Below are 144,179 nucleotides of genomic sequence, written 5' to 3'. Positions count from 1 at the left end.
AGTTCCTATACCACTCCTACTATGAACACAGAGCTATTCATTAGCTTTTCAGGGCCTCATTTTTAAATATAAAGAAACAGCCGAAGATGACATGACAAGAAGAGCTTATACTTACATAATAGTCTGTGTCAGAAACTGTTCTAAGTGCTTTGCACCTATTAAACCATGTAATCCTCAAAGAATCCTATGTGAGGAAAATGCCATTATCACCTGCATTTTAGAGATGAGGAAGCTGGGGTACAGAGAGGTTAAGTGACTTGCCCAAGGTCATATAGTTAGTGGCAGGGCTGGAGGAAAAGAAATCAGACACTCTAGCCTCTAGGTTTTGCATTCTTGCCACTATACTACCGTGTCTCGTTTTGTTTGAATAAATCTTCCAATATGAAAAGAGAGACCCAAACAACACTAAAGAGGAACCAGAGGAAACAGAAATAAAGCAGATAACAGGATAAACCTTAAAAAGGAAATAAACCAAACACTATTTTTAATATCTTCAGAGAGATTTTAGAAGTGATTACATCAGTAGCAATATTAGATGTTAGAAGACAATAAAATATGCCTTCCAAAATTCTGATGGAAAATGATTTGCAACTTAGAATTCTATTCCCAACTAAACTATCATTCCCATGTGGAAGGATTTGTAACGTTTACCTAGCATGTACCTCTTGTTAGGAATTTTATGGTGTGTGGGCAAAATAAGAAAGGAAACAAACAAAAAAAGGAATATATAGGACTCTGGAAGCAGAGAATTCAACACAGGGAAGTAATAAATTGATTTTTTTATTATTCAATATGTTGAAACAGTAATATTTGACATATATGATTTATGCAGCAAAAATTAAGTCTAGATATAAAGAAATCCAAGAAAATGAAAAAAAGAGGCAGTCACTAATTCTAAGAAAAACAAAAAGTTGTTCAAAGTAGGATAAAGAGTCATAGTAGACCACCTGATTTTGTAGTAAATACTATATAGTCACAATAATATAAACACTATTATTTTTTGAAAATTAAAATATATTAGAAGGATGGGTTAAGTAGTAGTGAAGGTGGTGGTTATATAAGAGCTCAATCCTTATCTACTATATCATAAGTTGATGAATAACATATAGAACTAATCAATCAAGAAATAGCCATATAAGCATATTATTTAGAAATATTGAGGTAGTTAGAAGAAACAACTAAAAGTAGTCAAGTGGTTGGCTCTGAGGGAATTAGACTAGGAATGAAAAAGGATAGGAACAAAGAATGGGCATTTTTATTATATCATTTAGTACACTTTGCTTTTCTAGCTTTGTCTATTACTTTAAGGAAACAAAAATAATTTAAAAATAATAATTACATGGTAAACTGACAAATTTTCTATGAGCAAAATATTGAATAAGGACAATGTAGTGGGGTAATATTTTTAAAAGATTACTTGGTCTTTTCCCCCAGTATTTTCTGCTCTCCCTTGAGCTCTTCCTCCCCGTCTGCCAGGTAGTGTCTTCTGGCTTTGGAGTTTTAAAGGTGCAGTTCTGAAAGTGAGAAGGGTTGAGAGCACCTGGAACAGACTGGTCAGGTTGGGATGAGAGGGTGAAGGGACTAGTGGCTCTTTCTCACGTAAGGCCGTGAAGGTGCAGGTATGCAAGGATGGAGAAAAGGCAGCAGAGTCTTGCGGTGGCTTGCTCGGTCGGTAGAGGTGGGGTCTGGCTGCAGACGAGGGGTCGGTCCAGTTTTGGACGAGGGGTCGGTCCTGCTTGGGACGAGGGGTTGGTCCAGCAGCAGACGAGGGGTCAGTCTCACAGGGGTTGCGCGGTTCGGCTGACGGGGTTGCCCAGCGAAGCCGGCGACGAGGGGGTCACCCGGAGAAGCAGGCGACGAACTGGGGACAAGGGAGGCCAGGCCCTTGTCGGGGGCTCTCAGGACTGGAGGGCGCACGGCAGAAGAACTACCGCGGAGACAAGGTAAACACGCAAGTCCACTTTATTGAGGGAGAGGCAACAGTTTTATAGGGGCTGGGGAAGGCTGATTGGTCGAAGCCACGCCCTGTTCTGATTGGTTGCCGGAGAAAGGTCAGTACTGGAAGGGGGAGGGGTGGTGGTTAGGGATTGGCTGTTGCTGTTGCTGGGGGAAGTGGCAGGGTTTAGGGATTGGTGGCTGCTGTTGCTGGGGTAGAGGGCAGACTTGAGTTTCCCGTCCACGCCTGGCTGTTGCTGTTGTCGGGGGGAGGGGAAAAGGCAGACTGGAATCTTCCGCCCTGCGCCTGCGCAGGGAGAAAGAAGAAGAAGGGTGTTGCCTCATAAGGCATCGTGTGGCGCTATCCGGGAGGAGGGGCAGCCGCGGAAGCATGGCTGCCGAGAAGGGGAGACCCGAGGGCACTCTGCGCCCATGCCGAGCTCCCTTCAGGGGTGGCGGTGAGTCCGACCAGCCACCCTATTATGAGGGCAGTGGCTTGGAATTAGGCCTACTGCGGCTGCTCCCCCGCCAGGCCAGCAAACCACACTTCAGTCCGAGGGGTGACCGCATTTCCCCCTTCTTTTCAAATAAGGGCCAGGATGGCAGCAGCAACAAGTAGCCGAGGCCCAAGAGGCAGTAAGCAATGAGGGAAGCGGGGCTGAAGAGGGAGGTGGGTATGACGGGGATACAAATGTACAATTTGGGGGGCGGTATCTTGCCGTTGCAAGCAAGGGTGGCCAATGTCCAATTCTCGTTGATCTTAGCGGCTATAAGGTCCATCTGCTTGTTAAAAGTCCAGGATGGCAGCGCGTTACAGGTAGTTGATCTCTTCTTGGCAGCGAAGAGTGGCAGAGGCAGACTGTGTGATGGTCTGGAGGATCGCAGCTGTGCAGGGCACCAGCAGCGGTAGTGGCAGCAGCGTCGGGAGTGGTGGAGATGTAGGCGAGGACAATAAGAAGGCCAAAGTCTCCACGGGCGCGAGAGAGGCCGATGTTAACGGGGCGGGTCGACATGGGGCGGCCCAATCTGCAACGCAATGGGGGTTCAAGCAAAAAAGGAGGGGGGCGGGGGACGAGAAAGGACGCTTTGGATGGCTGAGAAGAGGAGTGAGGTCGAGACAGGGGGAAGCTCCGCAGAAGTATGGGGAGGCAAAAGCAGAAACATTATTAGATGCTAGAAAGCAGGCTGCTGGCCGGGGAAAGCGGGTTGCGGGCTGCTTAGCGGGGCTGGAGCTGCTTGAGCGCGATGGCGGCATGGGGGGCCGCGGTTACAGAAGACTTGGGGCACCTGCGGGAAGAGTGAGCAGGAAGAGGTCGGGTAGGAGGAGGCCGAGAAGATAAGCGGGTTATGGATCTGTAGTGGGGGTAGAGGGGTAGGAGGGGTACGGACGGGATTAGAGGATTGACTGCTGGAGGTTATGTAGGAGGGAATGGTAGATGGTGGAGGAGGAGAAGGAGGATTGATGATTGGCCTCGGTGCAGCAGAAGGAGGAGAGGGAGGGTTGATGATTGCGTCGGGACCAACGGCAACTGAAGAGGTGGGAGTCACAGAAGGGTGGACATCTCCTCTAACAAATGCTGAGCATAAGGGCTGCCTAACCCGTCCTCCTTAACGGCTTTGCGGAGCTGCTTAACACTTTCCGCATCATGTGGGTACCAAGGAAAGGGGCGCTGAGGGGTGGGAGTTATGTTAAGGGGAAAGCAGGTGGTAGGAGGCGGCAGGGAGGTAGGCGGAGGTGCCCCGGTGGGGGAGGAATACGGGTCCAAGAATAGGCTAGAGGGGGCCACGCGTGTGGCAGTTTGCCATGGATCGGATGGAGGGGGCTGCCCGGGGGAGGCGGAGCCGGGGGGGGCCGCTGGCGCGGAGGGCGCGAGAGGAGCCATTGCCCATGCGGTGTTACAAAATGGCTGCGGGCCGTCCCCAGCGGTACTACAAAATGGCGGCGGGCCACAAAATGGCCGTGGGCTACAAGATGGCCGCGGACTGCTTTGAGAAAATGGCGGGGCGGAAGCTTCCGGTGCCCAAACGGTGCCACAAGATGGCCGCGGGCCGCCCTGCGCGGAGGGGTAAAATGGCGGGGAGGGAGCTTCCGGCCCACCCAGGCAGGAAGTTGTCGGGGGGAGGGAGGGGTAAAGGGACCCCCCCTTTTCGAGCGAGGAAGAAGGCGGAAGTCTGCCATCTTGAGAGTGCTTCCCCTTTTCGAGTGAGGAAGAAGGCGGAAGTTCGCCATCTTCACCGTCGCTCGGCACTGCAAGATTACACTGTTTAGGGGGACAATTTTCGAGCGCGTTATTAAGGCGCTCAACAAGTGACTCAGAGTCAGAATCGGAGTCGGTATCAGGATTCTGATCAGGGTCCCTGTTAAAGTCGCCGTCCTGACAATCACGGCGGCAGCGGTGGCGCGGCCGGGGGGAGTCGATGGTAGGGGCGCCTTGAAGGCAGGAACGGATGGTAAAAAGCGCCGGTAATAAGCCAGGAGGGAATCTTTTACCTTCCTGCTCCACAGCAGAAGTGACCCTATCTATAAGGTGAGTATAGGTATCCGGGTCCCAGAGCTGACACGTGGTAAGCCACGGATTAAAGGGGAGAAGAAGGTCCCAATATACTTGGAGCTGTTTCAAAGAGATCTTACACCGGTGAGTATCTAGGAGACCGGCAAGGGCCCGAACTTGCGGGGCTTGCTTAGCAGAAAGGATGTTACCCATTGCTAATGGCCTTTTGGAGCCGATAAGAGAAGGGGCCCTTACCTTGAGAGCGCGGCGATGGGAGCCGAGGTGCGCGGTGAGACGAGGGGTCGGAGCCGATGGGACTCCGACGGTGGTCGCGGGCCAAAGGAAGGCCCCGACGAGGGGAAGGCGGAACGACGAGCAGTAGAGCAAGGCAAAGGGGAGCAAGCGCAGAGGGGAGGAGGCAGAGGTGAAGGCAGGGGTGGAGGTGCTCAGGCACGCGCTCCTGAGAGTTTTATTGGCGCCTCTTAATCATAGCGGGTTGGTATAAGCCCCCGACATGGAAGGAGAAAGCCATCCAGCGATTCTCCCAGACCGCCGTGGATCGTATGAGGTCACCAAGGTTCAGGAGCAGCAATGCAGAGCGAAAAGATAGGGGTGAGAAGAGAGGAGGGCATAGGGCTGTGGTAGGGTTACTTCAGACGTGCAAGCGTGCGCTCCCGAGAAATCCAAGGCTCCTCTTAATCATAGCGGGTCGGTATAAGCCCCCGACATGGAAGGAGAAAGCCATCCAGCGATTCTCCCAGACCGCCGTGGATCATATGAGGTAGCCAAGGCTCAGGTAGCAGCAATGTTGTACGAGAGAAGCCCCACGGTGAGAAGGGGGGGGCCGCCAGGTTATGGAGTGAGGCTGTGGTGGGGTTGCACTGCCCCGCGTTGGGCGCCAGCTGCGGTGGCTTGCTCGGTCGGTAGAGGTGGGGTCTGGCTGAGGACGAGGGGTCGGTCCAGCTCAGGACGAGGGGTCGGTCCCGCTCAGGACGAGGGATCGGTCCCGCTTGGGACGAGGGGTCGGTCCGGCAGCAGACGAGGGGTCGGTCTCACAGGGGTTGTGCGGTTTGGCTGACGGGGTCGCCCGGCGAAGCCGGCGACGAGGGGGTTGCCCGGAGAAGCAGGCGATGAACTGGGGACAAGGGAGGCCAGGCCCTTCTCGTGGGCTCTCAGGACTGGAGGGCGCACGGCAGAAGAACTACCGTGGAGACGAGGTAAACACGCAGGTCCAACTTTATCGAGGGAGAGGCAACAGTTTTATAGGGGCTGGGGAAGGCTGATTGGTCGAAGCCATGCCCTGTTCTGATTGGTTGCCGGAGAAAGGTCAGTACTGGAAGGGGGAGGGGTGGTGGTTAGGGATTGGCTGTTGCTGTTGCTGGGGGGAGTGGTAGGGTTTAGGGATTGGTGGCTGCTGTTGCTGGGGTAGAGGGCAGACTTGAGTTTCCCGCCCACGCCTGGCTGTTGCTGTTGTCAGGGGGAGGGGAAAAGGCAGACTGGAATCTTCCGCCCTGCGCCTGCGCAGGGAGAAAGAAGAAGAAGGGTGTTGCCTCATAAGGCATCGTGTGGCGCTATCCGGGAGGAGGGGCAGCCGCGGAAGCATGGCTGCAGAGAAGGGGAGACCCGAGGGCCCTCTGCGCCCATGCCGAGCTCCCTTCAGGGGTGGCGGTGAGTCCGACCAGCCACCCTATTACGAGGGCAGCGGCTTGGAATTAGGCCTACTGCGGCTGCTCCCCCGCCAGGCCAGCAAACCACACTTCAGCCCGAGGGGTGACCGCAGAGTCTGTCCAGGGTCACGGACAGAGCCCCACAGAGACCACTGCCGCCCACCATAGCAGAGAGCAGGGCAACAGCTGCATGGGCCTCCAAACTGCACAGAAGTAGACAGGGTCTCAGCAGCACACAGTCTCTTCCCTGTGCCCTGTGTGGCTTGGGAGCCTCACAAGGTCTCCTGTGCACCTAAGTGAGTGCAGACTAGAATGAGGAACCCAAAGTCTAGACAGTGATGGGCACCTCAGTAGATGTCAGTGTGGATGGATAATGACAGATGTCCATATGCTCTCTGTGGCGGTTTGGTATTGTTTATGAATTCCAAAAATAGATATTGGCATGTGCTTGTAAACTGGTCTGTTCTTCTGGGCATATAAGATTGTAGTAAATTCAGAGGTTTCACTTTTACTTAATTAAATTATGGTTAGGGCTTTGATTTAGCCACGTTGGTAGGAGAAAACTGAGAAAACGACTTGGCAGAGGAGAGAGTTCTTAGTTTTTTTTGTGTGTTTTTTTGAAAGATTTATTTTTATTTATTTCTCCCTCCCCTCCCCCCAGTTGTGTGCTCTGTGTCCATTTGCTGCATGTTCTTCTGTGTCCGCTTGCATTGTTAGGCAGGACTGGGAAACTGAGTCTCTTTTTGTTGCATCATCTTGCTGAGCCAGCTCTGTGTGTGTGTGGTGCCACTCCTGGGCAGGCTGTGCTTTTTTTCATGCAGGACGGCTCTCCTTGTGGGACACACTCCTTGCATGTGGGGCACTCCTACATGGGGGTGCCCCTGTGTAGCATGGCACTCCTTGTGTGCTTCAGCACTACGCATTGGCCAGCTCACCACGTGGGTCAGGAGGCCCTGGGTATCAAACCCTGGACCCTCCTTATAGTAGGCGGATGCTCTATCAGTTGAGCCATGTCTGCTTCCCCAGTTTTTAGTTTTGATGCTGGAGCCCCAGGGAGAAAGTCAAGCTGTTCATCTGATAGTTGCAGCTAAAGAGACCAGAGCCCTGAACAAATGAGAAAGCCCAGAAAGAAATGAGCCATGGGGAAAGAGAAAAGTCTTATTCCAGTCTACAGCTGAGAAAGGAAGGAGCTGGGACCACAGAGCCTTAGGAGGAAGAGGAAGGTTGAACCCTCACAGAGACCGGCAATCATCTTGCTTCAACACGAGGCAACAGACTTTGGTGAGGTAAATAACTTATGCTTTATGTCCTTGTGACTGTAAGCTTCTACCCCAAATAAATACCCTTTATAAATGCCAACAAAATTCTGATACCTTGCATAAGCATCCTGTATTATTCAGCCAAAGGGTTGCTGTTGCAAAATACCAGAAAATGGTTGGTTTTTATACAGGGTATTTATTTGGGTAGGAGCTTACAAATATACCAGGCCATAAAGCATAAGTTACTTCCCTCACCAAAGTCTATTTTCACATGTTGGAGCAAGATGGCTGCCTACATCCACAAGGGTTCAGGCTTCCTGGGTTCCTCTCTTCCCAGGGCTTGCTTCTTTCCAGGTTTAGGGTTCCTCTCTTCCCAAGGCTCCAGCTTAAGGCTTCAGTATCACACTCCAACATCAAAACTCCAACATCAAAAACCCTCAACTCTGCCCTTTGCCATGCCTCTAATGCATGCACTCTAATGATGTGGCCCAATCAAAGCCCTAATCATAACTTAATCATGCCCAGGTACAGAACAGATTACAAACATAATCCAATATCTATTTTTGGAATTCATAATCATATCTAACTGCTACACACCCCTTTGGCTGACTAATATACTCTACCTCACAAACACCCTTATCCCCTGCATTTTGGCATTCCTGATAGAAAGATGTAATTCAAAAGAGGTAGGAGCCCTGAAGACACTGAGATTAAGTTTCTTCAATGTGGAAGAATGAAGACTATAGAAATTGAATTCTGTAAGGAAAAAAAATTAAATTACATATCTTGCACCCCTAAGTTTGTGGGTTGATCTTAGTGCCAGCTGTAATAACCAAACAGTCCTCACCATTTTTTTCTGTATAACCTCAGAATGAGCCTCACCCCCAGTGGAAAGCATTTCTTTTTTAATGGATTTAGATGGCTTTGGGTAAAGATAGAAAAGTACAAATTCTGCTACTTACCATCTCACTTTCTTGTAGAAAAATCTAAAACCATTTTATAGCATATAATTTGTTTCTATTTTATTGTTTTAAAAAAAAAATCTGTTTTAGGAGTATTACATTTTATTTCCAGGAAGCTATATTCATAGTCTTTGCACAAGTCTTGAGATCTCTTGGCTTTAAAAAAATCTTTCTAAATTATTTAACAAACACAGCTTGGTGTTCCTCTTGACAGCACAGCAAATTTCATCCTTTGTTTAGTTTTCTGCATTCCACTATGCTAATGAAAATTTGGATGGAAACTGAGGTTAGGTTATAAAAACTTAGACCAGGAATAGGCCTGGACTCCCTTCTCAGGCCCCTGGGTACTGCTTCAAAAAGGTAGAGTTTTCAAAGGCAAGACTTCAGGAAGGAAACACCGAGTTCAGGCTTCAAAATGACCATTCTTACCCGAATCATTTAAATTTCTTTTGGTGCAGGATGTCACATGAAATATCTTACCATATTTCCTGGTTAAATGATTTGCTCTCTGGACCAAATATCCCTGGTTCCTTTGATACCTAAGGCTTCTGGCAGGGCCGGGGGTGGGGGATTTTCATAACTCCAGATTAATAACTTGATTTCCTAAAACAGACACTTGTGCAAAATATCAGCTATCCACAAACCCTCTGCTATCTACAAAGTCAGTTGATATAATCCTGGGTTTAAAAATTGACTTAGAACTTCTAATTTTATGACCTCACTTAAAATATATAACTATTCTTAATCTTGGTTTCCTCATCTATAAAATGTATTTAATAATAATATCCCACAAGAGCTCTGACAATGAAATCATTTGTATACATTGCTTGGCATCTAATAGGCTTTAAACAAGTATGTCCTTTTCCTAAACTAATATGGCTAGGCTAGGTTTATGTACCTAAATTGTGGGATATTACAAAGACTAAACTAAAATGGAATTTTTTAAGGCATTTCACTAAAGTCAGTAATAATAAAGTATTTTTACTTGTGTTTATCTGATGATTTTCAATTTGCATTTGTTACATTATATTTTAACTATCTGATAATGCTATGAGATCATTTATGGCTGGAACTCTGTCTAAAATTCTCTCTTTCCCCAGAACCTAATGAGCACTCAATAAATACTTGATAAATGTACAAAGGAATGACTGGATTCCTAATTAAGTATTTAGGTCATGAACTTTGATAATACCTTATGTCCAAAGACTGTAATGTAATACACATTTCTTGGGCATAGGGTATACTCAACATGATAAGTCTTATGGAACTTACAATAAAGTTAACCATCCTAATTACTTAATAGACAAGTATAGGACTATACATAACATGGACAGATTGGTGCCATAAACTATAAAAACAGAGCTAAGGCATTTAGTGGTGAGAGAGATGACATTAGATTAAGAGGATTAAGAAAAGTTTCATGAGGAATGGGATAGCACTGGAACTGAACCCTGGAAGATAAGTAAGATTCAACAGCAGCAGAGAGAGGTGCTACAGTGGAAACTTATGCTAAGGGCAGGAAGTGTGGTGAGTGGCCAGAGGACTGCAAATAGCCTGGTTTGTAGCATAAAATATGTACACATTGGTTAGATCTTGAGAGATAGGGAGGGATATCCGTATTAGACTGAGAAATTGGTACTTAAGTCAGGAGAGGATAGCTCCTGAATTCAAGCAGGGAAACACTTACTGAGTACCTCCATTTTACATGTTATACAAATGAGGCTCAGGCAGGTTTCATGACTTGCCCAAGGTCACATGGATCGGAAGTGGTGAACTGGAATTCTACCAAGGTCTCTTGACTCTAAGATCAATACTCATACAACAAAATGTAAAAGTTGAAAAACAATGCACCATGTAAAACTTTAAAAATAAATTTTATTTCACTTTGACAATATAAAAAAAATCCAAAGAGAAAGAGAGAGAGAGAAAAAAAAAAAAAAGATCAATACTCTTCTCACTGTATCCCAGCCACTCCTTTGGAAAATTCATTGTGCACCAAGGTAGGCTGAATAGAAGCGAGAGAAACTGAAGATGGGATTCCAGCTGAAAAAAAATGAGGGATGTTTCCTTTACAGTCATTTATTGAATCACTGCCAGAAATTAAGCAATCCTAAATATAAGGTAAGCTCCCATTTCCCCAATGCGAAGATCCAAAAAAAGATCTTTTGATCTGAATATATAAACCGAAGATGATATAAGAAGTCAGATTTTGAAGTATTTTGTAAACTAGTCTTGTTAGAATCTAACTCTTGAGGGCAACGAGTGATGTGATCAGACTTGCACTTTAAAAGGATAATTTGTCAGTAGCATAGAACCTGGATTAAAGGGCAAAGTGGGAGGTGGAGAGGCTTCTTCAGAAATCCAGGAGATGTAGGAGCCGGGGCAAAGGGAGTGGCCATGAGAAAGGCAAGGGAAAAACAGATGTGAAAGAATATGGTAATAGAAGGAAAGGAAACAGTAAAAGGGGATTCTGGAATTTCTGTTTTGAGCAGTTTGGTGGAGGGTGGGGCCATTCACTGTGTGAGATGCAAAGCATGAATTGACAGAGCTAAGAATGTGGAATAGCAGCAGGGAGGGAGAGATGGATGCAAAAGTATGTGAAAGAAGAGCTGTGGCAGTAATACAAGCTGTCAGGAGAGTTTGGAGGAGTAGCTGAGTTGGGAGGAGATGCTGAGCTCTGATTGGGGCACTTTGTGATTTCAACATTGTCTCCAGGGTTTAAACAAGTGGTACCATCTCATTTACTTTCCTGCTCTGATTGTTCCAGGAGGAGCAGGAAAACATGGTAATTATTGCTCCATAATTTGCTCTCAGGAAAGGCTAACTCTCCTTCAAAATGAACATATTTCATTGATACAGAAAGTAAAAAATTTGAGAAGAATGACATCAGTCTTTCTTCAGAGACAAGAATAAGCAAAGTTACTGACTGTAATCAGTCCCATTTCAGCTGCCGTCACCAAAAGAAAAAAAGATACATCATCAGGCTAGGAATAGGATGATCGACTTGTCCTGGTTTGCTTGGGACTTTTATCATTTTAGCACTGAAAGTCCTCCATCCTGGGAACCCTGGGACAGTTGGTCACTCTATCTAGGAATTAAATTTGGGCACTAATCTTGCTCCTGCTGCTGACTGGCTAGGAAAATGTAGGTCACAGCTTTCCTTATTATGGTTTCCTCATTCATCAAATGAGAGGGTAGAACTTCTCTTTATATTCACACACTGTCTCCCTAGGGGATATCACACAGTACCATGAGTTTAAATATCAGGTATTGCCGATGACTTCAGATATATATCACCAGGCCTGACCAGCCTCTCCCATCTCTGAACTCCAGGCTTGAATTTTCAGCAGCCTACCCAACATCTCTATGGTGATGTCTAACAAACATCTTACACTTTGTGGCCAAAACAGAAGTCTTGATTTTCTCTCCCCAAACAGTTCTTTGCCTATCTTGGCCTTTTTGGTAGATGACACATCAACCACCTAATTGCACCAACCAAAATTCTAGGAGTCATATCTGATTTCCTTTGCTCACTTGGCCTGCTCACTTTGGCCAATTCCATGCCAAAAAGAGCAGGTTTTGGTTCGGTCTCTAGAATTTATCCCCGATCTAACTACTTCTCCACCTAGGAGCCAGGAAAATCTTTAAAAAATAAAAATCCTAAGTCCTTGCCATAGCCCCCGAGGCCCTCATAAACTGCCCTCTGCCTTTCTCTCCCATAGCATCTCTTCTCTACCTGCTCTAATATTACCTCTTCCTCTGGGGCATGCAGAGCCTCTGTGCTTGTCCTTCTCTCTGCCAAGAACTCTGCATGACAGGCTCCTTCTGGCCACTCAGGTCACAGCTCAGTTGGCTCTTCCACAAGAGGCTTGCTGAGACCACCCACCTAAGGTAGCCCCACACCCTCTCCCCACATTGCCCTGCTTTAGGTTCTTCAAAGCTTGTGCTGCCATCTAACTGCATAAGGCTGTTTATGACTTATTTCCTTGTTTGTTACCTGTCTCTTCCATGAGAATACAAGACCCAAAGAGCAAAGATCTCACCTGACTGCTTCGTCCTGCATCCCTAGTTCCAAGAACAACGCCTGGCATATAGCTGGTGCTCAAGAAATGTTTGTGGAAAGAGAGAGGGAGAGAAAAGAATGGAGGACATGAGGGAAGGATGGAAAGAGGGAGGCAAGAAGTAGGATAAGGAAGAAGGAAGGGAGGGAAATGAAGGAAGGAAGGGAGGGAGGGAGGGAGGAAGGGACGAAGGAGAAGATAATCTTATGGTTTCTTCAAGATTTATAAATTCTCCACAGTACGTCTCAAATATGTAATTTATTTTAAAATGAGTTTGTGCTTTATTTTGCCATGCAACTGAAGATTAAACTGATTGCTTTATTATTACTTTTGGGAATGTTCTTGCAAATAGAGTAATCTAAACCAAAAAGATTTTTGATGTAAGTCATTATCAATCAAATTAAAAAAACAAAATACAGAGTTTCTGTTTGGGGTGATGGAAACGTTTCGGTAATGGATTGTGTTGTTGGTATTACAACATTATGAATATAACCACACCACTGAATTATATATTTGAATGTGGCTAAAGGGGAAATTTTAGCTTGTACATATGTCATTAGAACAAAAAAAAATTTTAAACCATAGAACTGTACAACACATAAAGTGAACCATAATGTAAACTACGGGCTATAGTTAATAGTATAATTATAATAATATTGTTCCATCAATTGTAACAAAGGTACCACATGAATGCAAAGTGTTAATAATAGGGAAAACTGTGTGTGTGAGGGGGGATATGTGGGAATTCTATTTTTTTCATGATTTTTCTGAAACTTACAACTTCTCTAATAAAAAATAAATTAAAAAACTAGATGACATAATCCAGATAAAGATATCACAAGTAATTGTATTAGTCAGGGTTCTCTAGGGGAACAGAACTGTCAGGAAATATCTGTAAATATTATGAGATTTTGTAAAATTATCTCACATGACTGTGGGGATGCACAAGTCCAAATTCTGCAGGGCAGGCAGCAAGCTGGGAACACTAACAAAGGTGCTCAGTGAATTACCAGGAGAAGCTAGGTGGCTGAAGCAGAGATGGGAATTCTCTCTTTTGACTGCTGAAATAATCACTTCTCCTTTTAAGGCCTAGGCTGATTGGATGAGATGTCTCTCATTGCTGAAGGAAATCTTCTCAGCTGATTACAGATGTACTCTGTCATAGAGGCAATCAACTTACTGTTTATGTAAGTTCAAAAAATATCCCCACAGTAACAATTAGGTCAATGCTTGCTTGAGCGAACAACTGGGCACCATTACCTGGTGAAGCTGGACAAAGGAACCTAACCATCACAACAAGAAATTAAATTACAGATCAATATCATTTATGATTTGACCATAGAAGCAAAAATCCTTGACAAAATACCAGCAAACTGAATCCAACAGCACATTAAACAAATTACATACCAATATTAAGTGGGATTCATGCCAAGTATGCAAGGGTGGTTCAACATAAGACAATCAACTAATGTAATACATCACACTAACAAAATGAAGAAAAAAAATGACAATTGCAATTGATGCAGGAAAGGCATTTGGCAAAATCCATCACCCTTCTTGATAAAAAAAACCTCAAGAAGACAAGGAATAGACATAAACTTCCTCAACATGATAAAGGGCATATATGAAAAATCCACAGTTAACATCATACTCAATGGTAAAAGGCTGAAAGCTTTCCCTTAAGATCAGGGAACAAGACAAGGATGTCCACTGTCACCACTGTTATTCAACATTGTACTGGAAGTTCTAGTCAGAAAAATTAGGCAAGAAAAGGAAATAACAGTCATCCAAATTGGAAAGGAAGAAGTAAAACTTTTCCTATTTTCATATGACATCATCCTATATATATATATAAACCACAATAAACTACCAAAGTGAATTAAAAAGTTCAGCAAAGTAGTGAGGTACAAGATCAACCAACAAAAATCAGTAGTATTTCTATGTACTAGACATCAACAATCTGAAGAAGAAATCAATCATTTATAATAGCAACAAAAAGAGTCAAATATCTAGGAATAAATTTAAGAAAGGATGTAAAGGACTATACACGGAAAATTACAAAATATTGCTAGAAGAAATGAAAAACCTAAATAAATGGAAGGACACACATTGTTCATGGATTGGAAGACTAATTATTGTCAAAATGTCAATTTTATCCAAAGCTATTTACAGATTCAATGCAATCCCAATAAAAATTCCAACAGTCTTCCTTCAAGAAATGGTAAAGCCAATCTTCAAATTTATATGGAAGGGTAAGAAGGACTGAATAGCCAAAACTATCTTGAAAAAGAAGACTGAGGTTGAAGTACTCACACTTCCCTATTGTAAAACTTACTACAAATCTACAGTGGTCAAAACAGCATGGTGGGAATGGATATGGGTTCAAGCAGTTGAGCACTCACCTCCCACATGGGAGGCCCTGGGTTTGGTTCCTAGTGCCTCCCAAAGAAGATAAACAATGAGCAGACACCAAACAAAATCAATGAGCAGATAATGAGCAAAAACAATGAGCAAACAACAGGCAAACAACGAGAAGACTATGAGCAAAAACAAAAAAACAAGCAGGGAGTGGATGTGACTCAAATAGTTGAGCACCCACCTTGCACATGGGAGATTCCAGGTTTGGTTCCTGGTTCCTCCTAAGAAAAAAACAGACAATGAACAAAAACAATGAGCAAACAGATGAGGGTGCCATCTTGGGGTGGGGGGGGGGGGGAAGGGCAGGACAAAATACAAGCAACCGAAAAAGAAATAAAATTAAAAAGAAATATTTTTTTTTTAAAACCCAGAATGGTGAGACACATAGACCAATGGAATCAAATTGAGAATTCAGAAATAGCCCCTCACATAGATGACCAATTGATTTTTGACAAGGGTACCAAGTCTCCTCAGTGGGGAAAGAATAGCTCTTTTTTTTTTTAGGAATTTTTTTCTCTCTCCCCTTCTTCCCTCCACCCCCCAGTTGTCTGTTCTCTGTGTCTTTTTGCTGCATGTTCTTCTTTGTCTGCTTCTGTTGTTGTCAGTGGCACAGGAATCTGTGTTTTTTTTTTTTTGTTGCCATTATCTTGTTGTGTCAGCTCTCTGTGTGTGCGGTGCCATTCCTGGGCAGGCTGCACTTTCTTTCATGCTGGGTGGCTCTCCTTACAGGGCGCACTCCTTGCATGTGGGGCTCCCCTACACAGGGACACCCTTGCGTGGCACAGCAGTCCTTGTGCATATCAGCACTGCACATGGGCTAGCTCCGCATAGGTCAAGGAGGCCCGGGGTTTGAACCGTGGCCCTCCCATGTGGTAGACGGACATCCTAACCACTGGGCCAAGTCCGCTCCCCGAAAGAATACCTCTTAAACAAATGGTGCTGGGAAAACTGGATATCCATATCCAAAGGAATGAAGGGGGACCCCTACCTCACATAATATACAAAAATAACTAAAAATGGATCAAAGACATAAATAGAAGACATAAAACTCTAAAATTCCTAGAAATAAAAACAACTTTTATGCATCAAAGAACTTCATCCTGAAAATAAAAAGACAAGCTACACAATGGAAGAAAATATTTGGAAACCACATATCTGATAAGGGTTTAATATCCAGAATATATAAAGAAATCCTACAATTCAACAATAATAAGACAAACTACCCCCTTCAAAATGGTCAAAAAACTTGAATAAATATTTTATTCAAAGAAGATATACAAACAGCCAAAAAGCACATGAAAAAAGGTTCTATATCATTGGCCATTAGGTAAATGCAAATAAAACCACAATGAGATACCATTTCATACCAACTAGAATGGGTACTATTCAAAAAATGGAAAATAGCAAGTGTTGGAGAGGATGTGGAGAAATAGAAACACTCATACTTTGTTAGCAAAAATGTAAAATGGTGCAACCACTGTGAAAAACTGTTTGGCCGTTCCTCAGAAAGTTAAGTATAGAATTACTTTATGACCCAGGCTATCCCACTTCTAAGTATATACCCCAAAGAATTGAAAGCAGGGAATTTCAACTGCACACTGATGTTCATAGCAGCTTTATCCAGAATTATGAAAGCAACCTGAATGTCTGTTTTCATCTGCAAGGCTGTCAAAATACCACACAGATACCATGAAATGGGTTGACTTTTACAATGAATTTTACTACCTTACAAGCTTACCATTCTGAGACTGTGAAAGCGTCCAAATCAAGGCATCACCAGGCAATGCTTTCTCCCTGAAGGCTGGCTGCTGGCAATCCTGAACTCCTCTGTCACATGGGAGGGCACATGGCAGTGTCTGCTCATTTCTCCCTTCTCTTTGTGGTTTCATTGCTTTCAGCTTCTGGCTTCTGTGGCTTTCTCTTTCTCTCTCTGAATTACGTTTTCTTATAAAGGACTCCAGTAAGAGGATTAAGACCCACCCTGGGCCACACCTTAACTGAAGTAACCTAATCAAAGGGCCCTACTTACAATAGGTTAACATCTACAGGAATGGATTAGCTTTAAGAATATGATTTTCTGGGGTCCATACAGCTTCAAACAATTACAGTGTCTGTAGGGGTTCAGTGAATCTCTAGCCCTGGCTTCCCCTCCCTAAGGAAAACTCAGCCTTCAGTACACAACTTCCTGCATGCCCCAGGACACAAGTTAAAATGTAACAAAATCCTCTATGTGCAGATGGTATCTTAGACTGTAATTTTCTCCAGGCTGTACAATTCCTTCCTACAGTAACATCACCAGGCCCATTTATGTGCTTCACGTGACCCTAGCAGAAATTCTGTTATAAAAGTCTTTGTTCAGAGACCCTGTATATTGCCCCTCATTTTCCTGCCTCTTTGCCGAGCGCTACCCTCTCCTGTCCATAAGTCCCAATAAATAAAGCTCATGTCTGATTATGTGCTGAGTGTGTCCTTTGATCTTGCCATTGCCCTGACCGTGCCCTTCAGAAACTGGTGTTAACAGTGTCCATCAACTAATGAATCGATAAACAAAATGTGGTATATATACACAATGGAATATTATTCAGTAGTAAAAAGGGATGAAGTTCTGATACATATGACAACATGGACCTTGAAGACAGGGTGGACATCATCTTAAGTCCCTTGAGATTGAGGAATGACAAACATAAGGGAGGAGTGTAACAATGGTTCCAAGTAGATTTATTGTCATTGTAGTTTTTAGCTAGGGTTAACAGAAGAACTTGTAACAGTGATGTAAAGATGGTTGCCAGGGCTTTAGAAAGGAGGGGGAGGAATGAATGGGTGAAACACAGGGCATATTTTGGGGAGTGAAAATGTTCTGTATGATACTTTAATGATGAGCACATGACATACATTTGTTAAAGCATATAAAATTGTACAGCACAAAGTGTAAACCATAATGTAAACTATAGACTTTGGTTAGTAGCAATGCTGCAATATTGGTTTAGCAATTGTTATAAAAGTGCGACACTAATATAAGATGTTGATAATAGGGGAAACTGTGTGTGTGGGGGTTATATGGGAATTCCCTATATTTTTTGGTTTAATTTTTCTGTAATTCTAAAACTTCCCTAAAAATAAAGTTTATATGTAAAAAAACAAACAAACACATCATGTTGAGTGAAATAAGCCAGATGCAAAAACAAAAGGACAAATATTGTATTATCTCACCGATATGAAATAATTAGAATAAGAAAATTCATAGAGTCAGAAACTAGAATGCAGGTTACCAGGGGCCAGGGTGAAATTAATGTTTAGGGTGATGGAAAAGTTTGGTAACGAATGGTGGTGAGGGGGAAAGTATAAACAGCACTGAAGTATATATGTGATTGTGGTTAAAAAAAGAAAAAGGGAAATTTTAGGTTGTATCTATATTACTAAAATAAAAGTTTCCAAAAACAGCCGTAGGACTGTACAACACAAGCCATGAATCTTGATGTAATCTAAGGACAAATATGTTTTTTCATCAATGGTAACAAAATTACCACACTAATGCAAAGTGGTAATAATAGGGGGTTGTATGGAAACGTATTTTCTGCATGATTTTTCTGTAAACCTACAACGTCTGTAATAAAAAAAATTATTCACAAGATGTCCATTTTACAGATAATGATATTAAGGCCAAGAAATATTAAAGAATTTTCCCAAGATATAATAACTAATGTACTAGGATGTTAAATTGGAATTTTCCTCTGTCCCGCCAAGATGCAATCCATATGAAATACCAAAGTGAGAAAATACCAATATTGGTAAACAGGAACCACTTAGAACACTCTAAAACCACAGTGAGGAGATAAAACAATGCAGAGTGTGGAGGTTGAGAGAGGACAGAGCCGCGATGCTGAGTCTTGCCTCCACCTTTAGGGAGCAGGTGAGGGGGTGTCCCCTCAAGTCCAGTAAGAGGGGCTCCAATGGTGCCTGGAGAGCTTAGCGTGGTTGAAGGAGGACAGCAGTGGATGAGGGTCTGAGAAGGTTAATAGGGAAAGAAACGCACAGGCCAGCAGCTCCAACAGGAGAGCAAAAGCGAGGCGGCCGTGCTGGGAAGGGGCTGCTGGCTGCAGTGTTTCCTGGAGGGCAGATGCTGCGTGGGGGAGAGAGAGCCGCTTGACTCCCGCCCGGAGGACAGCTTGCGCGGCTCCGGCAGAGGGAGTCCAAAGGAGTGGATCCCTGGACTCCAGGGCCTGCGGGGAAGCTGCAGCCATGTCGCCCACCTCACAGCCGTGGCTGCCGGAGACGCTCAGCCAGGGAGCGTATGAAGACCCTGACAACTGCCCTGGCAAAAACCAAACAACCAAACAAATAAGAACTCTAAGTACCAGAAGAGCCCAAACTGAAGTATGCCTCTGTCAAATAAGAACTGTCCAGTCCTTTTCTCCTTCTCTCTCTATAAACTCCAGAATGGGCAAAGGAGAGAGGAGGTGAGCAAAGGGCAGGGACCAATGCAACCCCTTCCCTGGGGCGCCGAGCAAGGGGCAAGGGAAAGGGGAAATCATTGTGAGTGAAGACTGACATGCTGATTAATTTATTGAACTTGCCATTCTAATTTCTTAATTGAGACCATGTTTGTGACTTTAAGTGACTGTAGGATTTTCTGTTACCTGACTGTGTCCAGAAAAGTCCTGGGGCTTCTGAAGAAGAAGAAAACTTTCCCCTTTAAAATAAGTTTTAAAGAGACAGATGCAAAAATAAAACCAGATTGTGAGCAGGTCCCAAAGAGCTGTGATGTCCAATGTGCTGCTTACTCTAAGAAACAGCCCTGGCTGCCAAGGGCTGGTAAGTGTGATCAAGGATCAGCAGGAAGCTTACTAGAATCTCATTAATTCTGTTTTCTTTGCCCAAGGGCTTTCCCGTATCTCAAAAAAACAAAAACAGGAAAAAAAAAAACACCAAAAAAAAAAAAAAAAAACCAAAACAGCCAAACAAACAAACAAATGAGCCTTGATTTTGCTCTAGAATCAGTACGTGAAGAACCACTGTTCTCCTCTTTCAGGGACCTTGAATGAAGCTCTTTAGAAGGATCTCTCCTTTAATGGGATTCAAGTTTCTGTGTCCACTTCAAGTAAAGTATTTGAATATACACATTTACTTGGGTCTGTCCTGGTTTCAAGGGCAGGGAGAAAATTGATGTGCCTTAAACAGATGCGTAGAACAAAAGAGGCCTGCCCGGGACTGTAGCAGGTGCGGCAGGGACTCAGGGTGTCCCCTCCCGAGAACGGCAGTGTGTATTTCATGCCAGTTCCTGGCCAACTTATGAGTGGGCAAACAGGTGCTTGGAGAGGTTAAATAACTTACCCAAGGTCACAAAGCTAGTAAGTGGTAAGCCGAGATTCAAACCCAGGGAGCCTGATTTAAGTACCCCTCCTGGAGTTTGTGAGACACTAATTCTGCCTAATATGGTGAGCGTCTAAACCACAGCTTTCAACCCTGCCTGCACGGTAGAACCCTCTGTGGAATTTTAGAAAAAAGTCCTGATGATGCCCAGGCTGCACTACAGAAACTCAATCCCGGACTCGGGGGGTACAATAGTTTTTAAAGCTCCCCAGGTGATTCCAATGTGCAGCTGTTATCGGAGCTGGTGTCTGGGTTCTTGGTTATGTCACCACATAAGGGAATTTAAGGACATGCCACAGGGTAGGCAAGGAAGTAAAGAGTTTATTAAGAAATTAGAAAAAAGATAGTACGTGACTGAGTCATGGTGTGCATGGGCTTCAGGGTGAGAGACGTGCACCCCTTCTCTAGGGGTTTCTGGGTTTTTTTGGTTATTTATTTATTTATTTCTCTCCCCTTCCCCCGCCCCCCCAGTTGTCTGCTTTCTGTGTCCATTCGCTGTGTATTCTTCTGTGACCGCTTCTATCCTTATCAGCAGCACCTGGAATCTGTGTTTCTTTTTGTTGCGTCATCTTGTTGTGTCAGCTCTCCATGTGTGCAGCGCCGTTCTTAGGCAGGCTGCACTTTCTTTCACGCTGGGCAGCTCTCCTTACGGGGTGCACTCCTTGCGCGTGGGGCTCCCCTATGCGGGGGACACCCCTGCATGGCAGGGCACTCCTTGCGCGCATCAGCACTGCGCATGGCCAGCTCCACACGGGTCAAGGAGGCCCGGGGCTTGAACCGCGGACCTCCCATGTAGTAGGCGGATGCCCTAACCACTGGGCCAAGTCCGCTTCCCGGTTTCTGGTTTTGTTGGCTATCATTTGAGGGTTTTTTACACTGATTGGCATATTTAGGGAAAAGGGGGAAAATTCATTGGGTGGTTTGGTTTCCAGGGGTTTCTTTCTGATGGTAATTGGCTTCAAGCTACTGTCCTGAGCCCTGAGCCTTGGTGTGAGGTGTTTACAAAAGTATGCCTGTGGTGATCGTGGGGCCCTTTCTGATTTTCTTTCTTCCTGCTGAGTGAGAATGTTGCAGGTTACATTCTGATAAGGCAGCTGCTGGGTGGGAGCTGCTAGCTGTCTTCTGATAACCTGTGTTAACTTGTCTGAGTTAGCAGGCTGCAGGCTGTGCCTCAGGATCTTCTTACAGGTGGTGTTTGTGTGACTCATTGGGTTTTCTGCTGCTCTTAGGTCCCTATTCTTTCCTGCTTCATGCTACATTGTAAACTATTGTCCTCAATCTTAATTCTTTCCACCTGTTAAATTTTTTTACTAAATAACAATAACTCTGCTCCATTTCATCCCTTTCCGCAAGCAAGCACGTGTTGAGTGGTGACTGCATACAAGGCACAGCGCTACCCTCTATTCTCTACCTGGATGGTCCTTCTCCTTAGGGACCCAGCCAGCTCATACCTTCATTTTCCTTTTCCTGGAACAAAAAGGAAGGAATGATTACTGTGGTAGATTTATAATGCTTAGGTTTCCAGTAGATTTTAGAATGCGCCCCTCCCACCCCCGCCCCAGCAAATGGATAACTATTACCTTAAAATGCAAGGAATTTTAATATTGTGGCACAACTCAAAAGACTGCTACTGTCTTTGTTGCTGCATAGAAGAAAGGTGAAAAGAAACAAAGGTGAAATTTCACAGATTTATACCTAGGGTGCTAGAATTGATCTTGGCATTAGCACTGACAACTTGGAAGTGGTGAGTTAACTGATACTATAAAAAGCGCTGTGAAGTTACTAGCACTCCACCCTAACAGGAAGGGAATGAAATTTCCTGAGCACTTCCTCATGGTGCAATAGACAGCCCATGAGTTTTTGAGGAAAGACAGAGGTGGGTTCAAACACCAGCTCTGCAGCTTAGTAGCTGTGCATTCTTGGTCCTTTAAGTGTCAGTTTCTTCATGTATAAATTAGGGCTGATTATGCCCATCTGCCAGGACCTTGATTGATTAGAGGTAGTGTGTGACACACCTAGGACCTGGCATGTGGCAATAATTATTTTCATGTGGTAGACAAGGTGTTATGCACTCTACATTTGTTATCTCATTCAATCCTCATTGCATACTCTAAAAAAGATACTATTTTTCCATTTAGGGAAAGTGTGCCATTCAAGAGTCCCCAGAGCACCAAGCTGTAAAATGCTGGGTTAGGAGTAGGGCCCTTGTCTCCTGCATCTGGATCTTCCCTATGTTCTCTCCTTAATTCCTGGCTGTCTGGCTGTCACTAGACAGGTCATTCCATCTGTTGTAGCTGCCTGCACTGCTCAAACAAATACCACCAAATGGATCGGGCTAAACAATGGGAATTTATTTGCTCATGGTTTTCAGGCTAAGAGAATGCTCAAGTTAAGGTGTCAGCAAGGTGATACTCTCTTCCCGAAGACTGCAATTCTTGGTCCTTAGTATGTCATGGGACAATGCACGTGGAAGAGTGTCTGGTCTCTCCCTTCTCTTCCCGTTCCCCGAAGTCCGGCTTCTGGCAGCTCCCTCAGCTTTCTCTCTGACTGAATTTCATTCTGTTTATAAAGGGCTCCATTAACAGGATTAAGACCCTCCCTGACTGGGCTGGGCCACACCTTAAGTGAAGTAAACTCTTCAAAAGTTCTTACTTACAATGGGTTCCCACCCACAGGGGTGGGTTAGATTTAAGAATTTGTTTTTCTGGGGGTAGATACAATTCCAAACCACCACATCATCTTTGATTCATCTATTAGAACATAGAGAGCTATTTTCTGGATAAATAAAATGTAAAAGGCAAACAAAGGTTGAATCTCTCCCTGTCCTAAGGCAATATTATGAAAAGGGCTATTTGGATCAGAAAATGTAATAATCCCCTTAAAGTGGAGTTCCACCTGGAGATCACATAGTTAAGAAACTAGAACTGCAAAGCTCACTCTGGTAATAAGTGCCTAGACTTAGCTCCCTGCTGGGTTAAGTGGGCTGGGTGATCCATTTTCTGATCATGTCAAAATCCCATAATAGTTCTGTCTTTCCCAAGACAACTAGGAATTTCTGATGCTGGCTTTACAGTCTCCCGGGACATGACCTCTTACTGTCTTTCTACACAGATGTCCTAGTACCTTCCTGCAGTGTATTGACCAAACTAATGACTTAATGATCGTTGCAGATTTCTTTATTTTGTCAATGCTCTCTCCTCCACTTGAGGTCAAAAGGGACTGAGCTCCTAGAGAACAGAGGGGTAAGGTTTTATCCCTCCTTACATCCCCAATACCTATTATACTCTGACAAATAGCCAGGGCATAATAGCTGCTTGGTGAGTGTTTAGTAAGTGGATCTGTATTCTGGTCATGCCTCCCACTAGAATGCAGACTTAGTGAGGGCAAGAATAGTTTCCTATTCATCTTCATATTTCCTGAGCCAAGCACAGAGGTAAGCACCAATATGTCTTTCCCTTGGGACTTTTCCGCTGATACTAATATGGAAGGATTCCTCTTTTCTACTGGGATATCTAAACTGGAAGAATATGAGTTAGGACTGCTGTTGGCCATGGTGGAAGCCATGTTAGAGTAAGCCTGTGCTCAGAATTAAGATGAGTAGAGACACCGAGGTAGAGGTGGGGTGGGGGACACCTGAGTCTTACCAATGAATGTTTGAATCACATCAAAGTTGTGGGAGCTGGTAAATCTCCTTTTTGCTTAGGCTGGGTTGAGTTGGATTTCCATCATTTGCAACTGAAATTGTCCTGACTCTAAGTAAAGCCTAGAGCTACTCTTGAGACCTACTGCTATGACTAGTAGAGAAGCCCTCAAGGTTTCACAAAAGAAGAAAGAAGTGATTCGATTTGTACTTCAGAAAAGTAATTAGATGGAGAGGATGGCCTGGAGGTGGGAGGAGTATTTAAAGGCTACAACAATATCCAAGAACTAGAAGGGGATGGGGCAGAGGGCATTTCAGAAGTGGGACAGGCAGAGGGCAGGTGATTAGATTTGTTGGGGGAGGAAAAGGAATCTGGGATGATTCCTTGAAGGTCATGCCAAGTTGATGAATGTAGAAACAGAAATAAGTTGGAAGGGAAAATAATTATAATGAGCCTGACACTGGGTTAAATGCGTTGCATACATGATCTCATTTAAAATTCATGAAAGCTTTAATCAGAAATAAATAAAATTATAAGCCTAAAACTTAATTCATCCTTGGTCAAAATAAAAGGATATTATAGATCACAATAGTATTTAGTAAGAAGCCTTGGAAAGAAATAATCTTGTTGGCACAAGTACTTTGAGAATTTAAGTGTGATGCCAATTATTTATCCCCTCTGGATGATAAGGAAGAGAAGGTTAGAATATATCTAAATTCTGTTGATCACAGGAGGATAATGATTTTTTTTTTTTAATTTTAGAAGACTAGCTAGGTCAGCCAAAGGTTCTATTTAAATTGATATATGTTCTGTTTTTTATTATGAATTACAACTTCTCTTTTTAATGTTTACTGAAGCTCTTAAAGATATTTTGCATTAATTAAAGTTTTGTTTAATCTCCCAGGAATATAATTTTTACCCATGAGACTTGAGATGACCATTAAGTTTCTTAAATACGGGTGATACAGAAAATTTGCATTTGTCTACTAAATCTATAGAATATAGCTACTATGGGAGAGTGTAGATTTGCTTAATTTGTAAATTGTTTATCAAAACTTGAATTTGTTCATTTTTGTTTTAAATGAACTCACCAATCTTGAGATAATTCATCTACTACCTGTGAGTGAAATCACAATTCTCAGATTACTTAGCCCAGTACTATGCATATACCTACACATACCCGTGCAGATACACAGCCACATAGATACATACACACACAAACACATACCCGTGCAGATACACAGCCACATAGATACATACACACACAAACACACACACCATACACAGGTGCTCTTGGTTAGTCAGAAAGTTTAGTTTTTTTTACTCCAAGTTACTCCTTGAAGACTACACAAAATAAAGACTGCTACTGACAGATTCTGACCCAAATGCAAGTCAAAGCTTCATTCTTTTTTAAAAAATCAATTTTACTGAAATGTATTTATAAGCCATACAATCCATCTAAATTATACTGTCAGTGGCATTTGGTATAATCACAGAGTTGTGCATTCATCACTTCAATCAGTAAGTTTCATTCTTTTGCACTCTAGATGTACCCTTAATATACCCATTATTGAGTTAAGGAAACTGAGGCTTATTAGAAGTAAGGTAACTTGCCCAAGATAGCAAAGATGCTCTTAAAAGGAAGAGTTTGCATTTAAATCCAGACCAAAGATTGACTCCTAACCACTCAGCCGAACCATCTCCTTTACACAACCTGAATATGACAAATTTGCTGAGTATATTAGTTAAGATGATACTAGGAAATGATAAAAAAAAAAAAAAAATCCCCCAAATCTCAATGGTTTAAAACAAGAGAAGTTCAATTCTTCACTCACTTAAGTCAGCGATGGGTAGAGATGGGGTGTTGGTGGCTCTACATAGCAGCTCGGGGACACAGACTGATGGAGGCTCTATCATCTTTAACACATGGCCTTCAGGTCCATGCTAGATATCAATATCCAGCCAGCAGGCAACAGCAAGAACCAGCAGATCACATAGGCAGTTTTTATGGGCCCTATCTCACAGTCCCTTGGCTATGACTCCATTACATTTAATAGCGAGGGATATCAGGAAATGAAGTCTAGCTGGGTAACCAAGAGGAAAGTAAACTGCATTTGATAAACGCCAGGCCAATCTCTGTTATAATTTGTCCTCTTTTCACCAAATATCCGTTTTGCTCTTCCTCCAACATGTAGAAGATACTTAGCCCCTCCCTAAGGGTTACAACCTAGAGTCCCAGTCAGTAAGTGAAGTCTATGGGTGAGGTGCTGTTCTCTACAACAGGCCAAGATATATTGTTTGGGGTCCAATGACCTCTGAAAAAAAAAGACAAGTTACCTGCAATCCTCCAACAACACAACTACAATAAACAATGTTCAGTGTAGGTACTCACAAAAAAGGTCTAGTTTACAAAAAGGAAGAATGGGAGACACATAATAGACACTGGTCCATAACAATTAAGATAAGCTGGACAGTCAATGTCAAGGCTTCCTACCCCAGATTTGGGGAAATTCTTGGATTAGACCTGGATTCTGGCCCTATTCTCTGAGGGATTCTTCCTTTTCCATTTTCCCCTTTGGCCACATAAGAAAGTAGATGTTAGTGTACATTCCTTGAGGGCTAAACAGATTTTATAGTCTGATTCTTCTTTGTGCATTTGGGGATGTTAAACTTGTCTTAAGATTCAAATGGTCCAAGTCCCGTCTCATGTTTTTCAGGCAAAGGAATTTCCTAAAAAAATTTAGTTGTTTTCTGATCTATTTGCTTCAGTCAATTCATTATGCTAGTTCCAACCCAAAGGTCCTTTCTTTTTTTTTTGAATACAATTTCATTTTTTTAATTAGAGAAATTGTAGGCATACAGAAAATTCATATTTCCTATATATGCCCTTTTAAAAAATTTTTCTTCTTTATTTTCTTTTAAATGTTACATTAAAAAAATATGAGGTCCCCATATACCCCCTACCCCATTCCTCCCACATCAACAACCTCTTCCATCATCGTGGCACATTCATTGTAGCTGGTAAATACATCCAAAGGTCCTTTCTAACATATTTTCACATCTAATTTATTTATTTGGTTCCTCATCCCCATGCCTTTCTCTTTCTTTCTATTTAGTAGGGACTCCCTTGAGGTGGTCATGCTTGGGCAACAAGGCCCCACTTTAATCTGATCTTTGCTGCGGGGCCAGGTCTTAATTATGACTTTCATGAACCCTTGGCACTTTTCACTTTTGTGGGTCCCTTCCTCTATAGAAAAATATTTACAATTAAATTTCATGTATTGGTAAAAAGATGGATGTAAACTTCTATCTTAAAAGTTACTTTTTTCCTTCTGATTTTAAAAGAAAATAAAACAAAGTTTTCTTTGCCCCAGACACTGTTCTCATTGTGCCTACTGGACAAGTCGGTCAAGGTCTTAATGGGCTTTTGGATTTAAATTCTTTTCAATCTTATTCCCTACTTTTTGGGATCTAGGAGCAGGTGGTTTTTCCCAATTTTTGAGGCCCCATATTTCTGGACCCTCTCTATTTTTTAAATTTCTGCTTGTAATTCTTGCCTGAGCTCATCCTTCTGCTAATAACTTGCTAAACCCAGCCAGGAAATACCAAGATTTTTTTGTTTTCTATGAAGTGTTAAATAATACATGTGAGCCCAAGATGGAATCCTCATGTTAAAACCCTGCATCAGCAAACCAAAATATAACTTAGTTCCAGTTTTCTGTAGTGCAGGGCTTTCACAGAACCCAAAACCTTAGGCCAACTAATCATAGTCTGCTAACTCCAGTTTAGCTTGTGTATCTTCTGGCCTTTCTGGTTTTCCATTAGCCAAATAAGGATATATATCTTGAGGTAGCCAAAAGAGTAATTTACACTGTTAGCTTCCTTGTTGATTGTCTCAGCATCTCTAGATAACCTTCCCTTTCTACCTCTTGGCATAACTCCCCTCTGTTTTCTGGAAGGGATGCTTCCCAGTTCACGAATCACTCAATAAAATTGTGAGATCCTAACTTTCATGTTGTTAAAAGTTTTTCTTTTTTGAAAAGCCCTGATAAACACTTGGTTTGCCTTCCAAGTTATTGCAGGCTACAGTTTCACTAAACATTTTGCTTCTTCACAATATAAATCTTCACCTCCAGGTCTAGCCTCTGATGGCAGTTTCTCTACCACCCACTGCCTGCCTGCCAAGCCAATGACTTATACTCTTGTAAGGTTTTTGTTATAGACAGATGCCACTTGAAATTACCAATTTCTGTATTAGCTAAGGTAACACTAGACACCATGACAGACAAACTCCCAAATATCAGTGGCTTAACACAATAGAAATTTATTACTTGCCATAAAATTGTCAACTGAGAGCTGGCAGGGAGGGCGAGTAAGGGTGGGTTTCTGTTACTGTCATTCAGGCAATCAGGGTTATGGCCACTCTGCCATCTTCCATTCATGGTTTCCCAGATCTGTCTGCATATTGACATCCAGCCAGCAGATGTGGGAAGAGACAGTGGAGGTCGGCCTGGGTAGATTCCATGGGCCATGCCTAGAATGGTTCCTTTAATTCCACCCACATTCCATTGGCTAGAATCCAGTCGCTGCATGGGAAGCTGGGATATCTAGCCCAGTTGTGTGCCCAGAAGGAAAGACAAAGAGGTTTGGAAAACAGGTAGCAAGTCCCTGCCACACAGGGCATCCAGATAAAGGTGTCCAACAGTCATTGGAAATATGGAATAGGGGCTCAGGATAGAGTGGACTTGGGTTATAAACTTTAGTGTGTAGATTGTTGAATAGTTGGGAACAGATGATGCAATAAGTGGTATATACATTGACAATTTCTCTGCACATTGGGGAACTATACAGCTTTCCTTCCCTACCTTTTAAAAATATCTACTGAATACTGCCAAAATAAAAAACACTTTTAATGAAATAGCCACTCTAAGTACAGCCGTACCTGATAAACAATGAATAAAGATGACCTGGTTCTTGAACCTGAATAGAAATAAATCTATGCATTGTGTCAGCTTTTATTTAGGCATTTCTGTTCTTTTTTTCTAGTTTAATTCTACTCCCATGCAAGCCTGTGCCTACAATTCCTCTTCCTAAAGCCCCCCCCCCTTTTTTTTCATTATTATTAGTTCCTCTTTCTTGGTTCCATTAAGTCAGTGTTGGTAGACAATGGTGGCCAAGTGGTAGTGAGGGCCCAGAAGTACCAGATATTCCAGTTTTTCCAAAAGAAGCTGGAAATTTGTAATATTAATTAGGATTAAGTTTGGTAATGAGTAATGACCCAAAAGCAGCAACTTAAATGGGGTAGAAGCGTAATTCCCTCTCACATAAAAGAGGTCTACAGTGTGCAGTCCAGGCCTCATGGGAGCCAAATGAAATCACAGATCCAGGCTTCTTCTAACTTGTTGCTCTGCTTGACATGACTTCCATTCCCAAGGTTACCTCATGACCCAGTGGACTGCTCTATCTCCAGCCTTTACTTCCTCATTCAGGGCAGCTGGAAGGAAGAAGGGGGAAGAAAGGGCCTGACTGTTCTTTTTTAAGGAGACTTCCTGGAAGCTTCTATATCTCATTGCCAGTTCATTTTATTGACCAGAACTTAATCATGTAGCTGCACCTCACTGCGAGAGAGGGTGGGAAGTGTAGTCTTTATTCACAGTGGTCATGAGACCAGCTTAGGCAGAAAGGAAGTCTGAATATTGGAGTTCTGCAGTAGAAAGTGTTATCCTAATAGGATAGTAAGAATCAGTTCCTGTATCATACACATATGAAAAAATTGCCAAATGAATATTCAGTATCATGGTTTAACTTCCAATCACCATCTCAGTGAAATCCAGATTTTCCTGGAGGAACAGATCATATACCCTTCATTCCCTGCTCCCCAAGAAGTGAAAAATTCTTTCTATATAAATCAGAAACAGTCTTTCAAGTTGATAAATTCCAAACAACGCACAGCAGTTAAGGAATGCAAAAACAAAGTTGTAAAGAGAAAATAGGCCTAGCCTGTGGCTGAGAGCACAGTTACTGGTGAAGGAAATCCTTACACAAGAACACAGTACACATGCCCTGGAAGAATGAGCCTTCAAACTTATAGGACCATTGCCAGTCTTTGGCAGGGGGCTCCTGCTGAGTAATGCCAATGGACACACATAGATCACAGGCTTTTATTTTACTTTATTGTTTTTTAGTTTCTCAGAATGTAAGCCCTTTCTCAAAGAACCACAAAATGATAGAAGTTTGGGGAAACTATAGTTTTGTGTACATTAAAGGCTTGTACAGTGATTAGGAGAACACTCAGATCTAGAGTTTAAGACCCAAACGTACCCTGAATACAAAGTGTGACTTCATTGGTGAGCAATTCACAACCAACACTATCCCTTAGCACAGGGGTTCTTAACCAGGGGTCTGTGAGCTTGAACTACAATTCAAAAAAACGTTATTCTTGTGGGGACATGTTAGTGCGGGTATGATGTATTTATTAAATAATACACAGTATACTGTGGACTTAGCAAGGGGTCCGTGGTTTTCACCTGACTGGCAAAGGGGTCTGTGGCACAAAAGAGGTTAAGAACCCCTGCCTTAGGGTCTAAGTCAGTCTCAAGTTATTTTGTGTTAAGATTCAAGACATACAATCGTGGCTGGCCAGAGTCCAATTCCTGCAACATTTGCACAGTACCTGACAGGCTTGGCATTTAATGTCTAATAAATAACCATACAATCTATCAAAGAAGAAAGAATGAGCAAATGAATGAGACTCTACCTGTTGTATTTAAGGAATAACAAAGAGTTGGCAGGTGTGGGGGATGAATATCTGAATTATCACCTGCTCATATCAATTCTCTGATCATGTTACATAAACACACACCATCAGTCTGCCTAATTCAGCTAAACATGGAGTTTATTGGTATAGTTTGGTACAACTTCAGTCCTAATTTTCTCAATCCCAGGCATGTTAACAGTCTTTCAAGGATCATGCTACAAAACTTGGGAGGAAAGTACTTCCAGTGGAACACATTTGAAGAAATGCCAGAAAATTATTCCTATTGAAACATTTTTTCTTCCTGCATCAGCTACGTAGTTTCTAACATGCTGCACAACCTCAAGTTAATATGAATATATAGCAACCAGGGAGTGGTTTTCTAAAGTCATTGCTTTTTAGAAACCAAAGTGACATAATCCAGGGCTATGCATGAGAAACTAAAAAGAGGCTATGTATCCTGCCAACATGTTCCTGGATGGTTTCCTTCCAGTCTTTGCTAAACAATTGTAAATGACCTGATGGAGAAAGAAAACACACAGGAACCCCAGCAAAGGCAACTGGAAAGCTATGAAAGCGCAATCGCGAGGGATGCACTGGCTCCCAGCAACCAGGATAGTAGGGTTTGGAGGCTGACGTGGATGCCAGCCAGGCAGACAATGAAGGCAGACGAGAAATGAGAGTGACTCAACTGCGTCACAGGTATTTAGAGGCCTCCTGAAGACACCGTGCGTGTTGGTGGAGTTAGTTGATGTGAAACTGGATCTGAACTTGTTTCATACGCGCAAAGGAAACAAGAATAACAAGTTTTCCTGTTGCGTGAGTCTCATGTACCTGGGTTTAGAGCTGAATGAAAGCCAGCTTTTGAATTGTATCATAAATGGCTTTGCATTTTCCTTTACAACCCTTCCAGTTCTTCCCCCTTTTAGTCAGTATTTCATTTCTTAAGAGTTACAGTGCAAGCCTTGGGAAAGAACTGTTTGTGAGCTCATGACTGATAAAGTATGCTTGGATCTCTCTCCCAGAAAGCTCTAAGAATAATCTGTTCTGTGAACTGCTTGACCACCTTCATAGCAATAGAAAGATGTAACAGCCCTACTGACAAGCATTTAGATGCTCGCTTTATGTGGTTACTGTGAAAGTGTAACTTCTGCCCTCCTGGGTGGGAAACATGGTGAATGTCTGCTCCTTTATTATGTCTTAATCACGGCACTTTATAATCATGCTCCCCCCCACGTGCCCATCTTGCTTTGTGGCAAGTGCAGCTCGAGCCTCAGAAGTGCCACGCTCTCCGCCTGCCATCACGGATGAGGTTGTGGCCACGACCAGGCTCGGACTCTCCAAGAGAGAGGTTCTCCCCTCTGGACCATCGAGGGAGGGTGAGGCCCCACATAAGCCCGCTCTTAAACACGCTTGGCTTGTCTGAATCTTTCTTTGGTGTGATGTATCCCTCTCAGTTTGGTGGGAAGCTGTTATTTTACACAGTTCCCAGCTGTATTCAGAACATAAGTAAACATGGTAAGTTTTGTGATGGTGAAATTTAAAAAGAAAGTATAAAAGGTAAACTTGCCTGAAATAGTACACACTACGTGACCAGAAAAGCTTAGAAATGACTTGTGACCCTTTCACCCAGGGAATCTACCCTTCTTACTTTTCTCTGTGTGGCTTTAGCTCTTCGCTTTTACACCAGGTCATATCACATGAGTTGCGAAGAGGCAAACTGAACTGTACACTTGCAGTTTATTAACATAGATGAGTACCGCGTCAATACATTAAAGTGATCGACAGGAGGCTGAGGACGTCCCAACAGTGCAGGCAGCTAAGAGTCTCTCAAGGCACTCAGCAGCTTTCTCATCCAGCAAGGAGCACCCCCTTCTTCAAGTTTCCTTGGCGGGATCCAGGATTGTGAAGGGTACCAAAGAAGTCCCTCTGCCCTTCTATTTGAACGCTCTGCTAGTTGACACAGTTCTTTGTGATTCTTCGAGTTCTGTCCATTTGTCGGATGCTGTCTGTAACACTAATGGTGACTTCTTTTGCAGACATCCGCTTAGCATCTCTTTTAGCCTGTTAAAAAGTTTAAAACAATGAGTTGAATTACTAGGAATATCCAAAGGTCCGTACATTTGCATTAATCTCTTGAGATTATTACAAAACACACACACACACACAGAGGCAGGAAGAATGACCCACAAGAACACATGCACACATCTTCCTTTCTGTGCATTTCTTTCTTGAATCTCTAGTACCAGTTAACTACAGAGCTTGGCCCAACACCTGCTCAGTAAAACACTGTGGAATGGATCAATCAGCTAAGGTCCATCAGAGGAATGATGTGAGAGACTTCAGCTGGCTTTAGTGTCATGGTTAAGGGTTTGAACTCTGGACTCAGATTTTGGTATAATTTCACTGTGATTAATTTTTTTTTCTAACAGTTTCTTCATCTATAAAATGGCGAATAATAATAGTACCTACCTCAGAGGGCTATTGTAAGGATTAAAATAATGCACGTAAGGTACTTAGCACAATGCCTTTCACTAACTAAAAATGAAAAAAAAAAGAAAACCTAGTAAGTATAATAAGTGAAAAGTAGGATCTACACTTCTAAATGAAGATAAAACAATGATAAATGTCCAGAATTACTACTAAATACTGAATTGACTAAACTGGAGGCTCTTCAGCTATACGTGTCAGACCCCCATCCCCCAACTCCTCCAAAAAAAGAGAAAAACTCTAAGTAGTGGGGGCATTTCTGCACCCATTCCACTCCATGACAGTATGCTCTGGAGTGAGCGTACAACGGGCTTTTGCTTCGGCTGCCTCAGTGGACAAAGAAATGTGCTGCCCAGTCGCCCTGCCAGGAAGCACTGCTCCCAGCAGCAGGGAGTGCAGTCAGCAGACAGCCTCCAGCGGTGGGTCCCTTCAGGGGTCCCCTCAGCTGTGGAGAGCCACCATACCCAAGGTCACGCCCTCCCTGGGGTGGCTGGATGCGGGAGTGTAAAGGCGGAAAGCAGGATGCCTCCATGGGCAGGTTGAGCTCCAGCGCTCCCCACGCCGTGCGGATGGCTGAGGCTGTTGCCAGGCCCGCACTGTAGCCTGAATTCTTCACAGCCCAGTCCTGCTTCCACCTCTCCCTTCCACGGGTGTTGACACCAAGGGCGCTTCCTAATGAACACTCTTTACAATGACATCTCAGAGGCTGCTTCCCAGATAACACAACCAGTCTTGGATCCTGTGGGGGCATTGCTCACCGTCTGAGGGTCTTGCCCTGCTGGGGAGGAGTATAGGGTAGATGCATGCATCTTTCTCACACAACATGGCTCCTGAACACAAGGAAACCATGGCACCCGTAGGGCACACCAAGAGATGGTGGTCTGTTGCACCCCTGGAGAAAAATTAATTTCTCTGTTGTACTTATTAATAATTGACATGTTGATTTCTACCGTGTCACATAAACCCTGTGTACTCACAGTAGCTGCTGGCGATGCCTCCTCTCCAGATCTCCCTTTACTCAGCTGGTACCTCCATCCCCTGCTAACCGCTCATGGAAGCACCCTTTTTCTGACCATTGCCCTCATCTGATTGGAGCCACCTCCCCCAGAAATGTCAAGGAGGTTACTCCCCACCCCGAGAGGCAACCAGCAGCCAATGGCTGACTGTTGAGGGATGCAAAAGGCTGGCCCTTTTGCCCCAAGAGGGGACAAATCTAGATGCCATTCATGCCCCAGCGCTGGCAGTGAGCTCAGGCTGAGGCTGGACTACCACTGTTCAGAGGCTGAGTCCTCCCATCTGCTGAACTTGGTGTCTTGTTCTACCTGACTTCTCCCACTACCTTTCAGGTTTCACCAGGGAGCACACTTCAATCCATCACTCACACAAAAATCCTCTTTTCCTGCTCTGCTTCTTGGGAATGTGACCTAACACAATACTTGAGGGATGATTTGACGGATATTTAAGGATAATTTTAACTATATGCAATTTTGGCTTTACCCACTGATTTCATGAGCTATGACTTCATTGCCTCCTCTTTATGAGCCTAGCGCCCAGCACAGATTTGAGACATAGTAGGCCCTAGAATTATTGGTTGAATAAATGGATGAAAGAATGAATAAGTGTCCTGCATTTGTCCATGAAATGTACCACTGCTTTAATAACCAGTAATCAATACTGTTTAGGGTTAGGTCTTGCATTGAGTTCTAGCAAGCTCGAGGGCTAGGAGTGGCTTTTATGTTTTTTGTTTTTTTTTAAGAATTTTTTTTTTTAAGATTTATTTATTTCTTTCTCTCCACTCCCCCCCCCCCAAGGTTGTCTGTTCTCTGTGTCTATTTGCTGCATGTTCGTCTTTGTCCTCTTCTGTTGTTGTCAGCGGCACAGGAATCTGTGTTTCTTTTTGTTGCGTCATCTTGCTGTGTCAGCTCTCCATGTGTGCAGCACCATTCCTGGGCAGGCTGCACTTTCTTTCGCGCTGGGCGGCTCTCCTTACGGGGCGCACTCCTTGCACGTGGGGCTCCCCTAGGCGGGGGACACCCCTGCGTGGCAGGGCACTCCTTGCGCGCATCAGCACTGCGCATGGGCCAGCTCCACACAGAGCAAGGAGGCCCGGGGTTTGAACCACAGACCTCCCATGTGGTAGACGGACGCCCTAACCACTGGGCCAAGTCTGCCGCCTGTTTTTTTTTTTTTAATGTTTATCCCCCAAAAGCAGAGAATTCGTAAAGTCCCACAGCCTTCAAACTAGACATCTCTACTTGCCTATCCTGTGACTCCTCCTGTAAAATCCTTTAAAGCTTTCCTTCTAATAGTAGTTAACTGCATCTTCCTTCTTCCCTTTGGACCACCTCACACCTGCTAATCATAAGAAAAACTTTGCAGAGAAAGAGTAGGCACCAATTCTGATTCCTAAAGACAAGTGTGCCAATTATCAGACCAATTCCATCTGACTTCCAAAATTTTGAGGACTGGGGTCAGCAATAGAGACTCAGAGGCCTTATCTAAAGTGAGCCACACTGATGGCAACATTCCCTGCAAATTGGTGGGAAGTCAGAGAGCATTTCAGAACAGAAGTGTAAACCTTCTGAACCGCACAACTGCTTTTATTTAGAGTTATCGGCAAGATGGTCCAAAATTTTGCTAAATATTATTCACAGAAAATGCTCTGCTCTATATTTCAGCCTGTATTTCAGGCTTTAAAAACCTAAGCAGACAAGCTGTTGAGCACCTGCTTCCCACATGGAAAGTCCTGGGTTTGGTCCTGGTGCATCCTGAAAAAACAAAAACAAACCACAAGCAAAACAAATGGAAAAACCAACTCAGGGACTATGATGTGGCTCAGTGGTTGAGCACCAGCCTCCTAAATATGAGGTCCCAAGTTCAATCTCTGGCTCCGGTACATTAGAAAAACAAAAGCTAAATAAAAAAATCAGGTGCTTGAATGTAGTCAAAGACTATAAAATAGTCAGTCTTAGAAGAGTCACAGAATATATATAGTTTGATCCCAATTAAAATGGGGCAATTTCTTACATCTGTGTGTCATAAGACTGTATAATGGAGATGTTCAGAGCACAAGTTTGGAACGAGAGAGACCTAGATTTAGTGCAGACTTTGCTGCTAGCCCTAACAAGACAAGTTCTTTTAACCTCTGAGCCATAGTTCCTCTACCTGAAAAATGGGAGAACTAATGCCAGCTTCTTAAGAGACAATTAAGTATGTCTGTTAGCACAACACTAATAGGGTGTCCATGTTCTCCCAGGACTGCCCCTGTTTTAAAACTGAAAGTCCCATATCCCGGGAAAGTCTTAAGGCCCTAGCAAACCAGGACAGTTAGTCACCCTAAGTATAGCTATGATTGTTCGTTTTATTTGCAAAAGGACAACGCTAGTCAAACATACCAAATTTAAATTGAAAGCCTTCTTATTCTACGGAAACTATGACTACAGCTATCTTTAAGTTTGCTAAAGGCTGCCAATGCAATATTCCAGAAATGTGCTGGCTTTTATAAAGGGAATTTATTAGGTTAAAAGCTTACACTTCTGAGGCCATTTAAGTGTCTAAATCAAGGCACCTTGAAAAGATGCTGTTTCACGAACTTGCAGCTGTGAGCAATCAAAACACATGGCAGGGCACAGTACCCGTCCACTCCTCTCTTCCCTCTTCTCTGGGTCTCTTCAGCTTCAAGCTGCTCTGTGGGCCTAGCCTCGCGGGGGCCCTACGTCCTCTTTGGCTTCCCCCACTACCTTCCAGGTTTCACCTGAGAGCATGTCTTCAATCCATCACTAGCACAAAAGTCCTCCTTCGGCGCCTCTGTGCTCTGCTGAATCCAGCCTTCAGTCTCCAGGACCTTCTTTTGTCTCTGAGGCTTTTTTCCTGCACTTGTGGCTTTTTTATTCCTCCATTTATAAAGGACTCCAGTAAGATGATTAAGACCCATCCTGAAAGAGGTGGGTCACATCTTAACCTAAGATCCTACTCGCCAAAAGATCCTACTTAACATAGGTCCACAGCCACAGGAATGGATTAACTTCAAGAACATACTTTTCTGGGCTCCATATAGCTTCAAACCATCACAAGCTACAACAACTTCTAAATAACAACAACAACAATAATAAGACATGCATTTGAATAAGGAAAAACTGAAGTTCTGTGTTCACATGATAGGCACATAAAGTTCTTAACTATAAACAAATCCATTTGTAAATAATTATACTGTATTACACTGGGAATATGAAAAATAGGGACAATAGTGCATTTTCTTGGTCATTCCCATTTTATAAAGGAGAAGCTTTCAAGTATGGGACATCACCCCATTTCCAGCAGCAGAGATGTTCAGGAGGTCAAGTAGGCATGGCAATCTAGTCACAACTTGGAAATCTTAAATTTCACCCAAATGAGAAGAAAAAAGAAGATGAGAAAGAGAATAAAATATCAGATATTTTCTCTAGAAGTTCTGAGAAGTTGCTTTATCCTCCTCTGAGAAAAGACCTATAGAGATACAAGGATGAATAATACCATTTTGTCTCTCTAGGCCATGATACTCTGGACAACATAGATATTTTCCCTCTGATGTGGTTTTCAGCAAGCCAAACCATTTTATTTCATACCATCTCCCACCCCTTTTTTAATGACAGGAAAAGAAAATATGACCTTATTACAATTACAGGCTTAAAAAAAAATCTTCTGGTTCCCAACTTAATGAGAGAAGCCTATTTGCCACCTTTCCTTTTGCAGCTGTCTAATTCAACCCTTCTTCCACTTTTAATATTCCTCTTTTGTGAATTTTATCACCATTGACTCTTGTTAAAGGGTCACCTCTTATTTCTCATCCAGTTTTACAGCTTTTCTATTCTTCCCTCACCTCATTTGATTTCTGCAAGTTTAGTACCCCATGAATCATAGATTTTAGTCATCATGATACTACCTCTTTAATTAAAAGAAATCTATTGGCTGCCATTTCTCAAGGGTAGCCTTGATACTGTGATAGCTCCATGGCAGTCTCTAAGCCAGATGGGCTTGTTTCTCTTGGGGTTCAAAAGTCAATGATCCAGCTGGATGCCCGTGGAAGTGAGGGCTGCTCCGTGGCGGCCTGGACTCAGGAGTACAGCTAATCTGCTCAGCTCTTCCCACTTCCTCCCAAATGGAAATACTCTTAGCTTTCCTTTTACTCCACAAATATATCTATAGCTAAAGTGGGATTGTATGAAGCTTTTCACAGTTCTTTGCAGACAATGAATAAAAGCAAAGCTTACTGAGATTTCTTAGACACCAGATTTCTCTATAACTAGTATTTTTAAATTATAAAAGTAACACATAATTATGGTAAAAAGAGAGTAGAGAAGGGCACAGGGGAAAGCATTCCCTTCTTTCATACTCTATCCCCTAGTCCTGAAAGGTAATCATGGCCAATGATTTCTATGGAACACTGCAGGGATTTTCGGTGCATGTACGTACAAGTACAGGATCATGTTATTCCCTTTCCCGGCTGTTAGCCATGGTTTGAATTATAAGTTATTTGTTCACTTGATTCTTTTCTGTTTTCCCATTAGATTATAAGCTTCAAGAAGTAAGGAACCCCCTACTTTGCAAAGGTGTGTGTGTGGGGGAAGCAAAATACCAGAAATCTGTTGGCTTTTATAAAGGGTATTTATTTGGGGTAGAAGCTTACAGAACCAAAGCCAAATCAAGGAATCAGCAGAGATGTTTTCTCACCAAAGTCAGCTCTTGTTGATTCCAGTGTGTTGCCACATGGTGAAGCAAGATGGCACGAATCTCGGTGAGGTTTCTCCTTCCCCTCCTGGCTTTCTCTGGGTCCCCATCTCTACTGGCATAAAGGCTAGTTTTTTCCCAGGACTGTTCTTCCCAATCTAGCTATCAGGCAAAAGGACTCATCTCTCCCAGGGGCTTCAGCTGTTCAAGCTTTTTTCTTTCTGTCACACGGCCGGATCAAAAGACTGAACTCTGTCTTCCTTGTGTCTGTCTGTCTATGTGTGTGTCCATTTATATTAGACCCAACAAGGGGGTGGAGACTCAATGAGCCAAGCCCACTGATGTAGTCAAATCACATGCCCTAATCTTAATAGGTAATCTAATCAAAGACACCTCCTCTGGAATTAATGCAATCAAAGAGTATCACACCCAGAGGGATAGATTAGTTTACAAACACTCTTTCTCTTCTTGGGAGTCATAAAATAATCTCAAACTGTCAGGGACCCTGTCTAGTTTTGTTCTCTTCCAAATCCCCAGAATGTAATTTAGTGCATGTCACATAATAGATATCCAATAGATAATCTGATGAAGAACACCTGTGTGAAGATAAATATTCAGAAAGAAAGACCATAAATAAATAAATAAATAAATAAATAAATAAATAAATAAATAAATAAATAAATAAAGCCAGCCAGCCAGCCCTGGGAGCAAAAGCTGTTTGTATTTCCCTGCTTAAATATCCTACAACTTTTCTGTAGAGATTTCAGTGATGGTCCGAATAGAGCATCCCTTCCACCATCCTTGAGAGGTGGGAACGTTCCTGCGCTGGCTTTCCTGCTGAGGCAGCTGAAGTCACTCAGGCTAAAGCAAGCTGCCCAAGGTCTACTTCAATACAGGTCTAAAGTCAAACTAAGAATGATGGCCCCAGGTCTGCCATCCAACCTCCCCAAACCCTGCAAAAGCACACTCCAAATTCACCACCATAATGTTTCTGATAAAGGGAAGAACATGTGGTTTAGAGGCATACAGACCCAGGGTCCAATTCCAGCACATTCCATCACTGCTTCCTGTGCCTTGTCAGCCAAATACAGAACCTTGCTGATTCTCCATTTTCTCATGTAAAGAAGGATGTTGCTTAGCATCTAGAGTTGTGCGGCTTAAGATGATGCCATAGCATGTATGGCACATAGTAAGCACTCCAAAAACGTTAGTTGCCTCTGCTCTCCCTCCCAAAAGTCTGGAGCTTTGATAGCTAAAACCCAAGCTATTTTTCTCCTGTTCAGTCAAGTCACATTAAAAGGAGACAGACATGAACACACCTCTGGCAGTCCTCAAATCCCATGGATTTATCTGCTGCAGCTTTGTGGATTTTTGCAACATTAGCACAAGGTCTGGGAACTTTTGATGCAAGGGTCAGGCTGCTGGCCTCGGAAGTCTTGGGTGAGACCATGCTTCAGGCAAAACTCCCTAGAATTCCCCAAGCCTGGGGCAAAGCCGGCACAGACCACAGCCCCAGGCTACTTCCTTCAATTAACTCAGAAGAGGTGTTTTATCTATCAGGAATCACATGCCAGGAGTTGTACCTTTTCAACTTGAACCTCACATGGAGAAACTAAAAAAACATCAAGAAGGCAGCAGAACCTGCTTGAGAAAAGCAACTGGGCTCCCACAGAACAGGCATCATATGATGCTGGTGCAGGGAAGTAGGGGGGATGAAGCTGTGGAAAACCTGTGAACTACTAGGCCAGTCTCAGGCAGTCAGCATGTAGTTCCTGGGTATCCACTAGGTGTAGAGCCCTGAGTAGGCTAGAGGGCAAGGGAGGAAGATGAAGAAGAATAAGGAGGTCCTTGCTCTGAGGATCCTCTAATTGAACTGGTTTTTCTGCAGACCCTTAGTTGAATAGTGAGGCTTACAAATCTCCATCTACATACGGTAGCAGCCAATAATAGGTGCATTGTGAAAATCACTATACACACACACACTCTCTCTCTCTCTTACTGCTAAATTCCTTCCTTTTCCCAGGCTCAAGCTAGTGCACCAAAGCACCCTTCTAACAGCTCTTGCTCTCTCTCTTTTGCCGCGGCTTGCTCGGTCGGTAGAGGTGGGGTCTGGCTGTGGACGAGGGGTCGGTCCAGCTCAGGACGAGGGGTCGGTCCCACTTGGGACGAGGGATCGGTCCCGCTTGGGACGAGGGGTCGGTCCGGCAGCAGACGAGGGGTCGGTCTCACAGGGGTTGTGCGGTTCGGCTGACGGGGTCGCCCGGCGAAGCCAGCGACGAGGGGGTCACCCGGAGAAGCAGGCGACGAACTGGGGACAAGGGAGGCCAGGCCCTTGTCGGGGGCTCTCAGGACTGGAGGGCGCACGGCAGAAGAACTACCGCGGAGACAAGGTAAACACGCAAGTCCACTTTATTGAGGGAGAGGCAACAGTTTTATAGGGGCTGGGGAAGGCTGATTGGTCGAAGCCACGCCCTGTTCTGATTGGTTGCCGGCGAAAGGTCAGTGGGCGGTACTGGACGGGGGAGGGGTGGTGGTTAGGGATTGGCTGTCGCTGTTGCTGGGGGAAGGGGCAGGGTTTAGGGATTGGTGGCTGCTGTTGCTGGGGTGGAGGGCAGACTTGAGTTTCCCGCCCACGCCTGGCTGTTGCTGCTGTCGGGGGAGGGGAAAAGGGCAGACTGGAATTTTCCACCCTGCGCCTGCGCAGGGAGAAAGAAGAAGAAGGGTGCCGCCCCACAAGGCATTGTGTGGCGCCATCCGGGAGGAGGGGCGGCCTCGGAAGCATGGCTGCCGAGAAGGGGAGACCCGAGGGCACTCTGCGCCATGCCGAGCTTCCTTCGGGGGTGGCGGTGAGTCCGACCAGCCACCCTATATTATGGGGGCAGCGGCTTGGAATTAGGCCTACTGCGGCCGCTCCCCCGCCAGGCCAGCAAACCACACTTCGGCCCGAGGGGTGACCGCACTCTTTGGTTTTCCCCAATGGTTTCTTTGTTCTCTCTCCATTTAATGTCATGTTTTTGTTTTTCTAGGAGAGATTCATATTTACTCTCCAAACTCTTCCCTCATAGATCTCATATTACTGCTCCCAAGAAAAAAATTTCTGGGCTGGTCCTCTTTTCCTTTTGATTGGGCCTCTCGATCAGTTATCTTAGTGGGGCTTCACCCATCTTTCTTAGACTGGATAAACCTCGACAATAACACTGGAGGTGGAGGAGTGAGAGGAGGCAGCTCCTTAGCTGAGAATCAGTCCAGGCATTGGCTAATTCCTTTAGCATGGTCACTTTACTAAGGATAATAAAGCAACTCAAAAATATGTAGCTTCTAAAGACAGGAAGGCTAACTGGGGGTCCAGCCACATCCTCAGAGCTGTGTCTACTCAGGGCCATATCCAGATATCCATTTCTGCCTTAGCTGAATTCTTGAGGAGGTAGTTCTGGGTGAGGTCGAAGCCTGAGGAAATGGCACTTTCAGGTAGAGAATAAATGTTTGGAGGCAGCACATAGTTCCTGAACAATTAATTAGCAGAAGAGGACAAGCTTCCTGCTGTGTTATGTAGCTAAGGAGGAGAGCTGGTGAAGGAGACAGAGCCAGTGATTTATTAGACAATGTAGGGACAATAAGGTACCAAATTCCAAGAAGAAAAGTACAACTGAGAAAAAGAAAAGAGCAACCCATGGAGACTGTCAGTCTCAATTTGTGAAAAAATCATTTTTGTCACATTCTTTTTCTCAATTAACACTTATTAACACCAGATATAAGGCAGGAGCCAGAGGGAATTGGAAAAAGGGAGACACAGTTTGTTTGATGGGACATGAGGTGGGGAAAGGCATAGCACATGGGGTACTGCTGCATTAGCAACATTAGTGCCTCTTTATCACCCTTTGGAAAGAGATTTGAACTGCGGGGCAGCATCTATGTTAAATAGTGTTTGTTGTCATCTACTAGGGACCTTCTTATTTCCTTCATAGCACCATTCTGAGTCTATAAATGCTTTGGTTATCTATTCTTTATAATCTGATTCCCCACCCTCACCCCTATTAAACCTGGTAGCCTTGTAAAAGTAAAGACCTATCTATCTTGTCCACTATTGGTGCTTTCTACTAGAGCAGGTCTGGTATCCAGAAAACACTCAATATATGTTTGATGAATTAATCTAAAGGGTGGTTATAGAAGTTTATGAGAGGAAGTGGATGTGGCTCAACTGATAGAGCATCTGCCTACCGTGTAAGAGGTCCAGGGTTCAAACCCAGGGCCTCCTGACCCATGTGGTGAGCTGCCCCATGCGCAGTGCTGATGTGCACAAGGAGTGCCATGCCACACATGGGTGTCCCTCACATAGGGGTGCCCCATGCACAAGGAATGTGCCCCATAAGGAGAGCCACCCCACGTAAAAAAAGCGCAGCTTGCCCAGGAGTGGCACCGCACACACGGAGAGCTGACGCAGCAAGATGACTCAACAAAAAGAGACACAGATTCCTGGTGCCACTAACAAGAATGCAGGTGGACACAGAAGAACACACAGCAAATGGACACAGAGAGCAGACAATGGGGAGGGGGTGGGGGGAAGGGGAGAGAAATTAAAAAAAAATAAATAAATAAGAAGTCTCTGAGGAAATTTTCCAGGCCTAAAAGGATTACCTTCAACACACACTTGTTTTGTAAATCTGAAATTTTGCAAAATTACTGAGATAAAGTTTACAAAAATTATTGACATGGATGGGGATGCATCCTTCATGAAAGGGTGCTGCTGGAGAAGGCATGCTTTAAAGAATTGCCAAAGAAACATCATCCAGATTGCCTGATGATGTGTCAGAGGGAAGCTGCAAAATGCTTATAGGTCATCTTGGGTGAGCAAATGAAGAGAGGAAAAGGTGAGTAAACACCGAGTGAGTTGGATACTGAAAATGCAGTATGTTTTAGGCCAAAGTACAAGAGAAAAGCTAGGAAGAGACAAAGGCCCCAGAGGAAATGGAAAAACTCTTTTTTTTTTTTGGCAGATTCTAGGTAGATGAGTGCTGTGTCGGTCTGAGATAACTCTGCTGATAGATGCTTCGGTCGAGGTCAGCAGGCTTAAACCTGAGACCCTGAAAGAAAATACTTTACTCCTATAGGGACTGGAAATGGAGGTAAATTGTGTTGGCCGAAGAAAGGATGGGGCAGTGGGAAGGGCAGGGCATTAGAATGGCAAACAAATGTGACATATAGGGTTGACTAGTTGTATTAGTCAGCCAAAGAGGTGCTGTTGCAAAATACCAAAAATTGGTTGGTTTTCATAAAGGGTATTTATTTGGGGCAGGAGCTTACAGATACCAGGCCATAAAGCATAAGTTCCTTCCCTCACCAAAGTCTGTTTTCACGTGTTGGAGCAAGATGGCTGCCAATGTCTTCAAGGGTTCAGTCTTCCTGGGTTCCTCTGGGCAAGGCTCCTCTGTTTTCTCCACAAGGTCAGCTGCAGACTAGGAGGCCCTCTAGGCTTTGCCTCTCTCCCCACAAGGTCAGCTGTAGACTATCAGGCAAATGGCTCTGTCTCTCTCCCTGGTGCTCCAGCTTCAGCATCAAACTCCAACATCAAAACCCCAACATTAAAAGCCCCTTTACTATGCCTTTGGTGGGTGGGGACTCAACGCCCTACTGGCACAAGAGGTTTACATGATTACTTAACCAAGCAAACCTTTGAATCAAATGTAATCTAATATATCCAGAGGAAAAGATCAGTTTACAGACATAATCCAGTATTTCTTTTTGGAATTCATCAATAATCTCAAACTGCTACACTCACTGAAGACAATGAAGTAAGCTCTGCCTTTCAACAAGCAAGTGGCATCTTGGAGATGAAGGAATTGCTTGAGGAAAGTCAAGAGACATATAATAATACATACAGCAGACACTTGGATTTGATGTGCTGTGCTTTGGTTCTCAATGAACATTTTCTGTCACCTAGCTATACTGGTCATTTTGAAGGGAAGTCTGAGATGGCTGAAAATTCAGGCTTCATAGAGTAGGAATTTCAAAGCAGGAAGGGACCTTAGAGATTATCTAATTTAATATCCAAAGGACAGTAAAGTTTAGTTGTAAATCTCATAGGTTTTTTTTTCTTTCTTCTGGAATTAGACAGGCCTGGGTTTGAATTCTGGTTCTTCCACTTACAATGTGTTAGAACAGATCCCATTCTCTCATACTCTGTCACTCTAGAAACTGTCCCTTCTTCTGCATCTTCAATTTTTCCCTCTCTACTAGATTATTTCCATGATTACTCAAAAAATGCTATATTACTCATGTTAATAAAAGAAAAAGAAGCTTTATCATAACCTCACATTTCTCCCTATCCACTGGTCATTTTCTCTATTTCCCTTTACAGCAAACTTCCATTCTTGCTGTCTTCACTTCTCCTTTCCTATTCTCTCTTACACCCACTTCAAGAAAGTTCTTGTTCTTACCACCCCACTGAAATAACTCTTGAAACAGACATCTTGCCCTCCCCATAGCTAAATCCAGTTTTTAGTTTTTAATCAGCATCTGTCAGGATCCCAGGAGAAAAAGGAAATAAATTGGGTGAATGAAAAAAGTTTAACAAAAGTATTATTAACTAAGGTATAGGGCGGGTATAGGAAACCACAAAGGATGGTGTAGGGAAGGTCAATGAAATAGATATTTCTCTAGCCAGTCTGATCAAAAAGAAAGTGAGAAAGAACACAAATTACCAGTATTGGAGAAAAGAGAGGGTATTACTGTAGATCCTAATATGGGGATATTACAAACAACCTTATTTCCATTAAATTTAGATGAAACAGGAAAATTCATGGAAAGATATAAACTAAATAAAGCAAAGTTCATCCAAGAAGAAATAGATAAATCGAATAGCCCTCCATCTATTAAAAGAAATGGAATTCCTAGTTGAAAACTACCACACTACAACACAAATCCAATCCCAGATGAGTTCACCAGTGAACACTTTCCCTCTAAGTTTGGAAACAAGGCAAGGATGCCTGCTTTCACCACTTCTATTCAATATTGTACTGGATTATAGATCTAAATATAAGAGCTGAAACAATAAAACTTCTAGAAAAAAAGAAAGGAAGAAATTTTTGAGACCTACAAGAAAATTTCTTAGACAGGCACAGAAAGCACAAACCAGAAAAGATAAAATTGATAAACTGGCTTCACCAAAATTTAAAACTTTGATTTTTTTGAAAGACACTGAGAAAATGAAAAGGGAAGCCTTTTCTGGGAGAATATCTGATAAAGCACTTGTACCTAGACTATATAATAATACACTAACAACTCAATAATAAAATTTAAAATGGGCAAAATATTTGAACAGATACTTCACCAAGGAGGATATATCAATGAGCAATAAGACTATAAAAAGATTCTCAACCTGACTAATCAGGAAAATGCAAATGAAATCCACAGTGAAATATCACTACACACCCACCAGAATGGCTACATTTAATAAGACTAACAGTTGAGTGGGTGTAGCTCAATGGTTGAGTGCCTACTTCCCATGTACAAGGGGCCGGGTTCATTCCCTGTACCTCCCCACCCCCCAAAAAAATGACTAACAGTACCAAGTGTTGGTAAAGATGCAAAGCAACTGAACCTCTCATACAAGTGGGAATGCAAAGTGTAGCCACTTTGGCAAACAGTTTGGCAGTGTCTTATAAAGTTAAACACAGAGTTACCATATGACCCAGGCAATTCCTCTAGGTATTTATCCAAAAGAAGTTAAAAAGTATTTCCATATAATGACTTACAGTTGAATGTTTTTAGCTGCTTTATTTATAATAGCCCAAAACTGGAAATAAACCAAATGTTTATCAACTGATACATGTATAGATAAATGAATTATGGTGTTTTCACATCATGGAATACTACTCAAGAATAAAAACAAACAAAATACTGATACACATGGCAATATGGCTGAGTCTCAGAAGCAAAACAGAAAGTAAAGGAAGCTAGAGAAATAAGATCAGCTACTGCACGATTTCCTTTGTGTGAAATTCTAGAAAGGGCAAATTATAGCAACAGAAAGCAGATCAGTGGATAACAGAGACCAGATAGGGGAAGGGTATATGAGTCAGCCAAAGGGGTGCTGATGCAAAGAACCAGATATCTGTAGGCTTTTATAAAAGGTATTTATTTGGGGTAAATGCTTAGAGTCTAATAAAGAGTTCAACTTAAGATTAAAAAAATATATATATTTATTTCACTCTCTCCCCTTCCTCCCCTCTCCCCCCATTGTCTGCTCTCCATGTCCATTCGCTGTGTGTTCTTCTGTGTCTGCTTGCATTCTTCTCAGTGGCACCAGGAATCTCTGTCTCCTTTTGTTGTGCCATCTTGCTGCATCAGCTCTCCTTGTGTGCGGCACCACTCCTGGGCCTGGGCAGCCTGTGCTTTTTTTTTTCATGTGGCACAGCTCTCTTTGCAGTGCTCACTCCTTGCACGTGGGGGACGCCCCTGTGTGGCACAGCACTCCTTGTGCGCATCAGCAGTGCGTGTGGGCCAGCTTCACTACACAGGTCAAGAAGCCCTGGGTTTGAACCCCGGACCTCCCATACGGTAGACAGATGCTCTATCAGTTGAGCCAAATCCACTTCCCAACTTAAGGTTAATTCCTCACCCAAGTCTGTTGCCAAGTGTTGAAGCAAGATGGCAAGTGACATCCTTGAGGGTTCTGCCTTCCTCTTTCCTATCCGTGGGCCCAGCTTCTTCTGATCTCAGCTGTAGGCTGGAGGGCACATTTCTTTCTGGGCCTGCTCAGCTGCTCAGGGCTCTGGTCTCTTCAGCTGTAAACTATCAGGCAAATTGCTCATCTGTCTTCCCAGAGTCTCTGCTGAGTCTATGGAGCTGTCTCTTTTCCTCTGTGTTCTTCTCCTGTCTTCTTGACTGAGTGTCCATTTATATAGCCCACCAAGGGGGCAGGGACTCAACCCTGCATGCCCTAATGATGTGATAGAATCAAAGCCCTTATCTTGATTTAATCAAGTAAATGTAAAGCCTTTGAATTGAAATCAAAGAGTATCATGCCCAGAGGAACAGATCAATTTACAAACATAATATCTCTTTTTGGAATTCATAAATAATATCAGACTGCCACAGATGGGTTGACTGCAAATGGGCATGAAGGCACTTTTTGAGGAAATGCTCTATATCATTTCCATTCCCATGTATACCTAACTGTACATATGTATCAAAACTCATTGAATTGTGTTCATAAAACTGGTGAATGTTGTTGAATGTAAATTATACCTCAATAAAGCTGAAGTTTTAAAAAGCCAGATTCCTAATCCTGACTTACAGGTCTCTCTCTGAGCAACAGTCCACTACCTGCCCAGCCCCCCCATTCTCCTGCCTCTCTCTTTCTTGCTTCCCGTCCCCACTCTAGCCACACTGGCTTCCTTATTGGGCCCCAATCCTATCTACTTACTGTTTCCTCCTTTAGGGAAGCTCTTTCCCAGATACCCACATGGCTCACTCCCTCACTTCCTTCAGGCCTTGGTTCAGATGCCACCTCCAGAGAGCAGCCTTCCCTGATCAAAGTGCAGGGGACTCCCCATCCTTGACCCTGCTTTAGTTTTCTCAATAACTCTTATTATTACCTGGCATATTAGGTATTAGGTATTTGTTTGCTTGTTTACTGACTCTCCTCCCTCTAGAACAAAAACTTCATGAGGTCAAGGACAGGGCAGTTTGGTTCATTGCTGTATCCCCAGGAACCACGACAGTATCTGACAAATAGAAGCATGACTGAGTGACTGGATGAAGTGGTTCTGAATTCAGCAGAGGGAGAGAAATGTGCTATTTGTATGCCCTGCCCCCAAATCCCATCAGAAGATACTTGAATGATTTTTTTAATAGACACACAAAGGAATGACTCATGTGACAATATATAAAGCCAATCACCCACATCCCTAAAATGTCTTACCCCACCCTGGATTTGAGCCATATTCCAGACCTCATTTTGCAGCAGTGCATTGGGTTTGTCCTTTCACCATGTAACCCTTGTCCTGCCCACCACAGACAGACTCACAACGTGGTAGAGGGCTTATCCCTGACTCGTGGAAAGGAGATTTTCACCTCTCTGCAGAAGGTACGGATCATCAAGGCTTGACCGCTGGCCACAGGGGTCTCCCTGTGAGGAAACCTTGGATGAAAAACCTCTGCTGTGGACTTTGAGGGACTCAGGACGTCTGATGGGCGGTAAGGTCTCAGGATTCAGCAGTGGTTTGAACACTCAAAACTGAAGTTATCTGCTCCCTGATCTCATTCTGGAAATAGTAACAACACAGCTATTGTTCATTGAATTATGCAAACAAAAGCTGCGTGGACAGCTCACCGAAGTGCGTCACCTGCGTGATGGCGCTGTTTGGCACGTGTGTGTGGGCACCGCTCCCCTGTGACACAGCTTCCACTGCCACTGGAGCCCCCAGCCCCATTTCAACTGCCACACAAGTCCCCAGATGGTGTGTGTGTACCATGTGGAGAGCGCTTTCCACAGTACTTCTAAGGTTCAATTTCTTTCTGTAAACATGAGACATTAATATGAACAGTTTAAAGTCATTGTTAGAGTTAAATGAGACAATGCAGCAAAGTGTTCAGCATTCCATGTGGTACCTAGAAGGCATTCAAATAAACAGCTGCTACCACAGACCTAAGGAAAACAGGCCTATGCACAATTTAAAGGTTTTAAAATTCCAAATTCCAGAACTGAAACTCATCTGCTGCCGGCTACACTGTCAAGTGCTACAACCATTTAAGAAAACAATTTATCAGTATCCATTAAAGCCAAATTTATGCCCATTCTATGACCCAGCAATTCCACCCCTAGGAATATACCCGAAAGAAGCAAATGACCATCAAAGGACATGCACAAGAATGTTCATAGCTGCATGGCTCCTAATAGTTCCAAACTGGAAATAGCCCAAATGTCTCTCAACAGTAGAATCATTAAACTGTGATATCCTGTAAAATGGAACATAGGTAACAACAAAAATGAGCAAATTATTGCTACTCACAACATTCTCTCATAAGATATTGAGCAAAAGAAGCCAGACACAAAGAGCATATACTACCTGATTCCATTTATTTAAATTTCAAAATTTAACTAATCTCTAATCAGAAGAGTGGTTCCCTGGTGAAGGGCGATGGTGACTGGAAGGGGGCACAGGGGGATTTCTGGGTTGTGATGATCTTCTTTACCTTCAACTGGATGATCGTTACCTGAGCATGTCAGTTTACAAAATTCCTTGAACTTTTGAGTTTGCCCCTTTGTCTGCATGTTCTACAGAATCAGTTGCATTATTGCTCCTAATTCTTTGCTCTCCCTCAAGCAGCCGAGTGTGCTTCCTTGCCCTATTGCAGCTGTGCTTGCCCCTGGCACTGGCTTTGACCAATAAGGACATTAGTGAGCATGGCATGAGCTGAGGGATGAAATGTGATGAGTAGTTTGGCTTGGGTCTCATGGATTTCTGCCATGTTGTGAGAAGAATATGCCTCAGAGAGCGGCTGCCCTCTTGGCCTGGTTCCCACGGAACAGTCTGAACCAGACCTGTATAACCGGGAGCCTGAAGCCAGGCTTAGCCCATTCAAGTAGCAGTTGACCTGGGAGAGAGAAAAATCATTGTTTTAAGCCACTGAAGGTAGTGTGTACTGTTATGCAGCACAACTAATACTTTATTTTTCAATTACAAAGTACTTTAAAACCTCTTATGTTCCACCTTTCCAACAGTTGCCTTTTTTACTGACTATCTCCAGCACTTTTATGATCTTATTCATGTCACATAACCAAATGAACCTCAGTTTCTTCTGCTTAAAAATGGAGACGATGCTTATTTCCGTGTTCTTGGAAGATTTAATGAACCAGTGGGCCTAAAACCATTTTTAAACTGGAGAACACAAAGTTACAGTGATGAATGATGGGGGCAGGAGTGAGATGCGTCGTGCCCACCAGCAGGCAGAGCCGCCTCCTCCCTTCCACGGCCCATCCTGGCTCAAAGGGCAGGGAGGGGCACACGTGTGGGGAGGAGGCGGGGGGCATGGGTCTGGCCCTGCACTTGAGCAGACCCCACGCTTCAGCGCACAGTGCCCGGGTGCTCAGGCTGCCGTGGGAGACGGCCGGTGATTAGGGTTCTAGGCATCGGCTAATGCACAGGCTAAGGTGGTGGCAGCCTACAAAGCGGTGGGCAGAGTTCCAGGAAGACCACTGCTACCCTCAGACCTACCTGCCCCCATTACCTTCTGCAGCGTCTGAAGGGCCACCATCAGTGCTTCATTTAGAAGGGCTAACACGCCGTGTGCCTAATCATCCCCTGCGAAAACCTACTGCATTCTTGGAGCACATCTCAGCTTACAAAGAACAGGCCCATCTGTTTTCTCATTTGGGACTCATCTCCATTCTGTGGATAAGGAACCTGAGACTCTGAGAGATCAAGTGATTCCTACAAGGCCACTTCACTTAGTTAAAAGCTCTATGGCTGAATTTGCAACAGGTTTTCTGACCCAACTATAGAGTGGTAACTAATGCACCAACGTGAGAAAGAAATCCACCATTAACCAGCCACTGCCTCAGAAGTAGGTGGCATTGGCCTGAGGGGATACGGCTAGTAGGTTTTGACAGAGGAGAGGGGAGAGAAATGGGTTCTGCACAGTGAGCCGTGGACTTTCAAGGTGGCTGGGGGTGGGAAGATGAGGACAGGGCAGGGAGAAGCCCAGCGGGAGGGCGAGCCTGCAGGCCCGGAGCCGGCTCACTAGAAGTCCGACCCCCTGGACTTCTCCCTAGTGAGGAGCCAGGGGCTGCAGGCTCAACACTACCCAGCCATGGTTCTAGAAGAGCAAGGATGAGAAAGGAGGAGGCCCGGGCCAGGGCCGCCGTCACCTGCCTCTTCTCCAACAGCACCGGTCTGGGGACCCTGCTGCCACCGCAGGAGCCCTCCTCCCCCGCACACCAGTCTTCTCTCTCCTTCTCCTGCCGACTCCCCACCCTGCCTCCCCACCCTGCCTCCCGGAGGCAGGCCGCCTGCCCGGCCCAAGATGGGTCCTGCACAGACCTCGTCCAGATGGTGAGTGCTACGACAGAAGAGGAGAGGCCCCAGCCAAGCTGCATTTCAGCCAACACACACCTTCTTTAGGTAGAAATATCAAGAGCTTGTTTCCACTGAATCAACCCAAAACAGCCCCTCAAGGCTAGGGCAGGGTAGGTCTTGGTGTCTTGTTTTACAGCCCTTTTCCTCGGGGTGGGGGTGGAGCATTTCAGCAGCCCAGGGGAGCCCCTCCCCTCCCTGGGCGTGGCCTCAGCCCGGCTCCGCCCCAAGCACGCCCGGCCCCTCCCCGTGGTGCAGTCCTACCTCGGTGGTCCGAAGGCCGCTCTGTTTCTGGGTCAGGGGGCCTGCGCTGAGGCTCTGAGGAGTCGGGCCCTGGGCCCCACAGCTCGGCTTCTTCTCAGGGTTGGATGTTCCGCCTGGGGCTGAAGAGCGGGGCACACCATTGGAGGAGGGTCCATCTTCCAGCACACCTGGGGGAGGAGGTAAGCAGAGCATGGCACGGGGAGCTGCAAATAATCCACATAACCCCGAGATGGTGGACAAAAGAGAGAGCCAAAAAGAGAAAATGAAATCACCAGAAATCCTACCATGCAGAGCCACCCTTTTCTACAAGAGCACGCGAAGCTTTAAAATAATTTTGTGACCAGAAATATTTACTTAATAATATATTGATGACATTGTTCATGCCATTAAATATTCTATATTATTTTTCACACGGTCTGCTGTTGTATGGATATGCCACCATTTTTTAACAAATCCCTATACTTTATTTCTACCTTTTCATTATAATAAGTGTTATTGTGATGAAACTCCTGATAGTTAAGGTTTAATTCTTAATTCCATGGAAAGTGGGATTACTGGTTTAAAGATTATACACAGATTTTTGTGTACTTCCATCTCATGGTGTTAGACTGAGCATGTGCCCCTCACATACCAAATATCAAGAAATCATAGATGGGAGAAGCAGATTTGGCTCAACTGATAGAGCTTCCACTTACCACATGAGAGGTCCAAGGTTCAAACCCCAGGTCTCCTTGACCGGTGTGGAGCTGGTCCACGTGCAGTGCTGATGCACGCAATGAGTGCCGTGACACACAGGGATGTCCCCCGCATAGGGGAGCCCCATGCGCAAGTAGTGCGCTCCCACAAGGAGAGCTACCCTGCGCGAAAAATGTGCAGCCTGCCCAGGAGTAGCACTGCACACACGGAGGGCTGACGCAGTAAGAAGACGCAACAAAAAGAGACACAGATTCCCAGTGCTGCTGGCAAGAATGCAAGCAGATACAGAAGAACACGCAGTGAATGGACACAGAGAGCAGACAATGGGGGGGTGAGGGGAAGGGGAGAGAAATAAATAATGTTTAAAAAAATCTTAAAAAAAATTTACCTCCTGCAAAAATGCACCTATTAAAAAAAAAAGAAATCATAGAAAAAAACCCACAAAACTCACTGAAAAACGAAAGGAATGTCCTGAGTAATCCATGAAGGATTTAGAGTATCAGACTGAGGGGAGAAAAAGTGACTCAGGAATCATGAGGACAGCACCTAGGGGGAAGCCAGAGCCTGGACAGCCCCAGGGAGAGAGTAGCCAGGGGGGTCAGCTGTTGTACTGGTTCCACAGCTCATGCCAGAGGGTGCTGCTGGAGGAGTCTGTGAGGGTGTCTGCTCAGAGAGAAGGGAAGTCTTCTCAGGAGCTGGTGACCCCCAAGCAAAAGAGAACATCCACACCAAGAAGACTGGCTTTCTGAAAACAGTGCCAAGAACTAAGTCAATAGGAATTCCCACCCCTGCCCCCTCAAACAGATGCAGCTGATGTTCCAGCAGGAAATTTCTGTTACAGAAATGAGCACAAAACAAGAATAAGCATTTGATGAAGGCCGGTGCCATAAAAGACATCAAATTCTAAAAATGAAGACCATTTATCAAAGGAAGTGAAGATAGTATGGATGCAGAAGAGAACTGTAATTTAGTATAATTAGCCCACTCAGAAAAGAATGAGGGAAGATAATATAACCACAAAATGAGATCAAGACAGATTGAAACAAGATCAATGTAAGATATTTAAATAATAATCTTTGAAATGAAAGGAAAAAATTAAATACAGAAGCTAAATAGCAGGGTAGGCATAGATAAAGAACAATTTAGTGAGCTGGAAGTTCAAACCAAGGAATGCTCTTGGACAAGTAGCAGAGAGAGAAACTGAATGTATGAAAAACAGGTTAGGGGAGCAGATGTAGCTCTGCAGTTGAGTGCCTGCTTTCTACGTATGAGGTCCTGGGTTCGATCCTTGGTACCTCCTAAAAAATTGTTTTAAAAACCCAACAGGTTAAGAGACATGGTATAAAAATCCAGAAATTGCTGCCTTAATCTAATAGGAGTTCCAGAAGGACAGTATAAACAAATTGAGGGGAAGTATTATTCAAAGAAATAGATAAGGATTTCTTTTTATAAAAAATATATATTTTTTAAAATTTATTTTTAAAAGATACTTATATTTTTTAATGTAACATTTTATGTAATCTAAGGGATTCCCATGTGCCCCTTGATTTTTTAATGTAACATTTTATGTAATCTAAGGGATTCCCATGTGCCCCACTCCCCACACTTCCCACTTTTCCCCACATTAACAAATTCTTTCATTAGTGTGGTACATTCATTGCAATTGATGAACACATTTTGGAGCATTGCCACACCGCATGGATTATAGTTGACATTGTACTTTACACTCTCTTCCACTCCATTCTGTAGGTTATAGCAGGATATATAATGGCCTGTTTCTGTCTTGGCAAAGTCATTCAGAACACTTCCAAGTCCTGAAAATGCTCCCATATTACAGCTCTTTTTCCCTCTGACTTCAGTGCCTTCAGTGGCCACTGTCTCCATGTCAATGATATAATTTCTTCCATTGCTAGACTCCCAATAATTCTATAGTAGAATACCAGTAAGTCCATTCTAGTACATATTTTATTCTCCAATCCTGAGGATTCTGGAATGGTGATGTCCACTCCACCTCTAATCGAGAGGGGGCTTCGATCCCCTATGGCTTAAATGGATGGAACTCTCTTGATTACAGTTGTAGACTCTCGATAAGGATTTCTTAGAACTGAAGAAAGACATGAGACATGAGACTGAAATAGTCTACCAAGTGTTTGGCAGGATAAATTTAAAAAAACAAATAAAAAACCCGACTTAGACAGAACTTAGTGAAATTTAAGAATGTCAGTGATAACAAAAGTTTCAAAAGAGAGGGGAAAAAAATCAAGAAAGAGATTGACATCAGACTTTTCATCAACAACCACTAGATAAGAAGACTGGAATAATATCCTCAAAATTTCAGAGGATATACATATTGAGTCTTTTGCAACACATTGCCAAATTTTCCTTTATAAATCTTTCTTTACCCAGTTGCCCTTCTGCCAACAATATATGAGATTGTCCATATTCCTAAACCCTCACAAAAAATGAATATTTTCATTCTTTTTCATCTCTGTCACTTTAGGAAGCAAAAGAGCGTATCTCATTCTTGGATTTACCCTTTATTTACTAGAAATTCTATATTATTTCTATGCCTATTGACTAATCACATGTGGTTTTAATTGTCAGGTCATTGGTCTATCTTTCCTTTGAAGTGTTGATCTGTGTTGGCTTTTAATCGAACTTAAGGAAAATAAACGAAATGATTTCTCAGAGTATTGAGCAATTATTTTCCATGAGGTAGGCATCAGAAGCACAAGCTGCTGTTAGCCACAGAGTGCCATACAAATGTTACCTTTTTCTCTGTGTGTATGACTAGTACCTCACCTGGAGGGTGAGCAAGAGGTCCCTAAGGAACTGTCCACCAAAATCACCACAATGCTACCATCCTGGGGCAGGGATGGCAACACCTTGTCTCACCCTGAGATGCTGCTAGATCCCAAATCCCCTGAGAGCACCTGATCCCAAACCTCCCCATGCCGAGGACCCCATAGGGCACAGAAGGCATGGAACATCACCCTGCCCCAGCCCCTGCTAATGCAACCCACAGTTGCTGTCCCAGGCAGAGGGTGGCTGTGGTGGCGGGGCAGGAAGGGTGAGGCTGCAGGCACAAGGGGCCAAGGAGCATTCCCTGGAGAACACATCCAGGGAGGTGGAGGCAGCAGGAAGCGGGAAAACGCAGGAGCCAAAGCTCAAAGTCCCAGACACATGCTCCATTGTCTAATGAGACTTCACCTTACACAGTAAAGTTCAAAAACAAAAGTGTTGCCTGTCAAGATGGTACCTACAGAGCAGGAAACCTAAGCGCAGTGCCCCTTCTGAGCCCTGTGCAACTGCACCGGTGGCACACCCCTGAAGCCAGCCCCACCAACGCCTAAAACAGATCATGGTGCAGTTGCTATGGTTGAGGTGCCAATGGTCAGTCCTTCCCTTTCATTCTCCAGATTCTTTGCTGGAACTCAAGGCTGCTAGAAGCAGTACAAAAATCACCCATGGACCAGCATTTTCAGTTTTCATTGGTGGCTGGAAAAAAGTCAGAACTCTGGTTTTTTAACCTCCAATTCTGTACTTTTTCATCTATTAAATGGGAATAACAGTTCCTACTTAATGGTGCTATTGTAAGATTAAATGAAACAACATACATAAAAGTTCTAACAGTGCCTGGTACACACATTGTACTCATCACTTGTGGATTAGCACCAGCATCCTTGTCTCTTCCTCATGGCCCCCTCCATTAGCCACGTTAGTTACAAATATTCTTGATTTATGAGTCACACAATCAGTGCCCACTTAGTGCTAAATGACTGGCCTGCTGAGCCCTGACAGAGAAGCAGAGAAGGACAAGTAGAGGAGAATCAGGGCGTTGCCAAACACTGAGCAAGGCTCATCTGACCAGTGTTGTCAAAGTCTGAGAGGTCACCATAAGGGATCAGGGATATGGGATCACTTACTGCTACTTGTGTGACAAACCAGGTGTTTGGGCGGTACAGATTTATTTTGACTTTTATTTTCTAATTCCAAAATAATAGACCCAATGTTAGAAAAATCATAAAACACAGAAAAGCACAAAGGAAACAATTTTACCTCATCACCCTGAGATACCCCTGGTTAACCAGAGGTGTGTGTCCTTCCAGCAGATGCAGCTGGTGCCCTGCCCACAGCTGTAGTAGATGGCTGCTCCTGGCTCATGCCTGCCCCTTCTCCTGAGGCCTGTTCTTGGCAAAGAGAGACCCACACCAGGAGAGGGGTGCCCAGTTATATCAGGGGTAACTCTGGCCAATGATGGACTAAGAGTGTGTGAGGATCCAACAGCCCTCTGACACTGTGGGGCAACTGACCCTCCAATGCAAGCCAAGGGAATGGGCTGAGGCTCAACGTCCTCAAACCACACCTTTACCCAGCTCCTTCCCTGGCTCATCCTGTGTTCTTTTCTCCCTTAGGTGGTTCTCCTGGGAGCACTCCCCCAGTTGGGCACTTGCACAAAATTCCCCATCTCAGCTGCTTCTAGGGAACTAGACCTAATATAGTGTATACAGTCTGTGTGTTGAATATATTCCTTTTGCACCTTTGAACTCACTCTCCCCTCCTCCCTATCCTTTTCTGTACCCCAGGAGACCATGTCACCAGATTGTCTCGTGCACTGGCTTCCAGTTGGGTTCTGCACGGTTGCTGTAGAAGCTCTGTTCTCTTCCCCCTTCCACCAGAAGAGGGTGCAGAGCCAAGAAAAGCCCAAGGTTGTCATGCAAGTAGGAAGGTTTCTGATGACTTTAGGGAGAGTTCAGGGGAGTGGTGAGAACAGAGGACAGATGGCACGGTGGTGAGTAGGGAGTTCCTGAAGATATATCAGTCAGGGTTCTTGGCTGCAAGCAACAAAACTTGACTCTGGTGAATTAAAGTAGGAAAGGAACTTATTAAAACAATCTGGGCTGCTCACAAATTTCTCAGAGGGCTGGAGGGTAGGGCATGAAGGCTATATATTGAGGAACAATGTTCCAGATCCCTCCATGGAGCTGGGCTGGTGAGGATAAGGCTGCAGCTAGTCCCACCAACCCCTGGACACTGGAAAATGCCCTCAGCACTGCTGTCACGCTTATACGAAAAAAAGTATTTGTTGTTTACCTGAAATTCAACTAGGTGTCCTGAATTTTATCTGGCAACCCTACTGGGTGTCAAATGCCCCAGACTGGGGGTTGGATGGGGACTTGGGGTGGGATGTGTTGTTAAAGCTGCTGAGCTCCATCTGCATCTCTACTTCATACCACCCCTCCCAAGCCTGGGAGGTGGGAGAGTTATCCTGATTTTACGGGAAGAGAAAGAAGTTTTATCCAGGTTCTGCATGTTTCCAAAACTTGTGGTCTTCACAAGTGTTTAAATTTTCTTTCAGGAAAAATTTCTCCTACATAAGCAGTTCTTAAATTTTAGTATGCATGAGACCTGGTTAGGGTGTCTGTTAAAATTCAGATTCCCACATTCAAACCCCAGTCTTAGGGGCCCAGGAGTGGGCATTTCAAGTCCCCTCCTGCTCTGATTCCCTTCCCCTAGTGATTCTGGGGTATGGGAATCTAAAGGCTACAGTAAGAGGCTCCTAACAGAGAGAGAAACACAGATGATAGCCTTAAGGGCTGCCTATCTATCATTATTCCGCAGTAGATTTTGTTGCAGTAAATTGAGTGTCATTTTTGTGCCCCTGGGGTTTGTCTTTTTTGACACCCTTCACAACAGTTTCATTCCATCCAGGAGTCGAGCCAAATCACTGACGGTGCCAAAGGATGGGAAACAGCTGTGTCCAAAACTTGCTGATGAATTGCAACCAACGACTTCTTGCCAAAGCTTCTTGCTATTTTGGAACTGGAGCTTGCAGGGGGAGGGCAGAGAAATTTTAAACGGCAGCTGGAAGGCACGTGGAGAGAGGCCATGGGGCAATGCCTTCTTAACCTAAATACCTAGTCTCAACTTGGTGAAGAATATCTAAAGTCATCAGAAACCACCTACAAGCCATTCCTCTCAATGACAGAAAAGCAGAGTGTAAGAAATTGTAGTCTGTTCGGGATGAAACTCTTCAAATCATATCAGATGAAACTCTGACTCATCAAACACTGTCTGGGCTCAGGCCCTGACTACATGGCTGGATAATTTGAACTGGAGTAAAAATTAAATAAATTGCCACTGCCTGGACACTACCTGAGAATTTGTCTCCTCATCTTCCAAAATGGATTAGAATGGGAAAGTGTCTGTCATTCCATCAATCTGTTGAGTATTTATTGAGCTCCTACTATGTGCAAGAAACTTATATGTGACTTTTTCTACAGCTAATATAAGAACATCCTTAAAAAATGGTAAACAACCCTGACATTTATCGCCAATTGTTTTTGTTTTGTTTGTTTGTTTGCTTTTTTTAAGGAGCTACTGGGATTGAACTAGAGACCTCATTTATGCAAAGCCGGTGCTCAGTCACTGAGCTACACCCACTCCCTTTGTCAACTGATTTTTGACAAGGGTGCCAAGACAATTCAATGGGGAAAGATTAATTTTTCCAACAAATGGTGATGGGACAATTGGATGCAAAAGAGTGAAGTTAGACTCCTACCTCACACCATAAACAAAAATTAACTCAAATGGATCAAAGGCCTACATGTAAGAGCTAAATTTATTAAAAGATAACAATAGGCATAAATCCTCAAGACCTCAGATTGGACAATGTTTTTTTTTTTTAAATGACACCAAAAGCACAAACAACAACAAATAGATAAATTGGACTTCCTCAAAATTGAAAACTTTTATGCTTCAAAGGGTACATCAATAAAGTGAAAAAATCTACAGATGGGAGAAAATTTTTGCAAATCTGACAAGGAACTCTTATTCTTAAAGAATTCTTTCAACTTGATGATTAAAAGACAAATAACATAATTAAAGACTAGGCAGGAGCAGGTATAGCTCAGTGGTTGAGTGCCTGCTTAACATGTACAAGATCCCAGGTTCAATTCCTGATACCTTTCCCCCCAAAAAACTAAGCAAAGGATCTGAGTAGATATTCCTTCAAAGAAGATATATGAATGACCAATAAGCATTACCTATCAGGGAAATGCAAATCAAAACCACAATAAGATAACCCTTCTGCACTCACTAGGCTAGCTTAATCTAAAAGACAAATGTAAACAAAATAAAAAATAAAAACAAACATGAAACAAAGAAAAAAGACAAATGAAGGAGCAGATGTGGCTCAAGCAGTTGAGTGCGGGGCCTCCCACATGGGAAGTCCTGGGTTTGGTTCCTGTGCCTTCTAAAGAAAAAACAAATGAGCAAACAACAAGCAAAAAAACCATACAAAAAACCCAAGCAAAGCAAACAAGCAAACAGATGTAGGAGCCAGCTCAGGTGAACCGATGTGGCTTGGTGGTGGAGCACTGGCCTCCTGCAATGAGGTCCCGGGTTCAATCCCCAGTCTCTGTACCTCAAAAAAAAAAAAAAGACAAGTGGTAAGTGTTGGAGAGGATGTGGCGAAACTGGAAACCTCATATACTGCTGGTGGGAATTTAAAATGGTGCAGCTACTTTGGAAAATGGTTAAAAATAGAGTTACCATATGACCTAGCAATTCTTCCCCCAAGTATGTACCTAAGAGAATTAAAAGCCTATATCTACACAAAAACTTATATAGCAGCATTATTCATAATATTCAAAGGGTAGAAACAACTCAAATGCCCATCACCTGATGAGTGGATAAATAAAATGTGGTATATCCACACAGTGGACATTATTCAGCTATAAAAAGGAATTAAGTTCTGATACATGCTACAACATTGATGGACCTTGACAATGTAATTGAAAGAAGCCAGTCACAAAAGGCCGTATGTTATATGATTCTGTTTAAATAAAATGTCCAGAAATAGGCAACTCTATACAAACAGAAAGTAGATTGGAGGTCACCTAATGAAGCAGGCAAGACAGTGAATCAATAGATGGATCCAGAACCTGGTAGAGTCCACGTGGACATCAGTAGCCCCCAGGATGGCTGTTGGAAGACACCCTCAAGATTCTGCTATCCAGAACAAGATGTCTTCTGGAAGCAAGGAAAAGCTCTGGATATTCCCCAAGGACTTTATCATTGGGTTCTCACAGGGGAATAGATGGGTGGGGTAATCAAAACAGCAAACAGCTGGAACCCCTCCCCTGCCATTAGCAAAGGGCTGGAATAATTAATAGTTTATAAAGCAAAACTGGGAGGCCTGAGCATGCTCTCACCCTGCTGTCTTGCCTCTGGACCTGTTCCTGCCCTCTGTGCACCACTCTTGCCATTTTTCCTCTGCCACGTGGCCACACAAGTAAACCTGGGATTTATAATCTATAATGTGGAACTGTAGCTTGTAAATCAGCCCTCTTTATCTCTTTTCACCCCCTTCCTCTCTACCTGGGACCTCTGTTCTGTTATTTTCTCTTCCCTTCTTACCTGAATAAATTTCTCTTCCCTCCTTACCTGAATAAATTACTGACCTAACTCACCCAGCATGCTCTTGAAATTCATTTCTGCAGCATAGCCAAGAACCTAGATAAAATCCAGTAACACTAGCTGGAGAAGGATGGGACAAATGGGGGATGGAAGCTAATGGGTACAGAGTTTCTTTTTGGGTGATGAAAATGTTCTAAAACTGATTGTAGTGATGGTTGCACAACTCTAAATATACTAAAACCCATTAAATTGTATGTACTCTTTGAATGGGTGAATTGTATGGCATGTGAATTATATCCTAATAAAGTTGTTGTTTTTAAAAACTGGTGAGCAACCCATAGAATGTTACATTGACTAAAGGAAATAAGAAGCACATTGGGACTTAAACAGCTATGGTCAGGAGGGAACTGGACTACGGAACTTACTTAGTCCTTAAAGACAACTGCAGTACAACTGAACAGTCGCCTACGCCATGGGGCCTCCCCAGGAGGGCCTTGGAAGGCAGTGGTTCCCTGAGATGAGTGGCCAGCCTGTCGCCTCTGTCCTCCGCTATGGGCGGCTGATGGTGCCCAGCAGCACGCAGGGAAGATGCCTGCTGAGGGCAACAACTGAACTGAGGAGGTACGTCGAAACAAGGGGAGGCCCGTCCACCCCTGGTGAAATCGGGCCTGAATTCCTCTTTCCCCAGAGACACTCAGGAGACAACACGTAGGCTACTGAGCTGGAAGGTAGCAAGAGGAACCTTCACACACTCACTTTTCTTCTCCCTGCTAATGGCCTTGGAGTCTGTCTGTCTTCTCTGAGGGCCTGCCCTTCCCTTGCTCCCTTTGATCCTTGCTCTGCACCTTCCCCCTTGAGCGTGCAGCTCCAAGGCAGCACCTGCCTGATCTGTGTGTTCATGACCGTGGGCTGTCCCGACTCTGTAATAAAAACCCAGCTTGCTCTCCCATCAAGTGCACTTCATATCTCACTGCTTCTAAGGTATGTAATATGGCTGTGACCTTAACACTACCTTGTACTTTTCCAGAGCCTCCTCCCAAATCTTCAAAAGACTCCTCTCTGCTCTTCCCTTTTCTCTTTGGCTTTGACAACACACATTTGCGACTTGAACAATTCTCTTAAGTTTTTAAAATGTTTACCTTGCATTTCACTTTTTAAATAATGTTTTTTAAAAAAATATATATATAAGAAATAGGTGTTTGGTATAGAAAACAGCCATACAGGTGAGAAAAAAATAAGTTAACTACACTCCTATCAACCAGAGATAAGAGTTAACATTTTGGCTAACATATCACAAATGTTTTTCAATGCATTGATACAGATAGTTTTTAAGAAATGAGACCAGATCATTATGGTTTCATTATTCCCCTTATCTACTAACATTTCTACTCAGCGCCATTCCTCCTTCATCTGCTTCTTGCTCACCAGGCATAGCTTAAGCATTCTTTGATCTTTTGTCTTTCACTCAGTCTATCACTTGGAAATTACTTACTTGATCCTCCCTGTGTGCCAGCTACTAGGGGTGGTGGCCCCTCAGCTGAGTCCTCCACCCACCACCACATTTTCGTCTTGTCTCTCCCAGTTCTCTGCCTAGTCTCTCCAATTCTGTACCATAAAGGATGCGTGGAGATGAAGAGCAAAGACTGAATTCTCCTTGGAGTGAGAAAGAAGACGAGAATCTGAGTGAGAGTTGGGGGGGGGGGCAGGTGGGAGACAATGTAGGAACCTTTAAAAGGCCCTGAGTCTTACCCACTCACCTGTCTACAATCCCCCTTCCTCTTCCACGTGACACTGTCTGGGTCCCACCTTTTTATTCCAGCTGAACTTGCCTCTCTAGGGAACTGTTCGATCCCAGGCACCCAGTACAAACAGCATCCTGGCTGTGGAACACTTTGGGAGGGTGACTAACAAATGCCTGAGACACGGTTCTGGGAGTTGGGGTGGGGTTGTAGGGCCCCGGGTCACACAGGCCCTGCACTGGCTGATGCACGCCGGACATCCCCCTCTCAGGACAGCTGGTGGCTTGGCTTGGCCCACTGCGGCCCATTTCTGCTTGGATAGGGAGCCTTTGATCTTTTATTTTTATCCTACTCCTTCAGGTGTCTAGTCCAGATGTTCTGCTAGTGACCTGGCCTCTTTCCACAGTCAGCTGGTCTAATCAGTCAGGGGTTTTAAAACGCCCTGGAGGCAATACCCTTTAACTGCTCCAGGGCACGGAGCCCAGTGCCAGGCTGGTGACAGGTCTAAAAGACCCTTTCTCGATTACTCAGTAAGAATTCTTCTTAGTGAAAGTGTCTTCTAATGCATTTTCTCTCCCTGTTTTATTTTATTGCTTGGGCCAATCCCTTTAGGGGTATTTAGTTCTTTAAGGAAGGGGCAGTTCTTTTCCTGTTGTTGTTTTTAACTCAAGGTCAATTTTTGAGCTTAATACAACAAGTTTCCTCAGCAGGCTCCTTCCGTGCCAGCTGTGGTTGTCATCAAATTGCCTATCTCTTTATAGATTAGTTGATATTTCCTTTTTATTAGATCTAAGAAGTACATTTGGGTCAATCAAAATTAGGAGAACTAGGTAAACTGAATTACTTTAATTCTTGGAAATTTAAAATTTCCCCAAAAAGAATCACTCGGTTCTTTATCATCTCTTGAGTGTGCCCAGCATTGTGCTGTGTTTTAGGGGCTATAAAACACTGCCCTACCTGACTCTTTTATTACTATGTAACTTAATTAGGAACTCACAGCTTATTTAAAAATTACTGAAAAATAGAGCCATGCAAAATTTAAACAATAGCATCATTTCTTATTCATCAGAATGGCAAAACTTAAGTCTGATAATATTAAATGTTTGAAAGATCGTGGATTAATGATTTCTTTCACATACTGTTGGTGGGAGTGCAAATAAAACCATCTATTTTGGAGGATAATTGGCAGAATGTAGTCAGGTTTAAAATGTGTATTTCATTATGACTCAGCAGTTCCAGCTCTGAGTATCTACTGCAGAAAATCTCTTACACATGCACCAAGAGGCCTGTTGAGGATGTTCCTTGCAGCACTGAATCAATGTAGCCATGCATCAGTTAGATGACTGCTAAATAACTGGTGGTTTATCTATTCTATGGAATTCTATACAATGATTTAAAAGTATGAAGTAGATTTATATAGGTAGAGGTCCAATATATAATGATAAAAGGAAAATGAAGTAGAGGATATATATGTACAAATAAAACTTTCATATATATATATCAAAAAACAAAGAACTATGTTACTTCTTTTAACAGGAAGATGTGTGTGTGTGTAAATACAGAAAAAGAACTACAGGAACCTCCAACAAACTGATAACAATGATTGTCTCTGAGAAGAGGGCAGGGGACCAGGATCAATCAGAAGGTGGTCAAAGAAGGCTTATCTTTTCTATTTTCTACTTTTTTCATGTATTACTTATAAAAATTAAAAAAAAAAATAGAGCAATGGCATACTCTGCCTTTTCTCATTAACAATAGCTTTGGGGAAAGCAGATGTAGTTTAAGTGATCGAGCACCTGCTTCCCATGTATGAGGTCCTGGGTTCAATCTCCAGAACCTCCTAAAAACAAACAAATGGAAAAACCAACTCTCATTGAAGAAACAGATGAAGCTCAGTAGCTGAGCACCTGCTTCCCATGTATGAGGTAGAGGGTTCATTCCCCAGTACCTCCTGAAAAAAACAAACAAAAAAATAATAGCTTTGGACTGACCCAGAGTATTTGGTTATTTGTTTTTTAGCTTTTGTATCTCATTCAATCATCATATATAATGATACACAAAACCAAGAACAACATTAATACTTTGCTATTGGCCTATTTTACCAAGAGAGTTCTATGTTTTCAATCATTTTAAAATCAAAGGATCAGATGTCCAATTCTGGAAGGCATTCATTGTAGTAATAGTCATTGAGTCACCCTAAACAGTAAATGTAAATGGAACAAAGTTTAGTTGTTGGTAAGGACCTAGAAGTTACTAAATTAACTGAAATCAGATATCATTAGTCCCTATACAGAAGGGGATTCTTGAGCATGTTTAAAAGGAAAGACTGGGCATTATTGACATGAAGATTAATAGAGGGAATGAAATGAAACACATTTGTGGGATCCTACTGAGTGCCAGCCCATGCTCAAAGCTGAGGGTGCCAAGACTGAAAGACTCCTACAACGGTTTATAGCTAAGAGCATGGGATTGGAATCAGGCTGATCTGCGTTTGACACCCAATTCTGCTTTTCTACTTCATTCTCACAACAGCATTGTAGATAGGTGTTATGATCCACTCTACCTTTTTTTTTTTTTCCAAAAGAGGAAATCTATGTTTAGGGAGGTTTAGTAATCTGCCTGAAGTTTCAGGACCAGGCTAACCCTAAATTTGCCAGGCTCTAAAACATTTGCTTTCACATGCATCCATGTTTACTCATGTCATAAAAAAAAAAAAAAGACAACTACAATGAATCATATTTTCCCTTTTCAGGGGTAGACAATAACCAGAGGATCACTGTTGTCATCAAAATGAAAGTCTCTTGTTTGTTGTTTTAAAGATAATCCACAACTCAAATATCTCATGCCTCTAGGGTGGAGCAGATTTTCCGAATACTTCAGAATCCAAGTAATTTGGCTTCACAATCAAGTAGGTCACACTGAAATGCAGCAAGTGAGAAAAGATGAGTGCAAGTTCTCCTTGGACCCATGAAATTGTCCTCCTGCCAGGTGCTTGGCACTCTGGGTCACCCACTAAAAGACAGTCCTTTGTCCCCCTAGGACCCTGATGCCAAGGCCAAGCTCCTGTACACTCCCCTGCTCCCATTTCAGAGATGCAGCCCAACAGCATTGGTCAACTTCTAGTCCATTCTAGTATGCTGTGAATTGCAGGGTGCTGCAGACATTTGGTGAGCTAAACAAGGGGACAGAGGCTACCAAACTAAGAACAATAGAAGGGATGGCAGATTCCACTTGGTATCCAGAGCAATCTTTTCAGACTATGAATCTGATCCTGGCCCAACCTTTATCCACTTCTCAGTGCCTCTAGGACAGGGGTTCTTACGAAGATTTCAAGGGGTCCATGAACTTGAATTGGAAAAAAGTCAGCTTATTATCTTTGTTTTCTCTGACCTCTAACTGAAATCTAGCATCTCCTTCACCTATGAACATATGCAGTAAATTACAGTAGTGTTTGTTCCATATCACATTACAGTTGTGTATTCTCAAAAAATCGCTTATGCTCATCCATACTTAGAAATTATGGTAGTTGTTAGATCCAATGCTAGTTGCATGTCATAAAACTATCTGCCACTACATTCTGAGAAGGGGTCTGTGGTTTTCACTTGACTGGCAAAAGGGTCCATGGAACCCAAAAGGTTAAGAACCCCTGCTCTAGGATAAGTTCCAAATCCCTATATGCTGTCCAAGGCTCTTTGTGACCTCTGCCTCCCTCTCTGGCTTCATCAGTTTACACTTGCCCCCTCTGCTCACAGTACTCTAGCATTATAGACATCAAAGGCACCTCACAGCCTTTATGACACTGCTCCTTCTCTCAAAATGCCCTTCTCTTCTCCTGTCCCCTGCTCTCTCCTTGGCCTGGCTAATTATCTGTCTAAACAGGAGGCTTTCCCAGACTCTTCTCGGACACAGGACTGGCTTCCTGGAGCACTCACTGTTGGAATTATTTGTTCCATGCCTGCCCCCCACTAGCCTGGGAGCTCCTTGAAGATGAGGACCAAGCCTGCTGTGTTCACTGCCATACCTGGTACTCAGGAGATGTCTGCTGAGTCTTAATCTCCTGAGCAGGTTGGTACAGCTGAGTATCATCACCGCAGGAAGAAGGGGCCATTTAGACCTCTCTCTTAAAATGTTTTCTCCCTTGATGTAGCAAACAGCTGAAATTCCAAAGGAAGCAAGTGCAAACATGAAGCGCGCTTGCTGTTCCAATTCCTGTGGGCTGGAGCTCCCTAGGTCCTCCCAGGTTTTGGGGCCAAGTGTGACCCTAAGTGAGTACTTTTGGGTTTCCCCAGATTCCTCCCGATGTCCTGAGTGATTGTCTTTCCCATTCGAGATTTGTGCTGCAGGCAGGAGGGACAGCATCTCCATCAAGAGCGGCAGAGCCCTCCAGCAAAAGCAATTCTCCAACAAGCTCAGCTCAGTAAAAGTCATTCGGGTGCTGGCCAGAACTGATTCTTGCTGATCTTTCCTGTCCTCTTGCCATAGACAGCTGCATGACGACGGAAAGGGCACTTCTGACTCCGTGACCCTGGTCAGGTGCCGAGGGCCTGCCCCCTGGACCTGCGGCTCCAGGCTTGGCAGGTCTACAGGGTCAAATTTGTACAGAAGAGGAAGGGCCCCAGCTTCCAAAATGCCCCTTCCTTTTTACTGATGCTTAAATTTCCTTACCCAGGAAAGAGAATCTTTTGTACTATGATGCTACGATTAATAATAAGATTTAAAATGTAGCTGGCTCCAGGAGAAGGGACATAGAATTTAAATTCACATTCTTCTGTAACAGGGATAAAATAAAAGATGTTACATCCTATGTCTTTGTAACATCTCTCCACCGCCTCCAGTCTTTTAAAGGCAAAGGATTCTTGTTTGCTAGAATGACCCGACCGATTACTTCTGGGTTGAAGAATATAGGTGGAATGGAAGTCAAAGAAAAGAGAGCAATTACGTTGATCTATTTCACAGGATTTAGGTGGAAAAGGTGGGGGCAACGGAATATATATAGGGGGAGAATGAGAAGGAGAGAGACTTGGGGAGAGGGGAGCCCCTGCCTGGTTTGTAGAAAACTCTGAAAGTAAGAGGCCTTCAGAGAGGTTTTGGTGGGCATCAAACTCCTTCCCTTTGTGATATTTTTCTTTCGAGACAGGATTTGAATTGTTTTTATTTTTTCCTTCATTGCCATTTCTCGAATTTGACTCCACTTTGTGACGGAGCCTCTTGGGACCCACAGCAGAGTGCTGTTCCTCCAGCCGTCAGAGGCCTGCCATGAGACACGCGACGGGGACAAAAAATAAAGCTTCTGTTCACCAGCTGTCCCTGTGCCTCACCTTGAGAAGCACAGATAATTGGGGGCTAGACCAAGCTGGTCCTTGGTCGTGCTGGAGAGAAGTGAACAGAGGCAGAGAAAAACACACAGGGGGGGAGGGGGAGTCACGCACTTAATATTCACTGCACTCCTTTGAGGTGTCAGGCTCTATTCCGGGGCGGGGAGGTGCAGAGGCGAAGGAGACAGCCTCGGAGCCTGCCCCCCCGCCAGTGGTATCTGGGATGCCAGGAAGAGCGTCTAAGAGGTGTTGCTGGGGCAAGGCGCAAAACAGCAAATGACCTAAGAAAGGCAGAGGCCAAGTCATGGGGGGCCTTGTGGGAAGGAGTTTGGATGCTGTCCTACGGGTGACGGGAGCCTTGGAACGGCTGGAGGATGTTTGAAGGGCACAAGCCTAGGAGGCAGGCTTCCAGCCAGGAGAACTCCACCTTTGAGGCTACATCTCTTTCTAGAGTTTCCTTTACCCACCCGATTATATTTTGAGATGATTATCTTCCCAGCTGGACTCACTAAATTGGAAAAACATTCTCATAGGCGATGGTTGGAAATAACCCCACTTCAGAAAGATGGTTTTTGAAAAAAAGGAAAAGGAGAAAAAAACAAAAACAGTAAAACCCAGCAAAATTGAAAAGAAAGGAAGAAAAAGGACAACAGTAAATTAATTAGGACAATCATGTGTAACCACAATCTAGATGAAATGGTTTTCAGTAACAATTTCAAAAGGGTACAGTAAAAATGAAAAGGATGAAGCCTGACAATCTGTTTGCTATGTAGCATACTGTTAATGTTTAAGTAGCTGTGATATTCAAAATCTCTTCTGGAGAAGCCATTTAAGACACTGATGCTGTGGGTTTTTATAGAAAGTATAAAATAAGAGTTCCTATTGGACTGATTTAATTTCATATTTCTGAAATGCAGTAAGTGACTCTTAAATTCCCAGTTCCTGTCTCTGCAGCTTGCCTTGGATAGCTTTAAAAGCAAGTTTAATCTTACATTTTTCTTCTGAGAAGTCAAGTTCAAGCTCTCCCCTTTCAACAAGTTCCAGCAGGGCTCTGGGAGTAGGAGCAGTTGGCTTTGATTTAAATCATTTTATAGTTCTTTATATACAGAAGGAGGTGGCTTTTCCAATGGAAGAGTTGGGATATTATCATCTATAAAGTCAATAACCTGCTAGTGTGAACTGGCCCCATCCTAAATGCACAGATTCCATTTTGAAACAAAAATTCTGCTAAGCTCTGCATAATAGAACGAGGGCATATGAAGCCTGAAAAAGAAAAAAAATAAGAAATTTTCCTATAAGACAGTATTTCTGCACTGTAAAAGAGTGGCAAATGTTTTTTTTCTTCAAGTTTCCGATTCAAAATATCTGGATCAGACCTCAGGGATATACGAGAAGGCAGGTAGACCAATGGAAAACATCATGAACCCAAGGCCATGCAGGGACCTAGAAAGACACAGTTCAGGGCCCTCCTTAAACTGGTTTATTCTGAGTCCCACACTATGGACCCATGGCTTTGTCATTTCTGTCCAGAAAAATCAGAACAGTTGGCTTGTCCATCAGAGAGGAGAGGATGGCCAACCTGAGAATCCTGCACCCCATTCTTTGTTCTAATATATTCCTCTCTCAGAGATCACATCCCTCTTTACTGTTATAATACACATCTGTTTCCCAAATCCCTGCTCTTATCCATTCCTTTCAGCCAGTATTTACTGAACCCTGGCATATGTCAGATATCTCACTGGGCTCTGGAAACTCATAGAGGGATAAGTTATTATAGTCTTTGCCCTCAAGATACATCTAGTGAAAGAATCAGAAATAGAAATCAATGTAGTCTTTATGAATCAAATCATCCTTGTGGTCCAGTCTCAAGTGCCATTGGTGCAAAAGAAATAGCATTCAACACTCATAAGTTATTAAAAAGTAATCTAGGGATGATGTGACTCAAGTGATTGAGCTCCGCCTACCACATGGGAGGTCCCAGGTTCGGTTTCTGATGCCTCCTGGAGAAGATGAGCAAGGCAGCGAGCTGACATGACAGGCTGGCATGGTGAGCTGATGCAACAAGATGATGCAAAGAGGAAACACAATGAGAGCAACAACAAAGCGGGGAGTGGAGATGGCTCAAGCAATTGAATGCCTCTCTCTCACATGGGAAGTCCCAAGTTTGGTTCCTGGTGCCTTCTAAAGAGAACACAAGGGAAGCAGATTTGGCTCAACTGATAGAATGTCCGCCTACCATATAGGAGGTCCAGGGTTCAAACCCAGGGTCTCCTGACCCGTGTCGTGAGCTGGCCCACGTGCAGTGCTGATGTGCGCAAGTAGTGCCATGCCACGCAAGGGTGTCCCCTGTGGAGGGGAGCCCCATGCGCAAGGAGTGCGCCCCGCAAGCAGAGCTGTCCTGCATGAGAAAGTGCAGCCTGCCCAGGAGTGGTACCCCACACACAGAGAGCTGACGCAGCAAGATAATGTAATAAAAAGAGACACAGATTCCTGGTGCTGCTGACAAGAATGCAAGTGGACACAGAAGAACACACAGTGAATGGACACAGAGAACAGACAACGGGGGTGGGGGAGAAGAGGAGAGAAATAAATAAAAAATAAATCTTAAAAAATAAAATAAAAAAATAAGGAGAACACGAGCAGACACAGAGAGTATATAGCAAATATACAGAGAACAGCCAGCGCAAACTATGAAGGGGGTAATAAAAAAAAGAAATCTTAAATAAAAGTAACCTAAATATTTTACTTGTTTTTCTCGAAAAAAAGTAAAGGGAATCCCATTCATAATGCACTGTAACATTTTATACTATCTGCTGGTAAATACTAAATTAGTAACCTGGACAAAAAAATTATGGGCATAATGAAAATTAGAAAATTTGAGACATGTAAGAGGATGGATTAAAGGGCTCTAGAAAGGAAAATTAGGGTAAATACAATAGTTGAGGCAAGAGGAAATGAGGCACTCAACTGAGATAACGGGATGGGGTGGGTATTGAACAGGAAAGGAGGAATCAAAAGATATTTAGGGAGAGTAAAGAAAGAGAAAGTTAAGCAGTGAAGTTGCCAGTCTTGCAGAACCAGCTGCAGTCTAACTTTTCCATATGGAGGCTTCTCAAGTTAGTTTAGATTCAATTTGCCCAAAATGAATTTATCATGTTACCTTCAAGCCAGTTCCTCTCCCTGACTCTCCCTTTCCTGTCAGTCATGCCACCAATTTTCTAGTCTCTGGTCCTTAAAAAACGTAAGAGTTATTTCCTCTTCCTTCTTTTTCATTCCCTACACCCAAATCAGGTGAGCCCTGTCATTAGTTCCTTGGATACTTGTCCAGAATAGCTCTTTGCCCTTGTTTCTGATCCCACTGGAGAGCTCTGAGTTCACCTCGCCTCAGCTCTCGGGTGGGTGGTCTGCAGCCGGTCTCCCTGACTCCAGTCTCTCCCCACTGCCTAACAGACCCTAATCATGACAGGAAGATGAGCCTTCCCAAAGCGTGGCTTTCTTCCTCACAGCACATCGCCTCATTGCGTCAGATCCAAACACCTCTTGCTGGCTGGCAAGCGTCCCTTCTTCGGGCTCTCTTTACCATACAGGATTAATTCTGATTCTATGCCTCACCTGCCAGTCAGGCTGGCCTCTCACGGTTCCCACAGGTGACAGCCTCATGCCGCCCTGCTATTGTTGAGGCTGGCCCCCTGCTGGAAGGCCCCGTCCTCCTTACTTCACCTTTACACCTCTGGCGAGGGGCTGCCACTGGCTCAGAAACTCTGCCTCTGTTGCCAGTGTCATGCACCTCAGCCCTAAGTGATTCTTGCTGGGATTTCTCTTCCCGGCTAGGCTGTCCATCTCTCAGGAACAATGTCCCTCACTTTGCCCAGCTACCTCTGCTGACCCAGGAAGAAGAAGGAGCTCAAAGAAGCTGTGGCATTTTAGTTCTTGCTCTCCTTTACACTGTTTTCCTCAAATAAGACATGGGAAATACAACAACAAGTTTTTAACAAATTCTCACTTAATGTGTTCTCTACTTCATTTTAATTATAAAATCATTTTAAGATGAAGGATGCTTTATTTAAGGTGAAGCTGTACCTTAGGTTTAAGTCTTGTAACCTCTTGAAGGAAATAGGGAAGGAACAATTTCTGCAACAGAAAGGGAAAAGAAAAAGAAAAAGACCCCATGCAGCTGGCCAGCCTTATCTGGCAGCCACGCTCTGGGGACCCCCCTGACATACTTGGGGAGACTTTGCAAAAGGGCCAGGGTTCTGAGAGAAGAAGTGGTGGCAAGAAAGAGTGAAACCTGCCTATCGCTTTTCATGCGAGCCCATTCATATGCAGAGACCAGTGAGACCTAAGGGAATTTGGATGAAACTCAGAAAATCCCATAACCTTGAACCATATCAAATAGCTCGGCTCAAGATCACCCACTGTCTTCCTCTCAGTCACAAGTAAATTTACTTATAGCCACGGAACAGCAAACTGCAGGAACCACAATTTAAACTCGATATGTCCTCCATTTCTGGGACTTTCCACGATGGGTACAGGAGACAGAGCAGGAAGGTGTTTCCTGGACAGACTTAATCAATAGTTTCCAGGGCAGTGGGAAGACTAGCCTGGGTGACAAGGAGGCCTTGAGGCAGACAGAAAATATCCCTACAGGCAACAGATGTGGAGCTTGGTGACAAGAAGGAAGAATGTTCCTTTTTCCCTTCCTTTGGGAGTTATTCCAAGGAAATCAGATTCATTTATTCACATTTTTATTGACCTTTTGCATGTTATTGTTGCGATATCATAAAGCAATAAAAACTGGCTTTGCCATCAGGCAGGGCTGGGGTCCAACCCCGTCACCACCAACTACTGGTCATGTGCTCTTTGGCAAAGTACTTCTCTAAGTCTCAAAGTCCTTATCTAGTAGAACAGAAACCAGGGTCCCCACTTCACAGGATGACTGTGGGTGAGGGGGTCACAGACAAAGAGGCTTGGTCTGCTCTGAAGGAGCTTGACATCTAATTCTTTCATTCCATTCAACATTGAAATTGGACATCTTACCATGTGCAGGCATAGAATTGGGCCTGTGGGCTACAATAAGGAATGACATAAGACCTTGGCAGCAAGTAGAGAAGAAGAAAAAGATCTCAGACAAAACCGAAGTGGAAGGCATGACCCCGCTCCCTACACCTGTGCCAAGTGGCTAAGGAGAGCAGGCACATGAACCCAAGAATCCCACAGGTGCCCACCTCCACAGCACTGGGTACTTCAAGTTCAAAGCCCTTCGTCCACTTGTAATTTTAGGAATGATTTGGTTAATGTCTGTCTTCACTGTTAGACGGCAAACCCCCTGGGGACTGTGCCTCACTAACTCTCCACTTCAGCACCAAGAAGAGACTCAGAATTCTACTTGAATTCCAAGCAGCGCATTTTTATGTTTCTGAAATTAGGATGTAATTTTAAATTGATGTGTGCATTTAATCTGCTGTGTTTTCCCTCCTAAAAACTGTTATTAAAATCTTATAATTGGGAAGCGGATGTGGCTCAACTGATAGAGCATCTGCCTACCATATAGGAGGTCCAGGGTTCAATACCCAGGGCCTCCTGACCCGTGTGGTTAGCTGGCCCATGTGCAGTGCTGATGCATGCAAGGAGTGTCGTGCACACAGGGATGCCCCTGCATAGGGGTGCCCCATGTGCAAGGAGAGCTGCCCTGCATGAAAAGCACAGCCCGCCGAGGAGTGGTGCTGCACATACAGAGAGTTGATGCTGCAAGACGATGCAATAAAAAGAGCCACACATTCCCGGTTCTGCCTGACAAGAATGCAAGCAGACACAGAAGAACACACAGCGAATGGACACAGAAAGCAGACAGTGGGGGGGGGGGGGGATAAATAAATAAATCTTAAAAATCTTACAATGTGCAGAGTTCTTAGAATCACAAAAATGTGCACCTGTAGTCTCCTCTCCGCTCTTTAGAGGTAAGTTCCAGTTCTAGTGTCCAACAACTTTAAGGGTTGAGATGCCCTGACCATTCTTCCATTACCAAGAAAGACAGGTATATTTGGAAAGGTGGATAAAACAAACACAAATGCAAGGCAGGTGCAGGTAGTCAAGAAACTTCTGAATACCTATGGAATTGCTCTTCCCCAGAGGTAAGACGTCTCCCATGGAAATGCAGCTGACTTCTAAGAATAGGGCCCCAGCAGGGGACGGGTGCACCTGGCTCACCTGAGGGGGGCTCAGTGGTTCTGTTCTTCAAGACCTCCTGTGGGACAATCTTGCAGGAGGCCAGCTGGGGGGGGGGGGGCGGGGGGAGGGGGAGAGATTTTGGCATAAACTGAGTAAAATGATGCATTAGTACCACTGAGGTTAAACTTTCAAGGTTGGAAGTACCCTAACATTGACTTTTTCCCACAAATGCATGAGAAAGCATTATTTAGTAATCAAAGAGAAAGGACTGTCTTCACCACCAACTGGGAACCAGCGAGATGGCGGAGACTACCCCGAGACAGTGAAGGATGTCACCTAGGGGAAGACACTCCAAGTGATGCAAGGTAAATTTCAGACTATTTCTGACTAGATCATTGGAAGAAATTATAATATGAGTAGCCGCATTGACAATCTGGAGGAAAACACTGCAGACCTCATGGCACAGATTCCTGCCACACAGAAGAGTCGAAGGTTGCTAATCTGGAACACCATTTTTACAAGGTAAGAGAAGACCAAATGGTTTTTTGCAACTACTATGTGTACACAGGTTTCATATTATAAAGTGTACATTCTCATCATAAACTATATTGTCAGTCTTCAGAGTGATTTCCCTCCATTTTCTTGAACATGGTAACTTCACATCTTGGACCTTGGTCAGTTGTGCTATTAAACATTAGTCACTAAAACTCTGGCAATTCCTGGATAAAACTGTCAAACATTTTAGTGATTTTTGTGAAATCACTTTTTTGTCATTGCTTTTGTAGTAGCTACTATTTGATAAAAATTGCTGTGTAATTTAGACAAATAGTAAATCCTTAAATTATAACTAGATTTTGTGAAGTTAGACATTTATAGTTTAGGGTTCTTAATTCTCAGCACAAAGTGACTATTGAACTAACACCAAATAATGTTGACAGTACTTTTCACATGGTCAAAAACATTTAAAAATGGTTTATTTTGAAATATTTGGCACTACCTTGTTACCAAAACTCAGAATCAAACCACAGATCTATTTCTGTTATAAGTTCCTAAGATCATATGCTAAAGTCAATGAAAAGTAACTGCTGCCACTTTAGTGTTAGAATTGTTAAATACAGAAAATATAATAACAGAATAATGTGGTAGAATATAATGTTAGCATTTCGCATGAGATTCTAATACAGTGGAACCCTACAATGTTCTGCACTGTTACCACCATTAAAAATTTGGCAGGATTCTATAACTCAGTTACTCCATTTTTTCTTTGAGCTACTGATTGGAAAAAGAAACAGAAAAGGGAAAGAGACTGCATTAAGTCTGTGCCAGTTGGTTGAAAAATGATGTACAACTTTGTTGTTGTAGGATAAAGGCTTAAGAATTACTGTTTTATTTAAACAATTTCTTAGCTAAATTTCTGCAGAGTAGCAACTTTATTTTTGACCATAGAAGCCTGGGGTAGAAACCCTTGCCACTCGAAAATGCAGTGGGGCATGCCAAGCCGAGAGGCCAGTATTGATGGCCCCGGAGGAGACGCGTGTGATTAGCACAGTAGAGTGACTTCATATAACAAAAACTTGAAAAATTTTAGAAGTTGAGGAATAGTAAGTATAGTATTTAATAGAGGTAAAACTTTAATGAACATGGTATGATTTGTTAAAATCATACCAGTCTTGACTATTTGTACTATAAGAATATAATAATATTAAGAAATAATGTGGGAAGTGGATTTGGCTCAACTGATAGAGCATCTGCCTACCACATGGGAGGTCAAGGGTTCAAACCTAGGGCCTCCTGACCTGTGTGGTGAGCTGGCCCACATGCAGTGCTGATGCACACAAGGAGTGCCATGCCACACAGGGGTGTCCCCTGCGTAGGGGAGCCCCGTGCGCAAACACACATGGAGAGCTGACACAGCAAGATGACGCAACAAAAAGACACACAGATTCCTGGTGCTGCTGACAAGAGTGCAAGTGGACACAGAGGAACACATAATGAATGGACACAGAGAAAAGACAACTGGGGCGGGGGGGCGGGAAGGGGAGAGAAATAAATACAAAATAAATCTTTAAAAAAAAAAAAGTCTGCCATGAATAAAAGTGCCTGAAAGAGAGAGAGAGAGGGAGAGAGACAGAGAGAGAGAGAACCAACCAAAATCAGAGATGATGGCAAGTAGTCTAATCCTCTCTCAAATAAAAAGAAGTACAGTATCATACAGACTCCAGATTACACTCTCAACCCCTCTGATCTCCTCAGATCACTCAGTGAAGAGTCTTTGGTCACAGTTTCTTGGATATCACTTAACATTGAGCCCAGTGTCTCTTTTATGGGGAGGAATTAAACTAACATAGAAAGGGAAGAGATATTGATAATTTTTAGACTTTAAAATTTTAAGATTAAGATTTTAGGATAACCACTAGAATAGAAAGAGAATGCAAAAATTCCAACAATTTTACAATTTTACAATTATACAATTTCTAGTATACGGGAAAACACCAGAAAGAGAAAAAAAAATCAATCCAAATGAAGATGAAAACAGAGAAAAAATGGAAGAGTCAAGAGAATGAAAATTTGAAGACTATCACTTATCCATTCCCCTGCTGAAGTAAGAGGTGCACAGCTCCAGAGAGGCCAGTGTCAGAGCTGGGCTTTGAGGGCTGGTGGAGTTAACAGAGGGAATAAGAGAACAGAGGGAATAAGAGAACAGAGGGAATAAGAGAAGAGGCTTGTCTGGATTGAGTCAAATGATCATCTTGTAGCAGTAAGGGCCTGGCCAAGGTTTAAAATCTCGGTATTGCAGAAGGGCCAGTCAGCTATGAAAGACACCACATGGGGCAGAAGTTGCTTGATGAGCACAGGATCAGAGCAGAAAGAATCAGAAGTTTTTGATGCTCTTCACCCAGGCTTTGGTGATGTGGTGAAGCCTGGGACGGGGACACTGCTCTGCTAGTCAAGAGGCTTCTGCTCAAGGACGCACTAGGTGTCTACTCTCCTGATCCAGATGGCTGGATAAAAACCAGGACGTTCTTATTATCCAGCTTCCACTTTGATCAGACCCCCAACAGTACCCCCAACATCAGGCCAGTTATAAATCAAGTGAGTAAATGACAGTTCTTTGGGCTTTAGCCCAGGTGGGTCTCCTAAACCTGCACCCTAATCACCTTAAGTTGCTAGGAGCCGGTTATCAATTCTCTCTTGGGCAGGTCACTCCCTCCAGTTGCTGCTGTCGTCTACTTTAAGTTGATTCTACTTAGCCTCAAATTTAGAAGGTCATTTCTTACTACACTTTTGCCCCTCGCTCTCACAGACACTTACATGAGCTCACATGCATTTGAGGTGTCTGGGTCCATTTCAGAGAGAGTAAGAAGCAGCAGAAAGCAGCATGGATTGGAGCTCCTGGGGCCTGAATTCCATAGTCACCAGCTATGTCACTGTTTTAGTTTGCTGCCAATGAAAATACTAGAAATGGGTTGGCTTTTACAATAGGGATTTATTAGGGTAGACGCTTACAGTTCCAAGGCTGTGAAACTGTCCAGATCAAGGCATCATCAAGAGATGCTGGCTTACCAAGTTGCAGCTGTGGGTAGCCAGGCACATGGTGGTGTCTTCTAAAGAAGCTTTCTCTCAGAGCTCAGCAGTGGGCAATCAAGTATATGGCTTGCCTCTCCCCTCTCCTCGGTGCTTCAGTTTTGGCTGCTCCACTGATTCCAGCCTCCAGCCTCTCTCTTAGCCTCTGGGGGTTTCTCTGTCTTTCTGCCCCTGCAGGCAATCCTGCAGTCCTCTCTCGTGTGGTAGGGTAAAATGGCAGCTCTCTTTCTATGACTATTTTTCTCTGTGTCTGTGCCTTCAGTCCTCTGGTTATGAAGGGTTCCAGCAAGAGGGCTGAGACTCACCCTGGGTCGCACCTCACTGAAGTATAATCGAAGGCCCCTAACTAAATTCAATCCAATCAAAGGGTCCCACACCCACAGGAATGGGTTATCTCCACAAACATGATCTTTTCTGGGATTCATAAAAAGCTTCTAACTGTCACAGTCACTATGCCTCTCTAAGCCAATATCTTCTCACTTGTAAACGAGAGTTAGATATTAGGAGATTAAATAAAATAATCTGTAAAGCACCCGGCTTACTGCCTGACACATAGTAGGCACTCAACAAATGGCAGAGCTCTTCTCCTACAGCTCTCTATGTACTGACCACAACTTTAACTGGTAACATTGTGTGGTGGACAGATTTATGCCCTCCCCTCCAAGATATCCACATCCTAATCCCCCCAAAACCTGTGAATATGTTAGGTTACATGGCAAAAGGGAATTAAGGTGGCAGGAGGAATTAAGGTTGCTAATCAGTTTACCTTAAAATAGGGAAAGGAAACTGGTTTATCTAAGTGGTTCCAATGTAATCACAAGGGTCCTTAGAAGTGGAAGAGGGAAGCAGAAGAAGAGAGTCAAAGGGAGAAGTGATTATGAAAATGGTCAAGAGATGCAATGTTGCTGCTTTGAGGATGGAACCAAGGAATGTGGGTAGTTTCTTAGAGCTGAAGGCGCAAGGAAATGGATTCTCCCTAAAGCTTCCAGAGAGAAACACAGTCCTGCTACACTGTAGCACAGTGAGATCTGTGTCAGGCTTTTAGCATACAGAATTATAAGATACTATGTTCTATAAGCATTAAAGTTTGTGGTAATTTGTTACAGCAGCAATAGGAAAGTAATGCACCTGTTATTATGGGAGTTTTCCCATCCTGCTTTCAGGGACCATGTATGGGAATTCAATTAGTATATGTTGAAGTCTGATACAGTTATGAATTTCAAAAATAGATATTGGATTATGTTTGTAAATTTGTCTGTCTGAAGTTTCACATTTACTTAATTAAATTTTGATTAGGGCTTTGATTGGAGCATGTCAGTAGGGTAACATGGCAAAAGAGAAAAGACATGGCAAAATAAGTGAGTTGAGGGTGGTGGACTTGGCCCAGTGGTTAGGGCGTCCGTCTACCATATAGGAGGTCTGCGGTTCAAACCCCAGGCCTCCTTGATCTGTGTGGAGCTGGCCCATGCACAGTGCTGATGCACGCAAGGAGTGCCCTGCCACACAGGGGTGTCCCCCGCGTAGGGGAGCCCCACGCGCAAGGAGCGCTCCCCATAAGGAGAGCCACCCAGCGTGAAAGAAAGTGCAGCCTGCCCAGGAATGGTGCCGCCCACACAGAGAGTTGACACAAGATGACGCAATGAAAAGAAACACAGATTCCCGTGCCGCTGACGACAACAGAAGGAGACAAAGACACAGCAAATAGACACAGAGAACAGACAACTGGGGGGTGGGGGGGAGGAGAGGGGAGAGAAATAAATAAATAAATCTTTACAAAAAAAAAAGTTGAGTTTTGATGTTGGAGTTTTGATGCTGGAGTTTTGAGCTGAAGCCTCAAGAAGTAAACACACAGAGGAGCTTGCTTGTGAGGAAAGAGAAGCAAGCCCCAGGAAGAGAGGGACCCTGAGCCCAGAAGAGAAGCAAGCCTGGGAAGAGAGGAACTCAAGAAGCCCGAACTCTTGGCAGACGTTGGCAGCCACCTTGCCCCAACATGGGGCAATAGACTTTGGTGAGGGAAGTGATTTATGCTCTGAGACCTTTTAACTCTAAGCTTCTACCCCAAATAAATACCCTTTATAAAAGCCAGCAGATTTCTGCATTAGCACCCCTTAGGCTGACTAATACAGTATCTAATGGTGCTCTGCAAGCTTAGGTATTCCAGTGATGTGACAATGACTTCTCTGCCCAGGGCCAGTTTGAACAATTACGTGCCCAGGTGAGAGAGGAGATATGGGGCAGGGGTGGTATAGCAATTTGACAATACTGATGAATTCCAAAAGGAAATATTGGATTATGTTTGTAAGCTGGTCTTTTTCTCTGGGCATATTAGAGTATATTGAATTCAGAGGTTTTACCTTTACTTGATTAAATAATGATTAAGGCTTTGATTGGGCCACCAAGGGGGCTGGGACTCACAGAGAAAACTACATGGCAGAGCAGAGGAATTAGAGTTTTGATGCTGGAGTTTTGAGCTGGAGCCCAGGAAGTGAACACAGGAGAAGAACACAGAGGACTAGAGATGGCTCCTTAGCCATGTCAGAAGCCTGGTGGAGAGAGACAGAGCTGGTCACCTAATAGTCTATAGCTGGCCTTGTGGAGAGAGGGAAAGCCTAGAGAGCCTAATAGTCTACAGCTGACCTTGTGGAGAAAACAGAGGATCTGAACCCGAAGAGAAATGAGCACCAGGAAAAGAGGAACCCAGAAAGCCTGAACCCTGTCAGATGTCAGCAGCCATCTTGCTCCAAAATGTGGCAAAAGACTTTGGTGAGGGAAGTATGCTTATGATTTATGGCCTGATAACTGTAAGTTTCTACCCCAAATAAATACCCTTTATAAAACCCAACTGATTTTTGGTATTTTGCATCAGCACCGCTTTGGCTGACTAATACAGGTGGTGAGACTGGAAAGTCACTTGTTCTACTCCAGGGTTGGGAAAGTATTTACCACTGCTCGTAATTCTGTGGCAGTGGTACTAAAGTCTAAGCACTGCAGGGAAACCCTCCATGACACCAGGGTCCGTGATGCTCTCCTGAGATGTGGGTCACCTGGTCCTTGCTCGGTGTCCTGCACTCCCCTCCCCAGATCCAGTCCTTCCACCTCCTCCTCACTCCCTGCATAGCCCTTCTGCACTGGCAGAGCCTTAAGGCTCTTTTGACTCTCTGTGAGTACAAAGGCAAAAGGGCAAAGAGTCGATGGCCAGAGATAGGGGAATAGGGCAATGGGATTTGGTGATGGAAGTGGTTTGCACCTAAAAGAGAAGGAGGTCTTCCTTGTTACTTCCCATCAACTTTGGCATTCTCCCAAAGAAATCTTTGAGATATTAATGGTTTCCCACCCCACAGCTCTTCCTCCTTCCCTCTTAGCAGCCATATCCTGAGACAGAGGCAGCAATGCCTACCCTGGTTTTCCCAGCTCCCCCACGGCCCTTCCCTAGCCTGAGGGGAGGAAGAATGACTGGCCGGAGGTAATCATGGACTGTCTTCTCCTTTCCCAGCGATTGTTCCAGGGTGAGCATGAGATTTAATACTGTTCCATGAGGTGCAAAGTCATCTTTTTGGGGGGCTTCTGGAAATGAGATAAAAGAGAACACTGCCTTGGCAGCCTCTGAGCGTTGTTGTGCGAAGATAAGAGAAGACGGCCTGGAAGCCTGGCCTCACTGAGCTGCCCAGCTAGCCACCCCTGGAGTGGCCCTGCCTCCAAGAGTCTTGCTGCAGAAGATGATAAATTCCCAGTCTCCAGCAGGGCATTTTGTTACTTGCAGCTGAAAGCCTTCTCACTGATAAGCATTTTAGGATTAATACAGAGCTCAGAGATTCCCGGTCAGTTAGCCCTCCTGGTCAGGCAGATGAAATCAGTGGGCAGCACAATAATAAGACAGCACCCCCTGCTCACAGGAGCTCACAGTCTAATGCTGTGTCAAAAGACAAATTGGAGTTGAATTTTCAGAATACAGCTTTTCACTGGGGACACCAGTGTTTTGCTGCAACAAAAGAAGCCAGATCACTTGCAAGAAGGGAAGTAGCTTCAGGGTTCTAGGCATGGCAGATGACTTTTGTAGACATAAAAAGGAAGTTAGCCTGACTCCTATTGGTGCAACGAGGGTTTGTCCATCTTACAGGGGCAGGTTTAGGGCAGGTGGACTTTATTTTATATTGGGTCAAAGATAATGAACTAAGGGCTTGATTGACTATCCGGGTCAGCTGCTTTGGTGGGGCTTTCAAATTCTAAAAGATGTCAAAAGGTAACTTGAGGGAAGCAGATGTGGCTCAAGTGATAGAACTTCTGCTTACCATATGGGAGGACCTGGGTTTGATCCCTGGGGCCTCCTGGTGAAAAAGAAGAGAAAGCATGCCCACATGGTGAGCCAGTGCCCACGCAAGTGCCTGTGTGGTGAGCACGAGTGCCCGTGTGGTGAGCACGAGTGCCCGTGTGGTGAGCACGAGTGCCCGTGTGGTGAGCACGAGTGCCCGCATGGTGAGCACAAGTGCCCGGTGGTGAGCCAGTGCCTGCGCAAGTGAGTCACGCAGCAAGATGATGATGAATCAAAAGAGAGACAAGAGGAAAGTCAAGGGGAAGCGCAGCAGAAACCAGAACCTGAGGTGGCACAATTGACAGGGCACCTCTCTCCCCATCAGAGGTCTCCAGGATCGAATCCTGGTGAATCCTAGAGGAGAGAAAATGAGAAGAGAAGGCAACACAGCAAAAACAGCAGGGCAGGAGGAAGTGAAGGGGGGGGAATAAATAAATAAATCTTTTTTAAAAATGGTGAAACTCGAGAGAATTCAAAGAGGAAGCACAGCACAGGTTTTTTTTTGGCGGGGGTGGGGGGGGGGCGCTCTGAGGGGTCCCCAGGGCTTTCTCTCTATAATTGTATCAGCTGTAAGGACGGAAACTGCTTCCCACCTGCTCCTACCTCAGATTCCAAAAAACCATGAAAATAGTGTCTTGTCACTTCATTTTTAACCCGCTTTCAAATCTCACTAGAGATCATTTATTTTCAGATGGCAAATTTATTCTCTTGTCACAAAAACCCAGGTGGTCTATATATTATGAACACCTGGTTAATCTCTCCCTTTTCTCCACGCCATAGAAAGAGCTTGGAGCAAGAAAAGCCATTTGGGTGCAACAGCAGCTGAAGCAGGCACTTTAAAGAATTTACATCAAAAGGGAATGAACACTCAAAACTTTCATCACTGCATGGACCTAAACAACAACATTCTGGAAAGGGCTGCTGTGAGAATAAAATGAAATACTCTGTACAGCATGCTTGGCCCATAGAAAAGTGCTAATAAATGTTAGTTTTTACACTAGTGACTATTAACTAAATTCTCGTTTATTTTGTTATGGCTACTAGGTGCAAAGGCCTAGGGTCCTGGAGAAATCAATACACGCTCAGGCAGAACCCATCTAGCTGTGGAACACAGGGATTTTTACTGGTGGCATGGTATTACCTCAAGGCACTCACAGAACTCCCTAGCCACAGCTTGCCTCACTCAGGAAACAAACATTAACCACAATGACAACTTCCCACCCATTTCCCACCCCCCTGCCAACCCAAAGAGCAGAACCACCCACCTCCATAGGAGCAGGGGAGCAGCAGGGAGAGAACCCTGTGGGCAACTCGCCACTTGCTCCAGCACCTCTACCCTTTGTCCTGAGAATTGTCTCTTCCTTTAAAAATTCCAAAAGGGCATTAGAACCCCAACCCAACCTAAAGTCCATGTTTTGTATACCAGGAAGGGGGAAACCAGCTCTCTTCCCTTTTTCCCCTGTTGAGCTTTATTTTCAGGGGTTTTGCAACCCAGGCAGCTGATCTCAGAGTTTTCTAATCCAGGCAGGAAAGGAGAGCAGAAAAGTCGTTTCACTCAGGGTAACCCTGCCTTAAAGAGATTTGGCTGGTAAAATCTTGGGTCAGAACATTTTTGTCTCAGTTATTTTCAATTCTGTTTTTACTTTCCTGTGATCCTCACTATTATACCTCAACGTCATCTTCTTTCTGGAAAGGGTTTCCCCTGGGAAAACTCACTGAAATCCAAAAAACGTCCGAGGGGCTTTGTGTCTTTAACGGCCACACTCTGTGAGGCTGACGCTCTGCATGGAAAGTACCCTGGAAGCAGCTGCTGTGCCCGCAGGCCTGGAATCACTCTGCCAAGCCTTTGGTGGGAGGTTAGCATCTGAGCCTGGTTCTGGAAGGCCGGCTCCAACCCGAGGGCGAGCACAGAAGCCCCGGCGCACCGGCCCGGGAGGCAGAACCAGGTTCCCACGAGGGTCCCCGCAGTCAGCTCCCTGGAGGCCCAGGGACCAACTGGTAACAACAAATGCCTGACGCCCCGCGCTCTGCCCTGCCTGCTTCCACCCAGTGGTTTTCTTCCTCAGGCTCAGTGCTCTGCCCTTCCTCATTCTGGGATTGTATTCCCAGTTGCCCCCTCTGTCCTATTTTCGGTTTTATCTCTCGGCTACAAATCTGCTCTTTTTCTCCCTGGTGTTTCCAGCTCCCCATTTCTGAATTTACTCTCTTGTCCCTCTGCACTGGGCCTCCCAGTCATGCCAGCTCCAGGCCCCGTTCTGCCGTGTGCTCAGGCTCCTTTAGGTCTCACGTTCCCTCCGGATTGGGAGCAGCCACTTTGGGCTCCTGCCCTGGAGACAATCACGGAACTAGGAATTCTAGTCCTCACTAGACTCTTCTGTGCCCTAAGATCCGAAGGCCATCCACTTCCATACCACTTCTGACTCTCACTGCTGAATAATCCCCTCACAGTCCTTATTCGCCCACAGCCTCACCTCCCTGGGCTGATGACATGTTCCTCAGGGGGCAGGGATCCAGGACTGGTCCTCTCCCCTCCCTAGAGCCAAGCACAGTGCCCGGTACAGCTGGTGCTCACAAGCTGTTAATGACTCCATAATGACAGCTTCAAATTCATTCTGGAACAATACAGGGTTAAATAAACAAGCTCTGAACCAGCTGTTTTCCTTCAGGGAAGCCACTTCTCATGCTTCTCGGCTGTAAAAGGAGGCGGTTGAAGCAGGACTAGCAAATATCTAAGGTTCCTCTTCTTTTAAAAGCCCGTGACTCCTCAGAGAGCAGGTTGTTCTTCTATCCAGCAGAGTGACTCTGTAACTGGTAGTTTCGTTTGTGAAGAACAATTATCCAAAACTTGGGAATAATGCAAAGAGATGGTTATACGGCCTTCCAATGTCACACTGGGAGTGCTGTAGAGAAATCAGGTGTGCGCGGTATCGAAGGCCAGGACACGAGAGTACCCAGAAGGAAGTTGGTTTATTTCGACCGGCCAGGCTCGGCAGACTCTTGTCCTAATAAAAACCGAGCCCGGAATAGCTTTTTCCAGACCCTTTCATACAGAGAATATAGGATTAGGGAGACTAACAGTGGTGGTATGCAAACAGACCTCTGGTTAGGTTCTTCAGTGTTTGATCTTAGTATTAGATAGGTTATTTCCTCCAGGCGAGTTACATATTCTCCACATCCAAGCCAGCTTGGATTAGCGTATCTTCCACATCTCGTCTGGAGGCAACCCTAAATACACTTTCAGTCTCACATCCTATCTGATCATTCAAAGACTGTAGGGCCTATATTACTTATTTGACTCTTTTGCAGACCAGGTACACTGGAAACAATTTTGAATTTATGCACAGGCTATATCATATTCCCCCCTTTGAGGCCAAACTTAAGTTATTAAGCTTTGGCATCACTATTGTCTGAGTCCTCCTGGACTGACTGGTATGTATATAGAGCCATGAGATGGGCAGCTGTTTGCCTTTTTACTGTATTATTTATCAGGGTGTGCATTCTGTTTATGATGAAAGGGAGGAGGCATGGAAGGATGGTGCATGCTCCTATGAAGAGGGCAATTATTCCCAGTAGAAGCTTGAAATTGTTTACTATTGATTGCCAGCTTTCAAAGGGATTATTAAATTCTAACCATTCCAGGTTTGCACTGGGACATGAGCAATTTTTACTATATTGCTTGTAATTTTATCAATAACCTTTCCAGTGTTATCTAATTCAAGGCAGCAGTTAGAGAGATTGAATTTTTCACAAACTCCCCCTTCAGCTGCCAAGAGATAGTCTAGGGCAAGACGGTTTTGATAGATAGCATTCCTGAATTTAGTTTGCTCTTGGGCTAGCAAGTTCAGTGCATGGGCAGTTTCATTAGTTATTATTTCTACTACAGCTTGTAGGCGGATGATTCGGTTTAGCATATAGATAGGGGTACGATAACCCCACATGCCATCTTCTGCCTAAGTTGCTGGCCCATAGTATTGGAGTATACACTCAGGGGGCCATTCTTCACCTCCCCAGGTAGTGACAGCCCTTTTTCTCCTTATGTTTTGATATACTGGCTGGCTTAGCTCCTTCCCTTCTGTTAAGGGAATGAGGAAGAAGGAGGGTTTTATTGTACCAAGCATACAAGTTCCACACCAGTTTCACGGCAGTTCTCAGACTGCAACCTTCCCACAAATCCAGTACAAACCATTTGGGGCAGTAAAGGGGCCCTTTGCAGTGGAGTTCTACACTGTGATTAATTTGGGGAAAGTACGATTTATGAGAACAAGGTTCGATTAGTTCCATGTTCCCCAAGGCTTTGTTGTATTTGTGGTATAATTTTGGAATTTTCCCCCTGTACATGTTAGGTTTCCAACAGCTATAGAGGAGCTTAGGCAGGCCCTTGAAGCACAATATTGTCCTATGACAGAAGTTTGTAAGGGCCACATACTGTCCCGGGGGACAGCTGGGAGGTTAGTTGCATTATATGGTTGGCTGTAATTGTATTCCCTGTTTTCCCAGGGCTATTGGTCTCCCATATTAGTACTGCCACATACATAGCATGAGGAGACATTTAAGGCTGCCCCTACTACTTCAGCCAGGCTTATAAAGAGGTTTCTTGCTGCTTGTGGGATGGAAAAGGGCTTTTCCATTTCTTCATAAAAGGAGTGGAACACAGAATGGGCTTTACTTGTGAGTGGGTATTCTCGATACCCAACCCAGATGTAGGCTCCTGGGTCTATTCCTTTACCATTAATGCAGAGGCCCATTTGGACTCCCTGAGTCTGCCAGGATTCAGGTTTAAGGATGGTGAGGTTTAAAGGGTTACATTGACCACGTGGACAGTTAGCCGGGGCCATACCCTTGGTGAGGATAGCTGTCTGTTTAGCTATGTCTGTGTTTCAGGTGGCCCAGGTGACACAAGACTAGTAGGGCCAGTAGTATGCACCTATGTATTTGCACCAAAAGCCCCCTCTTTGGGCTGCACTTCCCATTTCTGGAGCGCACATATACTTATTGCTATGAGTATACGTTTGCTCCCAGCTGAGCCCTCCACAATCTGTGTTCCATGGTATCCCAGAGTCTATAACTTGACATACTTCAAATAGGAGGGACACTCGTTGGTTCTGGCTCATGACTGGGGTGGAGGAAAGTAGATCCCTATTTTGATTAAGCACTCTTATTTCCCATTTATGGGAGACTGTTGGGGGTCTAGGGTCATAGCAGGTTATCTGGCCAGATGCATTACAGACACTATAGGAGGTTCCCTGAAATTGACAGGTGGTTACCTGGCCCTTGCAGGTGTAATGACTATGATATATTAATGTGGTGTTGACATGGGCCCCTGTACGCACCTTTTGAATACATGGCTCACACTCTGTGGTGTCGACCTGGGACCAGGGGAGGTTTAGGGCTAGAAGTAGGAAAAATAAGCAAAGGGGCATTGCAACAGATTAAACCGGATTCTTAATCTTCGGCTGTGCGTAGACCAATCAGCTTCTAGGGTGTGATTGGAGCAGAGCTCGGTGTTCCATCTTTAATCTTCAGCCGTGCGTGGACCAGTCAGCTTCCGGGGTGTGACTGGAGCAGGGCTCAGTGTTCCCCTTTTTCGCAAGATGAGTTTGGCTGGGCTGTGGGTATCTGGAATACAGGTCTAGGAATTTGGGGCAGCTCGCTTGACTCGGCTATGGTGTATTTACGGGATGATTTCAGCTACTTTAACTGCAGTGGGGGTGGATAAAATGACAAGATAGGGCCCTCGCCATCGAGGGGTTAGTGGAGCTGACTTCCAGTCCTTGACCCAGACTGCATCTCCTGGCTTGTACGGGTGTACAGAGCTGCTTAAGCTAATGGGGGCCCTTTCTTGGACCCAGTGATGCAGGTTATGTAGGGTTTTTCCTAAGCTTATCATCTGCTGAGCTATTGATAAGTTCCCTCTTTCTCTGAGATCCCCCTCTATATTTCTGATTAAGGGAGGAGGCCTCCCAAAGAGGATTTCATAAGGGGTTAGGCTTAGTTTTCGGCTTGGGCTGGCTCGAATTTGTAGGAGAGCACTTGGAAGTACTTGCACCCATGTTAGCCCAGTTTCTTGACAAATCTTGGCAATATAAGTCTTTATTGTATGATTCATTCACTCTACCTTTCCTGAGCTCTGAGGATGGTAAGCGGTGTGCAGTTTCCATTGGATGCGCAGTGCCTTTGCAATCTTTTGAGTGATTTCAGAGACGAAGGCAGGTTCGTTGTCAGAGCCAATTGAGAGCGGTAGCCCATAGCGAGGGATGATTTCCCTGAGGAGAACCTTGACTACTTCTTCAGCTTTTTCTGTTCAAGTGGGGAAGGCTTCCACCCAGCCAGAAAACGTGCAAACAAGGACTAGGAGATATTTATAGCCTCCAGATTGTGGCATTTCAGTGAAATCAACTACTAGGTTTTCGAGGGGCATACTACCAATTCTATGGACCCCTGGGGCTGTTGTGGGCCCCTGGCGAGGGTTATTCTTTGCACATGTGACACACAGTTGGCATACAGCATGGGTGATAGTGACTAGTCTTGGGATGTAAAAGAATCTAACACTTCCTTAAGATGGGTTTTTCCTAAGTGTGTGTTCTCATGGTAGTCTTGAACTACAGTTGCTGCTGATATTTGTGGCACAACTATTCTGTGATCAGGCAATGTCCACCATCCATTTTCTCCTTGTGTCCCACTTTCAGAGAGTATCCACTCTCTCTCAGCTTGAGTATATTGTGGCTCTCAGTGTTTCAAAGGCTGCGGGGCGAGGACAGGCAGTGTATACTGGATGTTCTGATAATTAAGGGGTTGAGGAATGAGAGCGGTGGCCAGGTTTTCAGATAGGGATCCCTCCCGCGCTACTCTTTTTGCTTCAGCGTCTGCCCTCCGATTTCCCTGGGCAATGGGGCTTGTCTGGTGTCCCTTACAGTGCATTACAGCTACTTTGGCAGGCTTCCAAACTGCATCTAGTAGCTCCAGAATCTGTGTGCCATATTTAATGCTCTTCCCTCCCGAGTCCCTTTTTGTTTATATAAGGCTCCACGCGCATGCAGGGTAAGAAAGGCATATTTGGAGTCTGTGTAGATGTTAACTTTGGCTCCGGCTGCAAGTTGCAAGGCTCGGGTGAGGGCAATGAGTTCAGCTTTTTGTGCTGATGTGTTATTTGGGAGGCGCTGTGCCTCTACTGTGGTCTCAGATGTTACTACAGCATATCTTGCTCGCCGATTGCTGCCCTGCATAAAGCTACTCCCATCCGTGAAGAACTCCATGTCAGGATTTGCGAATGGCTGGTTTTGAAGGTCTGGCTGGAATATACTTCTTGCAATGTTTCCAGGCAGTTATGGGCTGGAACCCCTGGCTCTACGGGTAGCAGGGTGGCTGGATTTAGGGTTTTTACAAGTTCCAGCTGGATGGATGGATTTTCACATAATAGGGTTTGATATTTAACCAGGCGGCTGTTAGTAAGCCAATGTGTTCCTTTGGCTTTTAAGATTGTGATTACTGCATGCGGAACCCAGACAATAATAGGCTGCCCAAGAGTTAATTTTATAGCTTCTACTGTAAGCATGGCTGCAGCTGCTACAGCTTGCAAACATGAGGGCCATCCCTGGGCTACAGTGTCCAGTTGTTTGGATAGATACGCTACAGGTTTTTGCCAGGAACCGAGGTATTGAGTGAGTACTCCTACTGCTATGCTTTGGCGGTTGTGAACATAGAGGTAGAATAGCTTACTGAGGTCTGGAGGTCCCAGACTTGGTGCTTCCATTAGAGCTTGTTTGAGAGCAGTGAAAGCATTTTTCCGTGGGCTTTCCCAGAGGAGGGGATTCTGAGTTCCCCCCTTTGTGGCTTCATATAAAGGGCGTGTGAGGACCCCAAAATTGGGGATCCAATTGCAGCAGAATCCAGCTGCCCCAAGGAACTCTCGCAGCTTCTGGCGAGTGTTGGGCTCAGGCAGACTACAGATCGGGTTCTTTCTTTTAAATTCTAATTCACGGCGCCCCTGCATTATTTTATAACCTAGATATTTGACCTGAGGTAGGCAGATTTGGGCCTTTTTCTTAGACACCCGATAGCCTTTTTGCTGTAGATGTTTTAAAAGAGCATGGGTTTCACCAGCACAGTCTTGATAGGTGGAACTTCCGAGAATGAGGTTATTTACATACTGGAGAAGAAAACAGTTATGGCTTTCTGCCTTAAAGGGCTTGAGATTACTGGCCAGGTCTTGTTCAAAAATAGTGGGTGCATTTTTAAATCCCTGAGGCAATCGCATCCATGTCAGCTGCTGCTTTTCACCTGAGTTTGGATTTTCCCATGTAAAGGCAAAAATCGGCTGGCTCCGGGGTGCTACCCTAATGCAGAAGAAGGCATCCTTAAGATCTAGGCATGAAAAGTAGATTGCCGATGCGGGTATTAAGCTGAGCAGAGTATAAGGATTAGAAACTGCAGAATGGAGGGCTATTACTGCCGAATTAACTGCTCGTAAATTCTGGACTGGACGGTAATCTCCATCAGGCTTTTTAACTGGGAAGAGTGGGGTGTTCCACGGAGACTGGCACGGCTTCAATATGCCCTCACTCAGCAATCTCTGAATATGTAGCTGGACCCTTTCTTGCGCTTCGCATGGAACTGGATACTGCCTTATGCTTACTGGACTGGCCGTAGGCTTTATTTCAATAATAAATGGAGGAATGTCATGTGCCATCCCCACTGGGTTACCCTCTGCCCATACTTCAGGCACATCTTCAAAGGGGAGCTGCGTGGTCATGGATTGGCCAGTCTCACTGAGGCAAAACAGCCTCCATTCCTCCTGCAGAGGAAGGGTTAGCGCTACTTTCGGAGGGTCTTGCGGCCCCGGTGTTAGTGTGGATTGCCCTGTGGCATTAAAGCTAATTTGAGCCTGTAGTTTAGACAGCAGGTTTTGACCCAGGAGGGGGACTGGGCACTTTGGAAGATAAAGGAATTCGTGAGTGACCTCCTTTCCCCCAATGTTGCAGGTCCTGGCTTGAAGGAAGGGCCGTTGGGCGCTTTTGCCAGTTGCCCCTACGATAGTGGCTTGTCTTTTTGATAGAGGCCCAACTGGCTTGGTCATTACAGAATGTTGAGCTCCAGTGTTAACCATCATCTGTATGGTGCAGACCCCAATTTGGACTCTGACCATAGGCTCCTTGGGGCCAAGAGAATAGGAGCCCGGTCTGTCCTAATAATCTCTGTCAGAGTCCTCCATTCCTGCCAGCCTAATGATCTGGTCTGCAGGTTTTTTTCCTGAATCTTTACGGACCCAGCGTTTGGTTTGTGATGCCCCACTGGCCTTTCTGGCTAATGCTTTGGCTGCAGAGGCTGGGTTAAGTGGCCAGCTAGGACACTCTTGCTTCCAATGCCCATCCTCTGCAGTATGCACACTGATTTCGCCCTAGACGTGGGCCTTTCCCTCTCCTTGGGGCTGGGGCTTGCCAAGTTACCTTCCTTGTTACAGGAATGGACTTTTCCACTATGGCTGCCACCAGAAAATCTGCTTTTTTCCTCATCTTTCTAATTTCCTCCCTTTTTGTTTCTACATCACGGTTGACATAGACCTTAGTAGCTACTTCCATGAGCTGAGAGATATTCATTCCAGCAAACCCATCTAATTTCTGCAGCTTTCTCCGAATGTTAGTCTGTGACTGGGCAACAAATGCTGCATTTACCATTGTTTGGCTCTCAGGAGCGTCTGGGTTAAAGGGCGTGTATACACGGAACGCCTCACACAGTCTCTCATAGAATTGAGCAGGACTCTCATCCACAGCCTGTAGAATGTGACTGGTCTTTGCCATATTCGCTGCCTTGCGGCTCCCCGCCTTGAATCCTTCAACTAATGCCCTATGGAAAGTCTCTAGTCGGTAGAGTCCGACAGCACTATTTGGATCCCACAGGGGGTCCTCCTCTGGGAACTGCAAGCAGGCGTATTGATCACTGTCCAAAGTTCCCTCAGGTGGGTGCTCTCTAAGCCAGGTTAGCGCTCCCTGCGTGACCCGCATTCTCTCCTCAAAGTTCAATGAAGTCATTATAAGTTGTTTACAAGCAGCCCAAGCGGGTCTGTGGGTCTGTATGATGGACTGGAAAAGGTCTGTCATGGCCTGAGGCTTCTCTGAGAATGGTGGGGTATGGCTTTTCCAGTTAAAGAGATCGGTCCTTGTAAAGGGCTGATAGATGAATGTCCGGCTTCCCCCCTGAACCTGGCCATCTGCATCATAAAAGATTGGGGCCAGGGTTTCACGGAGCGGTAACTGGAAAGCAGCCTTTTCCCTTGCTCCCTCTGCCGCCTGGGCTCTCTGTGGTTTGAGCTGCAATCTCTTAGTGTCTCCTCCCTGACTGACCCGCAGCTCTGCAGCGGCGTTGCCAGGGGCAACCGGCAGTAAAAGCAGCTGGTCTGCATTTTTCCTTGCCGAAGGTGCCAAAGACCGCTGCGGAGACGGTAAAAGCTGCTGTGGGGATGGCATAGGGCTCTCAGGTGCAGATGGCGATAAAGGCAACTGCGGGGATAGTATAGGTGCCCTCCCTGATGGTGACAAAAGCAGCGGTGAGGGTGGTGATAAAAGCAGCTGTGGGGATGGTGTGGACATCGCACTTTCCCTGTGCGGATGATGACAACGGGGCACTGCTTAGGGAGACTAGTTCATTTTCATTCCTTAGTATTGCCGGGGCGGGAGTCATCGCATAAGGCGGTGGAAATTCATGTTTGTTTGGCCCTTCCAAAACGGGCAGATTAGCACTGGACTTGGGACGCACTTTCTCTGTGCCCTTTGCACGGTGATTGTTTGGTTTGGTCCCTGGGACAGCACTCCTCGGTTTCTGCATTAAGCAAATTCTAGCTTCCTTAGTCACGCACTTCCTTAATCAAGGTGGATTTTGGCTCACAGTGTTTTCCCAAGCATCGATGTAGGGAATTGGTCTGGATGCCCTGGATTTCCAGTTACTGCATCGTGGCCTTTACAGATAATCCGGGGATCCAAAGTGCCCTCCTGGGGTCAGCCCACGCCGAAAGTTGGCCATTCTAACTCACAAAGCATCCTAAGCTTTCCTAGCTGAAACCTTATGCCATACATCTCTCCCTGGAATGCACGGGGGAAGTTTGCCAGCATACAACCTGACGGGGTTTTACTGTGTGTATTTCCCATTTCCACCCTGTGCCGACAGTGTACAACAGTCACTCAAGCCTTTCGCTTCGTCCGTCTCCAGCCGCGTCCCTCACGAGAACTTTCGGCACCTCTTAACCTTAGCGGATTGGTATAAGCCCCCGATATGGAAGAGGGTCCCTTTGCAGGGAACCCCCAGACCGCCCTTGATCGTATGAGGTTGCCACGGAACCGCGGATCGGGACTCTGCACTCGCGCTGCAGAAGTGATTTTCTGCGTCTCACTCAGTCGCCACAAGCACATGCACACAACCACCCCCCTTTCCTTTCCTCGGACCTGGAGAGGGGACAGCTTCCTCCTGTATTCTCAGGCGTACTAGGGCCTCCTCTTAGAGATTTGATCAGACTCCCTCCTAATTTCAGAATTAGGCCTTCCCTGCACTATGCCCCCGGGGGTTTTACCAATCCGACGTGCGGAGCTCCGTGCTTCATTCTCAGGGTCTCTCAAACCTTCCGGTGTCCCCGGCTCCTCCGGGAAGGCTCCAGCGAAGACCGCAACCTCTTTCTGGACTCAAATGGGGTGTCCAGGGGCGCCCAGGGCTGGGTTTCGCCGGGGCCCTCCTGGCCTCCCAGGAGACGTACGGTAGGGGCAAACAACTGTTGCCACCTCTGACCTTCTCAGCGTGTCCCAGCAGAGTCGCCAAAAATGTTGTAGAGAAATCGGGTGTGCGCGGTATCGAAGGCCAGGACACGAGAGTACCGAGAAGGAAGTTGGTTTATTTCGACCAGCCGGGCTCGGCAGACTCTTGTCCTAATAAAAACCGAGCCCGGAATAGCTTTTTCCAGACCCTTTTATACAGGGGATATAGGATGAGGGAGACTAACAGTGATGGTATGCAAACAGACCTCTGGTTAGGTTCTTCAGTGTTTGATCTTAGTATTAGATAGGTTATTTCCTCCAGGCGAGTTACATATTCTCCACATCCAAGCCAGCTTGGATTAGCGTATCTTCCACATCTTGTCTGGAGGCAACCCTGAATACACATTCAGTCTCACATCCTATCTGATCATTCAAATACTGTAGGGCCTATATTACTTATTTGGCTCTTTTGCGGACCAGGTACACTGGGAAACAATTTTGAATTTATGCACAGGCTATATCAGGAGCACTTCCTAACAAGCCCACCTTAAGGTCCCCTGGCTTAGTGGGACCTAGGATCTAGCCCAGTGGTGCTCAGCCAGGATGACTTCACCCTCGTGGGCATCTGGCAATGTCTAGAGACATTTTGGTTGTCAACGGGGCTGCTATGGCATCTAGTGGATGGAGGCCAGGGATGCTGTTAAATGTCCTACCATGCACAGCCCCCCCAGCCACAAAGACCCAAAATATCAATAGTCCTGAGGTTGAGAAACCCTTGTCTAGGGCGTGCAACTTTACATTTGATTATAACCCAAGCATTTTACAATTCTGTGAACTGACAAGGGTGATAAGTTTTTCTCCATGGTAGAGAGGATAACTCCAAAGATTGTTTTATGTTTTGTTGTTTTTGTGTTTTATGTTTTGTTGTTGTTGTTTTGCCTTGTAGGATATACCCAGTTGTGCATTTAATTTAGCAATTTTATTCTCTTTAAGATATTTATTTTGTTTCTTAAATTATACTTTTTATTTTGAGATAATCATACATTCACATGCACTTAAGCGAAAAATAATGAAGATATTGTGTGCCCTTTATGGGTCTCCTCCAGTGTTAACATCTTGGCGGAACTGTGATACAATATCACAGCCAGGGCACTGACATTGATAAAATCTACCAGTCTTACTCAGATTTCCTACAGTTTTACATGTACTCATCTGTGTATTTGGATTTAGTCCTATACAATTTTATCGCATGTGTACGTTTGTGTATCCATGCCACAGTCAAGATAGAATTCCATCACCACAAGAATTCTCATGTTGCTCTTTTAATTACCATACCCTCGTGTTCTCTTTTAACCCAGCTCTATCACCCTGCTGCTATTCTCAGTCACGAGTTAAATAGAGGCAGCGGCTCACTATCTGTAAAAGAACTAAGTTTTTAATATTTTGAGAATTGTCTTTATATATTATCCCTTTACAATGAATGGAAATACCCTAAGTAGCAGCTCCAGGCAGAGCTCTGGTGACAAGTATTCATCAGGTGATTCCAAATTTCTCCATCAGAGACAATATTGGTGAAAACCACCATACTACGTGCCAAGGGGTATGCAGTAACCTTGAACAAACACCTGTTCTGTGATTTAGTCCCCTCTTCTGCAAAATGGAGAAAATAATAGTTCCTATTTCCAGGAGTTCTCAGAGGATTCAATTAGTTAATACATGCAAAGCACTTAGAATAGTGCCTGGCACATAAAAACTTCTCAATAAATTTTGGTTATTGTATGTTCTCTCATTTAATACCCACAACAACCTTACAAGGTAGGTATTCTTGTTACCCCAGTACTACAGATAAGTAAAGCAAGGTTTGGAAAGGTCAAGTCACTTGGCCAAAGTCTTAGCCCAATAAGAGGCAGAGCCAGGATTAGAACTCTGGTCTCTGTGATTCCAAGCATCACCTTGCCCTACTCATGTCATGAGAATACTGGGCAGCTAAACTTGGAGCAGAAACCAGAAACTCAGGTTTCAGGTGAACACATCCTGTTGAGAAGGTGGGGCGTTCTGCATGGAATAGGTGGCTATCAAGTGGAATTGAAATTCTGAGATTCAAATACCCCCACCCTCCTTATTTATAGAATTTGGGAAATATCCCTTTCAATAACAACTACAACAAAATCCCAAAGGAAAACCTTGGCAAAATAAGCAAAGGGATATTTTGTCTAAATTTTCTTCCCACGCAAAGCTGGAAACTCATGGGAAAACAAACAAACAATACTCACCAGCTAAAAATCCTTTAGCAAGTCTAGCAAAGGAGAGGTAACACAATAGAAAGGCAGGAAGCAGATTCCAGGGCCTCGGCCCTCAAAATGTAATGCTCTGGAACTCAGGGTTCTTCCTCTGAAATACTGATGGGCTTTGAGGAAAAATGAAGAACGTCCTGGATCATGCCCTTGGACAAGATAAAATGTCAGCCAGTCAATAGCCAGGGGACTGAAAGCCCACTGTGGGGAGAGGCTGGGAGGGAGGCAACAAGAAGCAGCGCCTGTCCCTCCCATCTCATCTGTGGAATAGGACAGCAGAGGGTTCCAATGTTGGGTCGCTTAATGGGTGTGTGCTGGGTTGTCCAGGTCCTTTTTTGATATAGGTGCGCTCCCTCATCTTCTTCAGTGAGGACAGCTTTCTCCCCATATCTTCTCTATCCCTCTGCTCTGCTTTCTTTCTCCCCACAGCATTTATTTCTAACATATGATGTAACTTCCTTTTTATTTGTTTTTTTTATTACCCCTCTTAAATTTTCCAGGATGAGGACAGGGCTCTTTGCTTATCTTGTCACTAGCATATTCCCCAGTGCTGCCAGCAGTGCCTGGCACATAATAGGCACTCAAAAGAAACTTGTGGAAAGTAATATCCGAATGAAGAACTGACTTTTAAATTGAATACATGTTGTTTTCCTTTCATTCACTCAGTAACCAACTATGTGACAGGCACTGTACTGGGAGGTGGGAAGCAGCAAGGAAGGTGTGAAAAAGACAGAGCTTCTTCGCTTGTGGGGCTGACCTGTAGGGGCACTTAAGGAAAAGCTCACTACCCCGGCCACGTTCCCCCCCGTACTGCAGGCCTAGGGTAACGTGGTCAGGGACTGACAATGGTCCACAAGGTATGTTTGAGAACCACCACCAGGCGGAATTATGGCAAGATCTGCAAATTCTAATACCTATTAAACATTGCCTGGAGACTGAATAAATGCCGTGCCTCACATATTGACTACTACTTTCCAAATGCAGCTAGACTAAAAAAAAAAACCCAACAAATTTATTTCAAGGAATTGCTGAATTCATGGTCACTGTTTGTCAATTTTTCATCAATTTTTCTCAATCATTAAATACTGAAAGTATAGAAGTCCATGAAGTTGTCTGACATTATAAAAGGATCCTGTACTTAAAATGGTTAAAAAAAATCTCTGTGCTAGAATAAGCACAGTTTGTTCATAAAAAGTGACCTAATACTTTTCCAAATAAAGGCATCTAAATTTCTCTGATGGTCCATGATTGCCTGGAGATGGGATATCCAGTACCCAATCCAACAATGGTATTTTCCTAGGCAGGTCTCTCCTGGGTCCAGCTATGATAGAAAAACCAAACCATCAAGAGTGGACCACCATTCTAAGGGAGACGGGTCGTTGTTTCCAGTGTGGTTATCACTGTGCCCGAAGCTGGGATCCACACTTTTATCGTCTACTCTGAAAAGACCCTGAAGGAGGAGCCCAGTGAGATCTGCAGGAAATGCAGCTGACCGGGCCCCCCCCTCCAGCATCCTTTCCCCTCTCCCTCTGCCTCACAGAGCCCGGATTTTCACAGGTACCACCTGCTCCTGGACACCTCCCCCGCCTCAGGGCTGAGCCTGTTTTTTAGGCTGCGCCTACTCCCCACGCTGGGATTCTCTCAGGAGCAGCTGTGTAACCTAAATTTGTCCATGGAAGTCTATGGGGGAACCTGATGGGGTGGAGGGGGTTCCTTGCTCTTCAAGAGAACCAATACAAGAAATAGTCTCTCTTCTTCCTCTGGACACTACTTGGCAGGGTGGGGGAGGCGCGCAACAACTGCATTGATCTTGTTCTAACAGGCGGAGACTGGATGAGCAGAAACGAAATCTGCCCATCCCCGGTCACCCAACTCAGCACTGTCATGTTAGTCTACACATTTCCTTACTATTTTCATCAATTTAAATTGGGGTTTCTGTTACTTGCACCCTGACAGAACTCTTTCCAAGCCCAGCTTTGCCCTGTTGTCCAGCAACATTGATAGAAGTCCTGTTGGGAGCTGATCTGTCTAGTACCCTGAGTAATGTGGTTTTTTTTTTCTTCTTATGGACATTATTCTAAACCAGAATGGCCAGAGGAGGCTAACCCCTTTTTCCATTGTCTTTGGCATTAGCACAGAGAAATGAGACATAAATGTTTCACTTTGAAATTCTTGGTTTAGAAATCCCAATATTGAAGGTACACTTTAAAATCTATTTACAGAGGGCTTTATCCATTAAGAATTCCTCTGGAACTCTGCCTTTGGCAAGATCTAATGGGATTAGTCCATGGGAATTGGAGTGGAGTCAGGGAAAAGCTAAACGGATAGTCTAAACCTCTGCCCCTGTAGCCCGCAGGGGAGGTTCTAAAAGGGACCAGTTGCTGAGTAGGTGGCCCAGAAATCCCGTACAGAGGTCCAACTGTAGATGCAGACCCACCATAAAAAAGCAGATCACCTTGGAGCTTAGGACACAGTCCTCTGAAGAGGTCAGCTCCAGGCAGAGCTGCACGTGATGGGAATAAGACCTAAGAACAGTTTCAGCACTGGATTTAATAGGGAACAAAAGGACCCAGGAAATCCTCTGGCTGGTTTCTGTTTCTAGGCACCCTGAAAGTTTTTGTGCAGTCCAGCAGGAGACAGAGGATTCTCCCCTCATTCCCCAAATAAACAATTTTGGAGGGAGATCACAGAAACACTTAAGAAGCTGAAATGAGACATCTGTAAAAATATTTATGACCAGCATGATGGGGGTAGGGGAATGATAGCAAGTTCTGAACATTACATCTCATAGACATCAAACAGTAGAGACAGGTACTAAGTATGAGGCAGCAAGAAATGCAGGGATGCCCTGTCTGACAGGTGAACCAAAGGAAGGCGCTGGCAGGGCCCACAGTTGTGTGGACTCCAGTAGATTAGGAATGGATTTGGAAATGTCCTCTGTCACCACTATGGATCAGTCAATCATAAATTCATCTAAACTGTTGTTTCCCAGAGCAGATTTTTCAGAATATTAAGTTTATGGAATAATTGGTATGCTGTGAAAAAAATTTTTTGATAAACTATTAATACTAAATTTGGACAACTCTGGATTATTCAAAGCTTGAGCTTCTTGAGGCTGTGTAACAAATTATCACAAACTCAATGGCTTCAAACAACAGAAATGTGCTCTCTCACAGTTCTGGGGGCCAGATGTCCAAACTCAAGGCACCAGCAGGGCTCTGCTCCCTCTGGAGGGGCTAGGGGAGAAGTCATTCCTTGCCTCTTCAGCCTCTGGTGCTTCTGGCATTCCTCAGCCTTTCTTGGTTTGTGGCAGCATCACTCCAACCTCTACCACCGTTTTCACCCAGCCTTCTCCTTGTGTGATGGTGTGCTGTCAAATCTCTCTCTGCCTCCATTTTAAAAGGATACATGTGTTTCCATTTAGGGATCACTCAGTAATAGAAGATAAGTTCTTCCTCTCAAGGTCCTCTCAAGATCTTTAATTTGGGCACACTTTTGCCATGTAAGGTAATATTCATTCTTTTGCCATACAAAGCGGTATTCACAGGTTCTGGGAATTAGAACATGAACATATCTCTGGGTTCACCATTCAGCTCACGACAAAAGGTAAACAGGTTTATTTAATGTAGGATTTCTCAGTCTTTAATATACTAATGTGCATCATGACTTTCCAAGTGGGGTGCACGGTATGGAGCATTTCCTAAGCTTATCTGACCACAGGGCATCTTGCAAAAAGCTTGCTCAGGTGCCTCCTAGAGTGAGTCTAAAGAAATGCAGTAGCCTCAGGTCTCCTCCAGGTACAAACATCTATGAATGACCCTTTGCACATTATATACTTCCAAACACATTCTTCTAGGGTTTCTTCTGCATGTTTTCCATATTTTTTCAGTTCATCAGGTGAGCCCCTCCACCCCCAAAATCATTCAGCTATTTGGCATCCCTTCAGAAGAGGCACAAGGTCTTGGCTGGAAGAGCAGCAGTCTGTGCTGTGAACACTGTGGAAGGAAGCCCTCAAAACCATCTCCCAGGACTTGGTATGCAGTTGACTTTGCTGTTAGGCTCCTGGCTGCACCTGCCGTGAGAAGCTCTAGACTCACCTTAGTTTGTTCTCACCAGTCCTGCAAATAACTTTCCCTTTTATTCCCAGAACATTCTGTTGATGTGCCAGCGAAGTTCTCTGACAACCAAATTGGAACTTGTGAATCCGTCCTTGATCAAGGAGGCTGGAGAGGATGGAATCAGAAGCCAGCCCCTTTCAGAGTCTAATTAGTCATCAGCTTCTGCAGTTTAAATATCCTGAAAGCTGTTCTGTTTCCCAGTACCCAATGTTCATTCTCAGAATTGTTTATGGATCAAGGCCACCAGTCTTCTCCACAAGGTTAACTCCTGCTCATTCTGAGAGTGGGTGTCCTTTTCATGGCCTCTTCCTTCTTTACGTGAAAGGTTTACGAAAGTAATTTCTTGAGGGCCTCTGGTTCCTATGTAAATTGCAGGACTGTGGGGCAAGGACCAGAATGAATTTTGGGTCCTCAAAACACTTTACTCACTTCTGGCACCACTGTTACTAAAGTCACTTAGATTCTAATTCAACTTTGTCAAAATTTAAGTTAACTTTTTTCTTAATCTCTTTATAATTTGTTCAAAAACTGGATTATTAAAATCCAGTTGATTAACTTCAAATATACAGGTAGAAATATCAGGAATCTGGCCTTATGGATGGTTTTGGCATAAATTTCATAAAAACTTCCCTTTGTCAAGTAGCTGCTACATGTTGAGTGTTTTCCTATGTTTTGGTCAGTATGCCTCAGAGTGGAGTCAGCAAACTCCTGACGGGAAGAGGATATATTCTTATGCTTCTATTTGGATGAAAATTGTGAAGAAATTATCACATACATATTTGGGACCATCCAGATGACCTCAACTTGAAACATTTCCATGATTTTGCACCCACATTTGCAGCATTTTTAAGGCTGTCTTGGTGCTAATTCCTTTAATAGTCTTGATATACAAAGAAAGGAATGAAGTAGACCCTACAGTATACCTGAGATTGGTACGTACATGAAGGCAAAATGACATCAGGAATGGAGGCTTCTCAGTCACTGAAATGGAAAAAGGGATGGAAGTGTTGAATCACTCCCCAGCACAAGCTGCTACAGGAGTGTAGAGCTAAAAATGATGACATGCACATGGTAAGCTGATATACTACACAGTTCTCATCCTTATGGGTATCAACTTGCAGGAAGTGTGGTGGGTGGTTAAAGTGGCCTCAGCGTTAAAGGAAAAACAGTGGTGATGATTCAAATGATGGTCTATTGTGCTATAAAATTAAAAGAATCAAGGAGATAAAAGTGAAATAGAATAAGCAAACTTATCTTTCTACCATTAAAACCAACATTTGGATTCACTCTCATACTAAATTAAGGCCATGATTTGGAATGTGACCAGCCGCCTAGCTTGGGGGTCTCTCATTCATAAATGGTTCTTTGTTTCCTGGTTGTTTATGAGCTGTAAGGAATAACTTTCCCTAATTTAATATGTATATTTTTAGGTAAATTGCAAATTTTAAAAAAGTCATCAATGGGGCTATTCAATCTTTGCATCAACCTATGAAAGTAGTGTTATTATCCACATTTTCCAAAGAGGAAGCTAAAAGATGTTTAGAAATTTGCCACAGCCAGTAAGAAGCAGTGAGAATAGAATTCAGGGTTACTGAATTCTAACATCCTTGTATTGTCTTTCTAAAGATGCTTCTTTGGAAAAAACCTCTGGCCTTGGTGTCATTTTGTCAAATAATAATTCATCAAAAACCAGTTCACTAAAAGGCCAATTTGCCAAAAGTTAGTTAAATATTCTTTTTCAGTGAAAAGTTGCCAAATGATTAAGTCCCCAAACATTATTAGACAATTATTTTAAATCCAGTGTTGAAAAGTTTGCTGCAACTATTAGGCTGTCCCAGGTAGAAGCAGGGCAGACAAGACCAGGGACAGGGGTTGGGGCAGGAACAAGAGCAGAGCGTAAGTCCAAAGAGAGTGAGGATGGCAAAAACAGACTTAAAGCAAAGTCCAGTCATTTGCACGTAAAATATTGCTGTACTAACAATTCTAAGACAAAGCAGCTGCAGCAAAATTGAGGCACAATCAAAATTTGGGGAAAGTCCTTAGGTATTCAGTGAATTCACTAACTGACATATTTATTTTTGGAGAATCTGCCCTTGGGCTGATGTAATCAGTTCTTCTAGCCTGTGAAGTCTAGAGTTGGGGATTTTGCTTCACCAGCAGTGGGCTATGGCAGGAGGGTGGTCTTGCATGGCCCTCCACAGGTCCCTATTGTGGCCTGGCATTTATTAACGTGTCCTTTAGAACTAGTGTTCTCTGGCTTATTGGAAAAGCTACAGCCCCAGGGCAATTGAAAAAGATTGGTGGTGGCAACCAACCCTGGTAAGGGATTTAGGCATGGTGAGACCAAATCACAAGTATCCCTAAAAGAACCCTTGTGGGAGAACTAGAATCTTGATTACAGAATGTGGATTCTGGACTTTACAGTGGCCTTGGGAGAAAGAGGTAGCAGGTGATGGAGGAGGGAGTTCTGTTCAGCTTCTGGTTGCTGGGAGAGAATTTCCAGTGTTTGGCTCAAATGAACGGAGATATGTTTGGACTTCCTTTTTTTTCAATTGGCTTTCGTGAACTGCAGCTAGCTCTGTTGGGCCCAATGATTTTACAAAGAAATTGGATGGGCATTTTAAAAGTTAGCCAGAAAAATAAAACACAGTGATATATGCTACATAGTGACAATTTTATAGTGTTCAAGAAAAATTAGCCATTTTCACAGTATAACTGTCAGATAATAAATGAAACAGAGAACAAATCGCTGTTCCAGGAAAAATCACTTTCTATTTCTCAAAGCACCTTCCATTTCTAAGAACACTAAATCAATCACTTAATATCTATCCAATTCAAAACCACCAAGAACCATCCAGGGTGTTTTTTTTTTTAAAAAGGCTAATTTAATTTCAGTGTTTAAATGGTGAATTTTATTTAAAATTGCTATTAGCTTTGCTCTGCTGACAAATTCCACTAAAACAAATGTAAAGGATTTTTTTTAAAGATTTATTTATTTTTATTTATTTCTCGCCCCCCCCCCCGCCAGTTGTCTGCTTTCTGTGTCCATTCGCTGTGTGTTCTTCTGTGACCTCTTCTATCATTATCAGCAGCACCAGGAATCTGTGTTTCTTTTTGTTGTGTCAGCTCTCTGTGTCTGCGGCACCATTCCTGGGCAGGTTGCACTTTCTTTCGTGCTGTGCGGCTCTCCTTACGGGGCGCATTCCTTGCGCGTGGGGCTCCCCTACGTGGGGGACACCCCTGCGTGGCATGGCACTCCTAGAGCGCATCAGCACTGCACGTGGGCCAGCTCCACACAGGTCAAGGAGGCCTGGGGTTTGAACCGCGGACCTCCCATGTGGTAGGCGGACGCCCTATCCATTGGGCCAAGTCTGCTTCCCTGTAAAGGATTTTTTAAGGCAAACCCCCAAGAACAAGTCGAAGAGGAGAGAAGACTTGCAGGCATATCTTGGAAATACTGTGAGTATGGTCCCAGACCACTGCAGTATCGCAAATATCACGATAAAGCAAGTCACATGAATATTTTGGTTTCCCAGAGTGTATAAAAGTTATGTTTACACTATACTGTAGTCTACTAAGTGTACAATAGCATTATATTTTTAAAAATGTACATACCTTAATTAAAATGTAACACAGAGACGCGAAGTGAGGGCGTGCTATTGGAACAATGATACCAATAGACTTGCTCAATGCAGGGTTGCCACAATTTGTAAAAAACACAGCATCTTACAAGGCACTGCCACAATTTGTAAAAAACACAGCATCTTACAAGGCACAATAAAACAAAGTATGCCTGTGTTACAAAATTTTGGAAGCTGGAAAGAAGTTCAGTAAATGGTCTTAGCAGTTCAAGACAGCTGAATCCCAAGTAGAAGAAGGAGACCCTGAAAAGCAACGTGGTTTATATCTCCATAGCCCCAAAGGACTCAAGAATTGTAGGCACTGGAAACTTTTGGAAGTGGACAGAAGGGAGTTATGGAAAATCGCAGGAACACCACCTCTCCCCACCCAAGATACTTTTCCTAACACACGGCAGATCTGAGTGACTCCTCTTCCCCGAAAGAAGTTGTAGTTTTATTTTATAGTGAAAGTCTCAGACTGAGGATCACCTAGAATAACTGAGGTCAGGGCTGTTGTACTGAAAATAGGGAGCACTGGGACACAATCACTTTCCCCCACTGAGACAGGAATAGGACACTGGAAGAATCTGCTCAATGGAATCAGATCACCCCTGCCCCTAAAAAACTGAAAGTATAGACAACAAGAGTTCCTCAGAAGAATGGCCCAGGCAGATTACTGTGCCAGGATCACGGGCATCAAGTCCCACCCTTGTGTACTGAGCTTCCACCCAACATCTTAGTGCCCTCTCTTAAATAAGCAAGTAGCCAAAGGCCACCAGACATTTGAGGAAAGCTGCCAAAATGAGAGACCAACATCAAAGCAAATGGGGGAAAAAACTTGAAGAAACCAAGACTATACAGGGGGAGAAAAACTTAATTAATATCACATCAAATAGAGAGAATACATTGGAAAAAATGAGAATGGGATGATATATAAAGAAACATTCAGAGAACAAAAAGACAATTCTTAGAAATTAAAAATAAAAAAGGAAAGATGAAAAATTCAACAGAATGACTGGAAGATAATATTGAGGAGATCTCTCAGTAACTTGAGAAAATGTTTCATAATTGAAGGTTATTAGGTTCCACATAAAAAAAGGTTGACAGCTGGGCAGAGAGAGAGAGTGTGTGTGTGTGTGTGTAGAGGTCACATTTCATACAAAAGATCAAGAAGCAGAATGACATCAGACTTCTCAACAGCAACACTGGGGTATAGAAGCACAGAACAGTTCCTTCAAAGCTCTAAGAAGTCAGATGTGACTTCTCTACACAAGCCTCTTCTGTTCCTTTTATTGAACCTGTGGTTGGCTCTGGGTTGGTGGGTATATGTCCAGGAGACTTGAATCTCTGGGCTGTCTGTGTGCCAGCTGGGCCCTGAGCCTCAGCTGAGTTACAACACCTATTCTCCAGTTTGTTGGACTCACCCAGGACAACTAACAAGGAGGTGACGATGGACAACCACCACACCAAGGAACCAAGGGAGTCTATAGCTGGAAGCAGGACAGTCTGTCCATCAGCCATGTGGGATCAAAGCCCCCTCTCAATTAAGAGGTGGAGTGGGCATTACCATCCCAGAATCCTCAGGACTGGGGAATAAAATATGGACTAGATTCGACTTACTGGTATTCTACTCTAGACTTACTGTGATTCTAGCAATGGAAGAAATTATATCATTGATTGGAGACAATGACTACTGGAGTTGCTGAAGGCAGGAAGAAGGAAAAAGAAGTGTAATATGGGGGCATTTTCAGGACTTGGAGTTGTCCTGAATGACACTGCAGGGATATTATATATCCTGCCATAAGCTAAAGAATTGTTTGGGAGAGAGTGTAAACTACAATGTAAACTATAATCCATGCTGTGTAGCAGTGCTCCAAAATGTATTCATCAAATGCAATTAATGTACCACATCAATGAAAGAAGTTGTTGATGTGGGGAAAGTAGGGGATGTAGGGAGTGGGCCATATGGGAATCTCCTATATTGTTTAATGTAACATTTTGTGTCATCTATGTATCTTTTAAAAATAAATTTAAGGAAGCAGACTTGGCCCAATGGTTAGGGCGTCTGTCTACCACATGGGAGGTCCGCGGTTCAAACCCCGGGCCTCCTTGACCCATGTGGAGCTGGCCCATGCGCAGTGCTGATGCGCGCAAGGAGTGCCGCGCCACGCAGGGGTGTCCCCCGCGTAGGGGAGTCCCACGCGCAAGGAGTGCCCCGTAAGGAGAGCCGCCCAGCACGAAAGAAAGTGCAACCTGCCCAGGAATGGTGCCGTAGACACAGAGAGCTGACAACAAGATGACACAACAAAAAGAAACACAGATTTCCGTGCCGCTGACAACAACAGAAGCGGACAAAGAAGACGACGCAGCAAATAGACACAGAGAACAGACAAAGAGGGAAGACACAGAGAACAGACGGGGGAGGAGGGGGAGAAATAAATAAATAAATCTTAAAAATAAATAAATAAATTTAAAATATATTTTTAAAAAAACTCTAAGAAGAGGAGCAGATATAGCTCAAGTGGCTGAGTACCTGGTTCCCATGTACAAGGTCCCAGCTTCGATTCCTGGTACCTCCTAAAAGCAAACAAAAACGAACAAACAAATGAAAAAAACAATTCTTATTGGGAGTGGATGTTGCTCAGGGGTTGAGTGCCTACTTCCCATGTATGAGGCCCAGGGTTTGTTTCATCCAGTACCTTCTTTTTTTTTTTTTTCCTTCCTCTTCTATCTGGTTGTATCATCATCTTTTTGGTGCACCGGGGGCCTGGACCTCTTGGCGCAGGTCTGGGATGCCTTTTTTCTTTTTTTTTACCAGGAGGTCTGGAGATCGAATCCAGATCCTCCATATGGTAAATGGGAGCTCAGTTGCTTGAGCCACAGTCACTTCCCCCAGTACCTTCTAAAAAAATTTTTTTAATCTCTAAGAGAAATGATTTCCATTCTAGAATTTGACATTCTGACAAACTATCAATTAAGCAAGGAAGGCATAAAGACATATTGTAATGCTAAGTCTCAAAAATGTTACCTCCCACCTGAGAAGCTACTTGAGGATATTTTCAGCCAAACAAGGGAACAAACCAAGAAAGAGGAAGACCCAGAATCCAGGAAATGTGGAAACAATTCAGAACAAGAGAGAGGCCGAGGGAATTCTCAGGATAATGACAAAGAAAGATCCCAAACCAAGGAGCTGTATCGTCAACTAGAAGAGCAACTAGCTTGGATTGGGACAGGTCAGAAAGGTCCAAGGGAGATTTTTTCAAAAAGATAAAAATTGAAACTATTTCTAATGTTCTCCCACATGTTGAAAGGAAATTGACCTAACTGGAGGAGAGCATGGTGTGAAAGTGGTGATACGTTCAAAATGGAAAGAAAAAAAAGGTAATTATAATACAGCAAATATAAAATACTATGTGTGAGAGGAAAATTAATCATAGGATATTACATGCTTCAGCTGTGAATAGTGCTTAGAAAGTCATAATAATACAATGAACACTGATCCAACCGAATTATGCTACAACTATAGTGGTGGGGGGAACAGAAAGTTAGGTGTGTGAGTGGTGGGGGAAGAGATGAAAGAGGCAAATGTGAGGGTGATCAATAGATCTGCCCTAAAACTGGAAAATCAAGAAAGAGCAAAACTTGCATATTATTTAGAGACATGGGAAGTAAATGCCAAAAGAATCAGCTTAAAGAGTTGAAAAGTAGTTTCCTCCATGGAACTGAAAAACCGGGGACTGATTTTCATAAAGGTCCTATATTAGTTAACCAAAAGGATGCTGATACAAAATACCAGAAATTGGTTGGTTTTTTAAAAGGGTATTTATTTGGGGTAGGTGCTTACAGATAGCAGGCCATAAAGCATAAGTTCCTTCCCTCACCAAAGTCTATTTTCACATGTTGGAGCAAGATGGCTGCCGACATCTGTGAGGGTTCAGGCTTCCTGGGTTCCTCTGGGCTCAGCTCCTGTTTTCTCCACAAGGTCAGATGTAGACTATCAGGTGAACGGCTCTGTCTCTCTCCCCCGGGCTCCTGCTTAAAGCTTCAGCATCAAACTCCAACATCAAAACTCCAACATTAAGAACCCCCAACTCTGTTCTTTCCCATGCCTTTTATCTGTGAGTCCTCACCCACCAAGGGGTAGGGACTCAGCACCCTAATCATAACACAATCATGTCCACGTACAGATCAGATTACAAACATAATCCAGTATCTATTTTTGGAATTCATAACCACATCAAACTGCTACAGATCCTCATAGAAATATTTGACTCTAAACTGTGTACTTAGTGGGAATGGATGTAGCTCAGTGGTTAAGCACCTGCTTCCTATGTATGAGGTCCCAGGCTCAATCCTCAGTACCTCCTAAAAATTAATTAAAAAAAAAAATATATATATATATATGTAACTTTGAAAAATGTGGAAAAAAAAAACTTTAAAAAATGTAATTGGATCAAATTACTTTCCTGCACAAAACCATGAGTGGCTTCTCATTATGGTTAAGATAAAGTCCAAGCTCCTTAACAGGCCCTACCTGGGGTGGCGGGGAGAGGATATGGCTCAAGTGATTGGGCTTCTGCTCACTGTGTAGGAGGTCCAGGGTTCAATTTTCAGGGCCTCCTGGCAAAGGCGAGCCTGCCTGAGTGGGGTGCTGGCTAGCGTGTAGTGCTGGCCCATGTGGAGTGCTGGCCCGTGCAGGAGTGCTGGCCTGAGCAGAGAGCTGGCACGGCAAGATGATGCAACAAAAAGAGACACAGAAGGGAGACAATAAGAGATGCAGCACAGCAGGGAGCTGAGGTTGAGCAAGAGACTGAGCACCTCTCTCCCACTCCAGAAGGTCCCAGGATTCGTTCCTGGTGCAGCCTAAAGAGAAGACAAGCAGACACAGAAGAACCACAGGGAATGGACACAGAAAGCAGACAATGGGGGAGGGTGGGGGAATAAATAAATCTTTAAAAATAAACAAGGCCTACTGAATCTAGCAGGACAGAGCCCTGCCCACGCCCCAGGCCTGCCCTTCTCACTCCCTGCTTTCATGTTGCTCCAGTCACATTCAGATCTTCACACAGCTCTGGGCACAGATCTTCAGTATCTGGAGAGTGTCCAGTTCTTCCTGCCCCAAGGTTGTGGCACATGCTGTTCCTTATGATAGAAACATTTCCCTTACCAGCTGCAACGGTGTGAACTCCAAGCATTCTTCAGTTTTCAGCATAATGTCAATATCACAGGGAAGTCTTGGCCGGCCCTTAGATTTCATTACATTTCCTAGGTTTATTTTGCCATAGTATCTGACCTTCTCTTCCACAGCATTTACAACAACTGTAATTAATTGATGTGTGAATCAGTTATCTATCTCTTCTTCTATCTGCACTGTCCAATGGGGTACCCACTGGCTACATGTGGCTATTTAAATTTAAATGACCTAACATTAAATGTCATTTTAAATTCAGTTCCTCAGCTGCACTGGCCCTATTTCAAGTGCTCCATAGCCACACTTAGAGGCAACGGCTTTAGAGTCAATCTTCAAAGAAAGAACCCTAGAACAGCCCTGCTCTAGATCGTAAGCGCCACGGGGCTTTCTTCACCATCTATTTCGAGTGCCCAGGACTATGTCTAGCACTTGGTAAGGTCTCCATAAAAACAGTCAGGTAAATCCTTCCTCCCTCCCACCACCCTCCCACCTGTCCTTCCTGCCCAAAAGGTAAGGTCATGTTCCTAATCAGGAGAACATCAGTATTTGGTCTCTCTCAGTCTCTAGAGCCTGTCAACGTCTACTCCTAAAGCATCCCAACATCAAAACCTACATCAAAGAAAATTAAAACTTGGGTAACTAAATAAATATCCATGGCACTGTTTGGAGTATAATAATGGACTCATCTGATTCATGAAGGCAAAGCATTACGTTTCACCCCAGTTACCGCTCTTTCTCATATTAGATTCTGGATTTGTCTCGTGAACCAGTCATTTGAATTCACGTGGAAGAGATATATTTTCAGAGTCCGTTTCAACTAAAACATCCGAATATGTCTTATGACTGTGGAAAGGTAAATCACTTTGGATATTGCAGATAATCCTCCAGTTAAAAAAAAAAAGTTAGTGCTACCTAGAGCGGATGTAGTTCCCATGTATGTGGTTCCAGGTTTTATCCCTGTACCTCCTAAAAATAAGCAAACAGTTGTATATAGCTTTATAAACAAAGGCACGCTTTTTTTTAAGGAGGTTCCAGGGATTGAACCCAGGACCTCATGCATGGAAAGCAGGCACTCAACCACTGAGCTACACCTGCTCTCCAAGTAGGCTGTTCTTTCATTTCTTTTTTCAGAAATAAAAAAGAAAACTCATTTATTTAAAAGAAAATGTTTAACACATGATCTGCACTTTTCTTTTTTTATTGTTGTCTGTTGCTGTTGCCAGTATGATGGCTATGAAATGGTATCTTGTTTTTTTTTTTTAATTTTAATTTTTTAAAGGTGGTATCAGGGATTGAACCTGAGACCCTGTACATGGGAAGCAGGTGCTCACCCATGGAGTTACATTTGTTCTGGCATCTTGGTTTTTTTTCTTTAAGAGTTATTTATTTATCCCCCCACCCATCTTCCAACCCCCATTGTCTGCTTTCTGTGTCTGCTTGTATTCTCATTAGGCGGCTCTGAGAACCGATCCTGAGACCTTCCAAAGTGGAAGAGAGGCAATCATTCTCTTGCGCCACCTCAGCTCCCTGATCTGCTGTGTTTCTTATTGTCTCTCCTCTGTGTCTCTTTTTGTTGTGTCACCTTGCTGCACCAGCTCTTTGTGTGGGCAGCACTCCTGCCCACGGCAGTACTCCGCGCAGGCCAGCACGCCACGTGAACCACCTTGCCACATGGGCCAGCTTGCCTTCACCAGGAAGCCCTGGGCATCAAGCCTTGGGCCTCCTCTATGGTAGACGGGATCCCAATTGCTTGAGCCATATCCACTTCCCTGAACTTTTCTTTTAAGAGAATCATTACGAGGCCTTCAAAGAGGACTGCGTACTTTGTTCATGGTTAATGTGTTAATTGGATTTGAACAAATCCAACAACACAGAGATGCATTCAAATAAACTTATTTAAGCAGTTGGGGGATTTTTTTTTTCTTTTAATAAAATCAGGTCTTTCACAAAAACAATAAAAGCATTATCTCCTTCTACCAAACATGCTGGCTATGGGAGAATCTCCTTACCAGTGTCCCTTCCAAATTCCAAAAATGGATCTAGGGACTCTAAGGATGTGAGATTTGGAAAGGTAGGAAGAGGGGCATTTTGGGGGTTGTCATGATGACAAAGATGCCATACTGCCATTTGGTGGCAGGGTGAAGAAGGCATGCTTAATGTTTAGCAATGCATAAGGCTAAAATGCTAATAGTGGCTCTATGGAGAACATGACCAGCCTCAGAATGTTTCTTACACAGCTAAGCAACCACACAATTATGTGGTTATATGGTCATCAAGTGAAGTTGGTTATGTGGATCCTGCAGCTAGGTAGCCATGTATCCACACAGCTAAACGTCGGTGGAGAAATGTCACAGCTTTGCAGCCAGGCAACTGCCTATCATATTCTTCACATGCAAGATGGAATAACGAAGTAAGTATGTGTCTTGTTACATACTTGTCATGAAGTAAGTATCTTGTCAATCTCAAAAAGTGTTAACGAAGCTCCTTTTTAGTGCAAGGCATTAGTGCAGACAATGAACAAGACACAATTTCTGCCCCCAAAGAGCCCTCCATCTCTTGGAAGGGCAGACCTGTGCACACATAACAAAGTGACCATAACAGCAAGGGTGATACATGGTAAAAAGGAAAAAAGATAAATGGGAATATAGAGATTAGTTCTACTTGGGGAGAACCTAGGAAGGGTTTGTAGTTTGGAGGGGGAGAGTTTGGGGGTTAGATTTGTACACTGAGTAAGTTTTTGAAAGGTGAAGGTAGAATGTTCCATCTGAGGAATCAGTGGGACCAAAGACATAGAGAAGGGAAGGAAAGGGCAGGCTTAGGAAATACGAGCACTCAAGAATGTGGACTAGAAGGGACAGAAGTCTCAGGGCAGATGGCTAAGGATCTGGAAAGCGAGGCAGAGAAATAAATAAATCTCCCCAAATAGAAAACTCTACAGGACAAACACTCCAGTTTCTTCAACACATAAATTGAAGGGGGCCAAAGGGGAGAGTGGGGAACCTAAATATGGAAAGGAACACAAAAAGTATCAACCAGGGAAGCGGATGTGGCTCAAGCAACTGGGCTCCCATCTACCATACAGGAGATCCAGGGGTTGATGCACAGGGCTTCCTGGTGAGGGCAAGTTGGCCCGTGTGGGGAGCTGGCCCAAGTGGAGTGCTGGCCTGAGCAGGAGTGCTGGCCTGCGCAGGAGTGCTGGCCCACGCGGATAGCCAGCGCAGCAGGATGATGTAACAAAAAGAGACAGAGAGAAGAGATAATAAGAGACACAGCAGACCAGGGAGCTGAGGTGGCACAAGAGAATGATCACCTTTCTCCCACTCTGGAAGGTCCCAGGATCAGTTCCCAGAACCACCTAATGAGAATACAAACAGACACAGAAGAGCGCACAGCAAATGGACCCAGAGAGCAGACAATGGAGGGAGGGAGGATAAATAAATAAATAAATCTTTACAAATATATATATCAACCAAATATAAAGTGTAGACAATGGTTGGATCCTGATTCAAATAAACCAATTGTAGAGAAAACATTTGTGAGGCCATTGGCGAAATTTAAACACTGATTAGATATTTGGTTATAATAAGGAATTACCACTAATTTTTAGTTGTGAATGTAGTATTGAGGTTATATATTAACTTGAAGTACATAAAACTGCTATTAAACCATAGAAATATTTACATATGTGTATATATTTTTAAGGCAGTAATGGGAATTGAACCTGAGCTCTTGTACATGGGAAGCAGGCATTCAACCACTGAGCTGAACCTGTTCCCATATACCATTTGTAACTCACAATAATGCCCATTTCATATGGCTCAATCTCATCTTTTAAAAAGAGTCCTTATCTTTTAGGGGGCCATACTAAAGTGTTTGTGGATGAAGTTACATTACTTCTGAATTTGTTTCAAAATAATCCAACTGGTGAAGGGAATGGCAATATATGTGAAACAAGATTTGCCATGTGTTGGTAAGTGTTGAAATTGGGTACATGGGGGTCCACTATACTATACTCTCTCTCTCTATATATATATACATATACATATATTTGAAAAATATATGTGTATTTGAAACTCTGAAACTTTTTATATGTTTGAACTTTAATGTTAAAAAAAAAATTGGGAAGCTGATGTGGCTCAAGTGATTGAGCTCCCACCTACCACATGGAAGGTCCCAGGTTTGGTTCCCAGTGCCTCCTGGAGAAGACAAGCAAGACAGCAAGCTGGCACAACAGGATGGCATGGCAAGCTGACGCAACAAGATGATGGAACAAAGATACACAAAGAGGAAACACAATGAGAAAGACAACAAAGCAGGGAGTGGACAGGGCTCAAGCGATTGAGTGCCTCTCTCCCACATGGGAGTTCCCAGGTTCAATTCCTGATGCCTCCTAAAGAGACTGTGCAGACACAAAGAACACACGGCGAATAAACTGGACACAGACAGCACACAGCGAGTGCAAACAACGAGGGGAGGTGAGATAAATAAATTAAATAAATCTTTAGGACAAAAAAATTAACATGCCTGAGGTTATAATGAATAGGTTCCAGAAGTATTATGAGCAATAACAACCAGACAGTGTCTGCTAGGAAGACTAAGGCTCCGTTGAAGGTATAATCCTTGGTGTGTGTGTATATGTGTGCATGTGTGTATGTGTTTAAATTACCTTCCCATATAAACTGTGCTCCATTTCCCACTGATGTTTTCCTTACGGCTATTTGATTTTGTGGTTCCAAGAACATTCAGCATTTGAATTTTAAATTCATGTGCAAAAGAAAAAAATATAACGCTAAAGGGCATGGGGCACACTCCCTCGGCATCCCTTAGTTAACATTTCTAGTAGCTATTTAAATGATGCCTTTTCTCTAAGAAGTTTTATGAAGTCTTATGTAATGGCTAGAAGCCCCCTGCTTCTACAGAGGAACACCTGATTCAGAAAAGTAAACATCCTAACAGGAACCCATTCATCAGTTGCCCAGACTCACAACCAACCAGACGTGCAGTGACTTTTCAAAACCCCCAAGCCTGTCGTTACAGCCTGCAGCAGTAATGGGGAGTTAAGGAAAGGTGAGTGAAGCCCAGTGAGACACAGGGGGATGAACATTTCTCACACTTCCTGGCAGCAGCACTCCACACCCTTAGAAGCGCTACCTGAATCAGGGTCAGCCGTGAGAAGGAGCCAGTCCCCGAATGAACACTGACCTCTACCCAAGGGGCAGAAAGGTCCCCACGTTCCTGGGAGTCCAGGGCAGGGAGAGCTCTTGAGAGAACAGGGAAGTGGATGAAATTAATCTTCAGGCACCCCCTACCTTACTCTGGGTGGGGCCCTAGTAGTGTTTTCTTCCCAAACCCCAGGACTCAAGAGCCGGTTTGCATAAATTCGCAAAATATCTGATACCTTAATGACTTAATGGTACCAGGGATATTTTAATGACCTTTAACAACTGCCTTTAAAGTGAGAAATCAGTGTAATCCCATTTATTCATTCTTTGTTCATGCCACAAACATTGTTTAGGTACTCGGTATGTGGTAGAACATTTAGAACTGGGTTGAAGTCTGGAGCTAATAACTCCGCAGAGCTCTGTTTCTTTGTCTCTTTCACACTGTGGCGGGGAGGGTGTGTGTGCAAAAGACAGCGGCCCTTAAGCCTGGCTTTGCCTCGGAATCACCTAGCACAGGGGTGGGCAAAGGATGGCCCAAACCTGGCCCACACCAATTTGATAAATAGAGTTTTATTGGCATACCAAAAGGGTCAGTCATTCATGTATTGTCCCTGGCTGCTTTGTTGCTAAAACAGGAGAGTTGAGTAGTTGCAGCATAGATCACATGGCCGGCAAGGACTGAAGTATTTCCTATCAGGCCCTTTGCAGAAAAGTTTGCCAGTCTATGACCTCCCTTCTCTCGGAGTGGTCTACGGACTGGCAGCATCAACATTGCCTGGGAGGTGATCAGAGATGCAGACTCTCAGGCCGCAGCCCAGACTTACAGAAATTGACTCTGCATAACCTAGGGAAGAACTGTGCATTTCCTGGCCCTGTGCCATCCTACCATATCAAAAGCCCCAAGGGTGGAGCCTTTCTTTTTCGGTTCCCAGATGCAGCCAGGAGGGAAGCAGAAAGAAGAATAAGGTGCTTCTGGTTCCTGCCTGTAGAGGGCGCCATGGTGCCCCACCCAGGTCTCTCCAGGACTGAGGCCCGGGATCTCCCAGGTGCCAGGACACCCGGCTGGTGAAGGCTCGCGGCTGAGGGCCTCTGAGAATTGCCCTGTGTGGAAGAAAGCTGCCCAAGCCAAGGTCACTTCCTCTTGCTGGGGGAAGGGTGGGGCTGAACCTACTGACTGGTCGACGTGGAGTAAAAGGCCTGGCCTGGGCAACTCACCAGGGTCACCACTGAAGGGCCGACCCAGCTCCAGAGCTCCCTGCGGGTCAGCTGAAGCCCCTGTTGCGACAGCCTTTCCACTTCTCCCTCTGCTGAGCCCTGCGTCCCTCCCCCCTCACAGGTGTTCCTTGGAGTGCGCTTCAAGAAAAGCCCACCTCAGAGCATTTCCCAACACTGTCCTTAAGAGTATACAGTGCGACGGCAGAGTTGAGTCATGGCCATAAAGACAATTCAGACACAGATTAAGGTCCTAAAATGTGTGTGCTAAGGGGAAGACATGACTGAGCTGGAAGCACAGGAGCCGACGGGCTCTGAGAGGTGGCGATGGACAGTGGAGGAGGCACTTCAGGTTAAGGACACAGGCCCTGCGTCAGGCCGAGCGGAGAGGCCCTGCAGGGAGCTGGAGGGAGATGAAGCTGGGGAGAAGGACATGTGCGTTCAACGAGCAATGGGAAATCACAAAAGGCTTTTGAGCAGAGGAACACGATAATGATCCCAGCCATGTTTCAGGAATATTCAACTGGTAATAGTGTAAAGGGGATTGGAGCGTGAGAGACTGCGGTAGGGAGACCAGTCGGAAAGCCGCTGCAGGTGCTGGGTGAGAGGCAACGAGGAGTGGTGCTGGCGATCAGCCAGCGGCTGGCACAGAGGAAAGACCACAGCGTAGAATGAGAGAGGCCTGGCTTCCAGATCCCATCTGCCACTCACGGCCTGTGTGCCCTCAGACAAGTTGCTTCGCCTCTCTGACATGCCTGAAGTAGGCTAGATAGGGAATCAATAGATGGATCTGGAAGCTGGCAAGAAGTCCACGTGTCTTTCAGTACACCCAAGCTGGCTGCTGGAAGACCCTCACGAGAAATCCCATTCAGAAAGAGATTTCCTCCCGAAGCCAGGAGAAGCCCCAGATATTCTCCAGGGACCTTATCTTTGGGGCTTCCAGGGATTGGAAGGTGGGGTAATCAATCAAAATAGCAAACAGCTGGGATTCCTCCTGTGTCATTAGCAAGGGGGATATTAATTAATGGTTTAAAAAGCAAGTGCAAAGGCCTTTCGCTCTCTCTTGGCCTTCGCCCTGTCCGGGTGCCTGCCCCAATGCATGTTCATGCCCTATTCTGGCCTTCTTCGCCCCCGCCTGTATCAGTACATAAGTAAACCTGGGGATTTATAATAGGGAACTGTATTCTATACATCAGCCCTCTCTATCATTCTTCAGCCCCTTCCTCTCTACCTGGGACCCATGATCAGTTATTTTCTCCCATTTCTCTTCCCTCCCAACCTTAATAAATTACTGGCCTGATCAATGTGGCTTGCTCTTGAAATTCATTTCTTGCAGTTTAGTCAAGAACCTAGACAAAATCGGGTAACAATGCCCATCTGTAAAATGGGCATAACAGAATTAGGAAATAAATGTGTGATGCCCGGCACACTCTGGGCACATTATCACAGAAGCCACACTTATGAGGCCAGTGGTTGTGTGCATTCGTGCTGGCACACACGTCATTTGTCACCCCAGCAAACCAGTCTGATCCTGGCTGCTATGAAGGCAGTGCTTGAATAGTGAACATTTAATGAGGGTTAGATTCCAAACATGTCTGTCATTGATCAAGATGCTTAAACCTGAATTGTTGCTCTTAGGAAGGGTGCACGGCTGCTTCTTTTGTACCGGATGCCATGGCCTGTTGTTATGGCGACCAGTTTCCCAAACAGCCCTGCTATTTTCTACAAATCCTTTTGGTTTCCTCATACCCTAAAGTCTACAGGCCCTAGAGACAATAGCTGGGTAATTGTTTTTGAACTTCCACAGGAAACTCTTCCAACTGGCCAATTGGCTGTCTGCTGCTTCTCCGGCGGAAGCCCCTGGTGAGACCCCACAAGGCGAACCTCCGCAAAGTTTCTCACTAATTGGGCATTTGTGCCACAGAATATCAGTGGGCACATCAGTCTCCAGCTGGCATTCATCTCACAGAAAAATGAAGCAGAAAACAAAGAACATCCCCCAAGCATCTCATGTACACAGCAGTCTGGTATCAAAAGACCATTCTGAAAGATTAGTTTATGTTTAGGAAGTTGTTGCATTTATTTTAAAAATTAGTTCAATATTAGCATATGTGGGTTTTCCTGCACCTACTGACCTTTATGAACTCAGATGGAAATATTTAAGACACAATTATTATTATTATAGATGGAAATATTTAATACAAATTACTATTATTATTATAGAAAAATCTTAATATTAGGTATCATGTTGCCTTGGTTTCTAGCAGACCTTCTTGACCCCTCACCTACCCAGGTCCTTTCCTTCTTCCTGCTAATCTCTCCTCTCCAACCATAGCCACCCTGCTGGCTGCCTCCCCAATAGCTACTCTCTCTGTCCTTTATCAAAAGAACCCCAACACCTTTAGGATGGCAAGTGCCCAGCTAAAAATGTTGACTTCCCAGACTCCTTCGCAGCCAGGGATGGCCATGTAACTCGGTTCTGGCCAATGAGACCCAAGCAAAACTGACTGGGAGGCTATTGTTTCACAAATAAAAAGGCATAGACTCAGGTAGAATGCCCTTTCTGTCCTTTCCCCTTCTTACTATCTGAAATGAAATAGTGCAGCATCTTGCGACCACAAGATGAAATCCACACACTGTGGGTGAGGAAGAACAATAAACTCAGAGACGCCCAGGTCCTCAGCAGCATGCCCGTCCGCCTCAGGCCTTCTTCTCCAGCGCAAAAAATAAACCCTCTACTTCGGAAGTCGCCATTAGTCTGATTTCTGTTCTAGGCAGTCAAACAGGATTGCTCACTGATACAAAAGTTTCCGTTCATTCAGCAACTATTCACGGTGCCTAATCTGTGCAGGCTAAGCACTGGGATGGCAGCGGAGGGTGAGACAGTCAAAGCCCTTGAGCTCAGGGAGCGAGGAAGTCAGGAAATAATAAATTAGCAAGACAATGATAGGCTGTGGCCAGAGTGAGGAAGGAAAGCACCAGACCTCTCCGAGGAGGTGAACTGAAGCTGAAGGGTGATGCGGGGTCATGGGGAAAGGGAGGCGCAGGAGATCACTTTCCAGCGAGTGAGAAGGCCTGGCGGCAGGCTAGGGCCTGGGGCATTCAAAGGACACACAGGAAGTCAGGCTGGCTGGAACACGCTGAATCAGAAAGAAAGAAAGCAGCAGGCACCAGGACATTCAGGCCCCTGAAGGCCATCTAGGAGGAGGCTGCTGTGCGTCTAATCGTGATCCCAAAAAAAGACATGTTCAAGTTCTAAGCCCCCCAGAATTTGACTTATTTGGAATAGGGTTGTTGCAGAAGTGATTAAAGTTGAGGTGGTTCTGGAGGGGGCTCTTAATCCAATATGACCGGTGTGCTTATGAGAAGAGAAAAGGCAGACATGGTGAAGCAGGCTAGATAGGGAATCAACAGACAGATCTGGAACCTGGCAGAAAGTCCACGTGGACATCGACACCCCCAGGCTCCTGCAAGACCCTCGAGATATGCGATTTCCTCTGGAAGGCAGGGGAAGCCCCAGGTATTTTCCAGGGGCCTTATCACTGGGCCCTCCCAGGGCATTGAGGGGTGGGCTAATCAATCAAAACAGCCAACAGCTGGAACTCCTCCCCTGTCATGAGCAAAGGGACAGAATAATTATTGGCTTAAAAAGCAAGCAGGAAAGCGAACTGGCGCTGTTCGTGCCTGTTCTAGCCTTCTTCGGTCCTACCTGGATCAACACGCTAGTAAACCTGGGGATTTATAATCTATAATGGGGAATTGTAATCTGTAAATTGGCCCACTTCATCACTCTCTAGCCCCTTCCTCTCTCTCTGGGACCCATGATCTGTTATTTTCTCCCACTTCTCTTCCCTCCCTACCTTTTTTTTTTTTTTTTTTTTTTTTAAAGATTTATTTATTTATTTAATTCCCCCCCCTCCCCTGGTTGTCTGTTCTTGGTGTCTATTTGCTGCGTCTTGTTTCTTTGTCCGCTTCTGTTGTCCTCAGCAGCACGGGAAGTGTGGGCGGCGCCATTCCTGGGCAGGCTGCACTTTCTTTCACGCTGGGCGGCTCTCCTCACGGGCGCACTCCTTGCGCGTGGGGCTCCCCCACGCGGGGGACACCCTTGCGTGGCACGGCACTCCTTGCGCGCATCAGCGCTGCGCATGGCCAGCTCCACACGGGTCAAGGAGGCCCGGGGTTTGAACCGCGGACCTCCCACATGGTAGACGGACGCCCCAACCACTGGGCCAAAGTCCGCCTCCCTTCCCTCCCTACCTTAATAAATTAACTGGCCTAATCAACGTGGCTTGCTCTTGAAATTCATTTCTTGCAGTTTAGTCAGGAACCTAGACAAACTCCAATAACAATGGGGAGGACAATGAAAATGGAGGGACAGGCTCGAGTTATGCAGCTATAAGCCATGAAACGCCAGGACTGCCAGCCACGTCAGAAGCTAGAAAAAAGCACAGTTCTCGTCTTCTTCAGAACGGTGGGGGATTAAATTTCTGTTGTTTAAGCCATCCAGTGTGTGGTATTGTTACGGCAGCCACAGGACACTGAAACAGAAGTTATCAGAGGATCTCAAGCAGGAGAGTGACAGGACCCAACAAATGTTTTTAAAAGATCCCTCTCCCTAAGACCAACAAGCTGTCAAGGGCAAGACTAGGAGCAGCTTGCATACCCCTTTGCTCTTCCTCCATTCAAACAGACGCTGGCCTCCACTACCTCCAAATATTTTCCTAAACACAACGTGCAAAACTTACTTCTTCTTGGCCTTTGAGCTGCCAAGCAATTTGAGGGTTTTTTTCCCAAACTCCCTAACTTTTAAACATTATTCCCCACATAAGATGCAATATGCACTGTATTTACACACCTAGATAAACGATCTCGAGTATGAAACCCCAGTGTTGGCAGGCATGTTATTTTCTTCTGTGTGCTTTTCTTTATTTTCTGGATCTTTCATAAGGAATATGTATTACATTTGCAAGCAGACAAAAAATTATTCTGCCCAAAGACTTCCTCTTTAATGAGCCCATCAGGTCATTCCGAGGCAAGTATTTTTCTGAAATCCTCCTGTTGCCCTGTTCTAAGATGGCCTAGGACGCTTAGCACAGGAAGTGCCAGCAGTTGCTGGTGTCCCCTCAAGGACTAGCGTCCTTAGCCTTGGTAAAGGGCAGGAAACTCCTAGTCCAAGGGGTTATTATTTTTAAAAAATCCAAAAGCAGCTGGGATGGGTTGGGAAGCTACTAAATTTGTGCTTAGGTGTTACATTAAAATGAACATTGCCCTGGATTTAGAAATAAGAGACCTGAATTCTGATCCAGACTCTTCACTTCCTAGTTGTGTGACTTTGCTCAATCTCTTCATCTCACTGAACCTCAGTCTGCCCATCTAGAAAGTGGTGATGACAATATTTTATGAGGTTATTGAGAGGATTAGGTGAACTAAGGTAAAAAAAAAATTCTCACATATAGTAGATGCTCAGTAAAGGCTATGTGAATCTGAATAGCAAGGAAATAGGCTCCATCTCAGAAGGAAGTATATGAGGGAGTGACAATGGAAATACTCCCTCATTATTTTTGAACCTTCACAGTATTTGTGCTCAGGAAACTTTTTTTTCTAGAAGAGTTTTATCCCCAGAGAGATGGGGGAGGCTGGGGTGTGGAGAGAGGGGGAGGGGAGCTTGTGAGAAGGAGAATGCCGCTAGTAGCTAAGCTAGAAAGGGCTAGATCACAGTTTGGGCTCAGGGTGCAGCCACTGAGTGTCTCTCAAATGGCAGCAAAGGTGGCGTTCCGAGTGCCCGGGGAATGGGTGGTTATCCTGACAGGTCAGATTTTATAACAGGAAGCCACGTGGTCTGCTAGGAGCGGTGAGAGGGCCCGGGCCTGACCTGGAAAGGCTCCTGGGATGAACACCCAGGCACATGGGCAAAGAATAGCAAGGTCAGACACCCAACTTCACTCACAGGCGGCAGGGCCTTATCACCAGGAAGGTGCTGCACGCCTCAGGGTGCAAAGCCCAGTGCCCAGGGGCCCAAGTCTGAGAGATGGCTGAAAAAAGCCAAAGCCAGGAAAAAAACAGCCTTCCTCCTATCGGGCCCCTGCTGGGAAAAAACCAGGAAGCAATGATTCTGGGATGTAATCATGACCATACCGCATTAGGAGTCACCCTAAATTCATCCCCAGTTTAAGTTGAAATAACTTGGGAAGCAGATGTGGCTCAAGCGACTAGGCTCCTGCCTACCACATGAGAGTTCCTGGGTTCAGTTCCTGATACCTCCTTGAGAAGATGAGCAAGACAGCATGCTGGTGTGACAGGCAGGGATGGGGAGCTGTCACAACAAGATGGTGCAACAAGGAGACACACAGAGGAGAGACAATGAGAGATACAACAAAGCAGGGAGCTGAGGTGGCTCAAGTGATTGAGCACCTCTCTTCTACGTGGGAGGTCCCAGGTTCGTTTCTCAGTGCCTCTAAAGAGAAGATGAGCAGACACAGAGAGCACATGGCAAACAGACACAGACGGTAGACAGTAAATGTAAAACAACGAAGGGGGGGAGGTTAATAAATAAAATACATCTTAAAAAAAGAAAAGAAATAGCTTTATCTAGTGTCCTACAAAGACAAGGTTCCAGGACAGATGTCTAAGGTCAGAGAATCTAAGATAAGACTCAGAAAGAGATTACAAGACAGAAAAACTAAGCCTCATTTGTATATCCAGGCCATACAACCATTTATTCATTCATCATTTAAAATTTTTGGTGGTAACATATATAAAACAAAAAATTTCCCATTGTAACCATTGTTATGGGTACAATTCAGTAGTGTTAATTACTTTCACAATGTGGGCAGCCATCACAACCATCCACTACTAAAACAGCCCCAAACAGAAATTCTGTACCCATTAAGTAATAACTCCCCATCCTTCCTCTCCCTAAATCTCTGGTAACCTGGAATCTACTTTCTGTGCTTATGAATTCACTTATTCTAGATATTTCATGTAAGTGGAACCATATGATATTTGTCCATTTGTATCTGGCTCATTTCACTAAAGGATATTTTCATTTATTTTTATAATCATTGAACAAACATGTGGCGGATGCTGGGCACAAAAGTCAATAATGTGGTCCCCAAACTGGATGAGTGCACAGGCTCTTTGGAGGGACAGAGGCAGGAACAAGCCCTGGCAATGCAATGTGATCAGGGCTATCACAGCGCTCGCCCAAGTGCCAGGGGAGGCCGGGGGCCCATGGCCGAGGTCCATGGCCAGACGTGATAACTCTGCCCCGGAGGCAAAGACCACAAGCACGTTGAGACTTCTTGGACCTTCTCAACTTGCCTAGGTTTGTTTCCACCTGTTTCTTGTAGTGATTTTGCAATATACCCCTTAACAAAGAGGCTTGTGTTTTGGGAAGGGGGCAGGGGAAAGCTAGGGATGTTTTCTTACTATGGAACCAATCCCCAAAAGGATGACCAGATGGAAACAACTAGTGAATGTTAGCTAATGGTAATATTAAGCGCTCTTCATTTTATCTATCCAATTTATTTAGAGACATCGTTTTTCTGTGAGTCTCTACTGCTGCAACCTTCCATATACTAAATCATTTATTACAGCCAATTTAAAAACAAAAAAACCAGAGAAATTTGAAATGCTTTATTCCCTGAGGTAATTAGAAGGAAAAAAACACGTTAACAGTCCAATTGTAGGGAGGAGGGGACATTTAGGGATATAATCTGGGAGACCTGTGATTAAATAGAGGTGAAGCTAGGACTTATTTATGTATGGAATGGCTGAGGCTGCTGGGTCATGGGAACCTCAAAGACTCCTTGGGAGACTCCCATCAGACAAGAGAAGTAAAAAATCAATTCTACAAACTGATTTATGAGGACTAAATCATATCAGACCAATTTAATTTCCTCCTGTGACAGAGAAACATGCTTCAGTGACTCAGGGAAGCAATGGATATCAGATACCGTGGCTTCAGCTAAGTCTTAATTTCTAACCGACATAGTAGCCTAATCTAAAACCTTAATTGAATTCTGCAGCTACTGGATATGATCTCCAAACACAGGAACCAGAGGCTCAGTATCCCTTGGGAGTGAGGAGGAGGAGGAGGCAAGAAATGCTTTCCTTTACAGGACTGGGGTGGGGTGGGGTGGGATGCCCACTCTTTATCTTGCAAAATGCAGAATTCATTCAACGAATATTTATTGAACCTCTGTCACGTGCCAAACCCTCAATCTGGATTGAGATTTCAAGGCACAGGTGCTAAAATGGGGGCTTTTGGGTAGACATGGTTGTGGCATAGAGGTGTGGGGGGCCTACAGAAGACATGGCATCTGGTGTTCCAATGGAGGTGGGTAAAGGTGGAGGGAACTTTTCTCCTGTACAGGTAGAGACAGAATGTAGGATCAGAAAGGCACCAGGAGAATCTTGGTTAAACTGATTCAAGTGGGAAAACGTCAACGGGAAGGACTGAAAGAAGAGAAAAGAGGCAGGGAATCTAGGAGGAGCTGGCAGGAATAAAGACCAAGTTCAAATAAAGGGCAGGTTTAGACAGCATGCCCCCTCATTCAGAAAACCTGAACCCCAGCCACATGCCACGCCTGTGCTCCACAGTTTGCTGAACACAGAAGATATGAAAATGAATAAGATCCACTGCCTGCCCCCAAAGTTCCTGCGGTTGAGGTGGCCAGGAGAGAAGTAGCTTCAATCAGACACTAAAGGAGATTGACTCTGACCAGAGGCCCAGGAAGCAAGGAATCTTGAGGACCAAGGGAACTGGGTGTAAGAGTTCTGAAGGAGCTGAGGGATTCCCCATCCCTGGATGTGAGGGTTTGAAGCTGGACGGACCCAACAAAGTATGTTCTGAAAGTTAATCCATTCCTGGGGGGTGGGAACCCATATAATTAGGATCTTTTGGTGAATAGGATCTTAAGATGTGGCCCATCTCATTCAGGATGGGTATTTATAAGAGTCCTTTATAAGAGAATAAAATTCAAAGAGAGAGAGAAAGCCACTGAAGCAAGAAGCTGAAAGCAACAAAATCTGGAAAGAAGGCAGAGTCTAGCGGTCGCTGCCATGTGCCTTACCATGTGATGGAGGAGTCCAGGATCACTGGCAGCCAGTCTTCAGGAGGAAAGCATTGCCTGATGATACCTTGATTTGGACATTTTTCTTAGCCTCAAAACTTGTAAATGATGGGAAGTGGACTTGGCCCAGTGGTTAGGGCGTCCGTCTACCACATAGGAGGTCCGCGGTTCAAACCCCTGGCCTCCTCGACCTGTGTGGAGCTGGCCGATGTGCAGTGCTGATGCACGCAAGGAGTGCCGTGCCACACAGGGGCGTCCCCCGTGTAGGGGAGTCCCAGGCGCAAGGAGTGCACCCCGTAAGGAGAGCTGCCCAGTGCGAAAGAAAGTGCAGCCTGCCCAGGAATGGTGCCGCCCACATGGAGAGCTGACACAACAAGATGACGCAACAAAAAGAGACACAGATTCCCGTGCTGCTGACAACAGAAGCAGACAAAGAAGAGGACACAGCAAACAGACACAGAGAACAGACAACGGGGGGGGGGGGGGGGGGGAGGGGGGAGGATAAATAAATAAATAAATCTTTTTTAAAAACTTGTAAATGAATAGATTACCATGTTAAAGCCAACATGTTTCTGGTATATTGCTTTTGGCAGCAGAACAAACTAGAACAGCGGACAAACTGGAACACCAGACAAACTGGAATGCTGAACAACACAGCCGTTTTGAGCCACGAGGTGTTGTATAGGTGAGGTGTTGTATAGGTCGTTGTCCCCTCCTCCCCTGCGGCCGGGGAGGGAATTCAAGAGGAGGGAGTGGGAACCAGAGGTAGACGGCAATAAAGAATCCTGGCTAATATCCCAGAATGGCTGAAACCCAGGAGAGTTGTTGCTTTTCCGATGACCCACTCTTGCTAAAGATGACTAGTTCCCAGCCTGAAAAACCACAGGAATCAAGCCACTCTTGTAAAGTCCCCTGGGAATGCCAATGCACTCCAAGGGAAGCCTCAATTCAGTCTTAATCTTCAGAAATGCCCCCTCCCCTGAGGTGGGTGGAAATTTTCTAGGGAATTGAAAGAATCCTGCCTACCTGAGTCTTGCCAATTATAGGGCTGTCCTGGGACCAGCTGAGCTCCTCCTAGGAATAATGCCGGTGTCCAGGCCCCCTGCCTGATAGGATGTCCCATTGGCAGGGTTCTGTGAGTGAGGGTGCTTGGCCCTGGCCTCACCAATTGCAGGAACCAGATCTCCTGATGGATGGGACAGGACTCAGGATGGCGGGGTAATAAACGATTAAATGTTGGAAAAGACTTGAGGATCATATCTGTACATATTTAGCCATTCCTTACTCTCTCTCACACCCTTACACACGTACCCACACCCACATAAGCAACCATTCCCTGAGACTGTCCTTGTTCTTTTTCATGTTAGATCTGTTTAACCTTATATCCCTGGAGTGCAGCTCTGGCCTTTGACTCTCTGCTGAGAAGTCCCATGTCTCCTCGAGAATTACTAGCCGCACCTACCACTTTACCAGGTCCCTTTAGAGGGCTCGTGTCTTATCCTCATCCTCATACTGAATTCAGCCACCACATCATTTGGAAACTTGCTGAAAACATCAGCAACATAAAACAACCATTATGATTACAACTGTGAGTCAGGAAAATTAGAGACAAGTTCAGTGTTATGCCTTGCCCAGCTTTCACTGAAGTTTCTCATAAAAACTTTATTCACAAAGTTCATGTGAATAAAAGGAGCCAGCCTAAAAAGATGGAAAGACCAACTTCTAATATTAGGATGACTTCTCTTATTAGGAGGTATGGATTTAGGATTATTTATCGTTTAAAAGTAGTTCAGATTTCTTTCCTCCTCCTTAAAATGTATTCTGCTTCAAATTAACCTTGTTTAATATTTCTCAATAGATTTCATTATTCAAAAATGCCAGGTATAGAAAGAACATAAAGATGCTGGGAAATAGTTAAAATATTTGTATCCAAAGATTGATCTGGCTTTTGACAATATCCAAGTGAGGTTTTTATCCCTTTTGATAACACCAACACGTGTATGAGTAAAGGTCAGCCTATTTTAATCTCTACCCTACAATTATCAGTATCTGCTTTTTCTTTTCTTTTTCTGCTATCCTGATTTGTGGCTGTATGAGTGTTTAAGACACAGTCATAGTCCAGTTTTATACCCTGCTTCATATAAAGCTTCCAGACTCCGTGGGGGTAGGGAGAAGTCCATGACTCTGAAACAACTGCTTGAAAAGTAAGCTTAAGTGCAGAGCTGCTGACGGGGAGGGCGGGCATTTATTTTGCCCTGCACTAGGATTCTGGTGTTTGAAGCCCTGGAGGAGGCTCCTTCGCAATAGGAGAAAAGACCAAGCGGCAAGGAAGGCTCCTCCCAGCCAGCCTCGCCCAGAGCCCGGTCTGTGAGTCGAAGGAAAGAGGGGCCTGGTCGCCAGCGGATGAAGCGACCCGGCTGGATACAGGTGGCCAGACAGGGAGATGGACCAAGGCAGGGTGGAGGTGACCCCGGCGTGTGGGGGCGTTGCTGGGGGGAGGCCGGGCTGTGGGACAGGCCTGCGCACGAGGTGGGCCGTCCTCCCACCCCACCCACCCTCTGGCCGTTGAACACGCACAGGAAGGAATGGACCCCAGCTGACCCTGATTCCTGGGCTTGGCTCCTGCACCCTGCAGTCCGTCTGCAGGCAGATCCTGTCTGTCTGTACCGTCTCTTCCCTTCCCTTTCCCTCTGTTCCTCCCTCCCCACCGCCCTCGAATTCTCCGCGGACAGTGGGATGCGTCGGCCGCCCGCGCCCCTCGCTCCCCCGCGCACCGCTGCCCCCGGCCTCCGCGGCGCGGCGGGAGCCGGGCTCACTCACCCGCGTGCAGGCCCGCCTCGGCGCCGCTGTCCGGGGCGGCGGCACTGGGCGGCGCGTCCGAGTCGGTGTAGGTGAGCCAGGTGGACTCGGTCTCCCGGGTCCAGCTCTCGTAGTAGCGGGGCTCGATGGCATCCGCCCGGCTCCCGCCGCAGCCCATCCTCGGCGCTGCGGGCGCGCCGCGCGGCCGCTGCGCTGACGGCTCGGTGGGCGGCTCAGCCCCGCGCAGGCCGCGCGGGCGGGGAGGCGGGGGCCGCACCGCGTCCCCGAGCCCGCCTGCCCGCCGGCGCCGCAGTCCAGCGCCGGCTCCCGCCGCGCCCGCCCCTCCCCTCGCGCTCCAAGGCCCTCCCCTTCCCCACCTGCTTTCGCAGGCCCCCTCGCCCGCGCCCTCCCTGCCGGCGCGGTACAAGACCCCCGGGAGGCGGGGCGGGGGTCCCGCTAGGGACACGGGCCTGCCCGCCTCTTGTACACTGTCATTCTCTTGCCCATCCATCGGTCCGTCCATCCTTCCTTCCCTCCATCTTCAGGGAGAAGAGAACTGCTTAGGAAGGGATCCCCAGCTTTCTTGTTCCAAAAGCCATTGGAGTCATGAACAACCCCGGAAAATGGGGAGAAAGTGGTTAACACTGAGACAGAGACAAGGGGCAGTTGAATCCTGCGCCCTAGTTGGCTGGTTTGGAGAGTCGAGAATAGGGCCGAGATCTCTGAGGGTTTGGCTAGGCACTCTGCCACTAACACCCCTGCCAGTTCTATGACTCCGCGACCCCTCCAAACTTTGTTCTCAGGGAAGACCGGAACCGCACAGCAGTTGGGGACCCTCTCCGGTGGGGCTGGAAGGCACGGCTGGCTCCCTCCAAGCCTACAGGCCGGCCTTGACATTCCCGCGGCCCACTGCCCACGTGTCAGCTTTTCATTCCCCTCTGTTCACCCCCGACCCCTCTCAGGCCTGGAACTCAGACTTGGGTGGGCCAGCAAATTTACCCGTCCCAAAGAACCCAGAATAGGCGGTGGACGAAGGAAAAGAAAGGGCCTGGAAAAGAAAAGCCAGTGAAGAATAAATCCTCAATGACCTGGCCCTGCTAGAATAAAGTATGGTATAAAATAAATAGTATATTCATTCATATATTTATTGAAATACCTATTATGGCAAAACACTGTGCTATTGTATACACTATATATATTGTGTGCTACCCATTATTTAGACTGTAGTGTGTTGTTTATTACAAGGTATATAATATATAGAAGTACATAGAATACAGACACAGTAGTCATTATATCCTATATAGTGTATAGAATGTAATCTAGAGTACATTGTAGCATTTAGTATGTAGCATCCAGTAGTAGGCCAGGTCCAGGGCACTGACTGGCACATAGAAGGTCCTCAATAAAGTCCACTGAATGAATAACAAAGTATTGTTTATAGTGATTCGGTGAACTTTAATTATTGTCATTCAGGTTAAAGAGGGTCCAGCTGGGGACAGAACTGTCAGCAGTTCTTCTGGCAGGCACTACCCAGAGTCTATAAAAGGGAAGTGAGCAAAGCCTCAGGGGGCTAAGACCAGAGGTCCCTCCTTGTGCTGAGCCCAGAACCTGCTAAAGGATTTGCTCCTCCTTTAAGATGGCCCTGGAAAGTCTCTGCAACCTCACTTCATTTGTGTGAAGTGGAGGTGGAGTGGCTATCCAGGGCGCAGTGATTTCCGGCCCATCAGAACTCAGATGCCCTGTGCCCTTACCTTATTTCCCTTATATATGTTGGTTTAAGAAGACTCAGCTCTCTGGGAGAGAATATTCTGGACATTTTTAAAGGAGCCTGAACTTCCCTCAGTTCTGTAAGTACTCCTTTTATAACAAGATACTTGTAATGTCACCATGGAAAGAGCATCCAGGCAGAAAGAGTGCCAGAGAAGGGAAGGTGCCAGAGAGTTCTAGGAAATGAAAGAAGGCTGCTGGAGCTGGAGCATGGTGAGCAAAGAGCAGCACGAGGTAAGGTCAAGGGGTCATCTGGGCCAGACCAGGCAGGGCCTTTGGGCCATGGAAAGGACAGGGAAAGGGATTTAGACTTTATCCTACAAGCAATGGGAAATTATTAGAGGGCTTTGAGCTAGGCACTGCCAGGGTCAGCTCTGCTTTTGTAAACTTCACTTTGGAGCCAAGGTGCAGAATGGATGGGCAGAAGGGCCAAAACAGATTTTGGCAGAACATTCAGAGGTTCCCAGAGACAGGCGATGGTGTTGTGAGGAACTGAGGCGAATGTGAAGGGGGGAGGGGGGAGGAGGTCTGGAAAGGGCTGGTAGCTGAGGAATCCCATTTTGGTTGAATTTGAGATACCTGATATGTAGAGCACTTAGCTCAGTGCTCAACACCTAGTAAGAGCCTCTTTATAAATGTTAGCTTTGATCATCAGATGGTTCCAAGTCTGGAGCTCAAGAGACAGGACAGAGTTGGAAAAATAAATTTAGGAGGTTTGGTGGCTGAGTTACATACACCAATTTTAGATATGTTCTTGGTCTTAATCTGCATTCCTGTGGGTGTGAATCCTTTGTAAATAGGATCTCTTGAAGATGGTATTTTTAGTTAAGATGTGACACAACAGAATGAAGTTGGACATTAAACCAGATTATTTCTTCTCTTTATAAAGAGAAGAAATTCAGAAATATGAGAGAAAGCCACAGGGAGGAGCTGGAAGCTGAAAGTCAATGGAACCCAGAAGAGAAAGGAGAGGGCATCGCCATGTGATGGGAAAGCCAAGGAACCCAAGGACTGTTGGCCAGCCAGAATGCTATATACCCAGAGAAGACAAGCCTTCCAGCCTCTGAATCCAGGAGACAAATTTAAACCAACCCATTGTATGGTATTTGTTATAGCAGCAAGACAGGAGATATCAACATATGAAATATATATGAAGACCTGTCTCATATATTATAGTCTTTCCTGCTTTCCTTTTCTAGTCCTCAGACTTCCCAGCTCCTGTCTCCTCCTTACCAGCTCAACCTCCCCTGCCCCTGTCTTGCCTCCTTTCTTGAGAACAAAGTAGCAAACTTAAGTAACTGATGCTCTCCTCTCCTTGACAAGTATATCTTCATAATGACCTGGGCCAGGCTCTCATTTGGAATTCTCTGGATCTTTGGAGTTCTGTGTTGAACTCAGTAGTACAGGCAGAGTTGGCCAAGCCTGTGACCCACACACTCCTCTTCCTAACCCAGTTCAGGTCCTATTCCATGAAGATCCTTGTGGGCACATAAGTCCAAGATCTGTCCACAGCTCTTTTCACAAACAGATGTCATTGGTCCCCACTAGCTGAGGGTTGATGTGATCTGCCCTTAAGGATCTGAGGAAGAGGCCCGTGTAAGCCCTGGAAGTAGGTTCAGGGCCTTTGGGGCAGGAATTTCCAAGGTTCCAAGTATCCAGAAAGAAGTTTAGAGGGTGATGAGGTGCAGGCTCCAGGTGGGCACATCCAATGGTCCCTGGATTCCTTGTCCATGGGGAGGGAAAGTGGGAGGACCAGTGCAGGGACCTCTAAAAAGGGGCCCAGTGCAGTACTCTTGCCAGGTACTGCCCTCTGATTTGAATGGAATCATGAACATCTCCAAAATGCAGGATACTGCCTTTTGGCTTGAGCTGGCTGTGGTCACTCACTTCACACACATTTTGAGCACCAGGTATATTTTATGCTTCTCAAGGACAAAGACATTGTATCATTCAGCCTGGAATCCCAAGAATGATAAATTCAATGTCTTTGTACAGTCAGGGCTCATCACAGATTTGTTTGATGAATGAATAACAAGAGGTTCTCCGAGTTTGAAACTTGGCTCTGCCACTTGTCAGTTGGATCGTCTTGGGCAAGTTACTTAATCTCTCTGTCCCTCAGTTTCCTCATCTGTAAATGGGGCTCATTAATTGTGTGAATATGTGTAAAGTGCTTGGAAGATTGGCACATAGAAAGCACTTAGTTGCTGTTAGCTATCCCTGCGCTTTGGGGACAAGGAGATACAATGGCATCTTTTTCCCTTAAGGAGGAAGTCCTTGAAATTATTGTGTTTTCATATAACATTTGTGAATCTATCTAGCACATTGGAGGAGTTCATTAAATGATAGTCTTTTTTCTTTTCCCTCCTTTCCTTTTCTTTCCTTTACAATGTTACTACCAACAACCTTCCTACAAATAAAATTTCTTACCACCATTCCTATATATCATCATCATCAAAACAAAATTTCATTTTTTTCAAGGAATCTGTTCTCACCATTATATAAGACCATGGATATGGAGAATATTAGAATCCAGAAAACTTAGACATCAGCAAATATGATCCTTAGATTTTACCAACAAGGAAATCATTGCTCAGAGAAGTTTCAGGACTCACCCAAAGTCTCAGGCTAAGTGTTACCAGTGGTGGGCCTGGAATTTCAAGCAGAGCTGAGACCTCTGACTGCTGGCTCTTTGCTCTTTTAATTACAATGCTATAGTTGTTATTGGATTTTCTCCTGAAGTTTTAACTGTAATAAATTATCTTAAACTCTGTTTGGAATGTATAACTTGACTGGCATGAATTGGTCATCTTTTCCCGTCAAGTTCAAAAGCAACAGGAAAGAATTATTCTGGAGGCAGGTAGAACAATCAGGTAATTCAAGGGGACTTGCAAAAGGGAATTGGAGGGAGTAGATGTGGTTCTAGCAGTTGAGTGTCTGCCTCCCACATGGGAGATCCCTGGTTCAGTTCCCAGGGCCTCTTGAAAAACAACAACAACAACAACAAGCAAAACAAATGATAAAACCAACTCTGAGGGAAGTCAGTGTGGCTCCATGGTTAAGTACTGGCTTCCCACATACAAGGTCCCAGGTTCAATCTCCAGCCCTGGTACCTCAAAAAAAAAAAAAAAAAAAAAAAAAAAAGGAATTGGAATGCCTTGGCCAAAACCATCAAGTACAATAAAGTAGGTTATGCTTTTAAAACCAAGGCTGACTGGTATTTATGTGATGAGATTGTCAAAACAAAGCATTTGTGTCTTTAAGACCCCTTGAGGTGAGTACTACCCTGACTTGTTTCTATGGAACCTTGGAGGCTAGGGTTTTAGGGACCAAAGCCCTCCCACCTCCAAGGTCTTATTTCTAAGTCTCAACTTCACTCAGCTCTGCCAAATTATGGTGAGCTGGAGCAAGGGGACCTTCAGAGAGGCAGATAATCAGGGTCCACGAGAGAACAGAAAGCTCAACAGGAGCCGAAGCCTGCCTTCAGGATCAGCCATTTGAAAAAGGCTAAGGATGGATTTATAGCCTCAGAAGTTTCCATTTTTCTAAGTGAAGAGGTAGTAAAATGAGAAGCAATAAGATTAAATGCTGATTTCTCACCAGAAACCATGAAGGCAAGAGGACAGTGGTCTGATATATTTAAGATACTCCAAGAGAAAAACTTCCAGCCAAGAATCTTATATCCAGCAAGACTGCCTTTCAAAAATGAGGGCAAGATTAGAATATTCACAGATCAATAGAAACTGGGAGACTTTCTAAGTAAGAGACTAGATTTTCAGAAAATACTAAAGGGTGTGGTAGAACCTGAAAAGAAAAGACAGGAGAGTGAAGCCTGGAAGAGAGTCTAGAAATGATTTTTTATCAATAAAAGTAACTAAAAGTGTCAAAAGAGTGGTGAAAATAAAATATGACATAAAATTCAAATAGTCAGGAATAAACTTACAACAATGTAAAGCATTTGTATTCATAAAACTGCAACCCAATGTTAAAAGAAATCAAAAAAGGTCTAAATAACTGGAAGAACATTCCATGCTCATGGATTGGAAGTCTAAATATTATTAAGATGTCAGTTCTACCCAAACTGATAATCAAAGTCAATGTAACCCTGAAAAAATTTCTACCAGCATTTTAAAAAAATGAAAACAGGATTACCAAATTTATTTGGAAGGGCAAGGGGTCCTGAATAGCCAGAAGCATTGTAAAAAGGAAAAACCAACCCAAATCTCCAGACTTTATATCATATTACCTAGTTATATTGGTAAAAACAGCATTGTAGTGGCAAAAAGACACACACAGATGAATGGAACCAAATCGATGACTCAGAAACAGACCCTCACGTATATAGTCAAGTAATTTTTGACTAGCTTGTCAAACCCACACAGCTCGGGCAGAACAGTCCGTTCAGTAAACTGGTGCTGAAAGAACTTGACATCCATAGCTGAGTGAAGGAAAGAGAACCCCTATCTCACACCTTATCCAAAAATTAACTCAAAATGGGAAACGGACTTGGCCCAGTGGTTAGGGCGTCCGTCTACCACATGGGAGGTCCGTGGTTCAAACCCCAGGCCTCCCTGACCCGTGTGGAGCTGGCCCATGCCCAGTGCTGATGCGCGCAAGGAGTGCCCTGCCACACAGGGGTGTCCCCCGCGTAGGGGAGCCCCACGTGCAAGGAGTGCACCCCGTAAGGAGAGCCGCCCAGGGCAAAAGAAAGTGCAGCCTGCCCAGGAATGGCGCCGCCCACACTTCCGGTGCCGCTGACGACAACAGAAGTGGACAAAGAAACAGACGCAGCAAATAGACACAAAGAACAGACAATGGGGGAAGGAGGGGGAATTAAATAAATAAAATAAATCTTTAAAAAAAAAATTAACTCAAAATGGATCAAAAACCCAAAAATAAAAGCAAGAATCATAAAACTTCTAGAAGAAATTATAGGAAAATATCTTCAAGACCTGGTGTAGGTGGTGGATTCTTAAAGGAGATAAGAAGAGAAGGACTGAGATGGACTGCTGATATTTAATGTAAGCAGAAGTTTTAATTAGCTTTCCTGTAAACATGTGAAAATGTATAGAATAGGTAGTAACAAATAGTGAGTAATAGCTAGTTTATAAATGGGGATATGGCTGTTAATGGTAGTCTAGGCATGCAAATGCCAATTGACAGAATGTTAGAGAATAGTCTAGAAACTGAATAGCACAGTAAACCAAGTGGTGGATGATAATTGTGGTTGATGTACAGATGCAAGAGTGTCCTTTGTGAGTTAGAGCAAAAGTCCATCACTACAGCAGGGTGTTGGGAATACATGGGAAAAAAACAGCTGGAGTGACCTATGGACTACAGTTAGCAGTAATAATATAATATTCTTGCATCTATGCCAAAGATGTACTGTGTTGATAATGGGGTGGTATGGAAAATGTGAGCCAAATGTATACTATGGATGTGGTAACAATCAGATGATCTCTGATCTGTAAGAAATGTTCCACCACAGTGTAGTGTGGTGATAAAGGGATGTTGTTTGGGAATTCTGCACATGTGCATGATTATTGTACAAGTTCGCAACTTCTGTCATAAAAAATATATTTATAAAATAATAGGGTGGGTTGGGGGAAAGCCCACCAAATGTAAGATAAAGACCATAATAAGTAGTAAGATTTTGACAATCCTCTTTCATAATTTGTAATAAACGTCTCATTGTCTTGACAATGCAAGGCGTTGGTGGAGGGTTGATGTATGGGACACCTGTATAATGTTATGCATGTTTGCTTTGTAAGTTCACAACTGTTACTATACACTTACTTGTTTATGTATGTTCATATATAAATGATATAAAGATAATAATCAGAAGGGTTGGCAGGGAACACTTTGGTTAGTAGTAATACTTTGACAATGCTCTTTAATCATTAGTTAAAAAGGTTTAACAACAATGTAAGATTTTGCTGGTAGGGTGAGTTATAAGAATCCTGTATGATGTTATGTATGTTTGTTTTGTAAGTTCACAACTATTTCTCTACACTTTATGTATGTTTGTATGTGGGTAATATATTTCAATAAATTCAAAAATTAAAAAATAAATGAAGAGCAAAACCAATTCTGGCCAGTGTGGTGCAGACCCTGGTTACATTTCTTTAATCTTGAATGCCAAACCTCAGCAATGCCCCCATCCCTCCAGATTCAGCGAGCATGCCAGAACTGAAGCATGCTCCCCAGGGAGGGTTTTAATTCAGTTTCCACTGAGCACCTCTTCCAGCACAGTCTTGGCTAACTGACACATCCTTGTTGATCTACAAATTGTAATTTAGTTGTAAAAGAGGAAAGCTTGATCGGCACCCCAAAGCACAAAATCTGATTTCCTTCCCACATCTGGGAAAAGAAATCAGAAAGTAGCATTGGCCAAGAACCCATTTTGGCATCTCTTGCCTTTGAGGAATGACTCTATCCCTGAGAAAAAGCATCATTTGTCTGACATTCAGGTGATGCAGATAAAGGGGCTAACTGCTATGACAAAGAGTGGAATCAAGAAAGGAAACTGAAACATTAAAATGGCAAGAAGATAAATGAGGTTTTGACTTAGTTTGAGAGGTTAGAAATGGTGAAGGAGGGAATTTCAGGAAAGTAAATAACTGGATAGGTTACCACAAAACGTTTTACATAGGAGATTAAATTTAAATGTGAAACTGGACATCAAAAATAGAGTTTTTCTCCTTCCACTAATCTTTAAACCAAATAGTTCTCATGAGAAAAGAGATTGGCTTTTTTGGTTTAATTTAATTTTATATTATTTTATTTTATTTTATTTTTAAAGATTTTTTATTTATTTCTATCCCCTTCTCCTCCCTCCGCCCGTTGTCTGTTCTCTGTGTCCATTTGCTGTCTGTCTGCTTGTATTCTTGTCAGTGACACCAGGAATCTGTGTTTCTTTTTGTTGCATCATCTTGCTGCGTCAGCTCTCTGTGTGTGCGGCCCCACTCCTGGGCAGGCTGCACTTTTGTCATGCGGGGCGGCTCTCCTTACGGGGCACACTCCTTATGTGTGGGGCTCCCCTACGCGGGGGACACTCCAGCATGGCATGGCACTCCTTGCATGCATCAGCACTGCATGTGGGCCAGCTCACCACATGGGTCAGGAGGCCCTGGGTTTGAACCTTAGACCTCCCATGTGGTAGGCGGATGCTCTATCCATTGAGCCAAATCCACTTCCCTTGGTTTAATTTTAAAGAGATTCAGCAAGGTCTTTTGCTGGCTGCAAAACTCTTCAGAATCCATCTCAGTGCCTGAGTTAATGTCTTGTGGCACTTTAGCATACCCTAAATTAAAGCACAGGAGAAAGCATTTCTATTATTTCCAAGTTTCTGATTTCATTAGATTTCCTTTTGGTATAGTAGGAGCTCCCCAATAAAATGTAATGAATAACCAATTTGTTCTCTCACAAGGGAATATGAACCAATTCTACTGGAAATGCCTGGAGTAGAAATTCTGTTAAAGGTGAGATAGACTGGGTAATTTTTAAATGGCAGAACAATTTCAAATTGTAAATTGTAAATGGTTAGAAGAAAAGAAGACTGAAATAGAGGTGTGAATAGAGCTGAAAGGCATATTCTTCCCATAGGACTAATTCCAAAGAGAAATCCAAAAACCCAGAGAAAACCCAGGGAAGTTTTGATCAAATATCCATAGAGCATTACATTTCTAAGGACCTTTAGAGTCATTTTCTCTTCATTCTGACATTGCTTGTGGGGAGTTAATAATATTGTCCTCTGTACTTCCTCTTCACTTGGAACAAAGAAAGGTTGAATAATTTGCCAAAGGTTGCTATAAATGTCAGGAAGAAAAAAGACTAAGGCCTAGATCTCTTAGTCCATAAACATAAAGTCCTACTGCTCTTTAGCAGAAGGAATGGCAGACTGTTAACTTTTCCATGTGTGCGGAGAAAGAGCATCGTCTACGGATTTGAGGAGTGCTTTTTACTGTGTTTATTGAGGTTAATGCTTTCCTTTCCATCTATGGGCTCTCTCTCATTGTGCCTCCCTTTCACCAATGAGGATTTTAGCAGGATGTGAATCCAAAGAGTGGCTCGAGAATTGGCAGATAACTCCAAGAATATCATCTGACGAAAGGAGAAGAACTGAAGGAGATGGAACAGATTTTAGTTGATGCTTTTGACAGCGATTGCTAGTTCACAATACCAGAAGCTCGAGAGTGCAGGGCTTGGGGTTATAAGACAAGGCGCCAGGCATGGAACAGAATGTTCTCCTCTCCTCCAGCCATGGCCTGGAGTACAGAGGCAAATTATTTCCTGGGACTCTTGAAGCTTCTCAGAAATTTTAATGCAGCATAAAACAGACCAGATCATTGAGATTCAGTCTCTCAAAGAAAAGGAAGCACTTTCACACAATTTTAGTTTACTATTTGCTTAATTATACCACAGTTAAACCAGACCTTAAAGAGGTATGGTATAATGCATTCATCTTTCTTTGCAAAGAGTCGCTTGCCTACTGGGTCAGAACAAATAAAAATGAGTCTCTGGCAGGTGAATAAAATACATATTTTCATATTTATCTTACTGCTCCTTAGCAGGGGGTGAGGGTGGGGGTGGGTGGAGGGGCTGGGGTGGGGAGCCTAACTATACTTGTTTATACAATAGACCACACACAGTAAAGCTCAGAAGAGAGGGCAACTTTTAGTCATCATTTCCCAGATGAGGGAAAAAAGACCACAGTTATTTATTCTATCAATGCCATTTAGGTTGTTGCTATTGTGATTGATTCGTCTGTCAGTGAAGATACAGACAAAGAAGAGAGAAGGTGAGATTCTGGGAAGTCATGCCATCTCTCATTCCTGTCCCTATAAAATTAATGTGGAAATGAGGTTCAGTTTGCTTTTTTCTAGTCTTCAGTCAATACAAGAGTAATTGCCTTGTCCTAAATGAAAAACATGATTTTCTGATTATTATAGTAAATAGGAGCAAGGGGAGAAGAAAAAAAATAAAAAAGCAATGCAGACAGCCGGGTCTTTCACTTTGTAATTACTCGTTGGAAACACTGCCTCCAGGGAGTGCTGGCAGCTCACAAGCTGACAGAAAAGAAGCTGAGGCAGTGGCAGCCCACAGGGTATTTTAAAGAGGGACGTCATCTCTAGTCATTAAGTTTCTGGTACACAGCCCTGATGGGTTGCCCTGACTCAGTCTGAATTTGGTGGTGATTAAATCAAGGTTTAGAATGATTTTTGCATTTTTTCCCCCAAGAAAATTCATGTTCAAATTCTGTCTCTGACAGTAACTGCAAGTCCATGGGCACATTCCTGCGCCTCAGTCTCCTCATCTATGAAATAGAAATAAGAATAGACCCTGCTTCACAGTGTTATGAGGAAAGGCCAGTGCGTGGAGAGTGCTTAAAACAAATCCTGACACAGTGCAAGTGTTCAGTAAGTGGTAGCTATCATTTTCTATAAATAGTCAATAAAATATTTATTAAAGATTAATTAATTAATTACCATCTAGTCCCATCATTGGTATCTTCCCGACTGCCTGGGACAGTCGGGTCTTCTCCCTGTCCTGCCTTAGACTTTGCAGGAATACCCTGACATGCTCACTCACCATACTTCCGGCATACTCAGAAGTGGACAAGAAGGGAGGAGGGGGAAAGTACGGTATTTTCAGTGAGGCTCCGAAAGTCTGGGGCTCCCTCTTCCTTTCTCTGCCTCTCCACCTCTGGCTTGAGAGGCAGAGCTCCCAGGCACGACCTGGTTTCTGCACGGATGTAGCTGCATTTTACATCCTGGGGTGACCATGAAACCCTGGGGTGTCTGTTCCTGCGAGAGCACCCTTCCTGGTAAACAGTGGATCTGACGGCCTCTGGTGCACGCGGGCAGGTTTCTCAGGCCAGCATCCTGGTCCTGCCTCCTGCTGGGCCGCAGTGATTACAAAGCTAAGTGGTGGCTGGGAATGGGAGGCAGCCGTCCTCTCCACCCAGCCCCTCCAATTAATAACAGCTAACATTTATGGAGCGCTTGTGTATCCCAGTCCCGGTAGCTAAGCACTTTTAACAGGAGTTCTCTCATTTCATCCTCACAGCACATCAGGAGGTAGGGGCTACTTCAGGTGCCATTTTTGTAATAAGAACACTAAGTCCTGGGGAGGTTACGTGATTGTCCAACATCAACCATAAATACTAAAGCCAGGGTTTAAGCCCAGTTTCCATGACACCCTGTCCACACTTTTCACTACAATGCAGAGCTCCCATGTCAGAGCTCGTCGTTTGAGGCCAGCTACCTGCAAACATCTAAGGAGCCGTGTCTGTCATGGATTTGGGTAGAGAGCCTGTGGGAAAGCTACATGTGCTCTCCTACTGCTCATGTGAGGAAAAATGAAGATGATTGATTGCCTTGGGAGAAATTTACCAGTTCCAAGAATGTCTATGCTATGAATAATCCTATTCAGAATTGAAAAATAAAGACCAGTCACTGGAAGTAGGATGAAAAACATAAAACACTCCCTGCACCGTTCAGAACTCCCTGGTAAACAACCATATGACCAATTGCAGGAACAAGCCACAAATATAGGAATGATGATTTGATTCATTATTTATGTTGCATAGGATGTGCATCTTGGCAGCAATAGGGAGAAATTAGCTAATAAAAATTATCTGAAGGCTGGTAGAACATTTGAATTATCGGCATTGTTGATTTTACCTCTTGATATATTTTTCTATAAGGTGGAATTAGCTGATGTGCATTTCAAGTACTCAACTATCAGCAAGCAACTCACTCTATGAATCTTAGAGAACTACTGCTATCGCATAGGTCCAAAATGCTTTCACTCTTAATCAGGGAATCTCAAATAAGAATATAACTTCAGGATTTTAAAAAGCACCTTACTGAATAAGCACAATATAGAAAGAGCAGTGTAACCTGTTTTGGTCTCTCAAGAATGTATACAGAAGTTCTGGGTGTGTGTGGAGGGGAGTAGTGATTAGAGCATTAAGAAAAGGGGGAGAGGATGTAGGTTAAAGCTAAATTGTTCAAATGTTTCTAAACATATCTGGACATAGGTTCTATTCACCTGAGTGACTGGAAAGTCTTTTGGGAGGAAGATGAGGGGAGAGCAAGCTTGCTCAGAAAACAAGGTCACAAACCTTGCTGTCAGAAACAGCAAGGTCCTTAGTTCAGTTCAGCCCTAGTTCGGTTGTTCAGATTCCCCTCCTACCTCACTCATGCCCCCAGCCACCCCCATTCCCAAAGGCCCTTCCTCTGTGAATTTGTGTCCAAATCCTACAGAAAGGAGGAAGATGTTTGTTATTGGTGCACAAAGTTCATTTCTTTGGCACTCTGACCCAATGAAACATACACAAAAAACATAGGAGAGAGATGTACTTTGGCATCTTAAGGCAGGAAGGAGACTGTGGTACCGAGAAGTGGTGATTCTCTGGGGAAGTAGCAATTGTGCCAGTAGGAAAGCTATGGCATTTGATATAAATAGTGATAACAAGTTTGGGTTTTGCTTTAAGAACAATGAAAAGCCACTGAAATATTTTTATCAGAAGTGACTAATCTTGTTTTCAGTTTTTAGAAGATTGTTGTACAAGGAGTGGATATACCTCAAGGGATTGACTGCCTGCTTCCTACATATGAGGTCCTGGGTTTGATTCCTGGTACCTCCTAAAATCAAATCCAACAAATGGAAAACAACAACAACAACAATGACAACTCTCATTGGGAAGCAGATGTAGCTCAGTGGTTGAGTGCCTACTTCCCATGTACAAGGTGTCCTGGGTTCAATCCCTGGTACCTCCTAAAAAAAAAAAAAAAAAAGACTGTGTAAAAGACTGATTTTAGGGTGTCAAGAGAAAAAGTAGGGAGACCCCAGAAAGTTTGGTTTCTTGCAGTAGTCAAGGCAAGAGATGACAGTGACTTGTAGACTAGCAGGGAAAATGTCGAAGTGGATAGATTCAAGACACACTATGGAGGTAGAGTTGAGATGGCTTGCTGGTGTTTTGGATGCCATGGTTAAGGAAAGGGAAGAAAATAAGAATGACTCTCCAATTTCTGCTTGCATAGCTGGGTAGATGAGGAATGATTTGATGAGGAGCAAGTTTGGAAGAAAAAATCAGGAGTTTAGTTTTGGAGTCATTGAGTGAAAGGTGCCTAGATAATTAGGCAGTTGGATAAAGAAAAGGAGGCATCAAAGGAAGGTCAAAGCAACAATTCCCCAAGTGCAACAGCAAAAAAGAATGAAGGTCCAACAATGAGCCCTTGATACTAATGACCATGCTTGTGAGCCTGTGCACCTGAAATAAGAACAAGGCCTAGAGCTGCAGTGTGCCTAAGAGTTACCTCCTGAGAGCCTTCATGTTGCTCAAATGTGGCCAGTCTTGAAGCCAAACTCAGCATGTAAATGCGTTGCCTTCCCCCCAGCATGGGACAACACTCCCGGGAATGAGTCTCCCTGGTGCCAAGGGATTACTACCAAGTACCAGCTGATGATGTGACTAGAAAAGGGCCTTGAATAAAAGGTTCGACTCGGACCAGCAGAATATTTCAGTCTACATATAATAACAGGAGTTAAAAATGCCTTTTGACCTGAATCAAGGGGGAAATGGAAAGGACAAATGAGTTTATATGGCTATGAGTCTCCAAAAAAGAGCCCGGAAGTTATCAGAGGGGTCGCCCTTATGCACACCTCAGCAGAGTCCCAGAGACAGATAAAGTAGATACAACCCCAGGTATTGGTTCTTCTGAGGGTTACAGAGACCCACAGGTTCTATGGTCATGGCAGATGGAGTTCAGTGCCATGTCAGCTGGCCCTTCCTTGGAGTTTGTGTTTTTGTGTGATGGAACTGGACTCAGATATGATCTTTTTTCACAAGCCTTTCCTGTTACTTTACCAGAATTGTAGTTGGTGCTGGGGTTTAATATATACCCAGGGGATCTGAATCTCTGGACTGACCATATGATAGCCAGGCCCTGAGCCTCAACAGACTTTTAACTCCTACACTCTGGTTTATTGGACTTACCCCACTCAGCTAACACAGAGGTGAAGAAGGTCAACCACCAACACCATGGAGCCAAGAGTGCCTACAACTGAAAGCAGGAGGATTGCATCCAGCATCCATGTGGAATCTAAGCCCCCTCTCGATATAGATGTGGAGTGGACAGAACCAATCCAAGGTCCACAGGATGGACGAATAGAATATGGATTAGAGTGGACTTACTAATATTCTATTCATGAACTATTGTGATTAGTAATCGAAGAAAATGTGGCATTGGTGTGGAGAAAGTGGCCATGGTGGCTGCTGGGTGTGGGGAATGGGAGGAAGAGATGAGATATGGAAGCATTTTCAGACTTGGAACTGTCCTGGGTGGTGCTGCAGGGACAATTACTGGACATTGTATGTCCTCCCATGGCCCACTGGATGAAACATGGGAGAGTGGGGGCTATGATGTGGACCATTGACCGTGAGGTGCAACGATGCTCAGAGATGTATTAGACATCTCTGTTTAATGATGATGGAGGAGAATGTTGTTATGGGGGGAGGAGTGGGATGAGGGGGGTTGGGGGTATATGGGGACCTCATATTTTTTAATGTAATATTAAAAAAATGAATAAAGACAAAAATAAAAAATAAAAAAAAGGAAGATCAGTGTTGGAGCCATGGAAAAATATGAAATTCCCTAAAGCAAGGGTTCTTAACATTTTTTGTTCCATGGACCCCTCTGCCAGACAGGTGAAAACCATGGACCCCTTACTAAGTCCATACTACACTGTATATTATTTAATAAATATATCACATCTTCACCAATGTGTCCCCACAAGAATGTTTTTTTTTTGAATTTTCAACTCAAGCTCATGGTCACCACTGGTTAAGAACTGCTGCCTTAAAGACAGAAATAAATAAATAAATCTTTAAAAAAAAAAAAAGGGACAGAGTAGTAAATGCAGAGGGAGAGAGGGAGAGAAAAGAGAATGGTTTGGGATCAAGCCCTGAGGAAACCACTCTTTGAGGATAGGAAGAGGAAAATGAACCAGAGAAGAAAACTAAGAAGGGAAAATCAGAGAAATGAAAGGACTACCAAGAAGGCATGGTGACACAGAAGCCAGGAGAAGAGAACCTGACAAAGAGAGAGTGTTCAGCTTTGTCTATGGCTGCTGAAAGTTTGTGTGAAAATTAAGAAATGTCTGTTGGATTTGGGAATATGGAGGTTGTTTTAGTTTCTGAAACAAATACCATACATTGGGTATGCTAAAACAAATACCATACGATGGGTTGGTTTAAAGAATGGTAAATTTCCTGACCCATGGATTAGAAACTAGGAGAAGTCCCAAATCAAGGCATCAGCAGGCAATGCTTTCTCCCAAAAGACTGGCATTCTAGGGTTGGCTGCCAAGGATCCTTGATCCTTGGCTTTTCTGTCACGTGGCAATGCATGTGGTGGCCTCTGCTGGCTTCTCTGGGTTCCACTGACTTTCCAGCTTCAGACTGCTCCTCCCAGCTTCTCTCTGTCTGACTTCTACTCTGCTTATAAAGGACTTCTGTAATCCAAAATAAAGCCCAACCTGATTCAGTCAGGCCACTCCTTAACTGAACAACCTCATCCAAAGGTCCTATTTCCAATGGATTCACATCATGTTTTTTTCTGTAGTACATAACTTGAAGCCACCACAGAAATCATTGGTGAACTAGGTAAGAGTGTTATCAGTGGGCAGGTGAACTCAGAGTCACAGGTTGATGAGTGAATGGGAACACACACATCCAATTTAACTTCTTCTTCAAACCCCACCGAAACAATAGTAAAGCAATTGTCTCTAACATAAGCTCCATATGTTTCTTTGATGAAACGGGAAGAGGACAAAACACTCACAAAATTTTGAAAGCTAGAAACCATTTGGAC

The 144,179-nt window shown here is 44.4% G+C and overlaps 1 protein-coding gene across 2 annotated transcripts; it reads right to left on the bottom strand.

Annotated features, from left to right (window-relative positions):
• Positions 1-29,956: 29,956 nt before the first annotated feature.
• BAALC (BAALC binder of MAP3K1 and KLF4) lies at positions 29,957-127,827 on the bottom strand. 2 transcript variants are annotated; one of them, XM_058275850.1, is made up of 3 exons: positions 127,555-127,827; positions 52,096-52,262; positions 29,957-32,623 (listed from the first exon to the last, which is right to left on the bottom strand). In XM_058275850.1, exons 1-3 carry the CDS (start codon positions 127,709-127,711, stop codon positions 32,513-32,515), a joined length of 435 nt encoding a protein of 144 aa, XP_058131833.1. In that variant the 5' UTR covers positions 127,712-127,827; the 3' UTR covers positions 29,957-32,512. The 2 variants fall into 2 exon arrangements, with proteins under 2 accessions (XP_058131833.1, XP_058131832.1); XM_058275849.2 differs by lacking the exon at positions 29,957-32,623 and adding an exon at positions 46,509-50,353 and having other exon boundaries at positions 127,555-127,770.
• Positions 127,828-144,179: the final 16,352 nt, after the last annotated feature.

This window comes from Dasypus novemcinctus, chromosome 14, assembly GCF_030445035.2.
Source record: "Dasypus novemcinctus isolate mDasNov1 chromosome 14, mDasNov1.1.hap2, whole genome shotgun sequence".
Lineage (NCBI taxonomy): Eukaryota > Metazoa > Chordata > Mammalia > Cingulata > Dasypodidae > Dasypus > Dasypus novemcinctus.
This window is presented reverse-complemented; position numbering and strand designations above follow the sequence as displayed.

Coding starts and splice junctions, on each gene's coding strand:
- BAALC (XM_058275849.2), bottom strand. CDS start 127,711: ATGGGCTGCGGCGGGAGCCGGGCGGATGCCATCGAGCCCCGCTACTAC. Junction 52,263..127,554: donor CGAGGCGGGCCTGCACGCGG/GTGAGTGAGCCC, acceptor CTCCTCCCCCAG/GTGTGCTGGAAGATGGACCC. Junction 50,354..52,095: donor GCGGCCTTCGGACCACCGAG/GTAGGACTGCAC, acceptor TCTCTCTCCCAG/GTCAACTGCTACTTGAATGG.